This window comes from Nycticebus coucang, unplaced genomic scaffold, assembly GCF_027406575.1.
Source record: "Nycticebus coucang isolate mNycCou1 unplaced genomic scaffold, mNycCou1.pri scaffold_71, whole genome shotgun sequence".
In the NCBI taxonomy this organism is placed as follows: Eukaryota; Metazoa; Chordata; class Mammalia; order Primates; family Lorisidae; genus Nycticebus; species Nycticebus coucang.
This window is the reverse complement of record NW_026515576.1, coordinates 11,818-155,996: the sequence shown is the minus strand read 5'-3', so window position 1 is coordinate 155,996 and position 144,179 is coordinate 11,818. Positions and strand designations below refer to the sequence as shown.

General features: G+C 42.3%; 2 protein-coding genes, 1 non-coding gene and 2 pseudogenes across 4 annotated transcripts; 4 read left to right on the top strand and 1 right to left on the bottom strand.

Annotated features, from left to right (window-relative positions):
* Window positions 1-7,817: 7,817 nt before the first annotated feature.
* LOC128579244 (non-histone chromosomal protein HMG-14-like) lies at window positions 7,818-8,265 on the top strand. Its single transcript, XM_053581429.1, has one exon. It carries the CDS (start codon window positions 7,850-7,852, stop codon window positions 8,153-8,155), a length of 306 nt encoding a protein of 101 aa, XP_053437404.1. The 5' UTR covers window positions 7,818-7,849; the 3' UTR covers window positions 8,156-8,265.
* Window positions 8,266-39,806: 31,541 nt separating this feature from the next.
* LOC128579242 (sorting nexin-31-like) lies at window positions 39,807-120,285 on the top strand (annotated as a pseudogene).
* On the top strand, window positions 51,452-51,643 carry LOC128579249 (U2 spliceosomal RNA). The gene has a single exon (XR_008378106.1). It is a non-coding gene; the product is annotated as a U2 spliceosomal RNA (small nuclear RNA).
* LOC128579241 (E3 ubiquitin-protein ligase makorin-1-like) lies at window positions 55,079-56,767 on the top strand (annotated as a pseudogene). The gene has a single exon (XR_008378103.1). The product of XR_008378103.1 is annotated as an E3 ubiquitin-protein ligase makorin-1-like (transcript).
* Window positions 102,834-105,358, bottom strand: LOC128579243 (tetratricopeptide repeat protein 33-like). Its single transcript, XM_053581428.1, has one exon. It carries the CDS (start codon window positions 105,189-105,191, stop codon window positions 104,412-104,414), a length of 780 nt encoding a protein of 259 aa, XP_053437403.1. The 5' UTR covers window positions 105,192-105,358; the 3' UTR covers window positions 102,834-104,411.
* Window positions 120,286-144,179: the final 23,894 nt, after the last annotated feature.

Here is a 144,179-nt window from a genome sequence, read left to right as displayed (position 1 = left end):
TTCTCTCTCTCTCTCTCTCTTTCACCATTTGACTCAAAGTCACCTTCACCTTATTTATTCTCCTGCATTATTTGTACACAGGTCTTTTTCACTTGATCATAAACTACTTTGAGGGCAGGGGCTATAACTTGTATCTCAAGGTTCCTTGCATTTGCCAAACTGCTTGTGCTTTATAGGCTCAAAATTAAAATACATGAAGTGAAATAAAAATGCCTTCTTGGATCTTTGTAAATGGTAAGCAATTATGACAATATTTTCTGTAGCTTATCCAGTGGGTGAGGTAGCAAGAGAAATAATCCATAATTATAAGGATTACTCAATCTTTGGGAATTGCTGTTTATCTTGATGGTAGAGAAGGCAAAACTCATAGCTGATGATATCAATAGGTTGGTGGAGATCATTGTGAACAGGTAAGTACCTCCTCAGTTTTAAAAATTCACAATCTCCTCAAACCTCCATCCAGCCATAGAAATTCCAATACATTTTTCAAGCTAATGTGTCATAAGATAACTTTTCTTTTGAGTAATACTATTAGTGACACACTCACCTTCCAAAACATAGACTTTAAAACCTGGCCTGGGCTATAGGGTCAGCACTTGAATAACATTTCAAAGCACAGTAAGCATATTCTTTTCTCTACCTTTTTTTTTTTTTTTCTTTTTTGATCAGCATAAGGTAAGTGTGCCATGGAAATTTAACTAAAGGGTCAAGTATGCTGTGAGATAAGGAAGGTTTAAAAAACCACTCTGGATGTTGGAGTCAGGGCTAGAGAGTAGGAGACAAAGAGTAAGTGTGAGATGGTTCATTGTATGAGTCACCTGGACTGGACGAAGGGTGCCCAGACAGTCTGTACACTACTATATATGGATGTGTCAGTAAGGATGTTTTTGGAAGGGATTAGCATTTGAATCAGTAGACTGCCCTCACCACTGTGGGTGGGCACCAGCCCCTCCATTGAGGGTCCAGATAGAACAAGAAGGCAGCGGAAGGGAACCTGGCTGCTGTCTGTTTGAGCTGGATCATCTGTCTTCTGTTTTTGGACATTGGTGGTTGTAGTTCTTAAACCTTTGAAATTGGACCAGGACTTTATCACTGGCTTAGCCTGAGTTACACTACCAGCTCTCTTGGACCTCCAGCTAGAGCACAGCAGATCACTGGACTTCTTAACCTCCATGATCATATGAACCAATTCCTATAATAAATCTCTGTATATACACATAATATACATTAAGAAATTTGTCATATCTGTCTATATCTGTATATATTGATCCTTCTGTTTCTCTGGAGAACCATGGCTCATACAGGGGAGTATTTGATTAAGGGTCCCAATGAGCCAGTGTTCTCCGAGCAGTTACATCCTAGTCTCTGGTGGGTGGGAGCAACGTGGTCTGGAGTGTCGGCAAAGGGAATGTGAAGAACAGGAAGGATGATATTATAATATGCTAGTTCCTTTTATTAATCCTTTACTGTGTTTATCAAACATGTAATATATGTTTACATATTCTCATATCATATCATTTAGAATCAGAGATGACAGGGTTAAGGGTTAACATTCTGGATAGTTAATTCTTACTTATCCTTCAGATCTCAGACCACATGTCAGTCCTGTAGGGAAGCTCTTTTTGTCCCATCTCTCTTTACTCTAGAACTGGCACAGGTGTCAATGGGATCCAGTGCCTTTCCTTCCTGCCGTGTAGTCACGACTTGCACTGATACAGCGGGATGTAAGCTCCCTTGCTGGAATGCAAGTTCCACAAAGTCAGAGGTCTTTACTTTGTATACTGGTGAATACTAATTAGTGCTTGTCATACTATAGGCACTCAAAAATGTTCTTGGAATATACAATAAAAATACTACTTATCTTCCAGTTATCCCTCACTTTTGTGTTTTTTTAATGTCAAACTGGCATGTTTTTATTAATAACTACTCACTTTGGGGTCCTCAGACCAAGAAGAAAGAGAGACAATGTCTCCTTTAGCATGTGGGCCTTATGTTAAGAAGAAGTGACAAGTGACTCTTCATTTTTTTTTTTTTTTGAGACAGAGTCTCACTATGTCACCCTTGGTAGAGTGCTATGGTGTCACAGCTCACAGCAACCTCCAACTCTGGGGCTTAAGCGATTACCTTGCCTCAGCCTCCCATGTAGCTGGACTACACACACCTGCCACGACACCCGGCTATTTTTTGTTTGCAGATGTCATTGTTCTTTAGCAGGCCCAGTACGGGCTCAAACCCACCAGCTTCTGTGTATGTGGCCGGCACCCTAGTTGCTGAGCTACAGGCTCTGAGGCAAATGACTCTTTCTTTTAAGGCAGACTCTCACACCATTACCCTGAGTAGAATGCCATGGCATCATCATAGCTCACAGCAACCTCAAACTCTCTCAAGTGACCCTCTTGCCTCAGTCTCCTGAGTAGTTGGGACTATAGGCACCTGTCATCATGCCCAGCTAGTTTTTTTCCTATTTTAAGTAGAGATAGGGTTTTCATTTTCTTCCTCAGGCTGGTCTCCAACTCCTGAGCTCAAGCAATCTACTGGCTTTGGCTCCTCACAGTGCTAGAATTACAGGCCTGAGCCTCCGCACCTGGCCAGAAGTGGCTCTTGATTGTATAAAAAGCCCTAGTAGTGAAGGGGCTTGGTCCTCTCAAATGAAAGCATTTTTTCTTTACCCCATTCTACACCTATTGGGCACCTAAGGTCCCTAAGCAACATGTAGGGGGAAACTAGATGAAATTATATGTCTGATACCCCAAGTATGGCTGAGGATAAGTGGCAGACTCTATTTGAAGGAAGAGGATGCTAACATCCAGAAGAGGAGTAACCCCTAAGTCGAGGATGAAGACTTGCAAAGGCAGGTGCTGCTAGGGTAATGGTGTGGAGCAGCCATTTCCTTCACCCATTCAAAGTTGACACTCTACGGTTAATAACAGCCAATCTGAACCTGAATTAAAGTTTCAGCTGTATATGCTCTGAATCCCACCTGTGGGAAAGAGATCATTCAGCTCACAGAAAAGCTTGGTGCTCAGTAGTGGATTATGCCAACTTCTGAAGTTAAAGGCAAGCTATAGATGAAGTGGCTTTATGCATAAACTCCAATCTACCTGTGCACTCCTGTCCTAGTGTGCCCAGAGCAGTGTCAGAGCAATGCATCAGGCATCACCAGGTGTTGTGTTGAACAGTCATGACAAAGGTGCTAGATGTCCATGTCAGGGAAATGTGCAAAACAAGGATTTCTTGTATGTATTTGAAGAGCAAAGATATTCCAGAGGTAAGAGAGTCAGAAGGTTTAGGAACTGACCTATCTTGGGCCATTTACTATCTCTGCACACTATGCATCTGAAGAGCTGGCCAGTCTGACATTTGTGGCTATTTCTGAAGTGAAGAAACAAGCATGAGAGTGTTGCATGTGCTGGTTGCCCCCACAGTCCCAGGGGCAGCAACTGGGGTCTGAGCTTGCCTGCAAAGGACCAGGATCCTATGGATGGTCTGTCATCTCTTTGCCCCACACCCATTGTTCCCTCCATCAAGGGCCCAGCCAGGGCTTCAAGCTGTGTTAGAGAGAAAACTCTCTCCCTAGGACTCAGAGCTCTTGGAGAGGAAATAGGATGTATAACTTCCTCTTTGAGTGCTGTATCCCTGGACACACACTTCTGTTTCAAAAGCCTGGACGCTCTCAATTTAACCAACTTTATCTAGATTAGCCAAGAAATGAGATTCGAGTGATTGTTGAGAACTAAGATTTTATCTGTACTTTGGGCTTAGCCTGAGCATGTTCTGAGTGGAGGGCAGACACCATTCTGCCTCTGCTGCTGGAGATGGTGTGGATGCAAAACTCATTCTGTCAACATTATCAGCAGGGTTCTTTTCCTCGTGTAATCCATCCCTGTCCAAAACTAAGAAAGAGAGAAGTAATTGATGTACTAAGAAAAAGGTAATTCAATCTCAAAACTTATTCAGTGAAACTTTTTAAAGAATAAGGGTAAAATAAAGGCATTTTAAAGATAAATGCAATCTAAGATTTTATTATAAAAAGATCCTACTGAAGGGATTGCTAAAGTTGGCTAGTTATTATACTATGTGTATATATATTGATATGCAGATATTATTTTTTGTTTGTTTGTTTCTTTTTCTGAGACAGAGTCTTACTCTGGTGCCCTAGGTAGAGTGACATGGTGTCATAGCTCAGCAACCTCAAACTCTTAGGCTCAAACCATCCTCTTGCCTCAGCCTCCTGAGTAGCTGGGACTATAGTCACCCACCACCATGCTCAGCTAGTTTTTCAATGTGTAATAGAGGTGGAGTCTCATTCTTTCTCAGGCTGGTCTTAAACTCCTGAGCTCAATCAATCCACCTGTCTCGACCTCCCAGAGTGCTAGGACTACAGGCATGAGTCACCATGCCTGGGCTGTAAATATTGATTCTATAAAACATTAACACTTAAATTTAGGGGATAATAGGTAGAATTAAAATTTTAGCTCTTAATAAACATAACAAAGTAAAATATTGGATACTAATAATATAAACTTTTATAAATGAGTAAAGAAGTGTGATCTGAATTAAGGCATTTTAAGGATATATTACAGTTGATGAGAAGAATAAAGATACTAATTTTTTATTTTATTTAAATCATAGCTGTGTACATTAATGTGATCATGGGGCACCATACACTGGTTTTATAGACCATTTGACATACTTTTATCACACTGGTTAATATAGCCTTCCTGTCATTTTCTTACTTATTGTGTTAAGACATTTATATTCTACATTTACCAAGTTTCACATGTACCCTTGCAAGATGCACCAAGGAAGGATAAGAATGGTCACTTTATATTTGTTAAGGGTAATACTCAATATGATGAGATATCAATTAGTAATATTTATGCCCCCAACCAGAATGCACCTCAATTTATAAGAGCAACTCTAGCAGACATGAGCAACTTGATTTCCTCCAGCTCCATAATAGTTGGAGATTTTAACACTCCTTTGGCAGTGTTGGATAGATCCTCCAATAAGAAGCTGAGTAAAGATACTAATTTTGATGACCTCTACATACAATCAAAAATTATTTTTTTATAGTACCCATAGCTCAGTGAGTAGGGCGCTGGCCACATACACCGAGGCTGGTGGGTTCAAACCTGGCCTGGGCCCACTAAAACAATGACAACTGCAACAACAAAAACAACAAAATAATTACTTTTTGAGGCATCATAATGGTGTGATGATGTTTAAATGTTTAAATCCTTAACTTTTAGAGATACACACTGAAATTATTTCAAGTGAAATGATATGTAATCTGAGCTGGGCATCACAATATCAAATGGGAGACCTGGGGGACAAGTGTAGGTGCAGATGAAAACAAGATTTTTCCATAAATTAATAAATATCAACACTGTGTGAAGGGTAAATAGGGAAAGAGTTCATTATAATATCCTTTCTACTTATGCCTGTTTGTAAATTTCCCATAATATAATTGTTTGCATATATATACACACACATATAATTTATACTAGTATATATGCACATACACATGCACACTTTTTATACACACACACACACACATATATAGATATAAAACAAAAGATGTCTGTGGTGGAGACAGTCCTGTATATTCACTTTTCATTTATATACTTTTAAAAATCACTCCTTTATTTGCGAAACTTGGTAAATGTAGAATGTAAATGTTTTGGCACTAACTGAGATAACGCCGGAAAGGCTATGTTAACTATTGTGATAAAAATGTGTCAAATGGTCTATGTAGCGACTGTATGATGCCCCATGATCATATCAATGCATACCGTTATGATTTAATAAAAAAATAAAATAAAAATCACTCCTTTTCAATGAATTTATTCCAGCATTCATTTACTCAGTAAACATTTATTTTGAAACTGTTTATACTTTCCACTGCATGCCAAGTACTGGGTTTGGGATCGAAAATGTGCATAAGACATAGGAAACCTTCCCTTAAAGAAATCAGTGCAATGAGGGAGACAGAAGGTAATTATAATCCTGTGCTGTGTCGACAATGATAGAGACACACAAATTCATACAAGACAAGGGAGGAACAGCTAATCCTGCCTGGATCACAGAAAGCTTCCAGAAGGAGGTCTAGGTCTTGTCTCAAAGAATATGTAAGAATTATTCCAGTGAAGAGGAAATGGCGCTCCCTTGTTCTGGCCCGCCACTTGTTTTTGTAAATAACGTTTTATTGAAATGCAGCCATACCCATTCATTTCCACATTGTCCACGGCTGCTTTTGCACTCAGAGTGGGAGATTCCAGGAGGGAGGAAGAGCACGGCTCGGATAAAGGTAGCAGACTGTGAACACCAGGTGGTGTGGAAACAGTTCAGTGCTGGAGAAATGTGAAGTGGTGAGATGTGAAGTTAGATAGCAGGCAGGGGGTGGATCAGATCTGTAGGATATGTTCACAAGTTTGGGTCTTTTACAGACCATGTGGCTACAGCAAGTTTAATTTCTTTCTTTGGAGGGAAATGACATAGTTACGTGGTTAGTATTTCACTCTCTACAGATAACTCTGGTAACTATGCAGTAAATCAGGGGTTGATCTGGCCCGCCACTTGTTTTTGTAAATAACGTTTTATTGAAATGCAGCCATACCCATTCATTTCCACATTGTCCACGGCTGCTTTTGCACTCAGAGTTGAGTGACGTTAAGGGTAGATTCGAGTAGTTGTGAAAGAGATGAACATAAAGCAGATGAATGTGAAAACACAAGACCAGGAGACCAGTTGTGATGCCACTGAGATACTCCAGTAAGAGCCAATGAGGGCTAGACCAGGGCAGGGGTGCAGGAATGGGAAGTAGACAGTATTTAGAAAGTAAAGTCAGCAAAGTTAAGGGTCGCTTGTATACTTCAAGTGCAGGTGAAAGATGATGTCACCAATTGAAAGCAAGAATGTGAGAGGAGGTAAAAATGGGGGAAAAGATAATAAATTCAGTTTTAAATAATGTGAGTCTATGATCACTCAGCGTCATCCCACCTGTCACCTCATATATGAGGCTCAGGCTCAGGAAGGTCTCAGCTGAAGGACTAGGACAAGTGTGGCTGTTTCAGGATGGTGATAAAAACAAATGAATAGTCAATGGCTTGTTTTTTAGGCTCTGCCAAAATAGTCTTGAATCAAAAATGGCCCTACCTCATCCTCAGATCATCAAATCTTTCTCCACATAGATCCAAGGTGACATCTGAAACCTCCACTCTGTCATAAGCAGACTCGTTTACGTCCTTGGACCAAAATGTCCCCATCCAATAACTCTCCAGAAACAAAGTGGAAATTGTTTTTGGAACCACTTCCTGGTGTCCTCCTGAGAGTGGACTCATTAGTCCTTGTTCCCCTGGTGCCACATGCAGGGATTGAGGCCCAGGCCATTGCCTCTGTGTTAGTAAAAAGAGAAAATGAGAGCAGGCTCTGCCTGCAGGCTCAGTTCACCTCCCTCCTCTCCTTCTTTCTTTTATATCCTGGCCCTCCCACTTACTGGTTTTGAGGTCTTTGCTAAGCTACTTACTCTCTCTGTGCCTCAGTTTTCTTGCCTTTGGAATGAGAACAACAACAGCATCTATTCAGACCACCATAAGGATTAAATAAGATAGATTCAAGTGGAAGGGCGGCCCAGCCAGCTGGGAGGGAGAGCCCCTGTCTGGGGGACGCGGGGGGAGCAGGAGGCGGCTCCCAATCCAGTTCCATCAGGTTCTCCCAGCGCCCCCGCCGCGGTTCTCAGCAGCTCGGGCGGCGGGAGGAGCGGCAGCGGCCGGGCAGCACAGCTTCGTGAAGGCTCTGGGCGCGCTGCGCCCACAGGCACCCGGCACGCGCCCTGCCCGCCCCCAAGATGCCCAAGAGGAAGGTCAGCTCTGCAGAAGGAGCCGAGAAGGAAGAGCCCAAGAGGAGGTCCGCGCGCTTGTCAGCTAAACCTGCTCCTGTGAAAGTGGAAACGAAGCCAAAAAAGGCAGCAGCAAGGGATAAATCTTCAGACAAAAAAGTGCAGCCGAAAGGGAAAAGAGGAGCAAAGGGAAAGCAGGCCAAAGTGGCTAACCAAGAAACTAAAGAAGATTTACCAGCAGAAAATGGAGAAACTAAAACTGAGGAGGATCCAGCCGCTGATGAAGCAGGAGAGAAAGAAGCCAAGTCTGATTAATATCATATACCATGTCTTATCAGTCGTCCCTGTCTCCCTTCTTGTACAATCCAGAGGAATATTTTTATCAACTATTTTGTAAATGCAAGTTTTTTAGTAGCTCTAGAAACATTTTTTAGAAGGAGGGAATCCCACCTCATCCCATTTTTTAAGGGTAAATTGCTTTTTTTTTTAAGAGGTGTAATCATTTGCTGGTTGTTTATTTTTTGGTACAACCAGAAAATAGTGTGGGATGTTGAATTAATGGGAGGCTGTGACTATCTAGGGTGTGAGCTTAACATTCCATAGATGGGGATTAGTTTTTAAGAAGACAGACCCACGATCTACAAACACATGAAAAAAAGCTCATCATCCTTAATCATCAGAGAAATGCAAATCAAAACTCCTTTGAGATATCACCTAACCCCAGTAAGAGTAGCCCGCATAACAAAATCTCCAAACCAGAGATGTTGACGTGGATGTGGAGAAAAGGGCACACTTCTACACTGCTGGTGGGAATGCACACTAATATGTTCCTTCTGGAAAGATGTTTGGAGAATACTTAGGGATCTAAAAATAGACCTGCCATTGGGTCCTATAATTCCTTTACTAGGTTTATACCCAGAAGACCAAAAATCACAATATAACAAAGACATCTGTACCAGAATGTTCATTGCAGCCCAATTCACAATTGCTAAGTCCTGGAAGAAGCCCAAGTGCCCTTGACCCACGAATGGACTACCAAATTGTGAGAAGTGACACTATCATTTTCTTAGACAAACATCCTGGGCAATTTGGCTCCTTTTAGTTTGCTGTTAATACAACCGGTTCAGCTGAGTATCTTGGGGAACCTTGAAAGACCAGTTCTGGTTATTTTAACCTCGTCCCTGGCTTATCACATTGGTTTATAATTCTGACACATTTGCCAATAGCTTCTAGATGTCACTGAAAGAAATACCTAAGATAAACAAAGAGCATATTTTATTCTTAAGATCTATGTCTCCATGACATATCGGGGAAAGATTTAAGGAAAGCCAAAGGGAGCTTAAGTGTGTGTGTGTGTGTCTTCGTGGGTGTTTATGCAAAACTGGGACTGCATGTTCCCCAGCTTTAGTTCCTTCTGTCACTTCCCAGATTGGCTGAAATCGTTGGAACTGATCCCTCTGCCCTTTTAAACTCTGATTCAAGCTGAGGGCAAGGTGCCACCTGATTGGCAACTGAGGGGCCAGAAAAGCGTCTGAGAAGAGTAACAGTGCCCCTACTGGTGTGCTGATGACCTGGACTTGACAGTAGGAACCCTCCCCAGAGGCCCCCTGAAGCAGCAGGATTACATCCCCGGAGTCTGGCCCACTGGCAGATGCGAACTGCTGACTAACAACCAATATAAATGTGGCAGTTGGCAGAGACTGATCTTCCACGCTGTCTCTGCAGTGGGCTGTGTCTTCTGGGGATAGCTGGGGTCTGTTCGGCTTGGTCTCTCGCTCTTCTTTTCCTGCTAACTATATTCCCTTTTCTTCAGGGAATTTCTCTCAACTGTTGGTGAATCTAGTGAGTTAGATTAGTCACAGTGCCTGATGCAGCCGTTGGGGTGAGAAGGGGACAACACTTAGTCCTGCACCCCTCTGGACATTGTTGAGAAACCTATTATAGTAAGCTGGGGCTCATTCTGGACAGCACTCTCTCCCTTCCCTGCCGTAGCCAAGCTTCCAAGTCTGCTGACATTACCTGCTCTATCTCTTTCCTGTCCCCTCTCCTACCACCCTCGTCCCAGCTGTTATCTTCTTTCTCCTAACTGATGTCCCTGCATTCATTCACTCGGGGCCACCTCCATCCAGCCTAATGCAGCTGGAATTCTTCTATGAAAAGACACATAGGATCGTATCAACCCACTTCAATCCTGGCTTCCCAGGGCCCTCAGATAAAGACAAAATTCCTTGATGTGGCTCATCAGCCCTGCACTTCTCCCTCCCTCTTTCTCCTATTACCTTGCACCACTCTTTGCCGGCCCTTTTTATTTTGGCTACTTAGACAGTTTCTATTATAAACACGCTGCTTTCACATGCTGGTCCTTCTGTCCAAAACACCCTTGCCCTAACCCTTCACCTAGGTTACTCATCCTTTTGATCTTAGCATTTCCTTAGGGAAGCTTTCCCTGACCTCCTCCAAGGTCACATCCTCCCTGTATGCTCTTCCACGCCCTCTATCTCTTCCTCAAAGCACTTGCCACAATGCGATTTTATGCGTGTTGGCCAACAGATTCATGTTGTCTCTCCCATGTTGTCTCTCCCACTGTCTCTCCGTAAGCCTAGGCACGGGGTCATTTTTGCTCATAATAGTTGTTGAATGACTGACAGTGAGTGAATTGATCCACGTAGTGTGCTTCCAACATAGACTGGGCAAACTGGAGCCTTTTCCCCAGAATTTCTCTTATCAAAAGTGGAAGAGGCAGGCTCTGGGCTACAGATGCCCATCTTTCCTGCCTCTGTTGCTCACATGTCTGTAAAATAATACCTGGCAGGCCAGGTGTGGTGGCTCATGACTATTACTCTAGCTCTTTGGGAGCCCAAGATGGAGTACTGCATGAGGCCAGGAGTTCATGACCAGCCTGGGCAACATAGGGAGACCTTGTCTCTACAGAAAATAGAAAAATTAGATGGGTGTGGCAGCACATGCCTGAAGTCCCATCTGCTTGGGAAGCTGAGGCAGGAAGAGTTCTTGGAAAGCCCAGGAGTTGGAGGTTGCAGTGAGCTATGATTGGGCCATTGCACTCCAGCCTGGTGGCAGAGGGAGACCCTGTCTCAAAACAGTAAGAGTAATAATAATAACAACACCTGGCAAGTAGAGAGGAAAGAAGGTCCTGCCAGGATGAGGTCCCTCACTCCATCCCCAGACCCCTGAGCTCAGGAGTTCTTTCTTCAGTTCTCCAAGCCTCCCCAAGACATTCCCAGTTGTGAAGCAATAGCTCTTCAGTTTATGTAAGCTTGTTTGAGTTGGACTTTTGCACTTGTAATAGAAAAATCCTTGGCTAAGGCAAGTCAACCTGCTCTCCTGGGTCTAGAGATGCAGGACTGGAGACACATTAGGTTAAGACATTTAAAAAAGAACTTGTCCAAAGGCAAGCTAAACATGGCTTATCTGCCTACTGCAATTAGCCTGGACAGGTGCCCATTACCTGTCATGGGAAAGGTGCTCCTGACTTGCTGGCAAGCATTTTGGGGCATGGCTAAAGCATTTCATTTGAATGCTGAGTTCCTCTTTGCAGCAAATAAGCAGTCACACGTCTAACCAGTCATACAGTCACGTAATGTACATGATTGTGCACCTACTACGAGCAAAGTAGAACCTACTGGAAACAAAGCAAATACAATTCAGCCCCCTTGAGAGGTTCAGAGTATGGTTTGTTAGGGAGTGTGGCATAAACATAAAGAACAAGACAGAAAGTGCCCAGAAATTTCGTCAGGGAGTTCCCCCCACACCCCCTGGAAAGGCTGCATGAGGGGCAAGACCGCACAGGCTTCAGAGCCAGAAAGACCCCAGCAGTGAATGTCAGCGGTGCTGCTCACTGCACTCAGCCTTCTTTCACCTCCTCTGCTATAAAATAGGATAATTCCCTTGCATGTTATCAGGAGGATTAACTGAGATAAAGTACATTAGCAGCAAAGCAGGGAGGCACCCAGCAAATTGGAGCGAATGTGCTCAGGGGTACTTGGAGGGCCACCTGGAAAAAGCCCTTGCCCAGAATAATATACCCTCTCACCCTCACAGGAGCCATGACATTCGGAAGCCCAGCATTAGGAATTTGGTTTGGGGGCTTATGATCCGATTGCTAGAAGACTCTTGTTAAAATGCAAGTGTGTTATTTAATGCAAGTGCTAATACAGTGAATAATTAGAAAATGTGAACACATATCAAAGATCAGTTACCTTGCTGGGTACAAGGGCTCAGGCCTACATGTAATAACAACACTTTGGAAAGCCAAAGAAGAAGGATCATTTGAGGGCAGTAGTTGAAGTAGACCAGGCTGGGTAATATAACAAGACCCCCATCTCTAAAAAAAAAAAAAAAAAATTAGCCAGGGATGGTGGTGGGCACCTGTAGTCCCAGCTACTTGGGAGGCTGAGGCAGGAGGATCTGTTGAGCCCAGGAATTCGAGGTTATCGTGAGCTATGATAATGCCACTGCACTCCAGCCTCAATAATAGAGTGATATCCTGTCCCTTGAAAAAAAGAATCAGTTAAGTTGATTAACAAAGAAATTCCCCAGAATTTCTCTTATCAAAAGTGGAAGAGGCAGGCTCTGGGCTACAGATGCCCATCTTTCCTGCCTCTGGTGCTCACCTGTCTGTAAAATAATACCTGGAAGGCCAGGTGTGGTGGCTAAGAGCAGACTAAGAAGGAGGACCTGGAAACTTGGAGAATAAGGCAAACGACAGTATGACCTCGCTGCGTGCCGATATGACCTCGCTGCGTGCTGTGGGCTATGGCACGTGCTTTTCATGCCCAGTTGACCTTGCACAATTGACCAAGCTCTCGGTGGCTCAGTTTCCTCATCTGAAGAGGCTAAGAACAGCATCTCTCTCATAGGATTGTTTTGATAATTAATTAGGATAATGTGTGAAAAGCACACGCCACAGTGTCTGGGCGAGCCAGCCTTGGAGCTCAGGTCTGTCTGAGTGGGTAGGAAGCACTGAGGTCACGGTACATCCAGTGGGAGGTGGGGGGACACCACAAGAAGAGGGGGTTCTCAGGTCCCTGCTGCTGGGACAGATAGGATGCTGTGGTACCACCGCCATGTCCTGCTTTCCCAGCCGAGATGGCCACTGATGCAGCTAGATCCTTTGATGGTAAAAACTTGAAAGAAAAAGATGTGAGCAGATTTCACTCACCTTGAGGAAATCAGTCCCTGAACTTCCCCAGTTCTATGAATGGCACCTTTTAAGGTGTGTTCTCTCCTCTTATACTTTCCAAGGCCTAAGATGTGCTCTGTATCTAGCATTCTAGGGACAGATGAACTGACCGTGAACTGAGGCAGACAGGAGAGAGACTCTGTTAAATGACCTAACAGCATGTAAACTCCAAGACTTCTTGTTGTAACAGTCCACAGGGGGGCATTGCACGCCAATCCATAACTCGTGGAATTTTCCATGCCATCACCAGCCCGCAGGAGAAACCACGCCCAGACCAGGACAAGGGACAACTCCGTCATTTACCTAAATGGGCATCCTGTCTGGCCTTTATTAATTCATCTCTTCTTCTGCTTGAAGGGCAAGGGAGATTTTTTTTTAATCTCTCTCTTTGAGATTTGGAGAGCATCACAAGTTTGGTGTGGGTTCCCAAGCACTGACCAGCCAGGTGCCTCAGGACATCTGAGGAGCTCTTGACACCTGATCAATCCTCAGGGCCTGTCCCTTGGAGACGCTGATTCAATAGGTCTGGGGTAGGAGGCTGGTAACAGCTTTATTGAAATATAATTCACATATCACACATTCACACAGTTAATGTGTACAATTTAATGCCTTTTTCCTTCTTTCTTTCGTTTTATTTTTAGACAGAGTTTCACTTTGTTGCCCTTGGTAGAGTGCCGTGGTGTCACAGCTTACAGCAACCTCCAGCTCTTGGGCTTAGGCGATTCTCCTGACTCAGCCTCCTGAGTAGCTGGGACTAGAGGTGCCCACCACAACACCCAGCTATTTTTTGGTGCAGTTTGGCCAGGCCTGGGTTCAAACCTACCACCCTCAATATATGGGGCCAGAGATCTGCTGACTGAGCCACAAGCGCCACCCAATTTATTTTTTTTTGCATATGCAAAGAGTCATGCAACCATCACCATGATCAATTTTAGAACATTTTTATCACCCCAAAAAGAAACCTTGAGCCATTCACTGTCACTTCCCAACCCCCCTATTTCCCCAGCCCTGGGCAAGTGCTACCCTACAGATTCACCTATTTGGGACATGGATCATATACCTCATGATCTTCTGTGACTTTCCATAGTCCATCTGTGAGGTGGTGTGTACCAACTGTCCATTTATTTATTTATTTATTTTTGAGACAGAGTATCAAGCTGTCACCCTGGGTAGAATACCATGGCGTCATAGCTCACAGAAACCTTCAGCTTTTGGATTTAAGAGATTCTCTTGCCTCAGCCTCCCAAGTAGCTGGGACTACAGGCACCCGCCACAATGCCCGGCTATTGTTTTTTTTGTTGCAGTTGTCATTGTTGTTTTTAGCCGGCCCAGGCTTGGGTTCAAACCCGCCAGCCTTGGTATATGTGGCCGGCGCCCTCCCCACTGAGCTATGGGTGCCACTCTCTCCATTGTTTTTTTTTTTATGGGCAGATAACATTCCACTTTATGGAGATCCACATTTTATTTGCTGATCCGTCCTTTGGAGGGCTCTACTACCTTTTCACTGTTAAGAATGCTGCTGCTATGTCTATTCACGTGTGTGGACAAAACTAAATCTTATAGTGCTCCTTTAAAAATAAGTTCTCAACTGGGGCTGATTTTACCCCCACCAGGGGACATCTGGCAATATAGGGAGACGTTGTTAGTTGTCACACTGGTAGGGGGGCTGCTTCTGGAACAAGTGGGTAGAGGCCGGAGATGCTGCTAAACATCCTACCACTCACAGGGCGGCCCCACAGCAGTCATCCTGGGGAACCGTCCCTGGCGCCTGGCTGGAGAGTCTGCCCGAGGTGACTCAGGTGCACAGCCAGGAGGTTTGGGAAGAGATAGGGGTCCTTGTTCTCCCTCCTTCCAGTTGAACCATGTCTGGACAATTCCAAACTTATAAAACCCAGACTTATTTTCAAAAACTCCTTCAAAGAGAGAGAACTCGCATTTTTAAAGAACACTTTGTAGAGCATGAAATGTATGGTTTATATGAGGGGGTTCTTAACCCAGAATATAGGGCTGCAGGGAATTTATAAACCACCTGAAACATCCTACAGAGTTGTAGGCACATGTATGTTTTTCTGGAGAGAGAATCTCAATTCTATCCCCAGATTTGAGGAGCAATATTTTATAATTTCCACCCAGATAGCTAGCTTCCTTCCTTCCTTCCTCCCTCCCTCCATTCCTTCCTTCCTTCCTTTCTTCTTTTCTTCCTTCCTTCCTTCCTTACTTTTTTCCTGGTCTCACTCTGTTGCCCAGGCTGTAATACAGAGATATCATCATAGCTCACTGTAACCTCAAACTCCAGGGCTCAAGTGATCCTCCTGCCTCAGCCTCCTGAGTAGCTGAGACTATAGTTGCACACCATGCCCAGCTAATTTAATTTTTTTTTCTCACTATTATGTCCAGGCTGGTTTTGAACTCCTGGCCTTAAGCAATTCTCCTGCCCCAGATTTCCAAAATATTGGGATTACAGGCATGCCTGGCCACCCCGTCATTGTTAATGAGAATATTTTGAACAAAACTCAAATTGGATTAGGAAATGAAAGAAGTGGGGGTGAGAGAAAAAGGGCTGGGAGGGGAGGGGGTTATTTTAGCTGGGATAGTCAGGGAAGGTGGCACCACCTCTGCAGTGAGGTGACACTTATAAAAACCTGAATGAAGAGAAGGATGGACCCAGAAAACATCTAAAGATGAGAGAAAAGCCAAAAATAAGGTCCTGTGGCAGGATTTGGCTTGGCAGGTCTCGAAAGAAGAGGGCAAGAATGCATGGGGTGGAGTGAACAGGAAAGAACACACCATGTCACTCAGCACATCTGTTTGTGGGTCATGACCTCCCAGAGGCGAAGAGTCTCAAGTCTTTGTATCAGGTCTTGTACCAGACCATGGAATATGCTCCATAAATGTTTATCCAATAAGGGAAAATTAATCCCTAACATGTATAGCCCCTCCATCAGCAAACTAGAATGTCAATATTCTAGTCTCAAGTGTTCACTTCCTACTTCCACACACAATCCAACCAAGAGAAGTGATATTTATGAAGCTCTCCTAAGGCTTTGTTTTTCTAAAAAATGATAGTCTGCAGCCACAAGGAGGGGTGTCCAGAGGGGCCACCAGCTGATAACAGCAATGCAAGTCCTTTCCTTGGTTCTTCCAGGTGAATGGGTCCAAGTCCCTGGAGTGCCATGATTATGTAATGACAGCTAATATGCCATCAGTGATTACCAAAATTTACTCTTGTTTCCTGGGGACAGACTCCACATGCAGAGAGGACCCTGCCTGCCACTCCCTGCTCGCTGCTGTGGCCTTCTCCCTCTGTGTTGGGGACATGGTGGAGCTGGAATCCCTGCCAATTTTAGGCAAGAAGCTTTGTTATTGTTGCATCATCAAAGTTGTTTAGAGGGGATCACGGCTTTTTCTTTCTTTTTTTTTTTTTTAACACGGCTTTTTCTTAAGTTTTTCTTGCAATTGAATGCTAACTTTCTGTTTCTCTTTATCCTTAGCAATCTGATTTGCTGTAGCTTTACTTTGTAAACCCTGCAGGCTGTGGTAGGGAATGTTCCACCAACACTTTCCCATTACTGAGGTTGCTAAGTTGGTTTTTAAGTGTATTTGTCATTTTGGTCTGTCCAACTTCCCTTTCACTTTATTGTAGTAACAGCATTCCACTTTCCTCTTGGAGACCCCCTCCCTCCCTCCATGTGGCCCTGGTGGGGCTATGTATCTGGGTGTTTTGCCTCCTCAGCCTCCCAGCTAGCCAGGCTAGCCAAGAGCCCTTTCTTTCCTGGTCACAGAGAAGATCCCTGGGTTCAGGAAAAGGGTATGACCCACACTAGACCATCTGGGTCCTCCTTACAAGTTGGTGTTCATTAGGAAAGATGGGGTTGTCCTCTTCCTCTAAGATAATGGTTCTCAAATCTAACACTTTCTTTAAATAAACAAGTATTGTGTTGTTACACTTTTAATATACTGAAAGGGAATTCATAGTTAATGCACAAGTCATTTAAGAAGTAAATGGGATGCCCTAGTGATAATACAAAAGTGAAATTAAAATAGTTTCTAACAGAATAAAATCATTTATAAAAATAGCACACGATAAAATAATAATACGTAAATGCACGGGTATGGTTACATTAGAACACTTGATGAGGGAGTCAGATGCTGGCCCCGACAACTAGAATCACCATGAGTGTGGCAGCAGCAGGCAGAGCTATGTGCAGATGTGATGTGCGATGCCTCCATTTGCATGAGTGACCATGCCATTGATGCTGTGATTTCCGAAATAGTGAAAAGCCCTTGGTAAAATTTCAAACAAACAAACAAAAAAGCAATCTTCCCTGACTTTACACATGGTAGTTCATGGACAAAGTTGTGTATATTAAAAGTGTACAAGAAATACTTTGCTTATATGTAAAATGGGGTTAAGTGTAGGCTCGGTTAATTACAGGCTTTCCACCCACATAAATGTATAGTGGGACATTAGACCGTTGTGTGAGGTGCAGGATGATACTTTGTGTAGCACTGTCCCATGCTTTGCGATCATCAAGTTCAAGCAGCAGCTTCCCGCCACGGTGACAACAATATCTATCCCCACAGATTTCCAGGATTCCCTCGAGGGGGCGCTACTCCCATCCCCCCCGCCGTCTGGGACTGTGAGGGGCTGTTAACTGCCCAGAAACTGCAGCTACTTGCAGCCATCTTTCCCTACTTCGTGGGAGCAAGGAGAGGAAGGCAGAAATGAGAGGTGGCGAGAGAGAGGTGCTGTCTCGAAGGCGCTGTTTGAGCTCCTGAATCCAGGAATGCCTGACATCAGATAGCATCCGTATTTCCCAGTTTACATGGGTATTACATTTCCTTTCTGCTTGAATTACATTGAATTCAGTTTCTTTTATTTTTTATTCTTTCAGATTAATATGAGGGTGAAAGAATCAGGTGACAGTGTTTGCATTTGTTAGGCAGAGTCCGTTTTATAATTATGTCCCACCCCCAAGAAGTGAGCCATACACCTTAACACTGTGCCCATGAAGTGGGCACAACCACCCCCCTCCTCCCTCTATCCCGCACCCCACTCCCCATCCCCCACCTTGAATTGATTTGAGTTTTTCTCTTATGTGGGCACGTATTAGATCTTCTACTGGCTTCACATTAGTATTGAGTACATTGAATTCTTGCTTCTCCGTTCTTGTGATACTTTACTAAGAAGAATGTTTCAACTTCATCTAGGTTAAAACAAAAGATGTAAAGTCTCGATCTTTTTATGGCTGAATACTATTCCATGGTATATATATGCCACAGCTTGTTAATCCATTCCTAGGTTGGTGGATATTTAGGTTGTTTCCACATTTGGGGGATTGTAAATTAAGCTGCAATAAATGATCTAGTGCAAATGTCCTTGTGATAAAATGATTTTTTTTTCTTCTGGGTAGATACCTAGCAGTGGGATTGGGGGATCAAATGGGAGGTCCAATTTGAGTTTTTTGGGGATTCTCCATACTTCCTTCCAAAAAGGTATTAGTTTGCACTCCCACCAGCAGTGTAAAAGTGTTCCCTTCTCTCCACATCCACACCAGCATCTGCAGCTTTGAGACATTGTGATGTGTGCTCACTGGGGTTAAGTGGTATTTCAGGGTGGTTTTGATTTGCGTTTTTCTGATGATCAGGGGTGATGAGCATTTTTTCAAATGTCTGTTAGCCATTTGTCTGTCTTCCTCAGCAAAGGTTCTGTTCATTTCTCTTGCCCAGTGGTATATGGGATTGTTTGCTCTTTGTTGTTGTCGTTGATTAACTTGAGTTCTCTGTAGATTCTGATTTGAATTTACTTTCTGACATATGCAACGAAAACTAAAAATCAGACTAATTCTAATCCCTATTTCAAAAGGCAGTTGTATATACAATTTAGCCTTTTTTTCTTGTTTAATGATATTTTAGTATTACCATGGGTTTCTTTTTAATTCTGGAAAATAAGACTAGAAAAGGGAAATGAACACCAGAGTGCTGTGTCCCAGTATGTCAGACTCGATAAAACCTATGAGTAAATGGCCCACCTTTTCTTTTTCTCATAGAATGACTCTACACACACACACGTATAGTGTGGCCACTATCTCTGAGTATAGCTGATTTGATTAGCCCAGGGATGGACCAACCAAGTTCTCTTCCCCGAAAACTCTAAACCAGGTTGCCAGTGGACTAAATCACTCTCCAAGGCTGGAACTGTTACAGGTGACCTGAAAACTAGAGTGGAGGAGTGGGAGGCGGTGCAGTGGCTACATCTGCCAGGTGATTTAAGGGAAAGGGGAAACTGGCTAGTAGGTAGGCAGAAAGAAGAAAAGAGAAACAGAATTTAAGAAACTTTTAGTTTCTTAGTTCTAAGACCCCCGTTTCTTAGATCCAATATATCCTGCCCTTCAGTCCTACAAGAACGCCTGTGTTGCTAAGTGATTTTTCCCTTTTTATTTATATTTACAGTGGGCTTCTATGATTTGCCTCTGAAAAACTGTAAGCTAGTACTTTCTTCCTACAGGTATTTTAAACTCATTCCTTGCATCGAATGAGATCAGATTAGATCAGGAAGCCACACAGAATGGTGGGGTTAGCCCTACAGAATCACCTTCAGGGGTCTGGGCTTGGGGATGGGAGGTAATGTGCTGCCCCTGGCTTTTTTTTTTTTTTTTTTTTTGAGACCAAGTCTCATTCTATCTAACCCTGGCCAGAGTGCAGTGATGTCATAACTTACCATAACCTCAAACTCATGAGGCTCAACCACCTTTCTACCTTAGCTTCCCAAGTAGCTGGGACTAACAGTGCCCACCAGCAGGCCCATCAGACTTTTTAATTTTTAGTACACATGGGGGTCTCACTCTTGCTTAGGCTGATCTGGTATGCCAGGCTTCAAGTGATCCTCCCAGCTTTTGATCCTTCCATCTTGGGCTCCTACAGTGTGCTTAGGGTAACTGTCACTGCCCCTGGCCTGCTCTTGGCCTTAATCAGAGGTCAATACAAGAAACCACCATAGTTGTGGTTCAAATCCAGTCTCTGATGATCATCTTTAGTGTATCTTTGCGTAACTTTCCTGACCTTTAAATTTGGGACAATAACACCACACCTCCCTGGTTTCAAAGATGGCTGAGATGAAGACATAGGGTGCTTAGCACACTTAGGTCAGTGTCTAGACCTAAGTCAGGGCTCAGTCTTCCTTGTTACCTTTCTAGAAAGGGGAGGTAAACTTCAGTATGTGCAGATGTCAACCAGATCTTCCAAGAGTATTAGTACAAAGGGCAAGACTTCTCTTGGGCTTGAATTTTAATCAGAAATTCTGACAAAGCACAGAATGACAGAGGAGAGAGGGATCTCAGAGGTTATCTAGTCCAACCCTTAACTTTGATATTTTTAAAAATTTTTATCAAGGTGCGAGTTGCATGTAGGTTAAAGAGTCAAGTAGTCCTACAAGATTTCTGCAGACAACAGTAGTCTCGGGCCTCACCCTAGCATTTCCCTCTCAGAAGGTAACCTTTTCCTGTATCTGGCTGATAACCTCCATGCCACCAAATGCATGTCTGGGATGACACGTCTTACTTTTCCGATTGACACTATCTTACTGATCTCCCACGTGGAAAAGGAAGACCTGCCTGCTCCCGCTGCACACTAGGAAGCTGAAGTGGCTGGAGCTGAGTGATTTGCCCAACACTGGATCAGATAACTGCGGGTGAGGCCAAAGGCCCTGCAGTTTTTAAAGTTCCTCAGTATTCTCTCACACTTGAGAGCCACTGCTAAAGCACAGAGAGAATAAGAGAGAGAAAGAAAATACTTTTTATGAGGCAGAACTTCAGACATTTAAATCTTGGCTTTGACACTTTCTGATGGTATCATCTTGAGCAAAACTTTTCTTCCTTATCTTTTTCTTTCTTTCTTTCTTTTGAGACAGAGTCCCTGGGTAGACCGCATGACATCATAGCTCACAGCAACCTCAATCTCTTGGACTCAGGAGATCTTGTTGCCTCAGCCTCCTAAGTAGCTGGGGCTATAGGCACCTGTCACAATGCCTGGCTAATTTTAGAATTTTTTTTTTAAACTTCTTTCATGCATTTATTTACTAAGCAAGATTTTGGCCGGGGCTGGGTTTGAACCCGCCACCTCTGACATATGGGGCCAGCACCCTAGTCCGTTGAGCCACAGGTACCACCCCCAATTTTAGAATTTTTAGTAGAGATGGAGTCTCATTCTTGCTCAGGCTGATCTTGAACTCCTGAGCTCAAGCAACCCACCCACCCAACCCAACCCCCCAGAGTGCTAGGATTACACGCATGAGTCACTGCGCCCGACTGAGCAAAACTTTTCTAAGCCTCAATTTCTTTGTCTCTGAAATGGGCACATTTTAAAGGATTTATGGGCACAAAGTGGGATGACACGGACAAATGCTATGCTAAGATGAGTGATGATTGGGAGTTCTAGCTACAGAAGCTTGGGCACATCGTTCACTTCTCAGAGCCTTTTCTCCTCGTTAGTACATTAAGCAGATGATACTGACCTCACAGTGTTATTTGGAGGATTATATGAAGTAGGATTTATAAAGTAAAACAAAGCAAAACAAAAACCTTCATGTGGCCCGCAAGACCCCCGTGCTCAGCAGCTCAGCACCCCAGCCCCCTCCCCTCCAGGTCACTGGTCTCTGGTCTGCTTCTCCAAGAGAACTTGAGGCTTCTCTTACTTGCTGTTTTTCTGCCCAGACTCATTCTCACCGTCTACACTGCCTCTTCACCTGGCTAATTCTGACTCACACTTCAGGCCACAGTTAAATGCCCCTGGTCCAGGTCAGCCATCCCTGTCCCCACACTCAGGACTGCTGCCCCGGGCACAGTCCATGCTCTGCCTCTGCGCTTGCCTGTCACGAAATTCCACACTTGGAATCAGTTCCACTTGTGTTCTCCTCGCTGAGCGTCTGGCTTCCCCATCAGACTGTGTGAGCACAGGGGCATCCACAGAAGGGCCCACAGTGCCAGACCCACCAGAAGTGTCCACTGAAGATTTGGTCTCTGCCCTCTTGACTGAATATAGGCCACCTTGCTTGGCCAGCTCAGCCACCAGCTCAACCTTGCCCCTACAACTCCCTGACTAGAGATGCAGAAAAGCTGGCTGTCCCCAAGTTCATGTTTACTTAACTGAAATCAAAGTCGGATAATAGCTGAATAGTAAGACCAGCTTGGCAGGCAGGGTCCCCTGGCATGTCATTATTTACAGTGTACCCTGGCAGGGCTGAAAATGCCCTTTCTTTATCCCCAGCCATGGAGCCGTAGCTCTTGTTCCTGTTGAAGAAACAAAATCTTTACGTGACCCTTTAAAAGATAAGATTTCAATTGGTAGGGAGGGCCTTACTCAGACTGCTTCAGATCTGTGGGGCGTTGTAATTCACATGGTATCCTCATAACTGAGGAAGAGGAAAAGCCAAAAATAGAATCAAAAGCAGAAACAAAACTTCTCTGACAAAGCGTTCTGCAAGGCCCTGTGCATTCAAAAAGGGTTGGTTGGGTCATTTCCAGTGGTACTGTAGAGAAAAAAGCTATTTCTCTCTTTAAACGCTCAAATACAAAGATCCTATTCTGTGACAATCATATATTCCTGATATTCAGTGATTTATTTTCAAAAGTAAATTTTTAAAAAAAGTTAGACCTACTGTGCTATGATACTCTGTTGTTGGAACAGAAATATCTAACGCTGAGCAGATCCCTACCTAGACACGTTCTCCACTGAAGCAACAGCTGAAATGGATGTCACAGAGGGGACTTAACCACGTTGGGACAGTTGAGATGAGAAAGGAGTACAGTTATTAAGAGCCTGGGTATTGCAAGTACGTGGTGCAAGGGCTGTGTCTTCCCACCTCTGTCTGTAACAGGTGTTGCTAAGTGATGGCAGCCGTTTAACACGGCAGTTGATAGGCTTTCCATACTGTCTGGGTTTGAATCCTGGCTCTGCCACTTACCAGCTGCCTGATCTCGGTCAGTTCTCTCAGTCATACAGTTGCCCCATTAGCGCATCAGCAAAGGAGGAGCAGAGGAGCACCATTTCATGTCAGGGCGTTGGGTGAGACATTAGATGGTTTAATATATAAACAGCACCTACAAGAATGTTGGCCAAGTAATTACTTGAGAAATATTACCTATTAAGAAAAAAAAAAAAAAAAAAAAAGCAACTGGACACAGACCATACCCACATTAACAGGTAAACAGATAAACAGTAGAATATATATATAATGATAGTACTGAGCAATGAAAAAGGGAAAAACTGTTACTGTAATATCTACACCACTTCGATGGACCTCAGAATAACTACACTGAGCAAAAAAAAGCTAGACCAAATGAACATATCGCATGATTCCATTTATATAGGAGTCCTCCAAATGCAAATTAATCTATAGCGACAGGACACGTGTCAGGGTTGCTCGGGGATGAGGCAGAGAGGGGCAGGAAGGAGGAATGACGAGGGGGCAGAAGGGAACTTACAGGGATGATGGGTATGTCCCCTATCTTGATTGTGATGATGGTTTCACAAGTATACACATTTGTTGAAACTTACCAGATTGTGTACTTTATTATTTTTTTTTTTTCTGTTTTTGGCCGGAGCTGGGTTTGAACCCACCACCTCCGGTATACGGGACTGGCGCCCTACTCCTTTTGAGCCATAGGAGCCTCCCCAGATCGTGTACTTTTAACATGTACTATTATAAACTGTTGGAGAAAAAGAAACAATAGCTCTCACTCTTTCTCACTAATCCTATCCTTCTTATTCCAGTGCCCCAGGTATTCACTCCCTGGATCACAGTCAACATTCAGTTCTCTGGTTTTAATGAACTTTTGGATTAATCCACTAGCAAGAATTTACTGCCTAGCCCTCTGAACCTCTTTGAGGCTTGGTGTTTTCCATCAGTAATATGGAAATTCTATGTATTTGCCTTTTTTGGATTGTTGTGAAGACTGAGGGTAGAAAAGTTCATCAAAAAGCTCCAAAAACCTGTATGGTGTCAAGCAAACATAAGAGGATGACATATGTTACTTTAGGCTTGGGTGTTTGATGTCTTTGCCAGGACTTGGTCTGCCAGTACAACTTGATACTAAGTATCTCTTAAAGCATCCCTTTTACAAGCATCATTTGGATTTATGATTTTAGTGAATGTTCATTTTATGGCTAATTATTGGAGTCTGTGAAAAGGAGGGATTCAGAACAAGGATGGAATTTAAAGGACCCAGACCAGGCTGCTTAGGGAGGCCAGGGCAGTGTTAGCGGAGATGACTATATTTAGGAACTCTAGGGCATGGAGCTAGTTACCTTCAGAGCCTTCTTCCATAGGGAGAAAGCTTTTTTTTTTTTTTTTTTTTTGAGACAGTCTCAAGCTGTCACCCTGGGTAAAGTGTCATGATGTCACAGCTCACAGCAACCTTCAACTCCTAGGTGATTCTCTTGCTTCAGCCTCTCAAGTAGCTGGGACTACAGGTGCCCACCACAACGCCTGGCTATTTTTTTTTTTTTTTGTTATAGTTGTCATTGTTGTTTGGCAGGCCTGGGCTGGATTCCAACCCACCAGCTCTGGTATATGTGGCTGGCGCCTTAGCCACTTGAGCTACAGGCACCGAGCCATCCCATCCTTCTTATTTTAGTGCCCTGCCCTGCCCTTTGATGAGTTAGATACCAGTGCTAGGTAGCATTATTGGACCTGGCTTGATCTATTATGTAAAAAAATGGTTATTCGGTGTCACTCTCTACTGGGGGTATATAAAACATTTTGGATGCAGGAAACTGCACAAATTAGTAGCTAAAAGCTCAAATTAGGTAAATTTATTTTTTATATACTTATTATTATTTTTTTTTATGAGAGAACCTCATTATGTCACCCTCGGTAGAGTGCTGTGGCGTCACAGCTCACAGCAACCTCCAACTATTGTTCTTAAGCAATTCTCTTTCTTCAGCCTCCCAAGTAGCTGGGACCACAGGTGCCCACCACAATACCTGGCTATTTTTTTGTTGTAGTTGTCATTGTTATTTAGCAGGCCCAGGCCAGTCTCGAACCTGCCAGCCTTGGTGCATGTGGCCGGCGCCCTATTCACTGAGCTATGGGCACTGAGCTCATATATTTTTTTAAATTCAGAAACTGATGTTTCCTTCTTTTTTTTTTTTTCTTTGTAGAGACAGAGTCTCACTTTATGGCCCTCGGTAGAGTGCCATGGCCTCACCCAGCTCACAGCAACCTCCAACTCCTGGGCTTAAGCAATTCTCTTGCCTCAGCCTCCCGAGTAGCTGGGATTACAGGCGCCCGCCACAACGCCCGGGTAGATGTTTCCTTTTTTTGAGACTGAGTCTCACTTTGGCACCCGCAGTAGGGTGCTGTGCTGTCATAGCTCACAGTAACCTCAAACTCTAGGGCTCAAGTGATCCTCTTGCCTCAGCCTCCCAAGTAGCCACAACTCCCGGATATTTTTTTTACAGGCAGGGTCTCGCTCTGGCTGGTCTCCAACTCCTAAACTCGGCAATCTGCCTGCCTCAGCCTCCCAGAGTGCTAGGATTATGGGCATGAGTCACGAAGCCCAGCCAAATGAGGCAAATTTAAAATATATTAAAGAAATTGCTGTTAAGAGCTTAGGTGTAGAGAGCCTGGATTTGATTCCTAGCTCTGCCACTTTTACACAGTGGCAAAAACGGGGAAAACTCACCCCTTTCTTCTTTACTTTTTAATCTGTAAAGAAGTACTATTGTTACTAATAATAATACTATTACCTAATTTCCAGGGTAGATGTGAGAATTTAATGAAGTAATGCATCTAAACACGGTTATCACAAGGTAGTAAATGATAAATAAATGGTAACTAATAATAATAGTAAGTGATATGTAATCTAAGTAACACCATTCCCACTGGTTCATTTTAGCCAAGTAGTGACTTCAATTATATTTTCACCCTTTTTCCTAGTTCCTAACATTTTTCTAATATTGTTAATTTTTCTATTGTTAATGCTTTCATTATACTGAGAAATGATATAGTAGAGTTGTCAATAAATCAAAGAGCTTTCCTCACTTTAATTAGTGAAACAAAATGAAGAGGAAAGGGGAAGAAGAGGATTATAAACTTTAGAACCATTTATTTGAAGGTGGGAAGGAGTTTATAAAGTCAGAGTAAAAAAGACTGGAGAGACACAAACTAAAACTGTACCAAATATGAGCCAAAAAGTACAAACCATAAATAGTAATTACTCTTCATATTGGGTTTTTCTTTCTTCTCTTATCTGTATGTTCTAATTTTCTAAATTTTATGCAATGAGTAGATATCACTATTGCTTTTGCAATGAGAAAACTTATTATTATTATCATTATCATTATTATTATTATTATTGAGACAGAGTCTCAAGCTGTTGCCCTGGGTAGAGTGCTGTGGCAACACAGCTCACAGCAACCTCAAACTCTTGGGCTTAAGCGATTCTCTTTCCTCAGCCTCCTAAGTAGCTGGGACTACAGGCCCCCACCACAACACCCAGCTATTTTTTGTTGTTGCCATTGTTGTTGCAGTTGTCATTGTGGTTTAGCAGACCTGGGCCAGGTTTGAACCCACCAGCCTTGGTGTATGTGGTCAGCGTCCTACCCACTGAGCTACAGGCACCACCCTGTAATAAGAAAACCTTAAAAAAATAAAATATTTTTGATATCTATGGCATTGCTACCTTTGTTCAGAAAAGCAAGAAACATTCTTATTGCTTGTAACAGATAGCCATCAATTGTAAACAAACAAAAAAATTTTTTTTCTTAGAAACAAGGTCTCTCCCGGCTGGAGTGCCGTGGTCCAATCATAGTTCACTGCAGCCTCAAACTCCTGGGCTCAAGCAATCCTCCTGTGTCAGTCTCTGGAGTATCTGGGACCACAGTTATGTGCCATGAAGCTTTGATAATTAAAAATATTTTTTTTTTTGTAAAGATGGGATTCTTACTATGTTTCTCATGCTGGTCTCAAAGTCCTGCCATGGCCTCCAAAAATGCTGGCATTACAGGCATGAGACACTGCACCCAACTAAGAGAAATAAGTAACATGCCTCAAGATCAACATCTGGCCAGCTTAGGCATCTGTCTCTGAGAGTTGTACCATGGGATAGCTTCAGGAATGTCCTGCTATACTATACCCTTGACATGCACATGAAAAGAACAGCAATGTCCCCCTAAGCCTCCCATGTCCCTTAATTCTTCATTCTACTCTGTAATCCATACATAAATTGATCTTTCTTAAATTGACATATTTCCTGGTTATATGACTCATCTTGAAACAATTGTATTGAGCCCTGGACTCTTCCAAGCCAATCAGCCAGTAGGTGGTGCAGAGTAAGTCCCACCAAAAGTGATCAAACAGCAGTCACTGGTTGATCCCCAATGGCCACCTTGAGCCATTGCAAAGAACCTCTTACGGTGATACACAGAAGCATCTCCTGTGTACTCACAGAGTACATTCTGGCCATGCCCCACCAGAGTCCTAGTGTCCCACATCTCACTGCAGAGCCCATGCAGTCAAGTTTCAAATCCCGGATGTAAGACATACACACCAGGGAAAAGTGTTCAGCCATAAAAAAGATGGTGACTTCACATCTTTTGTAATATCCTGGATAGAGTTAAAACACATTCTTCTTAGTAAAGTATCACAAGAACGGAAAAGCAATTATCCAATGTACTCAATACTAACACGAAGCCAGTGGACCATCTGATGCATGCCCACATAGCAGAAAACTCATTTCAATTCAAGTTGGGGGAGGGGTAATGCAGGAGGGGGAGGGGGTTGGGTGTTCGCACTAAATGAGCAGTGGGTGGGGGTGTTTGGCACAACTTTTGTGTGTTAGACATAAACACAAGAGGGACTCTACGTAACAAAATCAAATATTTTGACCTGATAATTTGTACCCTCACATTAACCTGAAATAAATTTACTTAAAAAAAAAGAAAAAAGAGGGTAGTGCCTGTGGTTCTAGAAGTAGGGCACCGGCCCCATATACCAGAGGTGGAGGGTTCAAACCCAGCCCTGGCCAAAAAAAAAAAGAAAAGAAAAAAGACTTGCCAGCTGTGCAACTTTGGGCAAGATACTTAAGCTCTCTATATGTCAGTTTCTTCATCAGTAAAATGTGCATAATAGACTCTGTTTCCTAGGGTCATTGTGAAGATCACATGAATTAATGTTGCAAAGTGTCCTTCTGGAGTAGTGCCTGGCACACAGTTAGTACTCTCTCCGTGTTACCTATTATTTTTATTATCGTTCAGTGCTTCTGCTCAGCTTTTGAGAATCTACTCACTGTCTCTCACCAGGGTCCTAGCATCACCTGAAACAAAACTTTATTCTACAAATAGGTGAAAAAGACTGTGAATAAAATCCCAGGCAATGTTTCACAGACTTCAGTTCGTCCCCGAAAGTTGCTTGTCTGAGGTTCTAATGCAGCTTCTTCCCAGGGAGGCATTTTTCCAAGACTACCCCCCATCTTCTGCAAAGCAAGCTGGAGCCACAATCTCGGCCTTCAACACTGAAGCACTGCCAGAGCGGCTGTGAGAGGGGTGGAGAGGGCCAGCGAGGGCCACACTGGTTTCATCAGGCCCCAGTGGCGGTCACACTCGGGGGAGGTGGGGAGGACAGGCAGCGCCCGTTACGGATGGAGTGACTTACAATGCTCCCTACGTACGGACGGGTTCCCAGAGCTCCCGGTCAGGATCATTTGTAATTCAATAATTAAATTAAGAATTTAGGACCTGGTTCCTTCTACACGTGTAGACAAGTCTCCCTGCACGAGCACGTGGCCGCGCAGCTTCTTCACACCGGTGGCGAGTCGCATTGTTGATAAGGTAGCTGTGCTCAGCGCCACTGCTGTCTCAACTTTTTTTTTTTTCTTTTTTTTGAGGCCCAGGTTCATTCACTTTGTTGCCCTTGGTAGAGTGCCTTGGTGTCACAGCTCACAGCAACCTCAAACTCTTGGAGTCAAGTGATCCTCTTGCCTCAGCCTCCCAAGTAATGGGACTACAGGCGCCCACCACAGTGCCTAGCTATTTTTAGAGACGGGTCTCACTCAGGCTGATCTAGAACCCCTGAGCTCCAGCGATGTACCCACCTTGGCCTCCCTGAGTGCTAAGATCACAGGTGTGAGCAACCGCGCCCATCCTTGTCTTAACTTTTTAATTCAATTTAGTGAGTCTGTATTTCTCCTTATGACCACGCTTCCAAAGCGAAAGTCCATAACAAGTCCAGGCGAGGCTGCGGTGATCACAGTGAAAATCAAAGTAGAAATAATAAAGTGTTACGAGAAAGGCCAGATGCCACCATTCACTGGGAAAGCATAGACATCAGTAGCTCGGCCTTGGGGACAATTAATTACAAAGGGTAAAGTGAGAAGAATGGAGCCTGCGAGAGGCAACGCTCCCGTGAACCCATCCGTAATTACTAAGCAGCACAGTGGATTAATTATTGAAATGGAAAGATTTTACTGACTTGGTTAGAAGATCAAAATAAGCATGTAGGATAATATTTAGAAATAAACATATCCTACATCAAGCATACAAAGTGAACTCAGTGTGAGTTTAAAACGGCTTGCTATTCTTGCAGAGGCTTAAGGGACCTGGGACCCCTGGGACACGCGCAGAGTTAGCTTGCCTGGAGTTAAAATTCTACAAGCCAATTCTCTGAAGTTGTGCACCCCGTTAAGCCTGAGGCCAAAGGGCATGCCTCCCTTCCTCAGACATAGGGGCCAGAGGGTTGACGTATGTTAAAAACATATTGTCAGAGGTCTATAGGTGCTCTGCCCTGAGGAGAGACGCAGTCATTACTTCATGCTGAGTGAACCTTGAAGGTACTCTTGCATTAACTCTGTTCCCCTGTGGCTGCTTTGTGATCTTTATTTAGATACCTGCCCAAGAAATTAGTCATTGTCTAGAAGAGGATGTTTACTGCAGAAGAGATTGTGTTGATGCAGTAACAGGATGTTTTCTTACAAGTTAATTTCAGATAGGTAAAATGAGATAATGTTGAAACTAACAGATGATTAAGTGTGTACATGACTAGAAGTGTATAAAATCAAATCCCTGAACAAAGAACTTTGCTACACGCCATCCCATACTATGTAGTCTGTTTCTTTTTTACCCTTAATAATTGCAGGAGTGAGCTTATACCCACAGCAAAGCTGCTGTTCTTTCACATCTCCGGTCACACAACATAAGCATAACATTCCATTGGCCTAGAAATTACAAGAAACAGCACAATAGTTTCTGTAACTTATTATTACAACACACTAGGGGTATTATTATTGTTACAGTCCTACACTGTGTTATTATTACCACATATGACCCATTATAGAGTTGTTATTATTACCCTATGCACAGTTCATCAGGGATCCAATTTACATACAAATCCAACCACCAGATAGTCTCAGGAACACATCTCGTCTGTAACCCGGGGACCACCTGTATGAATATCCTGATACTCCTAACCAATTAAGTCCAGATCTCTGAGGTCAGACCTGGACATCAGCATTTTGTAAGTTTCTCAGGTGATTCCAGTGTGCAATCGAGGATGAGCAGCACCACTGGGGCTGGAACAAAATGCTGTGCACTTGTGCATATTTCCACAGTAGGAAGAAGTCACATGTGGTGGTTTAATGTTAACCTTGAAAAACATAAACAGATCTTAATTTTTTTACTTTTTATTTTTTGAGACAGAGTCTCACTATGTCACCCTCAGTAAAGTGCAGTGGCATCACAGCTCACAGAAACCTCAAACTCTTGGGTTCAAGCGAGTCTCTTGCCTCAGCCTCCCAAGGGGCTGGGACTACAGGCGCCCACCACAATGCCTGGACCTTTTTTTGTTTGTTTTGTTACAGTTGTCATTGTTGTTTAGTAGGCCCAGGACAGGTTCGAACCCTCCAGCCCCAATGTATGTGGCTGACACCCTAACCACTGAGCACAGGCACCAAGCCTAGATCTTAATTTTATAAACTAACTAGATTAAAGGGCATAAATGGCTCAGGTATCTGGTCTTTAAAATATCAAAGCTAGAGCCTGTGGCTCAAAGGAGTAGGGCGCTGGCCCCATATGCCAGAGGTGGCAGGTTCAAACCCAGCCCCGGCCAAAAACTGAAAAAAGAAAAATAATAATAAAATAAAATAAAATATCAAAGCTAAACCTGAGGCTGGGTGCGGTGGTTCATGCCTGTAATCCTAGCACTCTGGGAGGCTGATGCAGGTGGATTGCTGAGTTCACAGGTTCAACACCAGCCTGAGCAAGAGTGAGACCCCGCTTCTAAAAATAGCTGGGCATTGTGGCTAGCTCCTGTAGTCCCAGCTATTCTGGAGGCTGAAGCAAGAGAATCGCTTAAGCCCAAGAGTTTGAGGTTGCTGTGACCTGTGATGCCAGGCACTCTACCAAGTGAGACTCTGTTGCAAAACAAACAAACAAAATAACTGGACCTGGCCTGGCCCAGGGGCTCATGCCTTAATCCTGCACTCTGGGAGACGAGGAGAGGCGGGTGGATTGCTTGAGTTTAGGAGTTTGGAAACCAGCCTGAGCAAGAGAGAGACTTTGTCCCTACTAAAAATAGAAGAAAACTAGCCAATCATGGTGGCCCGCTTTTGTAGTCCCAGCTACCTGGAAGGCTGAGGCAAGAGGGTTGCTTGAGCCCAGAGTTTGAGGTTGCTGTGAGCTATGATGATGCCCTGGCACTCTACCCAGGGAAATGGAGTGAGATTCTGTCTCAAAAAACAAAAAAGAAAAAGAAAAAAAAGATTTCTAAGCTGCATGGTATTCTCTTGGCGTGGTGAAAGACGCTTGGTTTGGGGGTTCCCAGGCAGCACTGCTTCTGTCCTTGTACTTCACAGGTTTTAGGAGAACAGTGCCTCCATCTGCACACGCCCTCCCTGCTCTCAACAGAACTCCCCAGGCTCAGGAATGACTGCCTGGCAAGTCTGAGCCTGACGTCTTTCCAGGCCTGCTCTCCAGCCTCTTAATGTCTCCTTGTGGAGAGTTGACATACAAAAGGTAAAGAACCAAACTCTAGCAAGTGAGGAAGGAGAGACAGGAAGCCAGGCCAAGCCACCTGGAGAAGGGGGAACCCAGGATATCAGGGAGGGACATCAGAGGGGATGTTGCTGGGGAAGTTCCTCAACCTCACTGTGCCTCTGCTTGTCCATATCCACTTCAAGGTCGCTTTGAGGATTAAATGTGTTAGTACAAGATCTGTACAGTGGATGCTGTTTTCCACTGAGAAAACCCTTAAACCTTTAGCTGGGCTTACTATTCTTATTGAATTATTATTAAGTAGCAATGGTTGTCCAGACTTTTCTACAACTTGGATGAAATTTTCTTCAAAAGCATTTTGATCACATTTGAGAGGCAGAAAACTCCTTCCATTAGTAGATGTGGGGTAACTCTTTGGGTGGTCTTTAAAACACTGATGGTCAGGGCTGCATTTAAGTCATCGGGATTGACATCCATATGACTATAATAATTTTATGACATATGTTCATTTTATCCCATTTCTTGGAGGAAGGTCATCTGTTCGGTATCCTTCTCACTGAAACTATTCATCTTTCCACAGCAGGTGCCTGCTGCCTGCCCCCACCCCCAGGCCTCACACAACCTCATGGCAGGTATCCCCTGCAGTCACTGGTGGCTGGTCAGGGTACTTGGAATAGGTCAGGCTCATAAAGGACGTATGCACCAGGCCTCCAGGAAAACAATGTGCCAGACAGACTCTGATTTACACTGCCCCCTTGCTGGCACCCTCAGAAATCCAAGTCACTAATTGGAAGGCTGTTTGGTGAGCATAGGGTCACAGCTGAGAAAGCTGAGTGGTTTTGAATGCTACTTCATCTTGGCTAGACAAAAGCCTGATGACCTTTCCCAGCCCTCTAACATCAGGAGTTAGAATCCCCCATCTTCAAGATGTATCTCTTCCTCTTGGACAGAGCTTGAAGGAACCCTGGCTTATTAGAAGCTATTTCCTAGACATTCCACCCACAAGGGCCCTGAGGAGTCCACAGCCTTTCCCAGACATTCCCAGGACAGGAAAACTGGCTGGGTTACAGATCTAATCTCACTCCATTCCTGTCACCTTCACCACATCTGCCAGGGTTTTACCAATTCTCTATAGCATGAGCCCAGAGGTCCTCTAACCCCTGTTTCTTTGCCAGATGACTGTATCCTTTCCTATGACTCTGACCTTCATCTGTGCTCCCTTGACTCCCAGTCCCCTCCTCATCCCATCAGCTGACCCCTCCGTCATGTCCAGCTTAGCACGTCCAAGCACAGTCTGGGCTTCCCACCCGTAGCTCCTGCCTCCCTGTAAGCCTCTCCCACCTGAGCCCAGAGGCAGCCTGGGGTCCCCTTCCCTTCCTTTTGTTTACTTCCCATCCCGATCAATCCAAGTCCTATGCCACTTGCCCTCCCCCCCCCTTTTTTTTTTTTTTACAATTTAACAAAATACTGTTTTGTTGTCAGGTACAATATATAGTCGTATGTGATCTTTTTGTCAGTGATCTTCCTGAGTGAGGTGAATTGCTGTTGAATATTTGCTCTTGCACCTGTATCTCTTCAGAATTCAATCCCTGGTTCAGTTTTCACCGCTGGATGGGGATAGAGCAGGGTCACATCTGGCAACACTTGCCAGCAGCAACCATCATCCATGAAGGGAGGCTCTAAGAGAAAGGAAACAAAACCCTCTCTCAGGATCGAGTGTAAGTAGCTGGACTTGGCAATACATCATGGAAGATGGAAGATGACAAAGCAGTCAAGGGCCAAATGACAAGTTATGAATGCCTTAAGTGCTTATCTTTCGGCTTCGTGAGGACAGGAGCCATTTCTAACTAATTTTGGAGTTTGTGTTGTGCTCCTAAATAGCATATTTATTTATTTATGTATTTATTCCCGCCACCTCCAGCATATGGGGCCGGGACCCTACTCCTTTGAGCCACAGGCGCTGCCCTGTTTTTTTATTTTTGAGACAGAGTCTCACTCAATAGAGTGCTGTGGCGTCACAGCTCACAGCAACCTCCAACTCTTGGGCCTAAGTGATTCTCTTGCCTCAGCCTCCCAAGTAGCTGGGACTACAGATGCCCACCACAATGCCTGGCTATTTTTTGTTGCAGTTGTCATTGTTGTTTAGGTGGCCCAGGCTGGGTTCAAACCCACCACCCTCTATGTATATGGCTGGTGCCATAACCACTGTGCTACGGGAGCTAAGCCTCCTAAATGGCTTTGTTTGGTTGGTTTTTTAACGCAGAGCCTCAAGCTGTCCCCCTGGGTAGAGTGCCATGGCATCACAGCTCACAGCAACCTCCAACTCCTGGGCTCAAGTGATTCTCCTGCCTCCATCTCCCAAGTAGCTGTACAGGCACCCACCACAACGCCGGGCTATTTTTGGTTGCAGTTTGGCCGGGGCCGGGTTCAAACTCACCACCCTAGGTATATGGGGCCAGCACGCTACCCACTGAGCCACAGGTGCCGCCCTCCTAAATAGTTTTTAATCCACCCCCTTTGACACTGCTCTAGCCTAGGCTTCTTTCGCACAGTGACAGCTTTTCCTGGGACACTAGCCCCGCAATGTGATAGGCACAAGCTCAACCAGAGTTCCAGGTTTCTTTGCTGCAGACATCTCAGAGCCCCGAATATACAAAAGCACTTTGTGACCCTCTAAGAGGGGGTCATTACAGGTAGTGGCACCCAGACCTCCAGCTCCGGGGCTCCCAGTTTTGGAGAAGTGCATTATAGGAACTTACTCTACAATCTCTTCTCATGAAAAATGTCCCTGCTGGCCTGACTGCTTCTGGTTACAGGACAGCACCTCCCCGCATTCTTTGCACACTCACCAGAGGATCCATCTAGAATGTACACTGTCCACATCCTCTCCCTCTTTAAAACTACAGGACAAATTCCAAGTTTCTTAGCCCAGCAGTTGTAGCCTCCAAAATACCAGTCTGCCTCCCTCTCCAGACTTAGCAACCACTTCTTCAGGCCTCACTTTTATTTCCCTACAACCGCAAACTCCTTAAGATTTTGTGTGTTTTTGTTTTGTTTTGTTTTGTTTGATCATCCCAGGCTTTGGCTGTGTTGTCTTCCTAGAATGCTCTCAACAATTAACTCACCCTGTAGATCCCTCTCAAATATCCTTTCCTGCCACCCCCTCCTCCGTCCTGCTGGGTTAATATCCCCTCTGAGTGCTTCCTGGCACAGTGGACACCACTCTGCCCAGGAGCTCCCCTTGGGGCTGGTGGTTAGCACTCTGTGTATGTATCTGCCTCCCGTGGGCTGTGAGGCTGTCAGGCTTGGTCATCTCTTTCATCTTCACCTCTCCCACCTTCCTCCTTCAATCCCCCCACCTGACCTGGTGCCTGCACGGAAGCCTGTGGGTGGAGCTGAGCTGCTCAGTAGGGAGGGTGGGTGGTGGTCGCTTCTGCAACAGCTTGATTCACAGCAGTGTTATTTTCACAGAGTGATCTCTTCCTGAGGTCATCCCCCAAATCTGGGGACCCTTAATTTTTTAGAGTTTCCTCTCAGTGGTTAAGAACAGAATGAAGAGGTTTTTTTATTTTTATTTTATTTATTTCTTTTTTTTAGAGATAGAGTTTCACTTTATCGCCCTTGGTAGAGTGCCATGGCGTCTCAGCTCAAAACAACCTCCAACTCCTGGGCGTAGGTGATTCTCTTGCCTCAGTCTCCCGAGTAGCTGGGACTAAAGGCACTCACCACAATGCCCAGCTATTTTTTTGTGGCAGTCGGCCGGGGCTGGGTTTGAACCCGCTACCCTTGGTATAAGGAGCCAGCGCCCTACTCACTGAGCCACAGGCACCGCCAAGAATAAAGAGTTTTTTTGATTGGGAAGTGATTAGAGATAAGGACTTTGGAGACTTTCTAGACTGCCTGGATTTGAATGCTGACTCCCCTCTGAAAAGTTGAGTGACTTCAGGTGAGTTATTGAGTTCTCTTTTCCCAGTTTCACCAGCTGGAAAACAGGGATGACCTTCCACTGATCTCATGTGGTTGTTACAAGGAGAAGGTGAGTTTGGATATTTCAGCATGGAGTGCCGTGCCTGGCCCATGAAGAGTGCTGCATAGGGTCAGCCAGTCTTGGTATTAGTTTCAGGACCCTGTCCACCAGATCACAGATCTCCGTTCCTCGGGGATTCACTCCCTGTGTCTCCTCCTCACAGACACGCATGGCAGGGCTCTGCCCTCTATACTCTGTGTGAGGCTGACTGTGGTCACAGGGCCAGGACAGTTTTTTCTCATGACTTTTTATGGCAACAGAGTACCACAGCCTGGGTGGCTTACAACCACAGGAGTGAACTATCTCCCAGTTCTCGAGGCCAGAAGACTGAAAACAAGGGTGGGCAGGGCCGTACTCCTTCTGAAGGCCTCAGGGCTGAATCCTTCCTCACCTTTCCTGAACATTTGGTGGCCCCAGGAGCTCCTTGGCTTGTGGCCGCACAGCTCCTCACTCTACCTCCATCTTCACAGAGCCACGTCTGTGTGTGCCTGGGTGTCCTTTTCTGTGCCTTACAAGGACACTGTCATTGGATTTAGACCCACCCTAATCTTGTAGGATCTCATTTTGAGCTTTAACTTAATTATATCTGCAGAGACCCTCCTTCCAGATAAGGTCCCATTCTAACGTTCCACATAGATGTGAATTTTGGGGGGACAATATTCGACTCACTAGGTTTAGATGTTCTGGACCAGAAAATCACCCAGGAACCATGGAAATTTCAGAACTACCGGTACAATTTTGCAGTTTCTTGTATCCTACCATTTTGTTTATTTCTGCAAATTCCAATGGACCGGAGGGCATTCAGCACAGCCCAATACAGGTGAAGTCATAACAGAGAAAGATACACAGCCCAAGCTTTCTAGCCTCATCTTTCTGACTCTCCCATCTGACCCTCAAGGGAGTGAAGAAGACACTGACCAGGTGGGAAGACTTACCTGGACGCATCTCATCTCATGGCTCCTATCTCTTTCTGTGTTTGCTCTAAAAAGCTGTCCACCAACCAGGAAGCTCTTCCATGTTTGTTCAAGTCCCTTATACACACGGTCCATGGCTTTGACCAGTGGAGTAAGGCTTCCAAAGCCTGAGCTATAAGAAAAGATAGAGCCAAGGGCACCATCATGCACACTGGGTAGGCCCCTGTAGTGCTGGCTAGAGCACCAGTCAGTAGGAGCCACATTGCTGGCTCTCTCATGGTCCCTACTGCACTGCCCATTCCAGAGGCACAAGGGTGTGAAGGACTCAGGAGAGAGACTAAGTTCCACAGCCAGACAGAGTGGTTACCAAAAGAGTGGGCTACCAGATATCAAAGGACCAAAAAGAGACTACACAAAGTAGATGAGATGAGGCACTCAAATAATGGTGAAAAAGCTTAAGTAGCAGTCAGTTGTGAACCTGCTCTGAAATGCTATGTGCCACACTACAGAAATTGCGTCTTTTTTATCTGTAAACTAGGCTTAGGATCTGTAATGTTCACCAACGTCACTGCCCATAACAGGCACCCAGTGGCTCCTGACTGAATGAAGGAAGGCTAAGCTTTTACCGAATGCTGACTGTATGCCAGGCATAGAGTAAATTACCCGTTGGAAACAATATAGAATTGATTTCTAAACTGAATAAAAATTTATTTATTTAAGATTTAGTAAAAATTTATGTATTTAAAACTGCATTAAGAATTAAAAACTGTAAAGGGCATGCCTGTGAAGTAAGGGTGCAGGTTTCCCGAGGCCCCCCGGAAAAGCAGCCTCCCAGAGCACAGACTCGTGATGCCGGCCACTTGTTCATGGTCCCATGTCACCATTGCAGATTCTGCAATTCAGAGCCCATTCCTTAATTGCGCCATGCCTCAGTCTCTCCAGCTATGAAAGGAGGATAATATCAGTATCTACTTTAGGCACTTGGGAGCATTAAATGACTTCACCCATGTAAAGTGTTCAGAGCAGCATCTCCAATAGCGTCAGCTACTGTTGTTACACACGTGCTTAACTCTCTGTCATGTTCAAGTACTCGATTTTACACAGTGCAGAGTGCACAGAGGGAGCTCAGTAATATTCCCTGACCATTCGGTCAGTGAATGAGACCTGAGAGCAGAGGTCAGGATGGAGGAGGACAGGGACTTGTGTAGAGGCCTTTTCTGTTCCGATTCAGCTTCTGGGTTGGAATAAATGAAAGGAAGGCAATGGCCCTGTATGGACATCGCCATGGGGTGTAGCCAGGGCCCCAGCCATCCACAGGAGCAAGAAAGTTCCCTGAAGGCGGAGGCCACCTCTGGGCCATACCAGCCTCCTCCATTTTGCCCTACAGATTGGATCAGACCTCGGCATCTACCCAATCAGCCTCTGCCCCAGAAGGCTCTAGAAGAGGCTGGGCCTCCAGATCAGAGACGACCCACAGGCAGGGGAAGACCCTAAGGCCAATCTACCCTGGGCTGAAAATTCCCTTGAAGTGAGTACAATTATTAATACGATTTCATAGAAGCAGCAACTGCAGCTTAAAGAGCCCACTAACTTGCCCAAGTCCTCTCAGCTAGAAGCCGCTAAGTGGGGATATGAATTCTGTTGCTCTTCTCTTAACCCTCTACCTGACACCACCTCCCCTATGTTGCAATTTCCTTTTCTCTAAGAACAGAACTAGTCCCTAGCTCATAGTTACTGTGAAAATTAAATGTCACAATGTCTTCTGGGCCCACACACAGTAAGCCTGCAGGATAAACAGGAAGTGTCCAGCAAGTGTTGGCTCCCCTTCCCTGATCTCAGACACCCTCTGGAGGCACTCAGCTCTTACCCTGGAGATGATGAGCATTTTTAAGGACTTTCAATGATTCTGACTATGAAAAGATGGCTCTGTGACCTTGGGAAAGTTCCTCCACCCACTAGGCCTGTTTTGTCCTTGATAGGATGTTGCTCTAATGTTTACCAGGAAGAGTAACGTGTGGATTAAAGGAGAGGAGGGAGGAAGGATGAGCCCATGTAAAGTGACCAGTGGACTGCTGGACCTGCTCAGGACCTGGGAGCTGCTCAGGACCTGGGAGCTTGACTCTGCTGCCTTCTCCACCTGTGACCGCGGCAAGGCAGGAAGAATTCTCTTCTGATTTAACTGAAGCAAGAGAATTAGAAGGATTATTTTCCACAGCAACTAAAAATGAGAGACTGTTGAAAGAACTTGGAAAGGGTGGTCCACAGAATAAAGTGTCGGTGTGAATCCAGCTAACTGGGCGCTGGCATCTGTTTGAAACCAGGGCTTCTCGGAGACGGAGACCGATCCAAGCCACTTCTATTTTTTGATGTTTCTTGTATGCTAAGAGAGAAAAGGGTTTAAAAAATACTAAAGTAGGGTTACATATATTGCAGCGTATCTAAAGTGTTACATTTAACGACCACACAAAAAATTGAACCTGGTGTAATTGGGCTAGTCATAGGGTAATTACTAGATTTATGTATTTAAAAAAATCTTAAATTCATAATGTACTGCAGGCGGTGTAAGCAGGTAATGGACACAAACTTTTTTCAAGCCCCATACGGTACGTACTTGGGTAAAATGCCACCAGCGCACGGTGCACTAGGAGCGAATGGGGCGGCCCTGGGCGCGCCCCGCCCCCACCCGTCCTGAACGCCAGCTACTGGGGGGGCGGGGACTAGGGGGAGTCCCACCTGGGCGACAGCTGCCCAGCAGCATTCGCACCGCCCAACTCAGACCGCGGAGAGGCTGGCCATCTCTGGTCCGACTCCCGGCGCCGCTCTGCCGCCACCTCTCCAGCCATGAAGATGCACTTCTGCATCCCGCTGTCCCAGCAGCTCCCCGACACGCTCGGGGGCGCTACGTGGTGCGCCTGGGGCCCGGGGCGGGCTGCGCAGGGCGGGGGCCGGTGGCAATGGTCAGCTGCTCCCCGCGCAAACCCGGGGCGGGGTGCCTGTGTGTTTGCAGCTGTACTCCGTGTACCTGGATGGCTTCCTCTTTTGCAAGGTGCGCTACAGCCAGCTGCATGGTTGGAATGAACAGGTGAGCGAGTTGGAGGCAGGTGGGGAAAAGTGTGCAAGGGCTTGGGTCGTGTGACTCTGGCAAGACTCTGGACCTTTCAGTGCCTCAGGCTTCTCATTTGTGAAATGGGTTGTAGCAAGAGTAAGTGTGAATTGCTTGCCATACAGCCCCACAAATACTTGAAGACTTGTGGCTCCTAATTATTTACAGCTGTGAGATGTGGGCCCCGGCAGGGCACTGGGGTTCTGGTGGACTCCATTTAAGTGCCCTCTGTTCCCCAGGACAATGCCCCTTCCCCTTCAAAATTAAGCAAGCGGAGTCTAGACCAACGTATAGAGTTTTAGGAAGCTTATGCAGGGATATTTAATTTCCTCTCTGGTCTAGGTTGGTGGCTCACACCTGTAATCCCAGCACTTTAGAAGGCCGAGACAGGAGGATCACTTGAGGCCAAGAGTTCTAGACCAGCTTGGGCAACTTGTGAGATCCTCATATCTACAAAGAATAATTGAAAAAAATAGTTAGGCATGATGGTGATGTGACTGTAGTCCTAGCTACTGGGGAGGCCGAAGCAGGATGATTGCTTGAGTCTGGGAGTTGGAAGCTGCAGTGAGCCACATTAACACCAGTGTACTCCAGTCTGGGCGACAGAATGAGACTCTGTCTCAATTCAAAGGAAAAAAAAAAGAAAAGATAATCTCCTTTTCTCTACAGTTTCTTAAGCTTACCCTTTAAAAAGGTGTGTCTCCATTTTTGTTTTTAAATGGCCTTATTCACAAGCTGTAAGTATTGGCAGGCTGGGAACCCAGGAAACAGATGACTTATCAAGTTAGAAGGCCATTTCCTACCTTAATTACTCACCCTGATATCTGGACAGTACTTTCTCTGAGAGGCAGACTGATTTATTAGTCCATTCTAATAGGTTTTATTGTTCTTATACTCTTATAAGTCATAAGTCTTCAAAATGAATCAGAGGAGTGAATGGAAGTTTGAAAATAAACTTTACCCTCCTTCCCCTGCTCTATGAATTTTTCTTTCAGTTTTAGATTCTGAGGAACACATACCTAAAGTTAAAAAGAAAAGTGTACAGAAGACAGAAAAAAAACTTGCCCAGAGGCAACAGCTATTAGCATTCTGCAGGAGAATCTTTTCAGACAGTCTGCGGGCTTCTAGTGAGCGGGCACACCAGTTTACTTAGACCTGTCTTCTTGTTGATGGGCAGCTCAGTTTGATTTTTCTGCTACTAAAATGGTCACTACAGAGAGCCTTCTTGCTTATACACCATGGTACATTGGAAAAGTCCTTTTTTTTTTTTTGAGATGGTCTCACTTTGTCACCCTTGGTAGAGAGCTGTGGCGTCACAGCTCACAGCAATCTCAAAAATTCCTGGGCTTAAGCGATTCTCTTGCCTCAGCCTCCCAAGTAGCTGGGACTGCAGGTGCCCACCACAAAGCCTGGCTATTTTTAGAGACGAAGTCTCACTTTGGCTCAGGCTGGTCTTGAACCTGTGAGCTTAGGCACTCCTCCTGCCTTGGCCTCCCAAGTGCTGGGATTACAGGCGTGAGCCACCACACCTGGTGAAAAGTCCATTTTAAAGGTATGATTAAGTATCTTTGGTATCCACAAGAAAGCAGTTGCAATGTAGTTATTAGTTAATTTGAGTGGTCATCTTTGTATTAGTAGTGCCTGCAACACAGTATAGAATGTAGAGAGGCAGAGGCATGGACTCAGACTTCTGAAAGGTGAGACGCTACTTGCAAGTAAGTAGGAGGAGTGAGTAAGTGGGGATTTATGAGGAATATAGAGACAGGTGGAGGGGAATCTGAAAGGGAGAGAAAAGAGGCTGTTTTAGGCATTTGGAGGCAGAAGTTATGGTACCATCTCCCACGCTCTTCTGTCCTGCAGTGTGATGTGGGAAAAGGGAGGTAACCATCTCCAGGAGCAAATCAGGAGGCAGCAGAGCGCTGGGACAGATCCACTGGCTGAATGCCTCACCTCTCCCTCTGCCCAATTTTCTCAGTAGAAGTAAGAAGCAAGTAGGTCGTTATGGATGTCAATCTCCCAGAATGCTTGTGAAGACCAAGGACCAGTTTCTCTCAGAGCCTGGCGCATTAAACACTCTCAGTAAACATTAGCTGACTCAGAGGCTTCAGGAATCCCTGAATTTGGCCCTCCTTAACCAACAGACTCAGAGAAATGCTTAATTTCAGGAAAACAAACTAATCAAACCCTAACAGGTCCAGAATCAGAGACATGAATTGTGTAAACTTTTATTCTTCATCTTCTATTTGAGAAGTCATGAATAAGAAACTTTTTTAGTCACAACAGGGGCCCTTAAATACTGAATTGCTACAGCTTAGAGCCCCCAGTGGGGCAGGCAATAGATTTTATTTTTTTATTTTTTTTTATTAAATCATAACTGTATACATTGATATGATCATGGGGCATCATACACTCGCTTCATAGACCATTTGACACATTTTTATCACAATGGTTAACATAGCCTTTCCGGCGTTATCTCAGTTACTGTAAAAAAAACATTTACATTCCATCTTAGGATTTAAAAAAAATGGAAGTGTTCATTAAAATCTATTAATGAAATCTAATTAAATCTATAGATTTTAATGAACACTTCCATTTTTTTTAAATCCTAAGATGGAGATTTCTTTTTTTTTTTTTTTTGTTTTTTGTAGAGACAGAGTCTCACCCTATGGCCCTCAGTAGAGTGCCGTGGCCTCACACAGCTCACAGCAACCTCCAACTTCTGGGCTTAAGCGATTCTCTTGCCTCAGCCTCCCGAGTAGCTGGGACTACAGGCGCCCGCCACAACGCCCGGCTATTTTTTTTTTGGTTGCAGTTTGGCCGGGGCCGGGCTTGAACCCGCCACCCTCGGTATATGGGGCCGGCGCCTTACCGACTGAGCCACAGGAGCCGCCCAGATGGAGATTTCTTTATCCAGTTTCCAATTTCGTTACACTTTATGTTTATCATTTCCCCCTTTTCATATGAACTACTACATTTTTAAAGAAACGATTTAGATCTTAGATGGTTATTGATCTTCTTAATTTTAAACATTAACTAGCGAGCAGTTACCATGTGCTGAGATTGGTGCCAAACACTTTACAGGTAATAGCTTCATTTTTATAAGCATCTTGAGCTGGGATTATAATTAGTCCCATTTAACAGATGAAGAAACTGAAACACAATTTTTCTGAAGTCATAGAGTTAGTGTTGTGGTCAGGATTTGATTTCCAAGACTTACATTGTGTGGTTTCTTTCTAAAGTTGACAAAATAAATTGTGTCATTGAAATAATGAGTCAAATGACTGAGTTCTAAACTAACATGTTTGTACTATATTTTGGAATAATGTAATAAAAGTTCCCAATTTTAGGGGTTCAGTATGATTAATTTTAGTAAATGTATGCGATTACCACCATCATGATCAACATTTTAAAAAGTTCTCTCACTCTAAAAGTCTCCCTTATCAGGACCTGGAGCAGCGGCTCATACCTGTAATCCTAGCACTCTGAGAAGCTGCAGCAGGTGGATTGCCTGAGCTCAGGAGTTCAAGACCAGCCTGAGCCAGAGTGAGACCCCCATCTCTAAAAATAGCCCGGCACTTTGGCAGGCACCTGTAGTCCCAGCTACTCAGGAGGTTGAGGCAAAAGAATCAGTTGAGCCCAAGAGTTTGAGGTTACTGTGAGCTATGACGAGCACTCTTCTGAGAGCAAGAGTAAGACTGAGTCTCAAAAAAAAAAAAAAGTATAAAAGTCTCCTTGTCATCTTTGCTCTTGATCCCTCCAGCCACCCTTGGTCCCAGGCAACTAGTATCTACTTTCTGTTATGACAGTTTCAGGCACAGGATTTTGTTCAAGCTGCCCAGCCCATTTTATAGATACAGAATCTGAGCAAAGCTGCAAGTTAAATCTGAATTTCAGATTTTCCACTGGTATAAACTATTTATAATGTGCTAAACAGTTTATAGTATAAGTATGTTCCATGTACTATTGGGGCATCCTGTATTTTGTCTGGCTACCCTAAGTCTGAGACTTAAAGATTGGCTGACCTTTCCTAGCCTCTTCTCAACTAGTTTTTATTCTTCCTATTCAATAGAGGGCATGAAATGGCTAAGAATTCTTTTTTTTTTTCTGTTCAGACACATTTTTTAATAGGGAAAATAGATGTAATGGGCTTAAAAGCAATCAGATGCTGAAACTGAACAGGAGGGTGAGAACTGTGTCACTTGTCACCATGGCTAACAATGCAATGGAAAAAAAAACAGTAACTAAGTACAAAAATAGCCTGGAGCTCCCAGAGAGAGTTGCCTACTTCCAGACAGGTGTGCATGGTGGGTGCCCCCTGCAGATAGTGTGAGGTCAGTTCCAGGTCACTGAGGGAGATGGGAGACCTGAAACAGGGGATGAGGGGATGTGGGTTCCGGAGGAGAGCTGCTGGAGCCAGAGTCCGGAGGCCTCACTCCAGGTTGGCCTCCACCTGCTCAGAGCACTGCAACTTGTTATGCTCTCATTGGCAAATGGCATTGGCATACTCCACCACTAGCTTATCCATCCACGTCAGGGGCTCGGGGAACAGCACAGCACCCTCAAAGAAGCCCACGTGGCCCCCATGTAGAGGCAGCACAAACATGACATTCTCCCATTTCTCTGAAAGAGATTTGGGGATAGTTAGAAGACCTTCATGCACCAAAGGGTTCTCAGCTGCATTAACCAGCATGAGAGGCACATACATCGTGTGCAGGGATCTCATGCAGCTTTCTTCCTCCTAATGTGCCTCCAGGGAGTTGTAGCCATGAAACTTCCTCATCACGTTGTTGTCAATTTGCATCAGGGATGTTGCTGTGTAGAGTTGGCTCAAGTCTGTGTCCTCCAAGCACTGGGGTTTCTTAACTTGGTCTCCAAAAAGAGCTTGCGGCATACTCAAAAGACACTTCCAATCTGTCAAGAATTACATGATGAACCTTTTAGAGTAATCAGTAGCAAGACCAGGCCCTTCAACAAAACAAATATTCCTTGGGAGTTCTTTTGACTCAACAGGTGCAGGAAGGTAAACCGAGGACGTGAGGCTAAGAATTCTTCACCCGATTTAGTACAAAGCACTGTACAAAAATAATAATAACAAGGCTGTGTGTGTTTGGTGAGTATAAGTTTATCTCCTGGGAAGGTCTGCATCCTTATAGAGTGGTTTTCATCCTATAGAATTAGCTGATTTATTCATTTACTTAAATGTTTACTGAGTTTCTGTTATATGCCATGTACTCTGTTAAATTAGGTGCAGACAGTGACTTTGAGGTTTGGCTTTAGGAATCAGATTTATACTTGGTTGGGTAACTCTGAGGTTGAGGAGCAGCCCCTGGTGCAGATAAGGTAGCCCCTGGTCCACATCAGGGTATGTGGAGAGCTAATGCACAAAGACTGGACCTGGGAAAGAGATGGCATGTCTGTGTGAGCTCAACTGTCCCCCATGGAGATTCTCTTTTGATGGGGTCAAACTTGTGGAGTTGATGGTTGACTTTTGGCTGACTTAACTACTCCGTTTACTGTTTGTTTATTTTCCCTCTTAGACCAGTATCAGAGAAGGGCGGGAAGAGATGCCTTGAGAAGTCAGGTCAGGTTGTAAAACCTGCTGGGAAGGTTTGCTCTGTGATAGATGTTAGAACCTTGCTCCTTGTTGCCTCTTCCCCGACTCTTGGCCTCAGCTCTGCATCAAGATGCTCTCCTGCAGATGGAGAAGACAGGCAGCCTGTTGACTCAAGGCTGCTGTGATTAGCACCAATTTGAGAGCATCTGTGACATTTATGAACACATGCCAAAGAAGATAACTGCCTTTTAAAGATCATTTAATCAGTTAATCAAGAGATAATTGCATGCAAGAAGACAACTTTCTGTTTCTATTTAATAGAATTAGTAGAGATGGGGGTGCATAAATCCCAGGTTGTTTGAGCAGCTCTGCCTGGGTTGATACTCCACCTGAGATGTCTTTGGACATCTGTCATAGCAGAAAAATGTCTTTGAATTTAAAAGAAACCAAATTGTTGCTGTAATATTTTATACTAGGAGAGGTTGCAAGTTTAGATGGTTACAGATATTACAAGTAATTTATTACTTCTTTTTTCCAAAATCAATTTTAGGTCATGATTTTCTTTTTCTTATTTTTTAAAATTTGTTTTAGAAATCTTTTTTAGATCATGAAGTTGGGCAAATAACTTAAGTGAGGTGAGGGATAGTGGGGTGTGGTGGAATAGTTTTAACAAATTGTTGCTTGAGGGAGTGTGACCCATTCATTTAAGATGTTTGGATTTTTAAAAATAAGCCAGAACATCAGGGTTTTTTTTTTAATAAACTATTTTTTGGAGAAGTTTTGGTTTACAAAAAAGATAGTACAGAGTTCCCACACAGTCCACATCCTATTCCTTCTATTATTAAGATTTTCCATTAGGGCCCTGTGCTATGGCTCATACCTATAATCCTAGCACTCTGGGAGGCTGAGGCAGATGAATTGCTTGAGCTCATGAGTTCAAGGCCAGCCTAAGAGTCAGACCCCATTGTACTTAAAATGAAAATGAAAAACTGAGGCAAGAGGATCTCTTGAGCCCAAGAGTTTGAAGTTGCTATGAGCTATGATGCCATAGCACTCTACCAAGGGTGACAAAGTGAGACTCTGTCTCAAAAAAAAAAAAAAAAAAAAAGATTTTCTATTAGTATGGTACATTTGTTACAGTCAATGAACCAGAGATACCTGCATTTATTATCAAAAATTTGGGTAGGGAGATGGGAATCTTGCTGTGTTGCCCAGGCTGGTCTCCAAATCCTGGCCTCAAGAAATCTCCTGCCTCAACATACATAGCCACCACACTCAACCTCAGATGTGATACATTATCACGGTGGTGATACATTATTATTATTACTGTTATATTAACTACAGTTCATAGTTTATTCAGACTTCCTTTGTTTTTTGTTTGTTTGTTTGTTTTGTTTTCTTTTGTTTTGTAGAGACAGAGTCTTACTTTACCGCCCTTGGTAGAGTGCCATGATGTCACAGGACTCACAGCAACCTCCAGCTCTTGGGCTCACACTATTCTCCTGCCTCAGCCTCCCAAGCAGCTGGGACTACAAGCGCCCGCCACAACGCCCGGCTATTTTTTTTTGTTGTTTTTTGGCTGGGGCTGGGTTTGAACCCGCCACCCTCGGTGTATGGGGCCAACGCCCTACTCATTGAGCTACAGGTGCCTAATGTCTTATTTCTGTTCCAGGATCCCAGCCAGGGTACAACATGACATTTAGTCATCCCATCCCCTTAAGTTCTTGTTGACAGTTTCTTAGCCTTTTCTTATTTTTAATGACCTTGATAGTTTTGAGAAGTACTCGTCAGATATTTTGTAAGCTATCCTTCTGTTAGAATTTGTCTTATGTTTTTCACATGATTGGACAGGAATGATAGGATTTGGGAATGAAGACCCCAGAGACAAAGTGCCATTCTACTCACCATATCAAGGGTACCTGCTATCAACCTGACTTATCCCTCTAGATCTCCACCCCCATCACCTGGCTGAAGTAGTGTTTGTCACATTTCTTTACTCTAAAGTGATTTTTTTCCTCCCTTCCATAGCGCCCTCTTTGGAAGGAAGTCTCTATGTGCAGCCCAGTCTTAAGGACTGAGGATTTATGGCCCCCTTCTGAGGAAAAAGCATCTGCATAAATTATCTGGTATTCTTCTGCACAGGAGATGTGTCTATTCTTTCCTACTTATCTTTCAGTAATTGTATCTGTAAGGACTCCTGGGTATTTGCCTTATACTTTGGGTTATACATTTTTGGTTTTTGTTTAGTTTTTGAGACAGTCTCACTCTTGCCCTGGGTAGAGTGCCATGGCATCATATCTCACAGCAACCTCAGTCTCTTGGGGCTCAAGCAGTCCTCTTGCCTCAGCCTCCCAAGTGGCTGGGACTACAGGCACCCACCGCAATGCCCAGCTAGTTTTGCTACTTTTAGTAGACGTGGGGGTCTCACTCTTGCTCAGGCTGATCTCGAATTCATGAGTTCAACCAATCCACCGGCCTCAGCCTCCCAGAGTGCTGGGATTACAGGTGTGAGCCACGGTGCCTGGCCTGGGTTACTTTCTGGAGCTACAAGATGCTCCAGGCTCATCTTGGGTATCTCCTGCTTGAGTGCCAGAGTCCACCACTGCCCCACAGATCCCTGGTTGCTTCTCTTGGAGAATGGTATTAAAAACAGGGATCTGAACCCTAAGTATGCTCGTTACTACTGCAGCGACAGAGCAAGGAAATACATGTGTGTGTACTACCCATATATACAGGCGTATTGATAAATATTTCTATATGTAACCATCTGTGTCTACATTAAGGTAAACATGAAGTTGTATTAATGTATCTTACGCTAATGCATTGCTACTGGGTCTTCCCAGTAACTACAACAGTGAGAAACCTGACTTCCACTGTCTGCCATTCATTTACTTAATTGTTCGATTCTGTATGTAGACGCAGGAGAGTCAGAATGGCTAACTCTCATGGGAAACAACTTTATCAACTAGACTGTGGTGGTTATACCTTTAGTTTGACAGGCCCCATTCATTTCCAAAGTTACTTAAGGTCAGTATTTTTTCCTCATGACTGTCAAGGATGTGGTTTCATATATTTTTAGTATAGTTTTATAACATTCTGCATTCTTTCCTGGGATTCCCCTAGTCTCCTAAATGATTTTTTTAAAATACACGTGTTTGCATATAGTAAGCTTCTATTGTAAAGTTCAGTGGATTTTGACTAACGCACAGTGTCGTGGATCCACAATGGTAGTATAATATGGAATAGTTTTATTGCCCTAAGAAATTTTGTGTGATTCCCCTATTCAGTAAAATCTTGGTGGCTATTGATCTTTATATAAGTGTCTATACTTTTTCCTTTTCCAGAATGTCATATAATTCAAATCATACAGTATGTAGCTTTTGCAGACTGGCTCTGTCACTCAGCAATACGCATTTAAGGTTCATTTGTGTCTTTCTATGGTTTGGTAGTTCATTGCCTTTTATTGCTGAATAATACTCCATTGTACGGATACATCACAGTTTGTTTATCCACCCACATATGGAAGGAGATATTTGTTGCTTTCAGTTTTGGGGGATTAGGAATAAAGCTGCTATGAATTTTCTTTCACTTTTTTTTTTTCATTTTTACCATTTCTATCAATCCTGGCCTAACTGCTATGAACTTTCACATGCAGGTTTTTGTGTGAACATATTTTTCAGATCAGTTGGGTAAATACTTATGGCTGTATTCTATAGTAAGATTATGGTTAGCTTTATAAGAAATTGTCAAGCTGACGTCCAAAATGGGTGAACTGTTTTGTACTCCCTATAAGACATAATTAAAAATTTTTTAAATCACAAAAATAAGTGTTGGCATCACATTCAAATTCTCTAAAAATCAAACAAATGATAGCCACATAAAAAGCATCAGGGGGCTGTATTTTGCCCAAAGACAGGCAGTTAATAAACTTTCTGGACATGAGACTAGTACTGTCCAATAGGACTTTCTGTGCTGTGGGAAATGCTCTATCTTGCTTTGTCCAATTTGATACCAACTGCAACATTTCATGCGATTACTGAACATTTGAAACATGGCTTGTAAGACTGAAGCATTAAATTTTAAATTTTTATTTTAATTAATTTTTTTTGGTTGTTGCAGTTTGGCCCGGGCCGGGCTTAAATCTGCCACCCTCAGTATATGGGGCCAGCACCCTACTCACTGAGGCACAGGTGCTGCCCTTTTATTTTAATTAAGTTTAAATTTACTCACTGGTGTCTATTGGCCACCATATCACATGGCACAGTTCTAGGTTATCATAAGGATTTGGGCTTTTACTAGAGCGAGATGGGAAGCCGTGGAGCCTTAAATTATCTGACTTAAGGTTTTTTTGTTTTGTTTTGTTTTCTTCAAGTATTGTCTTAGAGGCTGTGTTAGGATTAGACTGAAGGAGCCATGGTGGAAGCAGAGAGACTTGTTGGAAGGTCGTGGCAATAATCTAGAAAAGAGATGGCAGTGGCTTGGCCTGGGATACTGGTGGTAGGGGTGGAGAGGTGGTAGCTCCTAGATGTCCTTTAAAGTGAGAGCCCATGCAAGGTAAGTATTCGCCAAATATTTACTGTATTTGTGACCAAGACCGTGGAATTTTTTTTTTTTTTTGATAGAGAGTCTCACTCTGTCACCTTCAGTAGAATGCTGTGGTGTCATAGCTCACAGCAACCTCAAACTCTTGGGCTCAAGTGTTCCTCTAGCTTCACCCTCTGGGGTAGCTGGGACTACAGGTGCCCACCACAACACCTGGCTATTTTTAGAGACAGGATCTCACTCTTTCTCAGGCTGGTCTGGAACTCCTGAAGCTCAAGCAGTCCACCCACCTTGGCTTCCCCACCTTCTCATTCCAGGCGTGAGCCACCCCGCCCAGCCTTTAAAGACCATGATTAAAATTCTTGTCTGTTTGCAGCCTCATCTCTCTTAAACCTGCTTCATTTTCTTTAACCCCTGACTATAGTATTATAATAAGAGTTCAGCCTTCTTGCTCAGAAGGTACCATGTTAAAAACCTGACTAGGTTTCTGAGTTTCTTTTTTCTTATTTTAAAGAACATAATGCTACTACCTTCACGCTGCCACTGCAACTGCAAGGAAGACATTGCAAAAAGAAGAGTTTTGGTTCTTACTTTAAAAATTGTTTTTCTTTGCATCTACTGTTAAAGTTTCATAAAAATAATTACCAGTATGATCATGGGTCATGTATGGTTGGGTGGGAGGGAAGGGCTGGACTGGGTTTTAGGGATCGTACGTCAATAGGAATTCCATCACTAGCAGTGTCCAATAGAAATATAATGTGAACCATCTATGTAATTTAAAATTTTCTAGTAGTCACGTTAAAAAGAGTAAAAAGAAACAGATGGAGGCTGGGCATGGTGGCTTGTGCCTATCATTATCACTCATGCTATCACTCTCGGAGGCTGAGGGTAAGGATTGCTTAAAGCCAGAAGTTTGAGACCAGTCTGAGCAAGAGTGAGACCCTGTATCCACAAAAAAAAAAAAGAAAAGAAAAATTAGCTGGGCATAGTGGCAGGCACCTGTTTTCCCACCTACTTGGGAGGCTGAGGCAGGAGGATTGCGTAAGCCCAGGAGTTTGAGGATGCTGTGGGTTCATTACGCCACTGCCCTCTAGCACTCTAGCACAGGCAACAGAGAAAGATTCTGTCTTTAAAAAAAAAATAGAGGAAGGAATGAGGATTAATTTTAGTTTATTTTATTTGATACAATATATCCAAAATATGATATTATTTAAACATGTAAATGATATAAAAATTATCAGTGCGATAAGATGATTCACATTCTAATTTCTTTGAAATTTAAACTGGATCGCTTCTCAGCCTTTTGGCTAAGGTCAAGTGTAATATCTGTTCTTATCAGTTTAATATCTGATACATCCTCTATCTGAGGATAATGTATTAAATGGAGTTTTGGAGCAGGGAGTTGGAATAGAAGCTTCCTCCATCCACTCCACAAATTGACCCGGTATTGCAGGAACAGTCCTCCCCAACTTTTTCATACGGCTGAGTGTAGTGGCTCACACCTGTAATCCTAGCATTCTGGGAGGCCGAGGCAGGTGTATTTCTTGAGCTCAGGAGTTCAAGACCAGCCTGAGCAAGAGTGAGACCTTGTCCCTACTAAAAATAGAAAAAACTAGCCAGGTGTTGTGGTAGGTGCCTGTAGCTACTCAGGGGTCTGAGGCAAGAGGATTACTTGAGCCCAGGAGTTTGAGGTTGCTGTGAGGTATGATGATGCCATGGCACTCTACCCAGGGCCAAAAAAAAAAAAACAAAACAAACCACTAGAGTGCAGTTTATGCTTACAGCTCGTCTCAATTCAGACTAGTCACATTTCATGTGCTTAGAAGCCACAGGTCACTAAAGGCCACCACGTTAAATAGCAGAGCTGTCAACATTTGTCAAGTTCATATTTGGTGGAGGAATTAAGTTCCTAATTTTCACCATTGATATCAGATATTTGTGAAATAAGAAAATAGTGTGTGATATGAGTGCATAATATTATAAAACAGATGAAAAATAAAAATGCATCCCCATTCTACTACCAAACTTAGACTGGAGTTTTCAGTCTGTGATAAGTCTAGAAACATCTCCAGAACTGAGAGATGCTGAGATAAATTTCTTATTAATGAATATATATATATATTTATCTCAGTATATATATATACTGAGATATTCCTTTGATAAGGAATTTATATATATATTTATCTCAGTATATACTTCCTTATCAAATTATAAATTAAATTTATAAATTCCTTATCAAATTATAAATTAAATTTATTTAATAAATTTAAATTTAAATTTAATTTAAATTTATTTATATAAATTTATTATATAAATTATAAATTCCTTATCAAATTATAGGCTGGGCTCATGCCCGTAATCCTAGCACTCTGGGAGGCCGAGGTGGGTGGATTTCCCAAGCTCATGGGTTCAGACTAGCCTGAGCAAGACGCAAGACCCCATCTCTAAAAATAGCTGGATGTTTTGGCAGGTGCCTATAGTCTCAGCTACTCAGGAGGCTGAGGCAAGGGGATCGTTTGAGCCCAAGAATTTGAGGTTTCTGTGAGCTATGATGCCAGGGCATTCTACCAAGGGGGACAAAGTGAGATTCTGTCTCAAAAAAAAAAAAAAAAAGAAAGAAAATCAAATTATCCTCTTTTTCTCCTTTTGGCTACCAAAAAGGATTAAATAAGGTCAGCTAGGATAAGACTTGTCCTAAAAAGAGACTTTAGTAGCTCATCAACCTTGAATTGGAGGCTCACTTGTCTTAACTATGTGCTTTCTGGATCTTTCAGCTGAGGAGGGTCTTTGGAAATTGTTTGCCACTCTTTCCACCAAAATATTATCTGGCAATGACCACATCCATGGCTGATGAGAGGAGGGACCAGCTGGAACAATATTTGCAAAATTGTATGTATTTGGATTTTTTAACATTTATTGTATTATAGGTTACACAAAATTCCCCTGCTTAAAGTGTGCAAATCAATGTTTTTTACTACAATTATCTAATTTTGCAGTCATCACCATAATCTAGTTTTAGATATTGCCATCACCCCATAAAGAAACCTTAAACCCATTAACAGTCACTCCCTATTCCCCTCCCCCACTAGGCCCTGGGAACCACTACTCTAATTTTTATCTCTAGAGATTTGCCTGTTCTGGACATTTGATACATGTGGAATCAAATAGGTGTTCGTCGTATTTGGTTTTAAAAAATGCTTTGTTTAGGGGTGCTGTTTTGGCTTTGACTATGGAAGAGGAAGAAATGCTATCTGAATCAAGAATGAACAAAGGGATAAGTTGAATTGTTTATAGGGAAGCTCCTGTTATAAGAAAGATCTATCAGAGATCTTTATTAGCAGGGCCAGAGACGGGACTGCCATCTCAGTGCTTTCAGGAAGCCAGGCTAGGGCACCAAGGAGACTCAGCAGTCTGCTATAGCCACCGCCAGGCTCACAGTGCAACAGCCTCATGACAGCCCGGGTCTGAAAACACTGTCACAGCAAAACTATGGTTGGCCACATTCAGCTCTCAGAGAAAAGAGGGTATTGAAGGGAAATAGCAAAACTGACAATTAAATACTGAAATTTTTTAAATTAGAAAAGTCTAAACACATATTTTAGAAAATATAAATCATGCAAAAGAATATACAATGAAAAGTAGTTTCCCTTCCACTCTGGCCCCCAGGTGACTTGTGTGTTCCCCAGAAATGATCCATGTGCACACTTGTTTGCATGAGGGTCCCTTTGTGTTCAACACAAATTAAAGTTTACATATTTTTCTATACCTGATTTTTTAAGAACTTTTTATTCTGGAAGTTTGATTTGTAGAAAAGTTTCAAACATTATGAAAAGAATATTTGTTTGTTTGTTTTGTTTGTTTGTTTGTTTTGAGACAGAGCCTCAAGCTGTTGCTCCGGGTCAAGTGCTGTGGCATCACAGCTCACAGCAACCTCCAACTCCTGGGCTCAAGCAATTATTTTGCCTCAGCCTCCCAAGTAGCTGGGACTACAGGCGCCCACCACAACGCCCAGCTATTTTTTGGTTGCAGCCGTCATTGTTGTTCGGCGGGCCCGGGCTGGATTCAAACCTGCCAGCTCAGGTGTACGTGGGTTGCGCCTTAGCTGCTTGAGCCACAGGCGCTGAGCCATGAAAAGAATATTTGTATGCTTGTCACTCATATTTCCCAAATGTTAACATTTTACATCTGCACTACCACTCTCTTTCTTATGTGTATGTATATATTATGACTCTCTCTCTCTCTCTCTCTCTCTATATATATATATATATATATATATAATTTTTTGGAAACACTTGAGAATTACGAGCCTAGGCCATTTTATCCTTAAACATTTCTGTGTGTATTTCCTAAGATTCAGGACACTCTCTTATATAACCATAATGTAGTTATCAAAATCAGGAAATCAATAATGTTATCTAGAGCCCATATTTAAACTTTGTCAACTATCACACTAATGTCTTTCATAGCTAAAGAAAAAAGTTTTTCTGGCTCAGTGCCTGTAGCTCAGTGGTTAGGGTGCTGGCCACATACATCGGAGCTGGCTGGTTTGAACCCTGCCTGGGCCTGCTAAACAACAATGACAACTACAACAACAACAACAAACTAGCCAGGCATTGTGGCGGACACCTGTAGTCCCAGCTCCTTGGGAGGCAGAGGCAGGAGAATCCCTTGAGCCCAGGAGTTGGAGGTTGCTGTGAGCTGTGATACCATAGCACTCTATCCAAGGCGACAGCTTGAGGATCTGTCTCAAAAAAAAAAAATATATATATATATATATATATCTTAGAGCTCATTCTATGTCAGCAACTATAGATTTATCTCATTTTATTATAGCTGCATTTTTTTCAAGCACAGTAGGTGAAAATTCTAGAAGCCATCTATTTCCCATTTGTTTCTAATAATGGAAACCGGTGTGGGATAAACAGTAATGGCGGAGGCTGTGGCTCCGGGAACAACAGCCACAACATCAGGAGCAGGAGCGGCAGCGGCGGTGGTGGCAGCGGCCTCCCCCGCCCCTCTCCCCACAGTCGCCGCCCAGTCCCCAGGGGCGGGAGGAGGAGGAGGCGGCAGCGGCAGCGACGGCAGCGACGGCAGCGGCAGCGGCTGGACTAAACAGGTCACCTGCAGGTATTTTATGCATGGGGTTTGTAAAGAAGGAGATAACTGTCGCTACTCTCATGACCTCTCTGACAGTCCATATGGTGTAGTGTGCAAGTATTACCAGCGAGGGTACTGTATTTATGGAGACCGCTGCAGATATGAACATAGCAAGCCATTGAAACAGGAAGAAGCAACTGCTACAGACCTAACTGCAAAGTCATCTGTTGCTGCTTCCTCAAGTCTCTCATCAGTTGGACCACTTGTTGAAATGAATACCGGTGAAGCTGAGTCAAGAAATTCAAACTTTAAAAGTGTAGGAGCTGGTCCAGAGGACTGGGTGAATGCTATTGAGTTTGTTCCTGGACAACCCTACTGTGGGCGTACTGCGCCTTCCTGCACTGAAGCACCCCTGCAGGGCTCAGTAACCAAGGAAGAATCAGAGAAAGAGCAAACCGCCGTGGAAACAAAGAAGCAGCTTTGCCCTTATGCTGCCGTGGGAGAGTGCCGATATGGGGAAAACTGTGTATATCTCCACGGAACTCATGTGATATGTGTGGGCTGCAGGTCCTACATCCAATGGATGCTGCCCAGAGATCGCAACACAGAAAATCTTGCATTGAGGCCCATGAGAAGGACATGGAGCTCTCGTTTGCTGTGCAGCGCAGCAAGGACATGGTGTGTGGGATCTGCATGGAGGTGGTGTAGGAGAAAGCCAACCCCAGTGAGCTCCGCTTCGGGATCCTCTCTAACTGCAACCACACCTACTGTCTCAAGTGCATTCGCAAGTGGAGGAGTGCTAAGCAATTTGAGAGCAAGATCATAAAGTCCTGCCCAGAATGCCGGATCACATCTAACTTTGTCATTCCGAGTGAGTACTGGGTGGAGGAGAAAGAAGAGAAGCAGAAACTCATTCAGAAATACAAGGAGGCAATGAGCAACAAGGCGTGCAGGTATTTTGATGAAGGACGTGGGAGCTGCCCATTTGGAGGGAACTGTTTTTACAAGCATACATACCCTGATGGCCGTAGAGAGGAGCCACAGAGACAGAAAGTGGGAACATCAAGCAGATACCGGGCCCAACGAAGGAACCACTTCTGGGAGCTCATTGAGGAAAGAGAGAACAGCAGTCCCTTTGACAACGATGAAGAGGTGGTCACCTTTGAGCTGGGCGAGATGTTGCTTATGCTTTTGGCTGCAGGTGGGGACGATGAACTGACAGACTCTGAAGATGAGTGGGACTTATTTCATGATGAGCTGGAAGATTTTTATGACTTGGATCTATAGCAACCTTGCTTGGTGCGTGGACTGGTCTGCTGAGCCCCAGACAGTAGCTGTCCCCTGTGCTGGCGTGGCAGTGCCTGTGTTTCTCTGCTAGGCAGGCCTATCAACTCCAGGTGCTGTCCTAATAATTTTTACCCAGAGCCTGTCTTCTCAATCCCTCACCTTTCCCCCAACGAGTGTGTTGTTTTCTCTGTTTAAAAAAGTTACAAAAATAAATCTTAAAGTTAGAAAAAAAAATAATGGAAACCATACCTCTTTTTTTTTTTTTGTATTTTATTGTTGGGGATTCATTGAGGGTACAATAAATCAGGTTACACTGATTGCATTTGTTAGGTGAAGTCCGTCTTGCAATCGTGTCTTGCCCCCAAAAGGTGTGGCATGCACCAAGGCCCCACCCCCTCCCTCCTTCCCTCTCTCTGCTCTTCCTTTCCCCACCCCTTTCTCTCTTGAAACCATACCTCTTTTTAGACATGTTGAATAAGCTCGTTCAAGTTCAAAATGTAATCCCTTTTAAATTTTCATTGTCTCTTGGTTTGTTTTCTCATGTCTTAGCAAAATAGTCCTTTAAGACCTGTCCTTTTTAACAAATGATCACAGAGCTTAAGGGATTACTTTTCCAGGCCTGGTCTTTATCTGTACCATCAGGATGTCTTGTGTACCCTCCTTGACAAGGTCAGGTAAGGAGACCGTTTTGCTTAGCATCATGACTGAGAGCATGGCCATGTAGCTTCGCATCATGATTGAGAGTCATGACCCTTACACCTTGGGTCAAATCCCACTGTTACTCCTCACTGGCCTGTGTTACTCCTGTTAAGATACTTAACCTGCTTTGAGCTTCAGTTTCTTTCGGTAAAATATTTCCCTCAGGTTTGTCATGGAGATTAAATGAGCTAAAATACACGAAGTGCTTAGCCTAGTACCTGGAACTTAATAGTCACACAGTAAACACTAGTTGGGTGAATACTTTCTGCCACAGTTTTCTCCATCCCCAAGAATCCATGCTAATGGATATATAAAGTTAGTTTTCCCTGTGACATATATGGCAGAAAATAAAGCAAAGGCTTTCCCTCACCCTGAAATCTGAAATTACCCTGTGGAAAGAGGGTATGCCTTTTAGGAAGAGTTTCTCATGTTCAGACACTCTCTGTCTTAGTTTATTTTGAAAACGTGGCATTGTTTGGGAAAGGTACAACCCGTAAGAAGCCAGTCAGTGATAGTTTTGGCCAGTCAGTGATAGTTTTAATGCTAGTGGAGGTTATTTGATGAAATCAGTAAGACAGCAACAAAAAAAAAAAAGAAGAAGAGAGAAACATAACAGTGTAATATATGGTAGGTATGTGAGTTAAGCTGAAGTGGGGGCGTCCAGGGCTCGTGGGAAGAGGGGAAAGAGGGGAAGAAGCAGGCTGGGCGTGATGCAGCTCTCACCTGGTCTGGACACCGCACCTGGCCATAGGCATCCAGGGCTTTAAAGCTCAGGGTGAAAATATTTTTGTAAATATTAAAGAAGGAAAGACCTTAGATCTTTCTGCCTTACCATTGCTGAGTTTTTTGTAACTTCTTTTGTAACTTCCTGTCATTTAATCAATGTTTCTCGGTTGATTTAAATTTTTCAAATTACCATGCATCTTGCTAAGCTTGGAGTCCAGACACAAGTTTTAAGACCTTTTGCTGCTTCTTGTTAGCTCCGTTACCCTGGTAAGGCAGCAAATGGGAGTTGCGCAGTGGGGCATGCAGGAATAAGGTAAGATTCCGGAACACTGTAATGGGTTGTAATGAGTTCAGCGTCGTCACGACTGCCAGGAGGAGGCAAGCACTAGGGATTTTCCTGTATTTGAAAGGTCACAACCCCCATCATCTTCAGGGAGGCAGTTGTCTATGGGCAAGGCCATGGAGTGATCTCAGGAGGACAGGGCAATTAATAGGCTCTGCCCAGCCTCTGCTAACAGCTTGCTGTCCTTGTTTTTCAGTGACCATAGACCCAAACGTATTGAGAAGCGATGTCTTCACCGAGTTTTTAAAACTGGTACAGCTGGTAAGCTTCTTTACTGAGGCCGTGACTCCCCCGCAGGACACCTCTCTTCATTAATCACGTGTGCATGCCCATGCTCAGACGTGTGCTGTGGCATCAGCCCCACAGAGCCTGGACTCGGGAAAACTATATTCACTTCAAGTAGATGGAAGGGTGGTTCCTATATTGTTCTTTTGGAGGTTCTGGCAAAGAACCAGGGTGAAGGTCCACAAGAAAGGAGAGGAGGCCAGTCCAGGGACAAGGAAAGACGTTCACAGAGGGGAAAGGAGAATGGAGACTGATCAGGTGTCAGCTCAGCTCCCACAGTTGCAAAGGGCTTTTATTAGCCTTGTAAGAATAGCTGGAATGGGGCAGTGAGCCAGGAGTACATTCAGGGGCTCTTTAGTGCTGGTCACGATTATGAACTTATTCTTGGGACCAGGATTTTGGGTAGGGTGTTTCCAGGAACTCTGGCCATGAGGTACTGCAGGAGTCTAGGGAGGGGGGATTACTGGTTTCTGACCTGATTTGCTAAAATGGCTGCACTCCTGTCAGGGTTATGAGAATTCCTGTCCTGCAGGAGGTTTACTTATTTATTTATTTTGTTTTTTTAATTTTTTAAATTTCTTTTTAATTCTTTTCTTTGGGAGTTTTAGATTCTAGCTGGAAAAGGAGGTATGTCACTTGACCATTGGCTTATTTTGTTAAGCATAGCTTTTTCTATAGCCTAAGAATCATACGTCTCAAAACTGGCCTTGAAGAAGAAAACCCGAGGACATAGTAAAATAACTGCAGCTCTTCTTGCTGAGTGCCCCCTAACAAGTCTATGATCTTGTTTCTGCAGCTGTAATTTCCAAGCGTAACATGGTGACGACATCAAAACACTGGGCCTTATGCAGCTAATACTCATATATTCTCTGCTCCTAACTTTGTTGTAAATGGGTCATGGAGGCAATTAAGCATGAACAGAATGACATACAGCAACTCCCTTTCATTTGTTGATCTGAGTAACCACTGGCCCCTTGACCCCTAGGCTGACATTTTGCTAAGTGTGTTTGTTTAGCACATCACTTAATCTAGTCACACATGACATATGAAAACATTCTGATGCCTGCATGTATGCACTTGACTGAATGGAAAAGCTCTGAAGGGACTGAAGTTGTACAATAATATACCATTGAACTGGATCCTCACGGAGGAGGAGGAAGGATACCTTGTTTGGATTTGCAAATATCAGAACACATTTCATTTAGACAGGGGCCCATGGCTATTGATATCGTTACTGGTCTATGCAACTTGAGAATGGCCCTTGAGGCTTCTCTTATGCAGTGGTTCGTATTTTCACATACCCTTGGTAGCTTAAATATACACATACTTTCTTTTTTTTTGAAAAGTTTATGGCTGAAGTGGTGATGGTAGTAAAATTTGAACAGCACTAAAGTGTATACAATGAAAAGTAACTTTCCTTCCTCATGGTCCCCCCTGCTCAAGGACAGCTGTTGTTTCAGTTTAATACATTCTCTATCTTTTTTTTTTTTTTTTTTTGCTGTGGTTAATGATTTACTTGTTAAAAAACTTTTTATTTTCTAACTTTGTTGATGAATAAAAATTCAGTTTTATAGTAGTTTAATCAATTGTATTATTATGGTTTTTTTAATTATAGCTATTTTCCGTAGAATTTTTTTTGTACTTTAGACATGCATAATCCTTGTGATTCTTAGGGGTTTTTTATTGTTAAATCATAGCTGTGTACATTAGTGTAATCAAGGGGTACAATGTGCTGGTTTCATATACAATCTGAAATATTCTCATCAAACTGTTCACCATAGCCTTCATGGCATTTTCTTAGTTATCGTATGTAGACATTTGTATTCTGCCTTTAGTAAGTTTTGCCTGTACCCATTCTAAGATGCATGGTAGGTGTGGCCCCACCCATTACCCTCCCTCCACCCTAACTTCCCCTATCCCTTCCCCTTCCTTGGCCCTTTCCTTATAGTCTTGTGCTATAGTTGGGCTATAGCCTTCATGTGAAAGCTATAATTTAGCTTCATAGTAGGTCTGAGTACATTGGATACTTTTTCTTCCATTCCTGAGATACTTTGCTAAGAAGAATATGTTCCAGCTCCATCCATGCAAACATGAAAGAGGTAAAGTCTCCATCTTTCGTTAAGGCTGCATAATATTCCATGGTATACATGTACCACAGTTTGTTAGTCCATTCGTGGGTCAATGGGCATTTGGGCTTCTTCCATGACTTAGCAATTATGAATCGGGCTGCAATAAACATTCTGTTACAGATGTCTTTGTTATTTTGTGATTTTTGGTCTTCTGGTATAAACCTAGTAAAGGAATTATAGGATCAAATGGCAGGTCTATTTTTAGATCTCTAAGTAGTCTCCAAATATCCTTCCAGAAGGAACGTATTAGTGTGCATTCCCACCAGCAGTGTAGAAGTGTGCCCTTTTCTCCACATCCATGCCAACATCTCTGGGTTGGGATTTTGTTATGTGGGCTACTCTTACTGGGGTTAGGTGCTATCTCAAAGTAGTTTTGATTTGCATTTCTCTGATGATTAAGGATGATGAGCTTTTTTTCATGTGTTTGTAGATCACGTGTCTGTCTTCTTTAGAGAAGTTTCTCTTCAAGTTCCTTGCCCACCCTGAGATGGGGTCACATGTTCTTTTCTTGCTAATATGTTTGAGTTCTCTGTGGATTCTGGTTTTTAGACCTTTATCAGAGGTATAACCTGCAAATATTTTCTCCCATTTTGAGGGCTGTCTGCTTGCTTTACTTACTATGTTTGTGGCTGTGCAGCTTTTTAGTTTGATCAGATCCCAGTAGTGTATTTTTGATGCTGCTTCAATTGCCCGGGGAGTTCTCCTCATAAAATATTCACCCAGGCCGATTCCTTCAAGAGTTTTCCCTGCACTCTCTTCAAGTATTTTTATAGTTTCATGTCTTAAGTTTAAATCTTTTATCCAGTGAGAGTCTATCTTAGTTAATGGTGGAAGGTGTGGGTTCAGTTTCAATCTTCTACAGGTTGCCAGCCAGTTCACCCAGCACCATTTGTTAAATAGGGAATCTTTTTCCCACTGAATGTTTTTAATTGGCTTGTCAAAGATCAAATAATGGTAAGTAGCTGGATTCATCTCTTGGCTCTCTATTCTGTTCCAGACATCTATTTGTCTGTTTTTGTGCCAATACCATGCTGTTTTGATCACTATCGATTTATAGTACACTCCCAGGTCTGGTAGTGTGATTCCTCCTGCTGTGTTTTTATTGCTGAGCAATGTCTTGGCTATTCGAAGTTTTTTCTGATTCCATATAAAACGAAGTATTTTTTCAAGATCTTTAAAATATGGAGCGATAATAGGAATTGCATTAAAATTATATATTGCTTTGGGTAGTACAGACATTTTAACAATGTTGATTCTTCCCAGCCATGAGCATGGTATATTTTTCCATTTGTTAACATCTTCAGCTATTTCTTTTCTTAAAAGTTTCATAGTTCTCTTTGTAGAGATCTTTCACGTCCTTTGTTAGGTATACTCCCAAATATTTCATCTTCTTTGGCACTACTGTGAAAGGAATAGAGTCCTTGACTGTTTTTTTGGCTTGGTTATTGTTGGTATATATAAAGGCTACAGATTTATGGGTGTTGATTTTGTAGCCTGAGACATTGCTGTATTCCTTAATCACTTCTAAAAGTTTTGTAGTAGAATTCCTAGCGTTTTCCAGATATACGATCATATCATCTGTGAAGAGTGAAAGTTTTATCTCTTCTGACCCTATGTGGATACCCTCGATCGCCTTTTCTTCCCTAATTGCAATGGCTAAAACTTCTATTACAATGTTAAAGAGCAATGGAGACAATGGGTAACCTTGTCTGGTTCCTGATCTAAGTGGAAATGATTTCAATTTAACTCCATTGAATACGATATTGGCTGTGGGTTTGCTGTAGATGGCCTTTATCAGTTTAAGAAATGTCCATTCTATACCAATTTTCTTAAGTGTTCTGATCATGAAGGGATGCTGGATATTATCAAAAGCTTTTTCTGCATCAATTGAGAGAATCATATGGTCATTGTTTTTTAATTTGTTTATGTGCTGAAGATTTACGTATATTGAACCAGCCCTGAGACCCTGGGATAAAACCGACTTGGTCATGATGTATAATTTGTTTGATGTGTTGCTGGATTCTGTTTGTTAGGATCTTGTTGAATATTTTTGCATCTATATTCATTAGTGATATCGGTCTATAATTTTCTTTTCTTATTGGATCTTTTCCTGGTTTGGGGATCAGGGTGATGTTTGCTTCATAGAACATGTTGGGTAGTCTTCCTTCTTTTACTACATTTTGGAACAGGTTGAGTAATATAGGTACTAATTCCTCTTTAAAGGTTTGGTAGAATTCTGACGTGAAGCCATCTGGTCCCGGGCTTTTCTTTTTAGGGAGGTTTTGTATGGTTGATGCTATTTCAGAACTTGATATGGGCCTGTCAACATTTCCACTTGATTCTGGCTAAGTCTTGGAAGGTGACGTGCTTCCAAGTATTGGTCAATTTCCTTCAGATTTTCATATTTCTGAGAATAAAGTTTCTTGTAATATTCATTAAGGATTTTTTGAATTTCTGAAGAGTCTGTTGAAATTTCGTCTTTGTCATTTCTGATTGATGAGATTAGAGATTTTACTCTTTTTTTCCTGGTTAGGTTAGCCAAAGGTTTACCTATTTTATTGACCTTTTCAAAAAACCAACATTTTGATTTATTGATCTGTTGTATAATTCTTTTGTTTTCAATTTCATTTAATTCTGCTCTGATTTTGGTTATTTCTTTTCTTCTACTGGGTTTGGGGTTGGAATGTTGCTTGAGATATCCCATTAAGTTGTTAACTTCCTCTCTTTCAGTTCTCTTGATGAAGGCTTGCAGTGCTATAAATTTCCCTCTTAGGACTGCCTTTGCAGTATCCCAGAGGTTCTGATAATTTATGTCTTTCTTGTCATTTTGTTCCAAAAATTTGGCAATTTCCTTCTTAATCTCATCTCTGACCCAGCCATCATTCAGCATAAGGTTATTTAACTTCCATGTTTTTGTATGGGTATGCAGATTCCTGTTGTTACTGAGTTCAACTTTTATTCCATGGTGGTCTGAGAAGATGCAAGGAATAATTTTTATTCCTTTAAATTTACTGAAGTTACACTTGTGACCTAAGATGTGATCGATTTTGGAGTAAGTTCTGTGGGCTGATGAGAAGTATGTGTATTCAGTTTTTTTGGGATGAAATGTTCTGTATATGTCTGCTAAATCCAAAAGTTGGATGGTTAGGTTTAATTCTAAAATTTCTTTGCTCAGCTTCTTATTAGAGGATTGATCCAACACTGCCAAAAGAGTATTAAAACTCCAACTATTATGGAGCTGGAAGAAATCAAGTTGCTCATGTCTGTTAGAGTTTCTCTTATAAATTGAGGTGCATTCTGGTGGGGTGCATAGATATTAATAATTGAAATCTCATCATATTGAGTATTACCCTTAACAAATATGAAGTGACCATTCTTATCCTTCCTTACTTTTGTTGGTTTAAAACCTATTATATCTGCAAATAGAATTGCAACACCTGCTTTTTTCTGATTACCATTTGCCTGAAATATGGACGACCATCCTTTCACCGTGAGTTTATATTTGTCTTTTAAGATAAGAAGTGACTCTTGTATGCAGCAAATATCTGGCCTGAGTTTTTGTATCCAGTCAGCTAACCTATGCCTCTTTAGAGAACAGTTTAAGCCGTTCACATTAATGGAGAATATTGATAAGTCTGGTAAAATTTTGGGTATCGAGTTTTTTGAAAGTCCAGTGGACATTTTTAATCTTTTTGCCACTGTGGAAGTTGGAGTTTGATCAAAAGTTTCTGAGTGAGTTTACTTTTGTGGTAGAGGATTGGGCTGGTCATTATGGAGGATAGGTCTGAGAATATCCTGAAGAGCTGGTTTAGTTATGGCAAATTTCTTCAACATATGAATGTCATTAAAGTATTTAATTTCTCCCTCATAAATGAAACTCAGTTTAGCTGGATTCAGGATCCGGGGTTGAAAGTTATTTTGCTTTAGGAGATTAAAAGTCGATGACCACCCTCTTCTGGCTTAAAAGTTTCAGCAGAGAGATCTGCAGTCATTCAAATATTTTTCCCTTTGTAGGTAATGGATTTGTTATGTCTGGCTGCTTTCAGAATTTTCCCCTTCATATTAACTTTAGTGAAGTTAATTATGATATGCCTGGGGGATGTCTTATTGGGATTGAGTCGTGCTGGGGTTCTGAAACTGTCTGCTGTCTGAATTTCAGAATCTCTTGGCATGTCTGGATAATTCTCTTTCATAATTTCATGGAGAAGGGCCTCTGTGCCTTGCAAGGCCACTTCATCACTTTCAGGGATTCCAATGAGGCAGATATTAGCCTTCTTCGAATTATCCCAGAGCTCTCTGAGAAAATGATCCATTTTTGCTCTCCGTTTCTCTTCCTCTTTGAGAGTTTGGGAGCATTCAAAGGCTTTGTCTTCAATGTCAGAAATCCTTTCTTCTGCTTGCTCCACTCTGTTACTGAGGGATTATACTGTATTTTTCAGATCTTTGAGGGCTGTAAATTCTGGCTTCAGTGCGTCAAAATCTATGGTGGTTTTGTCTTTAAATTCGTTAAATTCTTGAGACAACTTTTGAATTTCTCCTCGAATTTCTAATTCTGACTTTTGAATTGCTGCTCAAATTTCTAATTCCAAATTTTCCTCCATTTTATTAATCTTGTTTGCAATCCAAATTCTGAATTCAATTTCTGACATCTCGGCCAGCTGTTTATGAATGGGATCTTCAGTTACATCTGCTATATCTTTCCTTGGGGGGTTTGATCTATTCCGGTTATTCATGTTACCAGAGTTTTTCCGCTGATTCCACCCCATGATTGTTTTACACCTTTTGATTTTTCCCCTGGAGCTTTGTTGAGGACCTGTACAGTGCTATGGCCTAAGAAACTGGGAACCTGTTTGGTGTGATGGTACTAAGTGGTTCTGTCTTGTTTTCAGCTGGTCTCTGTCTGACCCTAGTGAAACAGTTACTCTGGGTTGAAGTCTCAGCTGTGGAGAAATACCAGCGATTAAGTCACCCCACCCCCCACAGGCACCAATTGGAAAAGGAAAATCAAACCTTCCTACAACCACACACCCAGGGCACCACCTGAATAGTCTTTGGGCAATTGGCTCAGTTCAAAAGGTCCAAATAAATTGTCTTAGTCAGCACCTGTCTCAGGTGGGAGAGTTTAAAAGTCTCTGGCAACTAGATCGCAGGGGTCTGGTGACTACTCTGGTATGGCTTGCTCCAGTGTTCCGTGGAGTCAGGAGGACCCACCCAGCAAATAGATCAGTCTGGTAAGCTTGATGCCTCCTTCCCCACCTTGCACCTCTGTCACACCCAGTCACTGATAGTCCCGCAGGGCTTTGACCAGTTCCCCGTAGTGATCAGATACTCCAAGGGTTTGCACCTGCCTGAATCACAAAGAAATCTATTTCTGTTCAGCCAGGCCACTGTGCTCTGCCTCTATCTAGAAGGGGGAGGTGAGGCCTGACAACCTCCAGGGCTTGATGGAGGCTGGGGGGGGTGTTCACTCAGTTACAGCCCCGCCCCTTATTGATGTTACTAACAGAACAGAACAACTTTGCGGGAATTTATTTCTGTCCCTGCTAAATTCCCCTGCAGAAGAGAAGCTGTTTTGAGTTCCCAGAGCCTGCACCTCAGGCCCTGTCTTTGCTCTTGCAGGTTTGTATTTGGTTACCTATCAGTTCTAGCCTCCTGTCTTCCTTTGTCTATAGGCTGACGATCCCCTGAGGGCTGGGTGCATCTTAGGCTCAGTAAAATGGTCCTCTGGGTCAGCCCTGCCCTGGTAACTTTCCGGCAGGCCAGTACTGCCTCAGGCAAACCCTTTACTTACGAGGCCTGCATTTCCATCCCAGATCTGTTCTGTGGTGGTTGACACCTGAGTAGATGCCCGGCCTCCTCTGGTTGCACAGGGAGACAGAGGGTGTGGCTTCAGAATATCCAGGAGTGAGGCCTATTGTTGCTAAAAGACGGCTGCTGCTCTGTGCCTTGGGGCACCGCTGCTTCAGTGTGGTTCGTGTCCTCTCCTCACTTCCGTGCCCCAGAGCCAGCACTGACCAGCTGCAGTTCAGGCCCTGTCCACAGGCCTCGAGAAATCACCCAAGAATCTGGACTCCTGGGGGACAGGCCTCCAGACCTCAGAGTGAGAGTGGAGGGGAGTGCTGGGAGCTCAGAGTTGCAGGTAGAGAATATATATAGTTTTATACATTTTTATGCCTGGCAGGAGAATGCCATGGCAACCTAGTAGGGCAGGTAGGTCCAGTTTTTAGAGGGTCTCTCCCGGGGAGTGGAGTGGGAGGACCTTTGAACTCTGCTCATTTGTCTGTGGGGCACTCCAAGCCATTCTCATTGGGGAGGGTACTCCCGTCTGCTTGGTGATGGATTTTGTACCTTTTGTTTGTATCCTTGGGGTTGCAGCTTACCTCAGCAGTGTTGATGTGCATTCTTCAAACTTCTCTCTTGGTGCAGCTCTAATCCACCAGGTTACTTGCTAAATTTCTGTCCTTTAACACTCCTTCTGGACGGGAGCCTCTGTGGAAAGCTGGCTTCAGTCAGCCATCTTGTCTCCGCCCCCCCTCCCCTGCAATGCTTCATCCGAATGCAATCTTGTAGCTGCCTGGATAGGGCCAACTTGAGATTCCTCTCTCTTCCATCCATGGTGCTCCTTGCTTCAACATTAGATTTGACTTCAGGGACTAATACCCCACTGAAACAAGGTTGCTATAGTTCTCCAGCATCACATCCCTGTATAGGTTTCTTTGAGCAGAGTTCAGCCACTGCCACTCCTCCTGAGTGAAGTCCACAGTCACATCCTTGAGTGACACAAAGCCTTCACATAGCATAATGTTATTAAAGTTCATCCACGTTGCAGCATTTATTAGTAGTCTGTTCCTTTTAATTACTGGATAGTATTACACCATGTGTATATATCACATGTTACTTATTTGTTCACTGTTTGACAAACACTTGCATTGTTTCCAGTTTGGACCACAAAGGCAAAAACTACTGGCCGCTACAGACGCTCAAGCGTGCTGAAACATGACGACCTTTACTCCAACACAAGCATCTGATGCTCTCCTCAGAGCCAGATGCCTCTATATTCTCTTTCTATACATTTTTGTGTATGTCAAACATACACACACACACACACAGTCATGTCTCATTTAACAATGAGTCAGTTGAATCTGTCTTTTGTGTTTCTGGGTCTTGTTTCCTATTCCTTTCTTTCTAGTGAGAAAGAGTACTTTCTCATGAACACTGTGCCCTAGGGCACAAGCAGTGCATTAGTCTTGTGGTAAAGCCATGAACTGCAGCACGTGGAGTCATGATCTCGTCTTCTAGAGTCTTCTGTCTACAAAGATCAGAAGCCCTTGAACTGGCCTAGTGGTTAAGAGTTCAGGTTCCAGAGTGGTAGGACCTGGATTCCCGTTTTGGCTGCCCCACTTTTGATTACTATGACTTACTGCCATTTACTTAGCCTCTTTCTTCCTCAGTTTCCCCGCCTATAAAATGGGGAGAAGTACTCCTGTCTTTTGGGGTTGCTTTGAGGATTAAGTTAAGCAATACCCTTAAAGCATTTAGCATATCTGGTGCAATGTTCATACATGTGAGTTTGCCATTATGGTTCTTAACCCCAGTCCCTTTTTCTCTTCCCAGCCATGCTAAGAAGTTGCTTTTTGCAAAAATGGAGTGTCTACACATCTCTTCAGCATCCCTTGCCACCAGATGGTGTCAGATGGGCCCAGAGTTGTGTTCCCAGAACTGTGGAGCCCTGCAGTTGACCACTTTGAGGCAGCTCATGTGTAGCTTGGGCCCCAAGGCACCTTGAGCCCTCCACCTCCTGCCTCACTGGCCACTGTGCTTGGCAGCCCCTCTGAAATCCCAGAGGTTCAGGTTCAGGACTGTTTCTTCAAAGACGGTTTTCCTTCCAAATGTTTTTTGTTTGCTTCTATTAGGAGAGAAGGACAATGGTAACTTTGCTCCTAAAGATGTTTATAAAGGACATTGATATTATGATTTTGAAAAGGACATTAAGGTTCAGTCAGGAAGATGATCCTGTGTTCATTGTGCCTGGTCCTGCTTGATCCTATCACTTAACTGTCTGTACACTCAAAAACTACATATCAAACAGCTACTGTGAGCCGACACCCAGTCCGCCTGCAGAGTTTGCCGTGTTGCTGGGGCACAGCAATAAACGTCCTGAACGCCATGCTGTGGGGCTGTGTACTGTGATGCAGGACCGAATGCTGAGGTGCAGGACCTCGTTCCAGGAGAGGGTTGGGGTTGTGCAGAGATTTCCATCCCCTCAGCTGTGCTGCGGCATTAGTGGGCCCCGCCTCCTCCAGTGGCATCATGCCCACTTACCCCAGTGTGCGGTGCAAATATTGTCATTTTGGTGTGTGACTCGGTGGAAAGAGGGCTGGGAGGCAGTGTCACAGGATGAGTGTGTGTCTGGGAGATGTGGTGGGGAGGGTGCCCTGGTCTGGTGTTTGAAAGGGTGGGCGGGTAGGCAAGATCATATACTCTAGCTGGTTCCCCCCACCCCCATTTGGGGAAAATTAAACATAATATCTGAAACTCCGGGCCTCACACAGACTTGGGCCAAATCCCAGGAATGGATTAGTTTGGGAGATGCTGGACTGATATTGGTGAAAGGGAAGCAAGAGCTACTTTTTATTGGGGGTGAGTGTCTGCTCCCATTGCCATCAGACTCTTCACCACCCCTCTCCAGGGCCAGAGTGATTTCCTGGCAGTTAGATGACACAGGAGATGCGGCAGAGACGTGGCTGGCTTGACTTGCAGCCTGACTGCTCCAGCAGGGCTGTCGGGAGGCTGGGATGAGCCAGACCATGAAGGGAGCCCCAGGAGCAGAGATTGGGCAGTTTCCCCACCTGGCTGTTTTCACTATGGTGGCTAAGTGCAGGGGCTCACAGTTTCCAAATGGTTCCCCTGCCCCAGGCCTGGCTCTCCAGTGAGTCCTAGAGCATCTTCCTGCTCCTGGGAAAGGGCACACTGTATTAAAGGCATGACTCCATGTGACCTTCCAGGAGGCTCCTAAGGAAAGCCTTTATCGAAGACAGCCAAAGCCAACGTACATCCAATAAGAAGAGGGCTTTGGCCCAAGAAGGGGCTGGTAGTCTGTGTGAGGCCCAGCGTTTCAGGCACAATATCACATTTATTCCTCACAACTTGAGGGATGTGCTATTAGTATCCCTTTTGGGGGTTAAGCAACTTGTCCAAGGACACACAGCTAAGAAGCAGAGGAGCTGGGGTCTAACCCCAGGAGCTTGGACTCAGCTCCCCACTGCATGGATGGTGGGAGAGATTTCCAGAGTGTTGGTAGCCCACCCACCATGGGGTCAAGTCAATCCCTCTTGTTTGTGTATCAAGGACCCCCCCTGACTTACTCTGCTCTAGAGTTTTGCTCTTTGGTCACTTTAGAGATAAAGAGACTTGAAAAGGGAAAATCAAAGTCTAGACTAAAGACTTTTTTATCTTCCTTCTTCTTAACTACAATATTCTAGGGCCCCACATGAAGCGACACGTTTGGGAAAAAGACTAAGAAGCCATTTGGAGTGGCTTTTGTGTACCTGGGAAGTTGGGGGCAATTTATTTACTTAGGAAGTTTTGTCTAGCTATGTCTATGTTTGGGGTTCTGGGAAATGACTTTCCACCCCATTTCCTCTGTCTCTCTCTTGGTTTTGTGTTCTGTAAAATGTAGGTAGTGATAATATTTTATTTTCCTCTACTGTTTTTTTTTTTTGAGACAGATTCTCACTTTGTCACCCTTGGTAAAGTGCTGCAGCATCGCAGCTCACAGCAACATCACAGTCTTGGGCTCAAGAGGTCTCTTGCCTCACCCTCCCAAGTAGCTTGGATTATAGGTGCCCACCACAACACCCAGCAAGTTTTTAGTACAGATGGGGTCTTGCTTTTGCTCAGGCTCGTCTGGAACTCCTGAGATCAAGCAATCCATCTGCCTTGGCCTCGCAGAGTACTGGGATTACAGGTGTGAGCCATGATACCTGGCCCACTTCCCCAATTTCCTCTTAAAAGTACCTCCCTTTTTCTTTATAGAGAAATGATTAGGGCCGATCACTTCATGTGATGGAAGTTTAGGGGTTGTTGAGCACACAAGTGGATTTTCTTGGGCATAAACCTTAGGTTTTATAGCTATAGGTATAAGCATCTTGGCCATCAGGCATCCTCCACCTCAGAGCAGAATATCAACAAAGCACGATTATCTTCCTGAGAAATACCAAGATTTCTCTGGTTGTTAAATTCAATTTGAAAGGAGCACATGTTTTTAAAATATGTTAAAGACGCCCATGTGATTGTAAGATTTTGAGGTCTCTTAAGAATGAAGGCAGTTTTCTCGGTATTCTAGAGTGGATTATGATTTTCTGCCTGGTACCACCATAAAACTAGATGGCAGCTTATTTAACTTTTTTTTTTATATAACCCAACTCCACTAAGTTGAACTTTTTCCCTCTAATTGGTATTTTTGATTTGGGGTTTGGTTTTTGCTTTTTTTTTTTTTTAGAGACAGGGTCTTACTCTGTTGCCTAGGCCGGAGTACAGAAGCATGATCATAGCTCACTGCAGCCTTGAACTCCTAGGCTCAAACCATCCCTCTACCTTGGCTTCCCAAAGTGCTGGGATTACAGGTGTAAGCCACCATGCCCAGCCTAACTGTGTTTTCCTATTAATTTTACATTTTATTAATTATATAAGTAATACATTAAACATTCTAATAAAATTCAAATATCACAAATAGAGCCAAATTCTTCTTTGGTTACCACTCCAAACCAATGTTTCATCTATTTTGCACTTGCTTTTATCTCATCACATAAACATCTTTTGATGCTATCATTTCTCCTCTTTGTGTTATTATTCTACAATTTTTTTTAATCAAAGAAAAATGCAGGATTTTAGAAGTAAAAAGTGCAAAAAGGAATTATAATAGTCCTCAGATCTCTCAAAGCAAGGACTTTGCAATCTTTTAGCTTTTTCTTCAGGCATCTAAAAATGAGGTTAATTACATATGCTTTTCTTTCCTTCTTTTATTTTTTTTCCTGGAGACAGGGTCTTGCTATGCCACCCAGGCTAGACTAAACTCCTGGGTTCAAGCTATCCTCCTGCTTCAGCCTCTGAAGTAGCTGCGTCTGCAGGGCTATGACATAGCATCTGGCCATTACTCCTCAATTTTGAAACACTGCCCACTGACTGTTAAAGGGAATAATGATTTCAACTTTCTTTCTTTCTTTTTTTTTTGTAGAGACAGAGTTTCACTTTATGGCCCTCGGTAGAGTGCCGTGGCGTCACACAGCTCACAGCAACCTCCAACTCCTGGGCTTAGGCGATTCTCCTGCCTCAGCCTCCCGAGTAGCTGGGACTACAGGCACCTGCCACAACGCCCAGCTATTTTTTTTGTTGTTGTTGTTGCAGTTTGGCCGGGGCTGGGTTTGAACCCGCCACCCTCGGTATATGGGGCTGGCGCCCCACTCACTGAGCCACAGGCGCCGCCCGATTTCAACTTTCTTATTTCACCTCTTCTATGTCTCCCTTCTCCCTAACTTTGTGGATGTCACAATTTTTAAAAATTAAATCCTTGGTTACTATATAATTATTATATAATATGGAAATATTTTTTACTGCACAGGTAAATATTGTCTGTGGTTACCTTGAACATCTATTGTTTTCCTCAAGTTAAAACTGTATCACTTAGGAAAAAAAAATTTAGTCTTCCTAAAACATATTACTAACTCTTTCTGTACCTACAGCAGTGCTGAAAACAGAATTTTCTCCATAGTCAGGTCAGATTCTTTTCCTTAGAGATGGTACATCCAGAGTCTCTGTCTTGGTTGTTTAGGATCAGGGAGATTGGAGTATGTTTGCCTGATGGTGGGCAGGAGAGACCTTGGTAATTAATTAATCAATGGTCCAAGTCCTTGAGGAAGGAGGTTTGGACTTGATCTGCAATGCAGCAGAGAAAGGGCACCTCTTAAATTCAATGTAAGACAAAGAGAAAAATTGTACTAGGCTGGAGGCATGGTCCAAGCTTAGATGATGAGCGGAAGGAGAGTAAGCTCCCACTTGATGCTTTCTCTGTGACTTGTAGGAGGTGAGGTTAAAGGGTGGGAATGAGGGAGGTAGTAGTCATGGTGGAGTCTTGGGGAAAGTGGAGAAGGTTGCAATAGAATGTGAGTCAGAATTCCACTGGGCAAGGCAACCTGTAGCACGTACTCTAGAGAGAAGGAGGAAGGAAAGTGAGGACCATTTGTTTCATCCTCAGCAATGGTGATGGGTTAGTGGTCTTTAACCTTTTGCCTCTCTTATGGAGATTTTTCACAGAAAGGAGGTTACCTCAACCAAAACCAGTGTTGCAATGTCAAAACAGATCATTGGAGACCTCTGAAGTATCTGTAAGATAAGTATGCAGTGATGAGCTAGAGAGAGAGACTGTATATCAACGATCCATTTGTTGTTGTTTTTTGAGACAGAGTCTCACTCAGTTACCCTGGGGTTGAGTGTTGTGGCGTCACAGCTCACAGCAACCTCAAACTCTTTGGCTCAAGTGATCCTCTTATCTCAGCCTCTGAAGTAGGTGAGACTATCAGTGCCCACCACAACACCGGGCTATTTTTAAAGACAGAGTCTCATTCCTGCTCAGGCTGGTCTCCAACTCCTAAGCTCAGGCAATCCACCTGCCTCGGCCTCCCAGGGTGCTAGGATTACAGGTGTGAGCCATCACGCCCAGCCTCAATGATCCATTTTTAATGCTCTGTTTTAGATGTCACTATGCTGGTTCTTTTTATCTTCTCACTTGATAATTTTGAGAAATATGGCACCAAGATTATTAAATGTCTATTGGTGCAGAGTACTGTTCAAAATAAAATCACCACATAATGCTAGTCTGAAGATGCTTATCATCTAAACAGCCATCCCACTTGGCTTTAAACAAATGAAGTATAAAAAAGCCATGAGCATTCAACAAATAGACACTTAGAGTGGATAAGGTGAGTTCCACTGCTTCCATTATGAGTCAGGCTTCTCTCTCTCTCTCTCTTTTCTTTTGAGATAGGGTCTCACTATGTTGCCATCAGTAGAGTGCCATGGTGTCACAGCTCACAGCAACCTCGAACTCTTGTGCTTAAGCGATTCTCTTGCCTCAGCCTCCCAAGTAGAACTACAGGTGCCCACCACAATGCCCAGCTATTTTTTGTTGTTGTTGTTGCATTTGTCATTGTTGTTTAGCAGTCCTGGGCCAGGTTCAAACCCGCCAGCCTCGGTGTATGTGGCCAGCACCCTAACCACTGTGCCGAGCAGGTCAGGCCTTTTTCAATTGTAAAGGACAAAAATCACAAGAGGGAGATTTACTCACTTGACTAAAAGGTCTCAGAAGTCTGACTGGCTCCCTCTTCCCACCCCTGCCCCAAGGCCTGCTTCCCTGTCTGATGACTTCATTCTCACAGAGCTGCTCTCCCTGCCATGGTAAAAATGGCTTTTGCCTCAGGACTGGCTGCCTAACAGAGGGCATGTACCCCACCTTCCTTCTCCTGCTCTCTCAGGGAGGGAGAATTCCACTGGGCAAGGCAAGCTGTAGGATGTGCTAGGGAGGAAAGTGAGGGGCAGAGACCCACCAATTTGCCTCGCCCTGACCAATGGCAAAGAGTTGGGTGTCCTGTGAACAGTGTGAGGACATCAGAGAGTTTTAAGCAAGAGAGGGACATTTTTAGGTTTGTGCTTTTAAAAATCCTTCTCAGGCTGCTGTGTGGGGAGTGCTCAACAGGGGCGAGAGTGAAGCGGGGAGACCCATAGGAGGTTGGGTGGGAGTGCAGGGCAGAGGAGATGACCCGTCAGGTCTAAGGCACTGGTGGGAGGTGGAGAGATGCAGCTGAACTCAAGAATGTTTAGGGTGTGAAGTGTGCAGGACTCAGAACTAGACCGGATGTGAGGGTTGAAAACACCCGAATATTTTCTTGACTCCTTTCTTTCCTAGTTTTTGCCACTAAGTGAAATTGTTTTTTTTTCTTCTTTTTTTTTTTTTTTTTTTGCAGTTTTTTGACCAGGGCTGGGTTTGAACCTGCCACCTCTGATATATGGGGCCAGCACCCTACTCCTTGAGCCACAGGCACCACCCTACTACGTGAAATTAAATGTATATAATTTCCTCCTTGTTCCTACTGCTAATGACAACAAAACACTAAAGCTATCGTTTTTGTGAATGTTTGTGACGAGTGCTACTCTAAGTCCCATATACACTATCTCCTTGAATCCTCACCTCAGCCCAAAGGGGTAGGCACTGTCACCATCCTTAGGTTAGAGCTGAAGGACTGAGGTAGAGAGAGGGGAAGCAACCTGTTCACATGAGGCCACTATCAGTGAGTGACAGAGCTAGGCTCAGAGTCCAGGCAGTCTGCCCCGGGGGTTGTGTGTTTCCAGCCCAGTCCCTCAGTACCTAGTATAGGAATGGCCCTGCCAACTTCTCAGGGGTCTCCCCCTCCTTCAGTCTCTCTTCTGGTCTGTTTTCATGACACTGCTGAACAAATCTTCCTGCAACTTTCTCTCTATCCTTCCATTTCCCTGCTCTAGAACCACCATGGCTCCCTGTTGCCTCTTTAATCAAATCCTAGAGTCTCCGATTTCAGGGCCATCTGTAATCTCACCCACTCAGCCAATCTGATCTGCTTCCTCACTTTTCTTTTATAGAAGAATTTAACATTTATATCATTTTAACGGTTATCATAATGTAGATATTTCATGGGCTGCTGTATGGTTTGAGTTGGGAATTGCGTTGGAATGATGCTCTCCTGGCTCAGCACCCATAGCTCAGTGAGTAGAGCGCCAGCCACATACATTGAAGGTGGTGCATTCGAGTCTGGCCGGGCCTGCTAAACAACAATGACAACTGCAACCAAAAAATAGCCGGGCATTGTGGCAGGCACCTGTAGTCCCAGCTACACGGGAGACTGAGGCAAGAGAATTGCTTAAACCCAAGAGTTTGAGGTTGCTGTGAGCTGTGATGCCATGGCACTCTACCTACTGAGGGCGACATAGTGAGTCAAAAGAAAAGAAAGAAATAACACTCTCCTTTAGAATCTTATTAATCGAGCAATGCCATTCTTTCCGAATCATTTTGAGTTTTTCCCCTGAGGTGACACAAAACCTTTAAAGACCCAAGGCCTAGGAAACAATGTATCTGAAGAGGGACTATCTGAACAGTGGCTCTGGGGGTCAGGTTTCTCTCTGACCAGCTGTGTCTCAGCTACATACAGGGTCTTGGGGGCCCTGCTGTGGTTTGCCCTCAGTCCATTACTGTGTTTGCAGGAAAACTAGGGAAATCTTTTAACCACCCTACCCCTTCCTGGGAAGCTCAGAGTTGAAGTGAGAGATGTGAAGAAAGCGTGGCCCAGGGTTGTATGGGGCGCTCAGGCCTGTGCTGTGCAGGGGGAGGCCAGCGGCCCTGCGTTCTGTCAAAGGGCTCTGGGTTATTCTCAAGGGCTGCTAGGAAGGGGGCTGTCCCTGCACTGGGGGCATATAGGGAAAACCTGGCAGGTAGCCCCTGTTTGCTGATAGTCCATACTGACAGTGAGACGTCACTGGACTGCTTGAAAGTTATACACTTGGCCATCTGTAAGCAGCAAACGCACAGGCAGCAGCATAGCCGTGGAGGCTTAGCTGTAGGGCAGCCCTATAATGTACCCCAAATGGTGTATTTTGAGAGTGAGAAGAGTGAGTGACAGGCTCATACCAAAGCCTTTCTGGGCCACCTGGGAAATATGTTCACTCTGTTCAGAACCCAGGCCCTAGAGCAGGCATCCTCAAACTGTGGCACGCGGGCCACATGAAGCGGTGTGGACTGTATTTGTTCCTGTTTTGTTTTTTACTTCAAAAGAAGATATGTGCAGTGTGCATAGGAATTTGTTCATAGTTTTTTTTTTTTTTTCAACTATAGTCTGGCCCTCCAGCCATCTGAGGGACAGTGAACTGGCCCCCTTTTTAAAAAGTTTGAGGACGCCAGCTCTAGAGTCATGTGAAGCCAGCCTTGAATTTTGCCTCTGCCACCAACTAGCGGCATGTCCACAGGCAACTTATTTAACCTTTGCAAATGTTTACTTCTCTGAAAAAATAGGATTAAGTGCACATGCCTCCTCGAGTTGTTAGGAGAGTTCATTTAAGTGAACTGCTATACGTGAAGAGTTAGCACGGGCATGCTGATCGGTGTCATGATCTAGCAGTATATTTGTGTATAGTAAATACATAGGGATTATATTCATAAATGACATGTCAGGTATACACGCTGCCCAGACATGTGCATATAATATGATGCTGTTTTCAATAAACGGTTTGATTTTGGAAAACAACAGATTTCTCTTCTAAAGTAGTTAGATTTAGAATCACAAAAACTTATGTGGGAGGAATTAAAATTTAAAGGCAAAGCTTGCCCTGTGATAACAAGGTTGGGGCGGAGAAAGGCCTGTCAGTAATGTAATCACCCTTCTGAGGTGCTTGGGCAAGGTGACTGAGTTGCTGGAGCCCCTGGGGACACTACAAAGCCCAAGGCCTAATCTGCTGCATATGTGGGTGGCCAGGTCTAAGGGAAGGAGTGGCATTGTCTGATGAGGGGAAAGGCTCTCACCTAATCAGCTTGCCCGAACCCCAACTTTGTGATTCCCAAACAATCAGCTGATTGGTCATTTGGATTTTCCTCCCCACACTTGACACCCAAAAGCAGGCGACTTGGGCCAGATGCAAATATTCTAGTCAGTGAAAAGAGACTTCCTCCCTCCCTCCCCACTGTGTTACTGGTATTCTGGCTTCTACAGCAGTCTCGTAACACAGAGAATGATTTCACTCCTCTCCCTCTTCTCTTGAGGATGTCACCTGACTAGCACCATCCAAAGGCCTAGGAGAGAAGTTAATTCTTGGCATGCAATGGAAGTCTTGGGGCATCAGAGTTTAATCTTCTCCAGGAACTTGGGATGAGAAAGCTGTGACCTCAATCAGAGATAAGCCAGTCTATGAACTGAGAGGATTCTGCTAGGGAGATGCTGAGAACCGTCTATCCCCAGAAGCCACAGACACCCCATGAGGCCCCTTCTGGGCAGCCTTTGGCCTCTCTAGGCCACACCTCCTCTGGGGTGCCTCTCCCTGGAGTAACTGGAGCTCCACCTCAGCCCCAGGCTTCTCTGGATTCTGATGGCCTTACAGTGTCTCTAGCCTGTCAACATTCCAGAGGATTTCATCCTGAGAAGTGTGCAGGTCTCCAGATTTGTCACTGTTTCTAGCACCTGTCCTTCAGGGCTGTGTGGAGCTGGGAAGTTGGGCCCTCAGCTGGGCACTCACTTGTTGGATGGGCACTTGTTTCCCCATGTTGGCCACATAGGTTGTGAGGTTAGACTTTTGCTGTAATAAAATCATACACTACTGCATGTCGTGGTGCAGTGTGATAAAAAAAACACACTTGATCTTTGTCCCCAGTCCCTGGTTTAGGACTCCAAAAACCTGGGAATTTCCTTAGTGATAGGAATATCTTTTCTTAGTGGTATAAGTGCATTTCAACTTTCCAGAGTTTGTACTGAGTTGATTTTTGGCTGGAGGCTCCTAGTCAGCTTCAGGATAGAAACTGGTCCGCTGAACACAATGAGAGGGTTGGAACTTTTAGTCTCATCCTCAGTCTCGACTTGGGAAGGGAGAAGGGCTGGAGATCGAGTTCCATCACAAAGCCAGTGCTGTAATCAGCCATGCCCCCATAATGGAACCTCCACAAAACCCCCTAAGTGGTGCAGTTTGGAGAGCCCCGGCTAGTGAACACGTGGGCACTCCACGCCCCTTTGCCCTGAGCATTTCTTCCATTTGGCTGTTCCTGAGTTGCATTTGCTGTAATAAGCCAGTAAGTAAACCATTTCCCTGAGTTCTGAGTAATTCTAGCAAATTATCAAACCTGAGAAGAGGTCATGGGAATCCCTGCATTTGTGGTCAGTTGGCTGGAAGTGTGGGTAACCCAGACACCCCTTTGTAGCTGGCATCTGAAGGGGGTTGGCTTTGTGGAACGGAGTCCTTCAACTTGTGGAATCGAATGCTAACTTGGGGTAAATCATGTCAGAATTAAATTGAATTGTTGGACACCCATTTGATGCCCAAGAATTGGAGAATTAGGAGCCATGAGGAAAAGTCTTGGATGTTTAGCGTCAGAAAGAATCTAAGGGTGCATCTTATAAGGGTATATGTGAAACTTGGTAAACGGCCTGTGAAGCTAGTGAATGATGCCCCAGGATTATATCAATGTACACAGCTATGATTTAATAATAAAAAAAGAAAGAATCTAAGATGTAAACTTTTAGGGATTCTTAGAAATATTCGAAAATGGGAGAGTTAATTCTGAAATTGTTAAGTATGTGGATGATTTTATCAAAAACTTTTGCTCCATAATGAATATTCTGGAAATAATTCAAGCTTCATGTTACTGATTTGCCTTGGCCCCTCCTCACCCCACTCTGTCTGTACCTAGGTCTCCCCTCTTCCCTGTCTGTGCCTGGGTCTGTGTACTTTGGGTGCCTGGAGAAGGGATGCAGCTGGTTGTCCACTTGTGGGGAGTGAGCAGCTCTGAAGGATGGTTGGAACTTGACTTTGCTTTCCTTTGCTTACAGAACACATTTAACATCACTGTCAAGAAAGCATCTCTGGATGTATTTCTGCCCAATGAAAGGAGTATTAAAGTGGAAATTCTAACATCGGTTACTGCCAAAAGAGTCCTAGAGGTAAGCTTTGTCTAAACTCCAGCTCCAGAACTGAATTGGGGAATAATTTTGTTTGAAAAGCAGGGCTTAGGAAATGGTTACCTTCCAGAAGCTTCCTGCCTGTTTTTTTGCTCTGTGGGTGACTTGTCTGCAGAGGTGCATCCCTTGGAGAACTTCTAACTTCCAGCCAGTCCACCAGAGGCTCTCTGATGTCACCCTCTTTATGGGCACCAATTTCCCAGAGATCTCCTAGGTCCCTCCTAGAGCTCCTGTCACTTCCCTGAAAATGTGCACACTGCTTTATTATGGGATGCCTGCAGGGATGGGAGCAGGAAGTGGGACGAGCCTGGCTGAGTGTGAAACAGGCCATACCCAGGTGGGCTGGTGACAGTTCCTGGCAGAGGGTGACAGGGAATTTCTTTTCTTTTCTTTCTTTATTTATTTTTGAGACAGCGTCTCACTATGTTGCCCTCAGTAGACTTTCAGCTCTTGGGCTTAAGTGATTCTCTTGCCTTAGCCTCCCAAGTAGCTGGGACTACAGGCACCCACCACAATGCCCGGATATTTTTATTGTTGTTGTTGTTGTTTTTGCTGCTGTTGTCATTGTTGTTTAGGAGGCCCAGGCTGGGTTCAAATCCGCCAGCCCCCGTGTATGTGGCTATTGCCCTAATCACTGAGCTACGGGTGCTGAGCCGACAGGAAATTTCTTGAAGTCTTCTTTTCCCCCCTAGGGAAAACTCATGAAATCAATGCCTGGTGGGTCTAATTCTGGGCTCACAGGGCCAGAGCTGAGTTTTAGTCAGCTCTCTGAGGACTGAGGGGCAGGACCCAGAGCTGCCTAGCACGTGCTGCTGTCTCACACCCATATACTGCTCCCAGGGCCAGCTCCAGGCCCTTTTCCTTTGGAGGATTTTACTTCTAATCCTCCAGAGAAATATGCAAGAAAGAATAAGAAGTTATAAACACGAAAAGTTGGAAAGTCTCTAGGACCTTTCAAAGAACAGAAAGTTCTTCTGCTGGGGTTGTGGTATCTGACCCCTCAGAGCTGGGAGACCAAAGTGTTCCCACTTGGGTGCCGAGCTGCCAGGCCTGCCTTCACCTGAGCATCTGTCTCCTCTTTCCGGGCTGCCCATGCCCTCCTGGCCTCAGTGGAGTGGTTTGCATCTCCAACACTCTTTTTTCCCCAGTCATCATAAATACCCTGCCCCACCTTTCCTCAGCTCTGTATTCCCCACGTGGGGGAACAGTATCTGCAGCACCTTGTTGCTGAGACCACTTGCTAAGAAGTTCCAGGCTCCCAGTCCTCCATCCCACAAGTCCTACTGATTCTGTATACTGGCCCTCCCTCATACTTACAGACTCTCCATTTCCTCCTCTCCCTCCCCGGGGCCCAACCTCAGCTCCACCCTCAGCATTTTTTACCTATATTTCTGTAGCTGCCCATCAATAGTCTCTTTGCTTTCAGTCTTGCCAATCTCTTCTGCAGATTTCCAGAATAATTTTTCTAAAAAGCATCCAAAGCCCCTGATGCTTTATGGAGTTTGCACTCAAAATAAAAAGCACAGAAACACAGTTCCCTAGATTGCCAAGGACCTGCAAAGTGGGTGACAGTCACATAAACGAAGCAAGAGGAGGTGAGCTCCACAAATGCAGATGCATCTGGGCCCAGGCAGGTCGCTCAGGGGTGCTGCTGCAGGACGGAAGATAATTTGGAAATGGTTGGGACTCTGCAGAGTCAGGAGCACCTGTCCTGCCTGCAGGCATCTTTGTGGATATGTTTTCACCCTGGGCTCACTGGCCCAACCAGACACCTGCAGGTGAAGGTGGAAGTGTTGGTTTGGGGTCCTATCTTCTGGGTTTAGAATGAACCTTGGATTCAGATAACAACTATGCACCACACAACGATGTTTCAGTCAATTCTGGATGGTGATCCCATGAGATTATAGCGTAATATTTCTCTTGTACCTTTTCTGTATTTAGATACACAAATACCGTTGTGTTATAATGGCCTACATTCGTCAGCACAGTAATGTGCTGTGTAGGTTTGTAGCCTAGGAGCAATAGGCCTGCCATATAGCCTGGGTGTGTAGTAAGCTAGACCAGGCTTGTGTCAGTTTACTCCGTGATGTTCACCCAACCATGAAATGGCCGAGTGACGGATTTCTCAGAACATATCCATGTAGTTAAGTGATGCAGGACTGCGTTGTGCTGCCCCGGTAGAGGCTGTGTGAGTTTGGGTAAGTTACTAAAGACAAGGTCTAAGTAATTATTGAAATGGTTCATGTTCTATAAATGCGGTTATTGGTCATTACTGGTGGCGGTGTTGGTATCAGAGGGAGCACTGAACAATACCGAGTGGGGCAGTCCCTCTGGATTCCACAGTACCCCTGTTCTGTCCATTTCCCTTGAAACTAATAGCTCGCATTTGCTGAGGCACACTTGTGGTCTTAGAGAAAATGAGCTTTCCTTCTGCACTGGCTTGTGAGAAACTCAAGCCTGAGATCAGGTAAGTTTCACTGGAGGTTCTACCCTGGAAGTGGTAAGTTCCCATAAAAGGTAAAGGGAGCACTTGGCCAGCTACGGATGTGAAGTTCCTTCCCGGGGCTGGCAAATTCTCTGGCTTGCATGAAAACATCATTTACATTTTCTAAGTAAAAATCATCTTCGGCATCTTCAGCACACCAGCTGCCATTCCCACGTTGCTCCCTCGGGTTTGCCTCAGCCCATCCGGACTTTTCCTTTCTCATGAGCTCACAGGGCCAGTAGCAGGCTATGTCCTGGGGCTGCTCCGAGTTACTGAGGGTGCTTGTGTTCCCGAGTTTCGATTACCGTGAACACTGTGAAGAGAGAAAATATTATTGTCTCTTTTGCTGATGCTCACTGCTCACAAAAGGAAGTTTTATATTTACATCTGTATAAATTCTAAAAAGCTTCTCTGTTCTTTTTTTCTTTCTCTTTTTTTTTTTTTTTTTTTTGATCCCACTCTTCTTTATCTGCTGCCTTGGTATATTTTTCGCCAAATGGATGAAAAAAGAGAGAGATAGGATTGCAGTGGACAGGGCCAGATTTACAGTAGGAAAGAAGTCTTTCCTACACAATACCTACCACACAGTCACCCCAGGCAAGGAAGAGCGCCTGTGTTTTGCTCCTGGGTGTTTTGCAAGGGTGTGTGTGGGGAGTAGGGGGAAGAATGACAGAAGGAGAATGGGAATCACGTCGTTGAGTAAAAGGTGTGAAACTATTCCTGAGCTGTTCTTTATTTTCAAAGCCACGGCTGAGAACACCCACTCATACCAGCCACCTAGTCTGACTGCCTGCTGGGTAATTTGCAGATCTCTGACAAGAAAAGTGCCCCTTTGAGCCTGGTGTTTGTACAACTGCCACCCAGAGAACTGAGAGCCGTGGTTAGAGCAGTGCTCCTGTGCAGTGCTGGGGAGTCAAGCCCAGGTATGGTACAGAGGTGGCTCAGTAAGCTAAGACTGGGAGAGCAAGGAAAATTTGAGAGCCCAGTCTTCAAGAGGGGCCAGGCTGGGGGAGGAGGGAGGTGAGATAGCCTGTGGACATGTGGAAGATCCTCTTACAGTCTGAAGACCAGATGGTAGAAATGAAACCATTGGTGTCAAAATGAAAGCCGTTTGATGTAAAGGTCAAAGAGGAAAGTGAAATGAAGCAGCTCGTACCTGGCGTCTGAGGTTTTCACGAAGCAAAGGCTATAGTAAATTACCCTTGACCATCACAGGAGGCATCAGGAGAAGCAGGCCTGCAGTGATAAAGGGAGACAGGAACAGGTGCACTTGGTTTGCCACCAGGGCAGCGGGAAGTGGCCCTGTCCTGAATGTCTGGTAATCCAGCCCACAGGGGGATAAGTTAGTGTGCACCCTCCATGGGCAGATATCACAGGACAGATGTTCCTGGGGTGTGGCTGCTGATGGGTACTGCCTTCCATAGAACAATAAAGACCAAAATAACCAGGAGATGTGTCCATATCTGAGTTGGGACAGCCTCTGTCCATTGTGGTGGGAATGATTTTTATTTTCCTTGCTCTAATTTTTTCTATTTCTAGATGTTCTAAAATATGTACTATTTTTAGATTCCAAAAAGCTTTCTTTGAATGTCTGCTTACCCACAAGGGCACTTTTTACTGACGGTGCAGGCAATTTCCAAATCTGCATGTCAGTTAGGAAGCACAGTGGATACTCCTAACCTTCCCCCTTTTTGCTTGTCTTTGGTTCAAGGTGGTGTCACACAAAATTGAACTGTGTCGGGAGCTCTTGGACTACTTCGGCCTCTTTCTCTTTTGGTTTTGCAAGGAAGGCAAGCTCTCTGGTAAGAATACAAGAGGGAATGAGGGCAGCCAGGAGATGTGTGTGTGTGGGTGGGGGTGGGGAGGAGACAGCCCAGGAGGTGGGGGAGTCACAGCAGGGGCCAGTCACCCACCAGGGGATAGTCTCTGCTACTGTTGTTGGCCCCTGTGGCAAAGGCTTGAGGGGTGGAAGGTTGCATCTTTTTTCAGAGAGAGCTGTGGCCAAGCAGCTCCAGCAAGACCTCAGGCCATCTCAGCAAGCGCACTTCCTCTGTGCACTGCCAGTCCCAATCCTGGTGTCCCAGTCCCGGTGTCCCAATCCTGGTGTCCTTCTCAGTCCACGTCACATCCTTCTGGGGATGGAGTACTATACTCCAGGTGTCCGGACCTCCCACTCCAGCATGATTTCTCCCTGTTAAAGAATATTTGATATAACATAGATGATAGAAATAAGTTCTTAGATTCTTATTTAAAATGTTTCATGAAATAATAAAAGACAGTCCAATTCACATCAGTCTGCTTTCCTCTACAGTGTGTTTCTAGATGTTACAAATGTTTTTCTAGTTGTCTAGTGGTATCAGCAATATTAAAGTAGTTTATATATATCCTCCAGAGCCTGTGGGTTGGAGGTTTTGAGTTGCAAGTTCAAGGGTCCAGATGGTGGCACGGCCCCAAGGTGCTGTGGAGTGCTGATGAAGGTGCTGGATGTCTCTGGACCTATTTCCTGTGCTATAGACGCGATAGCACAGTGTGAAATATCCCCTACTCGAGGAGCAGGTATTTTATGAGGATCAAAGGATATTTATTCTTTGAATGAACTTCAGAAAGTTAAAAATGCAAGAGAATATTCTTATTGTGATTTTATTATTTCTAGTAATAATGTTTTATTTCTCATTTGAAAGCTGCTGTGTGTGAACTCTTTGTGCTGTTTCAACCAGTAAGACTGCCTTTCTCCCTTCTCTAGTGGTGAAAAAATTGGCAGACTTTGAACTCCCTTATGTTAGTCTTCGGAGTTCTGAAGTGGAAAACTGTAGAGTTGGACTCCGAAAGTGGTAAGTACTTGAGTACAGAAGGCCTTTGAGGACATCGCACCACATCCTGCTCCGGCCTGACAGCTGGAGACCAGAGACTCTGGGAAAGTCTTGGGAAGAGCAGTGAAGCTGAGAGAAGGCAGCGTGAACCAGATGCTTATCCTACAGAATAGGACGCTGAGGACGGCTTTTACCAGTCTCACCTGGCCACTCGGGGGTATTCAAATGAGGAAGGTGGCCATCTATTCCACACCTCTACTGAGCAGTCAAGAAAACAGGCTTGAAAAACAGGGGCAGGCCAGGGAGGCTTGAAGCAGGTAAGAGAGATAAATGGCTGGCCATTGGTTTGCTTTGGAAAGGATTACTAACCGTATTAACAGAAGGAGTTTGTGATTATCACAAGATCTGAATCCTCTGTTGACGTGTGGTGTTCTCTGAAGTCAATGAGTGGACTCAGCCGATTTGTTGGGAATTTGAACTCTACGTATTGGGCTTATGCTCCTAAAGGACAGCATTGCATACCAGGGCCACCCATATTCCTAGATTGATAGGACGCGAGTGTCCCTCTGCAGAAAATACTATCATTTCCCCCAGGAATATGGATGAGGTCCTGTGGAGAATAAGCAAATAGAAAATAGCAATGGGAAGCAGGATATTGCCCCACCCACTCCTATAAACTTTAGTTCCCACCATTTATTACCATGGCTATATTACATGCGCTTAGGTTCATCCCCACCCACAGACGCTTTCAGGAAAGGCATTTTGAAATCCAGGAATAGTAGTTAGCTTGGCCTCACTAGAGCCCCTGTTTGTGGCTTTGAATTTGGGAAGGAAGATCTCAGCAAAGCTAGAAGTTCATATACTGTTGTTCAGAAGTACTCTGAGAAATGGTCAAAATCTTGTGCCATTGCACCCTGAGAAAGACAGAAGGACTCAGTTCCATTTACGTGTTTAGAGAATAGCTGTTCTGGAAGCTGCTTACACTGAGGTGATGGCTGAGCATGGTTATTCCTGGGACCAGAATATGGGAACCTAAGTCCCAACTCTTTCAGGTTTTAGCTATATAACCTTAGCCTAAAGGCCTCAGTTCCTTTATCTATAAAATGGGAATAGTAGTGCCTACATTGTAGGATTATTGTGAGGGTTAAATAAAGTAATCCCATATGCTCAGTGAGTTTTGGTTATGTCTGTTACTGTTATATGGATGATAATGATTATAGTAAGCAAAAGAAGACAAAATCCCTGGGGCTTAGATTTTGTTGTTGTTGTTTTTGCTCACGACCTCTCCTGAAAACTTGAGATCAAAGGAGCAATGAGGATTCTGCTCCTTTCCTTGCAGCTTGAATTAGGCTTTGCCTGTGTCTTCACTTAATAGGTAAATTCTAGAATAAGTACAAGATAAAACATCTTCTACCCAATCATAGGCCAGCATCTAGGATCCAGCAGATCGCCTTTGCTTGTGGGAACTTGTGTGTTTGAGCTAGGGACCAGAACCGATGAGGGGAGAGCCTGGTGGGGGACCCCAGGTGCCTCACCCTCTTTCCAGAGGGGGCCTTGCTAGGTGAGCACTAGCAAGGGTGCAAGGTCCAAAAGCTGTATATTCATAACAAGTGAGGCCTCGCAGTAAGGTCTAGCTGGAGATCTAAGGATTTTTCTTTGAGACTTCTCTGGGTCCTCTCTGCAGGGTGATGTGGTCACTTCCAAACCAGAGGGTTCCTGCCCTGGCCTACCAGAGCCCCAGTCTGGGAGGGGTCAGGCTGTCCTCTAACTCTCTGTTGCAGTGGTTGCTATTCTCTGCACGCAGGGGCCTCTGGGATGTGCGAGGTTGTACCGAAATGGAGTGTGAAGTGTGCAACCCTGATTTTCCTGGTCTAAGCTCACCCATCGGCCAATTCACCCTATGATTCTGAACTTAGAGTCTCTGCCTTACCTTCTGGTCAGCTCTAGATTAGCCAAAGTGCATTGCTTCCTGATAGTTCCTCTCCTTTCTTAAATGCTGCCCTGCTTGTGCAGTAACTAGTTTCGGTTCATCCTGGTGATTCTGAATCTAACGGACTGACATGGAGCCTTTGCTATCTGCAAATCACCCCGTGAAGGTGCAGAGAAACAACTCTGGATAGGACCCAGCCCCTGGTCTCAAGGTTCTTCACATATGGTGTTAAGAAAACTTGATCAGAGCAGTGGTCAGGATGAAGACAGGGTGCTGGGCAGGTTCAGAGGATGGGTGGCTAACACAGCCTTGGGGAGGAGAGACCAGTGGTGAGGGTACCACTGAGGCTTGCAGAGCAAGGTGGATCAGTCAGGGAAGGAGGCTGGTGTAGGAAGTGGTCTCCCAGGCAGGGTTAGAATGTAGTGCTGGGGTGGAGATGGTAGGAGATGGAACTGGAAATGAGGGCAGGAGAGGGTCCACCGAGGGCCTGGGAAGCAAGTAGGGTAGATCAAACTCCCAGGGCTATGAGAGTCTCAAGGGGTACTCAGGAAGGAGCACTCAGGTTAGGATGTGAAGAGTGAGGTTGAGGGCACACAAATGAAGCAGAAAGCCTATGAAGAAGGTTACTAGAGCAGCTCAGGCCATGAGGGCGGCCTGGTGCAGGGTGATGACTATGGGGGTGGGTCCATATGGGACAGATGACTCTGTCAGGCCCTCAGGGGAAGGGAAAGGCAATCCAGGATTTGGCGTCCAAGAGGGAGGCTGAGTGTGGACAGGGATATGGACTTTTCTCATTAGAACTTTTCTTTTTGTTTACATCTTTACTCTCAGAGCCCACCAGAAAAGCTTATAGAATAAAGAAATTAGGAAAAAAAAGAGATGTGGGGGGGTACACAGAGAAGGTAGACAAGTACATATAGGGGTGTGGCTTTGTTGGTAAAGGGGGCCCTGCTTCTTAGGGTAGAGGGCCTCTACTCTCTAACGCACTCACTCCTGGGCATGCCATTTCCACGGCATGTGAATTATACTAATGCTCCTGAATTATGCAGGTATCTTGATCCAGCCCTTGACTCCATGCTGATGGGCAGCAGAGCAGCCATAGACTTGCTCTATATGCAGGTGAGTGTTGCCAAGAATCCTCAGAAGAACGTGTGTTACAGGCTATTTGGTTTGGAATCATTTTAAAAAATGTGGTAGGTAATAATTCTATATTCATACCTAGAGCAGGCAAATTCATATCAACAGAAAGTACAACAGAGGTTAGCAGGGGCTAAGGTGAGGCGCAAAGTGGTTATTATTTAATTGATACAAGTTTTTGTTGGGTGCTCGTGAAAAATTTTTAGGTATAGATAGTGGTGACAGTTATTCAACATTGTGAATGTATACACGTATAATGCCACTGACCCAGTCGCTTAGGAAGGATTAAAATGATAAATGTTATGTTGTGTATGTTTTATTATGATTTAAAAAAAACAAAAGAAGAGCAGTTTAGAAAGAGGAATAGAAAGAATTCTACCTCTATTTTAAATTGCTCTCTGCATTTGCAATGTATGCACATCTTTAAAAAGGAACAAACTGTATTAAAATTGTAATTCTCAAGTCACATTTAACTTCTGCAATTACAAGAGATTCTGCAAGACAGCAAACATTACTGATATATATTGAGCATTTTAATTTTAATATAGTCTGTTCTTTTCTTAAAATGTATATACTTTTTTGGCACCCTCTGTATTATTTAGGCTAATTTGATGTGAGCCTAGAAAGAATACCTAATAATTTAAAGTCACACATGACCCTGACTTTCACTCTAGCATACCCCTCTTTTCCCTTACCTGCGCCGACGCCTGACTCCATGTCCACAAAATCCATGCAGTTGTATAGGGCCTCTTGCTTGTTTGATGATCTGCTATTGAAATTCTTAATTATTTTTGAACCAAGAACTTGCATTTTCATTCTTCACAGATAGGCCCTGCACATTATGTATTTGGTCCTGCCTATCCCTGCCCCTTAGCCTCCAATAAAATAAATTGAGAGCTTGGCCTCTGTTCCCTTCACCTGCCTGGTGAGGTGGAGGTTCTGCCAAGTTGTGACATGATGCACCCATCATGTTACCCAACCTCAGTTCTCCACCTGCTCTGCCGGCCACTTCCAAGTGTGCACGCTCACCCGCTCACCACGCCAACATCCTCAGGGACCTGACGCTGCCCAGGCCTGGCTGGACCCTTTTGGGAGGGAGACTTGGAAACTTCTTTCAGGAGTCCCTGAGAATATCCTATAGTCTGTTCTTAAGCCACAGGCCGGGTGATGGTCACAGCCCTGCCAGGGCTGCCTCCAAGTCAGGAGGTAGAATTTTGAAAAGAGGAGAGATGTTATGGTTCAGTCATTACTTTTAATGAGCTTTTCAAGGAGACTAGGAAACAACAAAACCTACTGTATAACTTTCGGCACAACAAAAAGGTCAATGAGCCTGTAATCCCAGCAGTCTGGGAGGCCGAGGCGGGTGGATTGCCTGAGCTCAGGAGTTCAAGACCAGCCTGAGCTAGAGCGAGACCCAGTCTCTAAAAATAGCTGGGGTTGTGGTGGGTACCTACAGTCCCAGCTACTCGGGAGTCTGATCCCAGGAGTTGAGATTGCTGTGACCTCTGACACCAAGGCACTCTACCAAGGGCAACAAAGTAAAACTCTGTCTTAAAAAAAAAAAAAAGGTCAGCCGGTGGATTTTTATGCTTTGACTTACTAGAGGGCATAGGAAAGAACCTCAATGTGTACTTCCTTAGGTGACTTTCTAAGAGATCAAGACCACAACGTTTTTCTAAATCCTAAAGAGGCAAATCAAAATATAGTTAAATGTTTAATATTCATTATTATATTTGTATGGCCAGAACATAGCTTGAGTTTATTTCATATTATACTTCCATCCACATATAATCACGTCCAGTATACTTATACCCACGTTATATAACTTGGAGCTGAATTACCATTTTAAATGTTCATTAAGAACATTTAACTTAATTTAAATGTTCAATAAAGATCATTGTATCCTTGCCATTATGATACATGGTGTCTGGTTTTTGCGATGTCAAGTCCTTAGTTGAGAACACATCACCTAATTCTAGTATCGTTCCTGTGGGAACTACAGTCTCGATGGCACGGCTTCCAGTTCCCACTGTGGTGAGAGGTCAGAATTGTCAGCCCCATGCTGTGATTTCTTAATCTGTCTTCATTAAGGAGTTGTAAACCAGGGAGAAATAGATGATGGTATTTCCTCTGCTTGCAGCTGGCAAAAAGGTAGCTTCATGGAAAGCTCACTGAATTGCAGTTTGAGAAGTGAAGTCTGTCCCTTGCTTCGCCCCTAGCCCTCTCTCTGTGCAGTCCTGAGCCAGCCACTTCATCCTTCTGAACCACGACGTCTCCCTGTTAAGTGATGAGGTTGAACTAATAGTGTCTAAGGGCTTTCCCGGCTTTAATAGACTGCTATATTCCAATCTTGGCTTTTTGCGTGGCAAAATCTTCAAAATATTGTAGTTGCTCTCATAATGCTCTTACTATTATCATCATCACCATCGCTATCATCGCCTGAGTCTGAGTGGAGTACTGAGAAGTCCAAAGGCAGCAGCAGGGCTGTCAGGACCCCAGTGGCCGCCTCCTCTGGGAAGCCGCCCTTGACTCTTCTCAAAGAAAAAATGCCTTCCTCCCTCCCTGTTCCCACGGTGTTTTGTTTATATCCTCTGTTCCAGCACTTCTCACCCAGCATTGCTAATACCATTCACTGCATTTCTCCCTAACCAGACTCTGACTGGCCAAGGACAGAGACTGTTTCCTTCCCCTGTGTCCTGGGTGCCTTGGATACCTGGATGACTGAGAAGCAGTCATCCTTTTAAAAAGTTAACTCACAAAGCTCTCACGAGATCTGATACATAGCAAAAAATGGAGTCCTTATAATTAACTATTAAAAGATACTCCGTTATTTGAATAAACACCTTCACTGTAAAAACTTCAAAAAAAAATTCAAAATGTCGTATTTAAAAGCATACTTCTAAGTCAGAGCCACTATTTTAGTGTAAGACTTAAGATAATTTTTACTTCACATTGAATATAGTCAGGCACCCAGGAAGTCTGACGATGGCCCCTGAGTATTGGTGACAGATGTCTGACCCAGCCCATTTAGGGCTTTGCCTTTGGACACGAAAGAGTTGATGATAACTTGTGAAAAATCATCTGATCTAAACTCAATAGAGGTTCTGACTATATTTGAATAAACACCTTCACAGTAAAAACTTAAAAAAGAAAAGGTACTCTTTTGATTTTTTATGAGCTACTCTTGATTTTTTACAAGCAGATGATGTCCAAGGAGTCAAATGGATTCCCGCAATCTATTTCCTTTCTTCTCTCTCTCTCTCTCTTTTTTTCACATTATGTTAAATTTACACAAGCATCTTTAGCTTTTTTAAACAGAATGATGTTAACAAAATGAGAGATTGCATTTAAAAGTATACATTTCTGGGCTTTCTCTAAACATTTGAAAGTTCAGTCAATTCTGGGCCTGCATTTCAGCCCATACAGTAACTTTGTACAAATTAGAAAAAGGTACCCCTTCCTCAAGGAGGGCCTAGCCCCACATTGGGACTCTGGTTTGGTGAGAGGTGGGGGGCTGGCCTGGCCTCCTGACTCTCCCGCCGCCCAGTGCCCCGTGCAGGCACATACGTCCCTGGCCCTCCTCCACCATGCTTCAACCAGCCAGAACCCAATGGCCAGTGCCTTACTTTGATACCCACCTGTTCTCTATGCCTCATACTGTGCCCTCTGTGGAGGGTGCTGGTATGTGATAGGAGCTCTGGAAAACCATGGCTTATGTGATTTCCCTTTTAAAATTAGTTTCTGCTACAGTTCTAGAGGGCAGAAGTCAGAAATTGAGGTATCTGCAGGATTGATACCTTCTGGAGCCTCCAGCAGAGAAATTCTCTCAAAGCTGCTCTCTCAGCTTCTGGTGGTGTGGGCAATCCTTGGTGTTCCTGGGCGTGTGGATGCATTTCTCTCTAACTCAGATATTTTATCACTTTAATTACAATAAAGATCTGTTGTATTTATAGATATGCTATAATTTTAATGAGATGAATGTTAACTGTTTGCATATTTTCACTGGGCCAAAACTATTGACAACAAAACCATCTTGTATACTATAATGACTTTTCATTTTGAAAAGAGAAAACAAAAAGTTGTGTGCATAGATTCTGGGGATTAAGATGGGGACCTCTTTGAAGGGACCATTGTTTTCCTATCATAGCTTCTAAATAGCTGATTGGTCACCATGTGTGGGGAGTTCACTCCACTCAGTCTTGGAAACCTGAAATGTAATCACTAATCACAGGCTTGCTCTGCTTCTTAATGAAATAAAGATGCTTCCCAATATATTTTGGGGAACAAGCATTCTAAAATTATAGAATAAAAAGGGCCACCTCAAAGCCTGAAGCAGTCCCCTCACTGGAGATGTCCAAGGAAGATATTTAGAAGGGATTCTCTGGAAAAAAAGCATGTGTTTATCAGAATGTTGGGCAGCATTTTTAAACTATAAATAAGACGGTGAAATGAATATAATGGGTGTGACCAGTATATTTTTAATGCAATTTAATGGAAGGAAAATTGCATACTACAAAGCATTATTTAAATGCAAGGGCTGTTTTATGAAACTTTTACTTACATATCTATCATAAGTAAAGTTAAAGTTATAAGAAAAAAAATAAAATAAAATAAAATTAGGTTCTGTGTTCAAACCCAGCCCTGGCTGAACTGCAACCAAAAAATAGCCGGGCGTTGTGGCGGGCGCCTGTAGTCCCAGCTGCTCGGGAGGCTGAAGTAGGAGAATCGTGAAAGCCCAAGAGCTGGAGGTTGCTGTGAGTCCTGTGACATCATGGCACTCTACCAAGGGTGGTAAAGTGAGACTCTGTCTCTACAAAAAATAGTTAGGTTCTGTATAAGTCCCTCTCAGCCAGTCTTCAGGGAAGGAACCATGTAACTTTGTAGCAACATTTGTCTAGACTTGACTCACAGTCTGGACCAACTTGGTGAGGTGCTATATATAGTGCATTTGAGTGATAACTTGTGAACCCATAAACAGGGCCAACTCTTTTTTTTTTTTATTAAATCATAGCTGTGTACATTAATGCGATCATGGGGCACCATACACTGGTTTTATAGACCATTTGACACATTTTCATCACACTGATTAACATAGCCTTCCTGGCATTTTCTTAGTTATTGTGTTAAGACATTTATATGCTACATTTAGTAAGTTTCACATGTACCCTTGTAGGGCCAACTCTTTTTAAAGGTAATAAAACAAAAACAGTTGTGTTACCTCTGCTGTAGAGCATTTGAATCTGTGTTTGAGGATGCTAGTCTACTGATGACTGATTACATTTTCAGTTAATACTTACCACCGTGAGTCCTGTTTATCTTCCTTTGTAGCCATGCCTTCTTTTTGAGGTTGTTGCCCTGTGCTAACAGTCCTTTCAGGGTCCTAACATAAAGTAAATTCAGGAAAGAAAAAGGTGCTTAGGGTGGCGCCTGTGGCTCAAAGGAGTAGGGCACCGGCCCATATACTGGAGGTGGAGAGTTCAAACCCGGCCCCGGCCAAAAGCTGCCAAAAAAAAAAAAAAGAAAAATGTGCTTAGTTCTTCATGTCCCTGCTGATTCCTTTCTGGTGTGGTGTGTAGGTTCATTTATTTTCTTCTTTTTTTTTGAGACAGAGTCTCACTATGTCACCCTCAGTAGAGGGCTATGGTATCACAGCTCACAGCAACCTCTAACTCTTGGGCTTGAGTGATTCTCTTGCCTCAGCCTCCCAAGTAGCTGGGACCATAGGTGCCCACCACAGCACCCTGCTACTTTTTTGTTGTAGTTGTCATTGTTGTTTAGCAGGCCTGGACCGGGTTCGAATCCACCAGCCCCAGCGTATATGGCCGGTGCTGTAACCACTGAGCTACCGGCGCCAAGGCTGTAGGTTCATTTCTGAGAACACTTAGCAACAAGGAGAGAGCCTTGGGGCAGGTATGTGCCTACCTGGTAAGAAGTCAGTGGCTTGGGCAAGGGTAAGAGGGCTTGAGGGTAGTGCTCAGACATGGGTTTAATCTAATTCCTGCCACTCACTTCCTGGGTTATCTTGAATGTCATAACCTCTCTGAACCTCAATTTACCCATCTATAAAATGGTGAGACTTGTTCATCTCCTACTGAATATAGCAGTACCCCCATTTGAAGTCTTACTTTCCCTGTGGTCAACCATGGTCCAAAAATATTAAATGGGAAATTCCAGAAATAAACAATACATAACTTGTAATTTGTGCACAGCTCTGAGTAGCATGATGAATTCTCATTCCATCCCATTCCATCCCACTCAGCACTGAAACCCTTCCTTTGCCCACTCTATCCACACTGTGCACGCCACCTGCCTGTTAGTCACTTTATAACATCTCAGCTATCAGATTGACTGTCCAGGTACCACAATGCTTGTGTTCAAGTAACCCTTCTTTTACTTCATAAAGGCCCCAAAGTGCAAGAGTTTTGTGCCTAATTTATAAGTTAAACTTTATCAAAGTTGTGTAACACAGTAAAAACCATGGCACATATAGAGTCTGGTACCATCTGTGGCTTCAGGCCACTACTACAGGTCTTGGAAGGACCCCCCCCAAGGATGAGGGGGCACTACTGGAGCTGGGAAAAAGTCAGTGAGAAACCTATCTAAAACTGGTTCTCAGCAAATATTAGTTATTTCTCTCCTCTCTAAATCCTTTCCCACAATGTCCAAAAGTGTGTTCTCTTCTTTCAGAGATAAAGCATGACCCTGAGGGACGTAACACGTAGACTTATGTTCAGACTAAGGTGTAAAGAAGCACCTGGTAATTGGCAGAGGATTATTGAGTGTTTGCGGTATGTAGGACACTGGGCAAGATTCCCTGAGGCGGAGGGCACAGGGTCATCCCTTGGGAGGTTGACCATCTAACTGAGGAACAATGGACCATGCTGTTCAATCACAGTAAGTCGCAGTAGCACAGGCTGGGGTTATGCAGCTGATGAGACTACAGCTCATACCAAGCTGTCCAGGGCCAGGCTGGCTAAAGGGGAGGGGATCTAGGTGCCAGAGGGAGAGGGATGAGCACAGGAAAGGGCCTGGAGCAGGAAGGCAGGCTGAAAATAGACAATAACCTTCTTACTTCCAGGTTTCCTTCTGCTCCAGAACAACCCTGATGAGCTTCCAGAGAGGGCCATTGTCCTCCAGGCCATGTCTGCCTTCCGGCCCAGTGTTGTTTTGCTTAAACCTGCCAGGGATTAGGAAACAACTGAGAAACCCATTAAGGATTTGAGGTTTGGGAACACTTGGCAATTACCAAAGCTGACCAGACAGGGCCCAACAATACATTCAATTTTTAATTTTTTAAAAAATTGTAAAATTTTCATCCCATAAAAAAGGTGCAAATATGGAAGAGTTCAAAAATGAAAGTGAATGTCACCCTAAATCTTAAATCACCCCCACACATAACTGTTAGCTTTGCCGATATGTTTATTTCATGTATATCTCATTTATATGCACATGCATTGTCTTGACTCATAAGTATGCACACAACATTTTTTTTTGTTTGTTTTATAAAAATTTAAGGTCTACTGCTATACTCCTATTTTGTAACTCATTTATCTATTTTGGGGCATATCATAACAGCATCTATCACAGAGAGTGGCTATAAGGATTGAGTTGAAATACTTCAAACACTGCCAGACCCATAATAAGCACTCTACAGGTTATTAATTAATAAGCTGAAACTTTTTCATTAGTATAAACAGTAACAATTACGGCAACATTAGTATGAACAATAACAATTTTTTCTAACATTGATGTTTATGATTCAAATGTATTTGTCATTTGGGATTTTGTGTGTGTGTTAATTGCCAATACATGGCTTTTATCCATTTTCCTTGTTTGTGAATGTTTGCATTTCTCTTATTGCTTTATATAAATATTAATGTTTTGCCATGTGTGATGCAGTCATTTCCCCTGGTTTTCCATTTGATTTAGTTTTGTTCTGGTGGTCTTCATATTTTCGGTAATTATATATTAGTATTCCTTCATTATGACATTTTGGTCTTTATATCTTAAAAAGATATTTTCTATCAAGATCAGAAAAAGATATCTTTTCAAGTTCTTTTATGTTTTTTTTTACATTTAAATCTTTGATCTGTCTGGGATTTATTTGATCAGGTAGTGCTGGGGGAAAAGCTAACTTTATTTTCTTCGCCAAATTAATTGTTCTTCCTAACTCACTAATTTAAAAAGTAACCTTCCTAACATGCTAAGTCCTTAAACATGTGTCCACTTGGGTCTGTTCTAATAGTGCTTCATACACAAGTATGTTTTTATCAGATTAATTTCTGCTAAGATTGCTCATTTTATAATTTCTGTTGTTTTAAGGCAGTACAGGACATTGGAAAAGGATGGGCCAAACCCACAGAGGTGCAGAGGGAGAAATTAGAAGCCCTCCAGAAAGAAGATAATCAAACAAAGGTGAATCAAATATTTTACCAAGAGAAATCCCTTGGAAGGGGGTTAAAGAAACATGTTGGATTTGAGCTGCTTTGGTAATTTATAAAGCACTGAAAGGCTCTTCAAAAAAAGAAAACCTTTATTGATTTTTCTGATTATAGAATTAATGAAAGCTTGTTGTTAAAAGATTGTAAAGGGCGGCGCCTGTGGCTCAGTCGGTAAGGCGCCGGCCCCATATACCGAGGGTGGCGGCTTCAAACCCGGCCTCGGCCAAACTGCAACCAAAAAATAGCTGGGCGTTGTGGCGGGCGCCTGTGGTCCCAGGTACTCGGGAGGCGGAGGCAAGAGAATCGCTTAAGCCCAGGAGTTGGAGGTTGCTGTGAGCTGTGTGAGGCCACGGCACTCTACTGAGGGCCATAAAGTGAGACTCTGTCTCTCCAAAAAAAAAAAAAAAAAATGTAAAAATACAGACCGTAGATCGTGAGTCCTTTACCATGTTAATTAACATAGATCCTCAGAATTATTTTTAGTGACTACAGAGTATTCTTTTTCATGATTATGTCATCGTCTGCCGAACCACCTTTCTCTTATTGGAAGTCAGGTTGTTTGTAGCTTTTGCTGCTATAAATCACTTTGGCAGTGAGTACCACGAGGCCCAGGACTGTGTCTAATTTATACTTACTCTGTGGATTCACAGCACCTGCCACAGTTCCTGGCTGAAGTCCCTGCACACTGCAGCCAACATCCTGTCTTTGAGTATGTGTTCTATTATTCCCCAGGATATATTTCTAAGCATCTGTTTTTAAAGCTTCCATAAAAGTAGTACCAATTCACACACCTCCTGCCCCCCAGCAGGGAATGAGTCTGACAAACAAGACATTTTAACAGGAGAAATGGCCTCTGCCTCACTGTGTTGTTTTTCTGTTTTTCTTCTTTTGACTTGGCCAATGTTCACAACTGCAGCGTTGATTTTAAATAGAATACAATTAAAATTTAGAGGACTTATGTATACTTAGAGTGACATAAAAAGTAACTCTTCAAAGGTTCAGACACTTTGAGATTTTTATTGATGGGCTACAAAAAAAAAATGATGAAATGGTACATACTGACATTATTTTTTACTACCCGCCCCTGCCAATCCCTGGGGTTCTACCTAAGCTTTGTCCCAAAAACCTTGGAGTTGAGTTTCTCTGTGCATTTGCAAATTTGTACAATTACAGCTTCTATTTTGATGGGTAGAATATTGCTGGTGCTTCAGGCACAATTACAGATTGTGTGTATCACAACCAATTCTAAGCACATGTCTGCCCTATAAACTTCTTAATGCATTAAGAATATTATATTTTACGAGGTTCTCCTTAAATGTATACTTGTATTTTTTCCACAAAGCAAATTTTATCTTCTTTAATAAATGCTTTACTTAGATTTATCATATTATTTATAATAATACATTTTTAAAATTTTGAATACATGAATTAGGTGAAAAAAATGAAATCATTGAAATTAACTGAAATGTACTGCTAAATAACCAGCATTATTTGTGAAGTTCTTCTCCTGCTAAAGGAGCAAAAGTGTTAATAACTATTATTTTATGTATATATACAACAAAACTTGGAATTAAAAATGAATAAAATCACTTTAAAGAATCATCTGATCTAAATTAGAGTTAGGATAACTATGGTCCATGGGCCACTGTTTTTATAAATAAAATTTTGTTGACACATAGTCACACTTTTTCATGTAATGTGTAAGGCTGCTTTTGTGCTACAATGGCAGAGGTGAGTAGTTGCTATAGAGACCATATACCCAGAAAGCTCAAAATACTTACTATATGTAAGTACTTGCCCACCACTGATCTAAGTTAAAATACAAATATACCTTCTGTAATTACCTATATTGTGTTTTTCAGATGCAGTCTTCTTAAAAGAAATAGTTTTTTCAAGTATATAATCCTTGCAGATTTCCATCTCTTGGTTTTCATACAGTGATATCATAATGCCCCTTTATTGAATAGCAAATACCAATACTCATTTTAAATAGGTTATTTATTCATCATCAACTCTCTTGCAAAATAGAGCTTCACTTTTTTTTTTTTTTTTTGAGACAGAGTCTCAAGCTGTCACCCTGGGTACAGTGCCCTGGTGTCACAGCTCACAGCAACTTCAGACTCTTGGGCTTAAGTCTCCCAAGTAGTTGTGCCCACCACAACGCCCAGCTATTTTTAGAGATGAGGTCTCGCTCTGGCTCAGGCTGGTCTCGAGCCCGTGAGCTCAGGCAATCCCCCTGTTTCAGCCTCCCAAGTGCTGGGATCACAGGCGTGAGCCACCATGCTCATCCAGGTCTTGATTCCATGTGTTCTGCGAGGATGGCAGGAGCTTGTGATGTGAGGTTTTTGCTTGCTTCAAATGGTCTTTTGCTTCCCTCTACCCATCACCTGCCCTGATTTTGGAACAGTTTTTGGAGCTGTGCCGGGAGGTACAGCACTACGGGTACATGCAGCTGGACCTGTGCACCTGCGACTGCCCGGAACCAGGGTGCAGGGCTGTCCTCTCCATTGGCAACAGCGAGATCAGCTGCTGCATCACCCTGCCTAGTAACCAGACCCAGGACGTTGTTTTCCAGATGAACAGGGGGGAAGTGCTGGTGGGTCACTTTCCTTGTGAGTATCTTGGCACCTTGCTTTGCCCATGGTTGCAAGTTTCCAACTGTGATTTTAAAATCCTGTTGCTCTGGGGGGAGGGAGAGAGGGAAAGGGGGTTGGGATGCTGCCACTTGATGGGCACAATGTGGGACATGGAGCACCTCCTGGCTGCAGGACACAACTACAAGAGGGACTCTACATAACAAATGCAAACATTGTAACCTAGTTGTACCCTCACAATAACCAGAAACTTAAAAACAAAAAATAAATAAACTAATGGCAAGAAAATAAATAAGATCTTGTTGCTCTTGGAGGACAAAGTTGGCACTGGGGAGACAGGTTTGCTGCCTGCATCCCTGCCTTGAGTAGAGTGGCATCTAAGCCACAGTGCACTTCGTTCAGTGGTAAAACCTATCCGGAGTCTGACATGGGTTCCCCAACCAGAGCAGCAGAGACACCAATCTTCCTGCCTTCCAAAAGCAGACCTCTGCTGCTTGAACAATTACCATTTATTGAGTGCTTACTATATGCTCAGTGCTGATAAGATCACTACCCTTCAAAACTGGCCATGACCAGCAGAGCTCTTCCTAAGGAGCCCTGGCTTGTGCTTGCATCACCAGCTCCTTACAAGAGAAACTCCTATCAGATTTATTGAGTCCCTACATTGTACCAGGTGCTCTGCTAGCCACCACCACCTCTGTATTAAATTCTCACCAGAACTCATTCAGCTAAGTGGGATCATCCTCTTTGCACAGGAAACCGAGGTTGACTAGTAAAGGGAAAAAGCTAATAGGGCAGCCACGATGAGGCCACTTGTTAAATCCATGGGCTCACGGGGAACTTTTTAGCTGTCTAGCACTTGCCCTCTCTGGGGCATTTGACACTGTCAACTATCTCTTGCTTCTCAAAACTTCCTCTCCTTCCCCACTATTCCTATGGGCCATTTCTCCCTCCAAGCATTGCCCAAACGCTGGTGTTTCCCAGGGGGCCATTTTTAGCATCGTTCCCCAATTGAGTCTCTGAAATCAATTGCTCAGCAACCTCTCCAAGGCCCAGGATTTCCTGCTCCCTTTAGATGCCATCGTGGGTATCTCACTGACGTCTCCAAACTTTCCCAAAGGCAGACTCGTGCTTCCCTTCTCCGGCCTGTTGTGGAGTTCTTTCTCCTGGGTCCCTGGCTTGGTAAGTGGTACTTTCTCCACCACCCCCACCTTCCAAACCAGGAATCGTGAAACTAGCTATTTTCTCCTCACTCATATCCTGCATGTGTAAGTGCTGATGGAGGCCAGCGCTGTTATCCCTCAGAGATCTCCTTTTGTTTCCAGCTCACAGCTCAGTCTCAGCGTTGCCTACATGGATGGGTGGAACGGCTCCCTAACCCTTCTCCCTGCCCCCTCTTACCCACCAGGGGTCAGAGAAAACACTTGATGTGATTTCAGTCCTTTTGAACATATGGAAACTTGCTTTATGGCCCCAAATTTGATCTTTCTTGGTAAGTATTTCATATGTGCTTAAAAAGAATGTGCCTTCTGCTATTTTTCTGGAGTATTCTGTAAATGTCAGTAACTTTAGGGATTGACTTTTTCTTTTTTGTGCTCCGCATAATTCTTTGGAAGTTCATCCAGTCATTAGTCTCCTTTTATTGCTGAGCAGTAGGGCGTGATATGCACGTGCCAACATTTGTTTTAACCATTTACCCACCAAAAGACATCTGGTTGTTTCCAGTTTTTAGCTATAGTGAATGGAGCTGCCGTAAATATTCATGTACAGGGTTTTGTCTTTCCACGAGTCTTCATTTCTCTGGCATGAATACCCAGAAGAGAGGCTGCAGGGTCTTATGATATTGCCTGTTTGCTTTTTTTTTTATTTTTTTATTAAATCATAAGAAACTGTTGAACTGTTTCAGAGAACAGCTATTCCATTTTACCTTCTCACCCGCAAGGTATGAGTGACCCAGTCTTTCAGCATCCTCATCAGCTTTTGGTGTTGTCTTTGTTTTTTATTTTAGTCACTCTGTTAGGTATGTGCAGGCATCCCCCAGTTATAAAAGAGATAGGTTGAATTTGTATGTAAGTTGAAACAAGTACATTTACCTACTCCCTGTGAGAGCCTCCATTCGTAAGTGCAAGTCAAACTTCAGTCGAATGTTTGCAACTGTGGGGCTTACTATATTAGTCTCCATTTATAAGCAAAAGTCAGATGTTTGTAACTCGGGAATTGCCTATAATAGCATTTCATTGTGATTTCAATTTGCGTTTCCCTCATGGATCCTGAGGCTGAGCATCCTTCACGTGCTTATTTGCCATCTGTCCATCTTCAGTGAAATGTCTCCTCAGATGTTTAACTCATTGTCTAATTGGATTATCTGGATTCTTACTGTTGAATTTTGAGAATTTTTTATGTATTCTAGACACTAGTCCTTTCTTGACCATCTAGTTTGCAAATATTTTCTTCTACTGTGTAGTTTTTTATCTTCTTAAAAAGGGTCTTTGGCAGATAATTTTGATGAAATCTAACCTATCTTTTTTTCCTGTATGGATTATACTTTTTTTCCTTGTATGGATTATACTTTTGGTATTGAATCTAAGAACTCTTTGCTAAACCTTAGACTCTGAAGTTTTACTATTTTTTTCTTGAAAGTTTTATAGTTATGGGTTTTACATGTAGTCCTGATCCATTGAGTTAATTTTTTATATAGAGTATGAAACTTAAAATAAGGTTTCTTTTTTGGGCCTGCGTAAGTCCAGTTGCTCTGGTACCATTTGTTGAAATGGCTGCCTTTCCTCAATTAAGTTATTTTTACATCTCTGTCAAAAATCAGTTGGGCACATTCATGTGGATCTATTTATGGCTCTCTGTTCTCTCTTGATGATATGTATATATATTCCTCCACCAAAGTGACATAATTATTGTCTTTCTTTGTAAAAGTTTTATTGAGGTTTAACTTGTGTATCACACAATTCACCTGTATAAAAGTGTACAATTCAGTGGTATTTAGTGCATTCACAGAGTTGGGCAACCTTCACCACAGTCAATTTTAGAACACTTCTAATCTCAGAAAAAACCCAAACCACTTACCTGTTACCTCCTTATTCCCCCAACCACTAACCAGGAAAACCCCACTAATCTGCTGTCTGCCCCTATAAATTAGATTTGTCTATTCTAGACAATTCCTATTAATGGAATCATGTAATAGGTGGTCTTCCTGACTAACTTTTTACTTGGCATGTTTCAAAGGTTCATCTTTACTAAGCATGTTATCAGTACTTTATTTTCTTTATGGCCAAATCATATTTCACCAAATAGTCACAACACATTTTATTTATCCATTCATCCACTGATGGACATTTGGATTGCTTTTACCTTTCTGGTTGTTGTCAGTTATGCTGCTGTGAACATTTGTTCAGAAGCTTTTGTGTGAACTTAAGTTTTTGTTTTCCTTGGGTATATACTAAGAGTGGAATTACTGAGTCAAATGATAATTCTAAGTTTAAATTTTTGAGGAACTGTTGCTAGCCTGCTTTCTAAAGTGGCTGTACCATTTTATATCCCCACTAGCAGCATATAGGGGTCTGGTTTTCCCATATCTTTGCCAGTACTTGTGATTATCTGATTGTCTTTTATTTATTACAGCCAACCTAATGGGTATAGTTGTATTTATTAATGGGTTGTTTCATTTACTTCAGTATATTTTTCTCTCTCTGCTTTATTTTTGGGTCTCTATTGCTATGGCTTCAAGATTATTAATATTGTCTTATATAATGTCTAGTATTGCTGTTTATACCATCCAGGGAATTTTTACTTCTAATATTGTATTTTTCATCTCTAGAAGTATCATTTAGGACTTTTTTTACATCTTCTATTTCTCTCTTTCTCATGCTTCTATTTTTTCCCAAATTCCTGAGTGTGTGGAACATACTTTAAATAACTGTTGTAATGTTTTTTTTTTTTTTTTTTTAACACAGGAAAAAACTATTTATTCACAAATTATACAATAAACAACCATCCATTGCTCAAGACAACGTATTAAATGTTGATTATTTATTCTCTAGATACCTATCTACCTTTTAAGAATTCTCCTTATTAAAATAATGTTTTTTTAGATCACTCTGAAACTGACCTCTTTAACCAGAGCTTTCTAAACAATATAACTTGGGGTAAAAATATAATACTTTTCAAGGCAAGTGCTGACTTCTCCAACTCTGAAAAGAAAGATATATCTGCATTCCAGTAAAACAAAATTTTGAAAAATCATCCTCATTACTTACATGCTCCAACAGCTCCTTAACATAAAGTAGCCTACTTGCATCCCTAACAAAGGTAAAATTAATTTTCCACCAATAGTATCTTCCTGAGTGTCAGAAATTACAGTACTCAATAGTTCTTTATAACTGCACTATAATATAGTTATAAAAATAATAATTCACATGCAACCACAGTATTGATTTATGAATGTGATTGTGGCTTTTCAATCTTTAACATAGCCTTCTCATAAACATGAGATAGCACTATAAATCACAATCCAGTTTCTATGTACTTTGTGCTTAAGTTATTCACTCATTGACACTGTAATAACATCCTTATTTTTTATTTTTAGAAAGGTATGATTTAGCTATTCCAATTTGTAATTATTTTTCATTTTACTAAGTATTTCCAAAAATGTTATCTAGAAAAGTAATTCAAATTATTAGAGTTACAAGCAAGAATTTGTCTTCAGGATTATTTAAGTTCTTAAAAATGAAGGAAAATACTGTTTTGAGACTGGGATGACACAGCAGTAAAATCTGTCACAATCTCTGTAAAAGCCATTCATTTTAAAAATGCACATTTTAAAAATGACTCACTTTTGATAAGGACTACTCTACCCACTATACCAATTTAAAAAAAACAAAAACACCATTCTGATATATTTCACACATCTAAAAATATTGAGGGAGAAAACTACTATTGTTATAACTTTAAGTTCAAAATAGAAATGCAAATCAGAATTAAGAGAAATGTTCAGAATGTACACATTTGCATGCATTTCCAGCCAAACTTTCAAAAATTCCACATGTAACCAAATGACAACTTTGAATCAAATAATCAGTGTCAAAAATATTCAAGCTTTGTGACAGGCCTACTCTAATGAAGCAAGAAAAATGAAAGAATGAATAGTAACAGTATTATTTCTAGGAGGGAAAGAAATCACATACTTCCTTTATCATAAAACAAAATTTGAGTCACCATTTTAATAACATTGGCCATCAAGTTGTTCACTATTTAAGAATATACTTTTCAAGTTGTCTTTAAAATGTATTCATTTATGTATTCAGATTACATTAAGTTCATTAATCAAAAGCGATTTAACTCAGAACTCTAACCTTAGGGAGTATCAATCGTAACTTATCAAGGCATAGTCCGAACACTACATAACAACTCTGCCATTTAGTTTCTGTATGCCTCAACTGCCTTCTACATGTATCTCCGAGTAAATACCCCTACATCTAAACTTTAAGTGGCAATCAAAAAGATTCAAATAATTCTTCCATTATGCAAATTGCTTCATCGGGCTTTGATAAAAACAGAGCCATCTGGTGGTGTGGCGCCATCTTCCTTCTCAGTTACAGTCTCCACAGTCCCAGAAGCCGACACAATCACCATTGTTTTATTTGCTGAAACCACCTTCTGTTTTTCAGCAATAGCAGCACAAACAGCGACAATCTCATCACTTTCAAAGTCATAGTCTGGAATCGACTTTGGTGCTTCTTCAGGTGGTGCTTCCCTTTTTTTAATCTTCTGCGCTACTTTCTGCTGTTCCTGGAGTGTTCTTGCCCAAGACAGGTCTTCTTTCCATATTTCAGGGTTCATTGGATAGATGTGAAGAGCTACCTGGAAACTTCGAATAGCCAGGATTATCTCTCCTAATCCAAGTTGAGCCCGTCCCAAAGTTTGCCAAGACTCCCAGGAATGTGGATTTCGCTGAACAGCCATTTCGGCTGCATGTACTGCTGGGAACATTTCATGAAGAGACATTAGGACCTGGGATTTCATCTCATACAAGGTAGCATCATTTGGGGTCAACTGTAGGGCTTCATCCCACTTCTGAATTGCCTCCCGGTATCTTTTATTTTCAGCCAAATTGGCTCCTTCATCCTTCAGCTGTTTACTTTTCTCAGCAGAGCCTTCAAGGAGAATCTCTCTCCTACGTTTAATGGCATGAAGCCAGTTCCCTTCGTCTTTCTCAACCACATCTTTCTCATCAGCAGCTTCAGCTTCAAACTGCTGGGAAGTGACCTTTGAGACCTTTTCACCAATCTTCCTCTTCCACCCAAAAGAAGCCATTCTTGGTGTCCCGGCTGCGTAAGACCCGGTGGAGTTTCAACTCGGATTTCTCAAGCTCCTTTCTTCCCTAACCGCAACACCCACGCGCCTTGTTTTCCTCTTCTGCTGCGCCCCGACCACCCACGGCGCAGCCCCAGCCACCTGATAAGCTTTCCAGGGAGGCCCGTGTTTACAACGCTGTTGTAATGTTTTTATCTACTAATTCCATCATGTCTGTCATTTCTGGATCTGTTTCTATTGGTTGATTTTTCTCCTGCTTGAAGATAATATTTTCCTTCTCTTTTTCATGCTAGCTAATCTTTTGGTGGTACGCCAAACATTGTCACATTTTACATTATTGAATTTTATTAAATTCCTTAAAAGAGTATTAGACTTTGTTCTGACATGCAGTTAAGTTACTTGGGATTAGTTTTACTTTTTTGAGGTTTGCTTTTAAGCTTTTGCAAAGTCCAGAGTAGTCTTTAAGGCTAATTTAGCCTTTTACTCATTAGCTATTCATCTTAGACCTCTACCCAACATCTTGGCCTTGTGGCTCTATCCTGACTGATGGGAACATGAACTCTCTGCAGCCTTATTTGTGAGCTCCTGGAACTGTTCAAGTTACTGTTTTTCGGCTCTTTCCCTCGCCTCACTGAGTTGTACTTTCCATGTACATAGATAATTATTCAGCCAAATATTTGAGAGGAGGCCTCAGAGCTCTGTGTGTAATGCCCTGCTCTTTGTTTGAACTTCAGCTTCTTTAAACGTTTCTTTCTCCTCAACTCAACAAGATCTTTGGGATTTTTTTTTTTTTTTGTCTTTGGGATCTTTTTGGGTTCCCTGTCCTTGTGCTACATCCTGAAAACTCTTTTAGGCAGTAAGCTGGGATAATTGTGGGACTCACTTGTTTATTTTATTTCTTTCTGGGTTAACAATCCTGCATTATCTGTTGTTTGATGTCTGAAAACAGCTATTCCCAAGTTCATTTTTTACACTGATGCTGTCAGACCAATATTTTAAAAATATAAATCTAATTGTATTACTCCCCAGCTTTTAAGTATGTGTATGTGTGTATGTATATATGTGTGTGTGTATATATATATATATATATATATATATTTTTTTTTTTTTTGAGACAAAGTCTTATTATGTTACCCAGGCTGGTCCTGAACTCTTGGGCTCAAAGAATTCTGCCTCAACCTCCTGAGTATCTGAGATTACAGGTGTACGCATCTGTGTCTGGCTAAAATCTCTTAATGTCTGTTGCCCTCTGTAGGGAAAAGATCCTTAGCTTATAAAACCTATAAGAGTTATGGCTTCTTGGTGGCAAGCAACAGAAACCAATGCTAGTAGAAAAGGGAATTACTGGAATGATATGTAGTAATTTACAGATTCAAAGGAAAAGCTGAAGCTTATGAAAGGCAGGGACCAAAGAAGATCAGATTTATAGGAAACACAAACTCTTTATTGGGGCCTGTTCTTTGGGTGTCTCTACTCTGGAATCAAATGGAGGACACACAGAATCACTTATTCAACTGGTCTAACCTTATGTCTTATGCCGCCTTCTGACTCACATTCCCTGATAGATAACCTCCAGTGGAAGAGAGATGGTTTTCCCAAGAGAATTTGAGACCCCATACTAGGGGAAAGAGTGATAGATGCTGTACAGCAAAAGTCACAGATGTTCCCTAGCCAGCTTTCAGGGTCTGGTCCTACCCTGCCTCTCTAACCTTTTTTCACTCCACCCTCTGTGCCTGGAGCCCCAGTTGCAGCCACACTCCATCCCTCATGGTGTCTCCAACATGCCAGGCTCCTTTCTGCCTCAGTGAATTTGCACTTGCCCCTTCTTCTACCAGGGACCACCTCTCACCTTCACTCCCTCCAAAACAAAACACACTTGGATGGTTTCTACTTTGCTCAGATGCCCCCCACCCTCCAGCAAGCCCCCTATCCCCTCCCAGCCTGAGTTAGGTGCCCATTCCTGTTTACTTCCATAGACCTGTGTCTGCTTCCGCTCCAGCACTCACCACACCACACTGTGGTGGTTTACTTTCGTGGCTCCTCAATCCACTGATAGCTTCTTGGCGATAAGAACAGTCTTGTTCATTTTGATATTTTGGCCAACACATTAACAGACACTTAAACTTCTATTGAATATCAAGTATCTTTTCCTCTGCAGGGAACTCTGCTGGATTTGGGTGGGCCCCAGCGAACTCTCAACCAGAACTTGGAGCTCAGATTTCAATACAGTGAAGATAGTCGCTGGCAGTGGTTTGTTATTTATACCAAGCAGGTAAGTTCTCAGGGCAGAGCATAAAAACCTTCTGTGCTAAAATGTTGTCTTGCTTGCTGGGTGGAAAAAGCGCATTACCCAAACCCAACTAGAGCAGGGCACTGGAGTGTGCCACACACTCTCTTTTTGGACTGCAATGACTTTTTATTTTGTTTTATTTTGCTAGTCACCATGGCCTTTATATCAGTTAGAAATGAATTTAGTTACCAAGTAATAGGAGATTCAACCAACAGTGCCTTAGACCAGGTATCTGTAAATTTTTCTCAAAGGACCAGGTGGTAAATACTTTAGGATTTGAGGTCCTTAAGATCCTTATTGCAATTACTGTGTGGGAAACAGCCACAGACAGCACATGATGCCCCCGGACTGCGTTCCAGTAAAGCTTTATTTACAAAAACACATGGTGGACTGGATTTGTTTCCTTACTTCTGGTTTAGCCAATATACATTTTAAATTATCTCAATAACACTAAAGGTAAAGATTGGATTGCTGATATTCTTTTTTTCTTTGGCCTTTTCCAAGCAGATCAAAAGCTACAGGTCCAATACTCCTTATCCAAAATGCTTGGGACCAGAGGTTTGGGATTTGGGATTTTTTTGGATTTTGGACGGTTTTAGATTTTGTATTTCATAACAACAGTTAAGAAAACAATAGATTACATAGGCAGCCATAGTCCTATAAGATTTTAATACCATATTTGTATTGTACTTTTTTGATGTTTAGGTGCCTAAATACTTACCGTTGTGTTACACTGCCCTCGTATTCTGTACACTAACATGCTGCATAGGCTTGTAGCCGAGGGGTGTAGCAGGCTGTACCATCTAGGTGTGTGTGAGTACACTCCAAGATGTTCACACAATGACAACATTGTCCAACAGTACGTTTCTCAGAACATATCCCTGCCATTAAGCAGTGCATGACTGTACATAATAGTTATCTGGAAGGTGGGACTGAGTCTAGACACAAAACTTATTTCATATACACCTTATATACCTAGTCTGAAGATTATTTTATGTAATATTTTAAGTAATTTCATGCAAGAAATAAAGTTGGTATGCATTGAACCATCAGAAAGGGAAGGTGTCACTAGCTCAGCCACCCATGTGGACGCTCTGTGATTATTTGACCACCATTCCCAACTCTGAACTTATATACTACCAATAAGTAATAATTTTCTTACGTTTATTCACATGTAAGTAGTTAATAGTAGAAAGTGTGACGGTCCATAAATACAGTAAAAAAAACTACGTGTTCAGGGTAACTGAGCAAAGTAGTCCCACCAGAATACCCATAGCAGATGCTAAAGACCAGCAATAAAAACTGTGTTGTGTGCCTGAATTTTGACTGTTACCAGTCACACAGGGTCAGGCGTGGAATTCTCCATTTGTACTGTTTTCCACTTGTCCTTGCTCCAGAAGTTCTGGCTTTTGGATTAGGAATGCTTAATCTGTACCTCACGTATCTGGAAAGCAAAAGCTTTACCCTAGAAATCCCCCAGTAGACTTTCTGTTATGTCTCATTGGCCATACTGGGTCTTTTTTTTTTTATTAAATCATAACTGTATACATTGATATGATCATGGGGCATCATACACTCGCTTCATAGACCATTTGACACATTTTTATCACAGTGGTTAACATAGCCTTTCCGGCGTTATCTCAGTTACTGTGCCAAAACCTTTACATTCTACATTTACCAAGTTTCGCAAATACCCCTGTAAGATGCACCACGGTGTGATCCCACCGATCCCCCTCCCTCTACCCACCTCCCCCTTTCCCACTTCCCCCTATTGTTAAGTTGTAACTGGGTTATAGCTTTCATGTGAGAGCCCCAAATTAGTTTCATAGTAGGGCTGAGTCATTGGCCCTACTGGGTCTTATTACCACTCTTTGCAAATCAGGGGAGTTTGCAAATCAGGCAACTAGCAAAGAGAAATAGGATTTATGATTGGCTTAGAGGAAGCATGAATCATCACCTAAGCTAAGCATTTTATCATCCCAAATAAAATCAACATCTCATAAAAGACAAGAAGGGGCAGTGGCTATTGGATAGCCAACTATCCATGTCTACTATAGGCTGATAACTGAAAAACAAAACAAAACAAAACAAAAATTCCTAATTTTCTTAACACCAAATCCAATCGAAAAACTCTGTTTACTGAATTAAGCTATTTCAAATTGGAATCAAAACTACAGATGTTCTAAGATGAAATCAAAATATTAAAGTAAACTTTTATTCCCTGGTGATCATGCTAAATTCCATGGAGCCTTCTGGTTTCTGGTAATCACCACCCTCTTTCAACACTTTACTTCTAGTGCAATTGTGGTCATGATATGAAAGTCCTCTGAAAAACACAAAGCACTAAACCAAAATTCTGGGTTAAAGAAATGAGTCCTTAGATTCACTTTAAATGTGAAACATCCTTACGGAATGGTAGCTTGGTTCACTTGGACAGACACAGAAAGATTTTGGTGGAAACACCCTTCCCCCAACCACCCTCCCCCCAAAATGCTAAGTGCAGTTAAATTTTATTATGGTTTTTTAATCTATTCAGTAGCAAATGAGTTTAAGCCACTATAAAGAAGTACAATAAACATTCCTTCAAAGGATTCCTAATAAAGTCTTATTTCCTTTGGAGAGTGAGTTTTATTGATGTGTACCCAAGGGCTACTTTTGCAAAAGGCAGAGATGTGGCTTGTATGCCTTGTAAGCACAAATAAGGTTTTGGGCTCCAAACCTTTATAGGCCCTTTAAAGAAAAGCTCAGTCCCTTTGTATTTCATAACTTAACCTAGTTTATAACAGAGTTCCGGCCTCCATACTTGTGTGCTTTGTGTGGGAATACAGAATTGGTTTGCATCTTGTTTAGTACCATTAAACATCCTTCCTGGCTGCATTAGCTCAGGGTTTTGTTGTTTAACTATTTCATTCTCTAGTTTCATGTAAGTTACATATATGCACAGACAAATAGGGCCAGTTCTTAGCAAGGCCAGGAAGTCAAAATTTATGTATGAATTTTGTATCTGTTACTCTTTCCCTTATTGGTGGCAACACTTTTTTCTTTCTTCCCTCCTTTACCCTTACATAAAATTAATTTCTAGCATGCTTCATAACCCCGCAAGATGCTGAGATCTGTATGTAGCCCTTTCTCCCTCGAATTCTGCTTTCTATGTCCTTCCCTGCAAGAGCTTTCTACGCGGGCTACTACCTAGCTGGGATTTTTCTCTCTCTTCTTCCTCCTTTCCATCATCCACTCCAGTACCGTGACCATCCCTGAACATAGCTCTGCTGGGATTCTGCAGCCTCAGCTTTAAGTCTTAAACTTTGTAGGACCAAAAGAGAAAACTGTCAAGAATTAAGAGCAGGATGAGACAAAGGATTCGTGGGAAGGGAGCAAGTGGGAAAATCATAGAGAACCTTAAATTTGAAGTTGGAGTGAAGAGCCTGGAGCAAGGATGCCCAGCCTTTGTGAACAACATGTGTAGCTATATGTGTCTTGGTACCACCAACTGTCATGATTAAGCCACAGATGACACTGGAGGCAATGATCAGTCTTGAAAGAGGGATTAAAGATACTGAGAAAGGGAAGAAAAACAGCTGATTTTTTTTTTAGTTCAGTAAAAGCAATAAGCTGCTAAAATATTTTTTTAAACAGGTTACTATTTATGCCTAATAATAGGTTTAAATACATATAGAACTAAATATAAGATTGATCATGATCAGTTTATTTGATTATAATAAATAAGTTTTGTTTCTTGCTCATAAAACGTGATCTGTTTCTAAAATACTAGAAAACATGGGATGTGGTGGGGGGCGTTAAGAGGAAAAAGATTAGTAATGAGATCCTGGGCATTTTAAATTTGACTTTTTGAAATTTACTTTGCCTGTATCTGTGTAATTGAGAAAATTTATGGTTACTTGCTAATTGCATCCTATGCGAACTAAATTCTAGAAAGCATTCTATGGGAGGGCAGAGCTCAAACTCTGCTTTGTTTTATAAGGAGGTAAGGAAGAGAATGACAATTTCTATAGTTGAGAGAGTTCTTTATTTCTGGCTCTATTAGGCTTTTTTGCTGAGTAGCTGCTTGAAAAAGATGGTCTCAGAAAAGATGGTAAAGCTAGCTGCAGAGAATCCAGAAATGGTAAGTGCTCTTGGCTGTGTTTATTTTTCACTTTAAGTTTCCACCATCAGCTGACACTTGGTGACCAAAGTACACTCATGAATTCCCTGGGCCAGCAGATCTGGTCCTGAAGGGAGAAATCCAAACCACACAGAAGGGAGCTCCTCTTCCTTTGGCAGCTCAGAGCTCAGAATGGCAGTGTGTAAGGAAGGCTGGCTTTCGAATTCAAGCCATTTTCCCAGTGAGAAGTTGTCTTTGGATTACAGAGAACTCTTTGCCATCTACTCTGTCTCATTTTCTTTCTGCCTTCACCCACATGGAGGCTTTTGGGTTTATCATAAAAGCTACATCATAAAGTCAGGATCTTGGGTAATCTTTTTCTTTTTTCTTTTCTTTTTTTTTTTTTTTTTTTGAGACAGAGTCGCACTTTGTTACCCTGGGTAGAGTGCTATGGCATCATAGCTCACAGCAACCTCAAAGTCTTGACTTCAAGTGATCCTCTTGCCTCAGCCTCCCAAGTACCTGGGACTACAGGTGCCTGCCATGATGCCTGGCTATTCTTTTTTGAGAGATGGAGTCTCACTCTGGCTCTGGCTCAGGCTGGTCTGAAACCCCTGAGTTTAAGCAATCCACCCACCGTGCCCTCCCAAAGGGCTGGGATAACAGGCATGAGCCACCGCACCCAGCTTGCAGGGATCTTTAACACAGTGGAAATGATTGTAAATAAGGTCTCGAGTTTGTCTCTAGAAAGAGTTCACAGCCTCTTGATTTTTCCATTGTGCCAAATGAAAATGCCTTTTGGAGAAAGCCATTGAGTCAAAGAAACTATCAAAGCTATGATTTTTTCTCAATATAAAATTAAACTTTATTTTTCTAGGCTGCATTTATTTATTAAAGGCCTGGTGGCTCATTGAAAGCATTGGTGAGCAGGCTGTAAAAAAAAAAAAATTGCTGGGCTGTGCCTGTGGCTCAAGGAGTAGGGAGCCAGCCCCATATACAGGAGGCGGCAAGTTCAAACCCAGCCCAAAAGACTGCAAAAAAAAAAAAAAAATTTTTTTTTTTTGCTAAGATTTTAATCTTTTTAATTGCCTGTCATCATGATGATATAAAAATGTCCCAAATAAGGCAGTATACTTTTTTTTTTGTGTGTGTGTGTGCAGTTTTTTGGCCAAGGCCGGACTTGAATCCACCACCTCTGGTATATGGGGCCAGTGCCCAACTCCTTGAGCCACAGGCACCACCCAAGACAGTATAATTTGATCTTTTAAAATGATTACAAATGCTAATGCCTGGATGACATTGTAAACTTAATATTTTTGTAGACTGTTACACTGATCTTTAAATATACAGTGGAAAACATGTGGAAACGTCCCTAATATTTTCACTTAAATTTAGTCTTTTATAAAAGCATGGTGGCATCTTTAGTTAACAAGGGTCTTTACTTGACTTTACAGATTTTTCCTAAGAAAATAATTGCATTTTATACTTATTTCTCTTTTTTCTAGAACTGAAAATATTTTTCCAGGGAAAATAAATTCCCTGCCTCTTAGTAATGGGCATAATTCAAAATGTACTAGAGAGTAGTAAATCAAAGCAATAAAGGAATCAAGGAGACTCTTTTAAAAAGAATAATAAAATCCAACCTCTTAGGCAGGATGGGCCCTCTTAGGTTCTTTTTATCTATATAAAACGAAGAAGAAAGAGAAAAGTAATTAACTGAAGTGGTCTCATTAAAAGGGGGAAGTGCTCTTAAATGTGGATAAATAAAATGTAAGAGGCTTATTACAGGAAATACTTGAGGGATAAATAGCTAAGTAGTTAGAATAGGGAAGGTAGTCATCTATTTAAAGTTTTCAAGAAAAGCCACAGCATTGCATTCTTCAGATTTGTACATGAATTGAGAACCATTTCTCTTTCACGGATAGCAAAATCAGCATGTTAGTCACTACTCTTGTATTGCTTTATCCAAATATTCAACAAGTTTTATTTCCAAAAACTACATATGTATATATTTTTTTTAACTCATTTTGGTTCTCAGAAAGAAAAATTCAGACCCGTCCTCTAATGAGTTTTCAGGATGTTGAAGGGATAGTCTACATTTCAATCTGGAATGTCATCTCTAAAGCTATGAGTAGAACAGAACTCAAGAATGTAAAGGAGTGAGACAGTTTAGCTGTTGGAACTCATACCAAGTGGTAGGCCTCCTCACAAAGTATAGTTGTGTAAAGTCATTTTGTGGCTTAACATCACTATACAAATATACGTTCATGACAGTTCCCTGTTTTCCAGGAAAACACACAAAGCGTAACTAACACACAGCACTTGTAGAAGGCTTGCACGGGCTAGGACACAAAGATCTCTATTTTGCAAGGCAAACCCTGAGTTCAAGAGTTTGATGGTCTTGAAGAATCTGAAGCAGGGGGGATAAATTGAGGAAACTATAACCCAAATGAGCCCCATAAATGAAGCAGATGGTCTGTACAAGCAGATTAAAGCACGCTGGTTTTCTTCTAGGAAGATGGAATGAGGGAAAGAACTTTATTGCTAACATAAGGTAAATTAGCTTCATTAGCTTTAGGCAATGTTTTGAAAGTTAAGACTTAACTTGTTTATGAAGAAATCATTAAATTTTGAGTCAAACAAATGCACTAAAGAATAATGTAAACATACAACCATGACAAAAATATCATGTTAAGGGCGGCGCCTGTGGTTCAAGGAGTAGGGCGTCAGTCCCATATGCTGGAGGTGGCGGGTTCAAACCCAGCCCCTGCCAAAAACCAAAAAAAAAAAAAAAAAAAAAAAAAATCATGTTAAATTCTTAAGTGCAATTATTAGCCATAAGCCAGAAGAAAAATAAGCATAATATTTTTGTTGAAGAAGCCTGAATCAATTGTGTTAATATTTGCTCCTTTTTTTTTTTTTTTTATTGTTGGGGATTCATTGAGGGTACAATAAGCCAGGTTACTCTGATTGCAATTGTTAGGTAAAGTCCCTCTTGCAATACTTTCAACTAGAGTAGAATTATAAAAGTTAATTATAACTTTTAAACAATTCACTATTAATTTATTGATAATTTTATTTATAAAATAAAAGATATTTTATTTTAAAATAAAGTATACTGGCGAGGATTACTTTTAGCTATGTGTGACAGAAAATAAAACAAGAGAAAACAAGAGTCTTAGACAAATTTGTATCTCCCTCAAAGAAGTCCAGCCGTAGGCATTCTAGTGTTGGTATGTGGTTCTATAATATCACCAGAAACCAGTTATAGAGAAGCCACAAAGAGTACAGTGGCTGATTATTATCAGCATTTTTAGCTAGGCCTGTGCCTTTACAGAGTTTTAGGCCCATACCACAATTCTCACCCTGCACTTCTTTATTGATTTACAAAGGAAAGTTTCAGTATTTGATGTCCTAGGAATGGTAGCCTTTTGAAGAGCTGGTCCAGTCCAGAAAATGGTAAAACTATAAACAACAGTCACAAAAATTGTCTGAATATAGCTAGAGGACAAAATTTTAGAGAGCCAGAGGGAAATTGCTGTATAGAAATAAGTGATTATATATGTGCGATTATATGTAAGTGATAATATATATAGAGAGAGAGAGAAAGAGAGAGAGAGACAGAGTCTCTCTTTGTCACCCTCAATAGAGTGCTGTGGGGTCATAACTCACAGCAACTTCAAACTCTTGGGCTCAAGCAATCCTTTTGCCTCAGTCTCCTGAGTAGCTGGGACTACAGGCCAGGCTAGGTGTTTTTCTATTTTTGGTAGAGACAGGGTCTTGCTCTTGCTCAGGCTGGTCTCGAACTCCTGAGCTCAAGTCATCCACCCGCCTTGGCCTCCCAGAGTGCAAGGATTACAGGCGTGAGCCACTGCACACAGCCGTTTATATTATTAACAGTAGCTGATCTGTTGATGAAAGAGAAAATACAGGAATATTGTATTATTGAAAAAGATTCACTTTTTTCCTCAACTCTAGTCCCCCTAGTATATAATGAATTTAAGGCCTTATTGTAGTAAGTCAGAGAAACTGATAATATTAGAAACTGCTTATGATTTTATTTCTTTGGACATAGGGAGGGGGAAGGGAAGAAGAAGAAGAGAGAAAAATGCTAAGTAATCCCCCCAAGTTCTGTATTTCATGGCACAAGATCATTTACAAACTATAATATTGTAAAATAATAATAGTAACAAAATACATTAGATATCAGAGCTTTAATTTCTCATTTCTGGGATCTGACTGATTTTTAAAAAATTATTGAGATAAGCTTCAAATATATGGACATTTCTATTAAGAATACTAACAGAGGCTGGGCACAGTGGCTCACACCTATAATCCTAGCACTCTGGGAGGCCGAGGCGGGTGGATTACCTGAGCTCAGAAGTTGGAAACCAGCCTGAGCCAGAGTGAGACCCCATCTCTAAAAACAACTAGACAGGCATTGTTGCAGGTGCCTGTAGTCCCAAGTACTCGGGAGGCTGAGACAACAGGGTTGCTTGAGCCCAAGAGTTTGAGGTTACTATGAGCTGTGACACTCAACGCAGGGTGACAAAGTGAAACTCTGTCTCAAAAAAAAAAAAAAAAACTAACCGAAAGGAAGTCTCATGCATACCTATTTAAAGCAATTTATTTTACAACAAAGTTCATCACGGCATCCTTACTGATTACTGGCACATTCTGTCAAGTGCAGTTAAAAGGTAGTCCTCGTTTGCAGTTACTTAACCCATTTATTTTGAAATGTCTGATTCTATAGTAAGCAATGACAAATAACTTAATTCACCCCTTTATTCTGTCTCAGAGTTTATTTGTTCCCGGCGAAGGCAATTAGTACAGAGACGATTGTAATTGTCGAGGTCTAAGCACTGTGCCCTGTTTGAGATACGCACAAACTGCACAGTTGGTTAATAGTTCTTTTCTTTCCAATTAAGAAAATTCTGAAACTCTTTCCCTGAAGTCCTGGCTGGGTCATATTTACTAGAGGTGTCCCTCCAGATTCACTCCCCACCTTGCCCTGTGACCTTGCTGTGTAGAAGGTGACTCCTTGGGAAGTCCAGCAGAAGGTTGGGGGAGGAAGGGAGCTTGGATCTGGATTTCTTCGCCTGCAGTCCTGCTGTGGTTGACATATCCCTCCCCTGGAGGCTGCAGCTCCTGTCAGGCAACCTTGCCTCCTTACAGCCACAGCTACTGTCAAGTTCCTGTAACAGCTGTTCCCTTGCCCCTGCAGGCCTAGAGGTGGTATGAAATTGCCCCTCAACCCTCGTCATTGCCAGCCTTGGGGGCCCCAACATCCCTTCATTGATTTGCTTTAATCCTGTCCACACCTCCATTAAATAGTTAAATAATTCCTTTCTAAAATTCTCCCCACTTACCCCGGGAATGCACCATCTGTTTCCTGCTGGGACCATGACTGGTATATTAAGTTCACCTTACATACATAAAGTATATTCAAGTGTCTTGAACTTCACTTTGATTCTTCATTTGATTAATGGTGCCTTTTGATGAACCAAAATCCCATTTGGCTTTGATTCAGCATGTGGACTGACACTCCGTGGACTATTTCAGAATTTAGAAGTACATTTCATCTCCTGTAAAGTTATTTTAAAAGCTTTCTTAAATCACAAAATCCGTAGGCAGCCACTAATGTTAAACGTCAAAGATCGTTTAACTTTTGGGGACACCATTTCCGTAACATTTAGCCTCTGGCGAGTGAAGGAGAAAAGCACAGATGACAGGTGGGAATACCTGCTCACTGGCAGCCTTTGGGACCATTAAGAGGATTATGGTGGAAGGGCCAATGTGCTAGTTAAATAGGGTATTTGTTGCTTGCTTCTCTGGGCGGTGCTGGCTGACATTTTACTAATCTATTTAGCAGACTGAAGTCCCGGAACAAAGCAAAAGTAACAAATACCACATTCAGCAAAGCCAGGTCTGTGAGTAAAATTATGTAATCAATACATCATAATTTTGGTAAATCTGCCCTTTTTTTTTTTTTTTTTTTGGCCGGGGCTGGGTTTGAACCCGCCACCTCCGGCATATGGGACCGGCGCCCTACCCGCTGAGCCACAGGAGCCGCCCAAATCTGCCCTTTTTTTAATCCAGAGTCATTCCACTTCCAGGAATAATCCAGAATTCTGTTTTTCAGAAGTTCTTCTCTGTAGGTTGGGCCAACTGGAGGCTGACATAAAATATAGCTTTTTGTTGTAGCCCCCGGCAGGGATAAGACAATTTTTACATAGAAACTATCCGAGAGGAACACAAAACTCATTGGTGATTTTCTTCTATACCTCATGCATTTTGGAAGAAAATGTCTCTTTCTCGTTTGTATATTTTAGTATACCGTATTTTAGTTTCAGAGGTTTCCTGCAGTGTGCTTTGTACAAAACAACTTTTAAGTTTATAAGATACTTTTTTGAGCATTTAGATCTGCTATACAGTTAATAATAGAAAAAAAATCACAGCAGACAATATTTTTGTGCCCTTATTTTTGCCACACACTGTTCCAAGCACTTTTATGTGAATTAACACATTCCTCCATGATCCTATAAGTTGAGGAAACTAGGGCACAGAGAAGTGAAGTGACTTGCCCAAAGTTGCACAGTAATCATAGTGGAAGGAAGCAAGCAGTCTGACCACAGAACCATTCCCTTAACTAACCTGGCTCACTCTTCCTTTCTACAGCCAAGTCCTAGTGTAGGTGAATGAAAATTGATGTCTGAGTAGCATTCGAATGGGATTTGTTATTGATTCAGCACCTGTCACAATGTCTGCTGTATATATAAAGGTCCTTAGTATTAAGTACAGTCTTTACATATATGTTAAGTATAAAAGGTCCTTTCTTGAGTGAATAAGCTCAGGGGGACAAGTAAAAGTTAAGTGCAAAGGTTTCTCTTTCATTATAACAGCATTTCTGGCTGGTTAGGTCAGAGATAGGAGACAGAAACTCCACCACTTACTGTGTCTTTAGGCAGAAATCTAAGTGTGCGCTAGGGACTACTGAGGTGCTTCTGGAAAGACAGATCCTGGGCCTCATCCCTTAAAATTGACACAGTAGATCTGGGGTGAGGGCTTGGAAAATATCAGCATTCATAACAAGCACCCCAGAAAGACACTCTACCCCATGCTTCAATTTCTTTACACATATGATAATTGCTTCATATTTAAACTCATGCATGTTTAGCAGTAGACAGCAGCAGAGCTGTGATTTTCAGCCATCGCTGCACATGGGAATCACCTGGGGAGTTCTAAACCTGATGGCCGGGTGTACCCTCAGAGATTGATTTAATTGGTCTGAGGGGCCTGGGTAATCGAATTTTTAAAGGCTGCCCAAGTGGTTCTAATATATGCTCAGGACTGGAACCATTATCCTGGAATAGTGGTTCTTAATGTGTGGTCCCTGGACCAACAGCATCAGTACCACTTACTAGAAATTAGGTCTGAAAAGCAACACCACCAAAAGACAATGAAAAAAGAAATTCAAATTCTCAGGCCCCAAAACCTACTGGGTCAGAGGGATCTGGAAATCCCTGTTTAACTGAACCCTCAGGATGAGTCTGATGTATTTTCAAGTTTGAGAGCCACTGTGTCAGAACAACAGACAACACAACACACAGCACAACAGTGAACGAGTCAGTTGTCCTCTCAGGTGACAAGTGACCCTAAAACAGACACACAACCACCTCACGCTCTGAACAGGACCACCATGTCAGAAGGGGACCTGGTGTCCAACTATATTGAATATCCATTTATTTAGCAACCCTTCATAAAATAGAACCCATCCTGAACCAGGCACTGTTATAATTGCTTTCCATCTATAATTCATTTAATACCCATAACAACCTACATATTATTTTTATCCTTTATAGGGTAGAGAACTGAAACACAGAAAGGTTAAGTAACTTTCCCAAAGTCACACAGCCAGTGAGACAGCGGAAGAGGTATTCAAACCCAAGCAGTCTTTATTTGTTGTTTACAAACAACATTTGTTTGTTCCTTGAACCACTCCGTGATGGAGCCTCTCTACCAAGACAAATCTCTTGTAGAGAAAAATGGTCTCTCTGCCCATCGAGGTGCCCACATGTTTTTTTTTTTCTTTTCATGCTCTACTCTCTATGTCCCTGTCTTTGAGATTTCATAAATATTGAAGACAGACCGCTCGCTAAAGGTTTGGGGTAGCCATGACTTCTTAAAATGCTTTAAAATAAGTATAATACTTTTTGAAAGTTTGTATTTGTGTGGGGTGTACACCAAAGACTTCGACAAAGTTAAAAATTGAAAGTCTTTAAGGGAAGAGAAAAGGACAAGACAGAGAGTTAAATGCAACTGGTGTAACATCCCAGAGTCCAGAAAGACTGACATGTCTACCTTTGCAAACCAGCAGGGGGTGCCCTCCTCACCTTAACAGCTGTACCCACACCTACCCCTAAATCAAGTTTCTACAGGAGCAAACCATTTAAAATAACCATTGCTTAAAGAAACATTACCTTCTGTCGCCCTTTTAATAGAGTTTTAACCTCCTTCAATTGTTTTATTGTTAGTGTTGTGGAAATTATTTTCTCTCATTTACATTTCCAACCTCTGTTTACTTTGCAGCAGAAAGACTCTTCTAGTTTTCTGCCAAGAACAAGCAAGATTAAGATGGCTAAAGATGACTGTGTTTTTGGGACCATAAAGGAAGAAGATCTTTGAAAAAAAGTCTCGTATTTTAAAATGTTCCATAGTGCTATCTCAAGACAGTGAAAGAACTTGGGGGTTGAGGTGGGCTTCCTACCATCCTTGAAAGAAGTTTGACCTATTCTTGTGTTTCTGGCATTAGAATAGCCTGTATTCAGCACGTAGGCCTCAGCAGTTCATGTAAATCTCAAGATTAGAAATAGGAACCAATGTGAGAGTTTCTTTTAGTTGCTCCTAAGTGGCAAGTCTGAGTCAATTAATATGAAGCTCGTTCTAGTTTTTCCCCCTAAAACAGATCTTTACGTGGCTTCATGCAGTCTTTTGTGTATTCTGAAATCACATGAATGAAAGGCTCATTATAAAATATTATAGATGCGTCTGGGGTCAAGTTCTAAAGACATGACTCCTCAGCTGAGGAAGATGTGGCTGTAAGAAGTAGAATCACTGAAAAACAAATCTGGATTTCTCTGATCCATCTACACAGGACTAGAACAAGAAGGTGGTGAAATTCCGATCGGTTTCCTTATGCAATTCCGATCCGACCAGTGTGGAAGTCCTCAGGGTAATAGGCTGCCCAGCTCTGTGTTTCAGCACTGTTGTTCTTGCATCCTGCCCTTAGGATCCTGAATTCAGTTCAACAGTCAATATGCTGTTTTAGATGCTTTTATCTGGAAAGCCATAAGGCCCTGCACTTCATAATCAAATACCTTTTAAGTCTCTTAGCTTTAAAAATATGTAAGCTTTCTCACTAGATTTTTTCCAATCCATTTTCAGTTATCTAATAGTAATTAATGTAATTATGTAGAGAATTAAGGCCACAATAAGGAGAGGGATGGAGGAATCTATATAATGTATTCAAAAATGTAATATTTCAATGTTCTTTTCTAAGTGGGTTATATAATAAATATGAAATATGTTTTAGTGAATGTAGAATTTACTGACAAAAATTCTGTGAATGACCTTTTCAATATTTAGAATTTATTAGAAACCTATAATATTTATCATTCAATGCCTAACATCATAACTTCGAGTACCTTAAAGTTTTATAGTTACATTTTATATTTACATTCATATTTTAAAGTTCTAGAATATTTTGGCAGAGTCATCCCAAATCATCCATAGTGAATATATTAGAGGATTAGAATCATCTGCAGATTAAAATGGAAGGTTTATCTACTATTTTACCAATTTAAGGATAGCCAGGTCTTTTTTTTTTTTTTTTAGTAGAAAACACCTATACAATATAAGGAGCTCTGCAGATACTAGGAATACAAAGAGAATTTGGGGGGTAAGATAATGCATGTATTAAATTGAACCATCTGTGACTGCTATTTTTGTAGGTTAAAAATAGTTCAATGTCATCACTTTTATAGGTTTCGACTTGCTATGCCAGAGTGAATAATCCCAGACAACTTGCAACTTTAGAACTTGACCCCAGATGCATCTGTAATATTTTATAATGAGCCTGTAGTGTGGACCTCTGTGTCAAAGGAAGTTTCAGGGCCCCAAGGGAAAAAGAACTTTGAAGACAGTGGAGAGCTACGTGGGGACAAAGGTGGGGGGACCCTGGAGAAAGGGCAGGATAGCACAGATAGGGGAGTGAGTTTGGTGTTTAGGAAACAGTGAACAACCCTACTGTTAGCAAAGTTTTAGCAAAGTTTTAGTTCGGAGATAAGAAAAAATGTGAGAGGATCAGGAATGCAGTTATGTCCCATAACTATACAGAAGTTCATCCTTTATTAAGGTGGCAAAAACAGAAGCATTGTATTTAGTAGTTTTTTCAAAATATTGATATGAGACTATGAGAAGAAAAATACGCATGACATACATTTTGTGGTATATAACATGAAGAATAAAGGAACTAGGATAGCAGGGAACAAAATTCAAAACCTACTTTGTAAAATGACACATCTTTAGTAGTTGCGTGAGAGAAGAGGAGGTTATTATCCCTTTTTGGAACTACTGGAACTATTTTTATCTAAAAGGAGTTTAGGAGTTTACGTCACTTCACGATCTAAGCATTTGATCATTGGATAAAAAGTCTGAACTCCGACTGCCTGAGTGGGCTTCCAGCTGCAGACCCCGGGAGAAGACCTCGGGTGCTCCTGGAGGTGATGATCCGCTGGGCTGCAGCCCTCCCACCAGCATAGACCCCAGCACTGCAGGAGACCAGGTAGGCTGCTGCTGGTATCTGGGCAGCTCCTAAGGGAGATGGTACAGCTTCAGAAATTACTATCTGTGCATACACACGCCTCACATGCCTGCAAAAGAGATCCCCAGTCAGCCACATTTTCTCCTGAGACATCTTCATTCACCAACATCAATTCTCTCCCCTCTAGATGTGCGCATGTGTTTTCACTGCTGTGCATACCCCAAAAATCACTAGCTTAAGCAATTTACCCACAGACAAATTTGAAAATGTCCCTGCCTCAGAGTTTGAAAATTTTGACATGAATAATAATGAGAAAAAGGGGCGGTGCCCGTGGCTCAAAGGAGTAGGGCACTGGCCCCATATGCCGGAGGTGGTGGGTTCAAACCTAGCCCTGGCCAAAAAACGCAAAAAAAAAAAAAAAAAATAGCCAAGTGTTGTGGCAGGCGCCTATAGTCCCAGCTACTCGGGAGGCTGAGGCAAGAGAATCGCGTAAGCCCAAGAGTTAGAGGTTGCTGTGAGCCGTGTGATGCCATGGCACTCTACCTGAGGGCGGTACAGTGAGACTCTGTCTCTACAAAAAAAAAAAAAAAATGAGAAAAAAGGGCAGAGCTGATTAAATTGTGCCCCCTCCCCCTTCCCCCCCACCCTCCACTGTGTGAGCTGCTTTGGGTGTAGGAAAGCATGTGTAGACTTATCTGAAGAGCTGACGTCCTCCCCCGAGCAGGGTCTCCATCTATGTCTGTAAGTGGTGAGCTTACATCTCTCAGATACCCCCATGTATACAATTAAGCAAATTTGTTGTTGTTGTTTTGAGACAGAGTCTCACTCTGTCACCCTCTGTAGAGTGCTTTGGCGTCACAGCTCACAGCAACCTCAAACTGTTGTGCTCAAGTGATCCTTTTACCTCAGCCTCCCAAGTAGCTGGGACTATAGGCATGCACCACCACACCTGGCTAATTTTTCTATTTTTAGTAGAGAATAGGTCTCACTCTTGCTCAGGCTGGTCTCGAACTCCTGAGCTCAGGCATCCACCCACCTCAACCCCACAGTGCTGGGATTATAGGCATGAGCCACCTTGCCTGGCTCAATTAAGCAAATTTTTGGTTAAATATTTCAGTTAGACATTACCTTCAGATCACCCTCAAAGTAAATTTCAGAAGAGCCGAATGATCGTCATTTGCAGATAAACCAAATAGGTTCCAAGCTTTAGTGGAAACATAGTGGCCAAAAAGATCCTAAAATACGCACAAAAAAAGAAAAGCCAGCAACAGAAGCAAGGCTACTTCCCTGCATACTGGTTACTTGTCCCTCCTCCTTCAGTGGGTGTGTGCTAGCCCAGCGGGCAGGCGGCAGGAGTGGCCCAGGACCCCACAAGGCAGTGGAGAGAATGTCCCTGCCTCAGAGGGTGCTGTCCTTCCTGTCATTGTGATCCAAGAAGGTAGGTACATTTTTCTGCCACACAAAAATAGGACATGCCGAGTTAATTTAGAAAAATGATTGCAAGGGGGACTTTACCTAACAATTGCAATCAGTGTAACCTGGCTTATTGTACCCTCAATGAATCCCCAACAATAAAAAATTAAAAAAAGAAAAAAAAGAAAAAGTCTCACTAATTATTCCTTACAAATGGCTTTAAGCCTTACAATTGTACTTTCTCCTTTATTGAGGAATAATCATATTTTGCTCGCAAGTTACTTAGTTGTGTTCTTGTATGTCAGTTGTTTGTATAACACTTTTCCAGCTGAGAAAAATTAGAGCTAAGGAAAAGTACATGATGTGGTTGGTGGGCTTGGGTTTTGGTCTAGCCCTAACCCATGTGCTATTCTGGAAGGCACATCTTTAGCTAACCAGAAGGGTTCTAGTTACATGATATCTTGAAAGAGGCTAGACATTCAGTGGATTTAAAGGCTGCTGACCCTAGTGATTTTGCTTTGCTCCTACTCTAAATGTGGTTTCTTTCCTGGAAACGTGGGAATACAGAGTTGGTCGTCCTTCCTAATGGGTTTTTCATCTGTCCACATGAGCATGTACTATTCGACGGGTTCTGGGTTGCAGCAGTTGTCCTGAGTGGAGGCACTTGGGGCAGCCAAACCTGGTAACTGTGAGTTGGCTTTGCTATGGAAATACATGCTCTATTCTTGTCAAAAGCTGGCAGAATTTCTGGGGAGCTCCCCATTTGTAATGGGGTCTGGTGTGCAGAGGACGAGATGATAGAAATCTATATCTGGGTTCAGATAAAGGGAAGTTCAGAACTTGATTTTCTACAAAACAAAAAGCATGAGCAAAACTCCATTCCCACACCTTGTACAATACCACATTAAAGAAGAAAATAGGAAAATTGTAGATTAAGATTTATTTTTAAGTATTGACTGAATTCAAATCACAGTGTTAAACCTGAGGTTCTTACAGGTAACTGGATGCTTATCATGCAGTGTAAGTACTGGTTACTTACTTTTTTGCAAGCAAGTATCAGTTTGTGTTATAGGTTGTTCTTTATCCTTTTTCTTCTTACCTCATTTATTTTTCTTTTTCATTTTTCAAAACTAAAACAGAGCTGACATGCAGTCTGGGGATTCAAAATGAAGATAGGAGGTGGCACCTGTGGCTCAAGGAGTAGTGTGCCATCCCCATATACCGGAGGTGGCAGGTTCACAGCAACCTCAAACTCCTGGGCTCAAGCGATTCTCTTGCCTCAGTCTCCTAAGTAGCTGGGACTACAGGCATCTGAAATGATGCTTGGTTCATTTCTTATATTTTTTAGTACAGACAGGGTTGGGGTCTGGCTCTTGCTCAGGCTGGTCTCAAGCTCCTGAACTCATGGGATACACCTGCCTCAGCTCCCAGAGTGCTGGGATTATGAGCCAGTGTGCTCAGCTACTGGCTTATTTCACTTAACAGAATGTCGTCAAGGTTCAGTCACGTTGTTACCCTGCAGGATTTCCTTTCCTTACCTTAAGAGTTTTTTTTTTTTTTTTTTTTTTTGGCAAAAGGGCCTCAGAGAGCACCATCTAATCTCTGTGTTATGGCTGAATCTGTAAGCTCTGCCACCCATGAAAGCAGGTAGGTATCATGACACAAACCGTCTTTCCTGTTGACCATTCTGGTCAGCAGAGACCAGGAGAAGCAGAACTCGGCCGCGGAGCCCCTGCCCTGTCCTCGCCTCCCCACATCCACAGTTACACCATTTTAGTTCTCTGAGCTGATGAGGTCAATACTTTTGTTTAAAGTTGGGTTTTCATTGCCAGTTACAAAAAGATTTCTAACTCTCTACTTAAGACACTGTCTATAATTAAACTAGGACACATTCGGATTACACTGTTACTCTAAATATTGCAAAGACTACAAGATCACAAGTGTGGACTATGAAGAAAGGTGTGCCACTATGATGCTGTGAATAACATCAGATGGCAAACTCAATTCAGAAGGATTTCAGAATCTGATGGTAAAAAGGAATCACCCCGACCATATTTTGCAGGCTGGCCTCTCTGGAAGCAGGTGCTGAGATGCAGTTTGGGGTTCCAGAGGTTTACTGGGGCTTAATGCCTGTGGAAGGAGAGGAGAAGTGGGAGCCCTGGACTGGGAGAGAACTGTGAGGTGGCCCAACATAGCCACGATCCTCTGCCAGTCAGTGTCCTGTGTCTGCATAACATTGCGGGTCCTTTATGCTCTCACTCTGCTGCGTCTAGATATGGGTAGTTAGGAAAGGACGTGAGGCAAGGCTCCACGACTGTTTGCAGCTGAGGCAGACTCTGAAGGAACCAACACTAGAAGCTGTGTGCCGACTCCCTCCCCCTTACCTGGGCAGCATGTCCTCCTGGGTGGTTCAGCTCTGTGCCTGCCATACTCAAAAACTGAGTGATAGATGTTTGTATGAGTACAGATATGCTCTTCTCAGTCAGTTAAAACCAATTGTGTGCCTTAATGCGTGGTATTCTTTTCCCTAAAAAGCTGTTATTAAATTTATGATGTGTGTGTGGCCAATGTCAAAATATACAACAGTTGATTGAGATTGAGTTGTTAAATGACAGTTGGCCATTTGCTTATTTGAAAAATTCCTGTCCCATTCCATTTCTTTCTTAGATTATAAAGGAAAATTTGAAAATTTTACTTTCAAAAGAGTTACTTCTTATTCAGAGGAAGTGATAGGACAAAAAAATACAATAGTCATTACAGTATTTTGATAGCAAGGTTGCTGGGGGATTATTGAGAAGAACAAGTTGAATAATACCTTCCAGCAAGGCGGAAAGCATGCAAGAAGAACAAGATAAATAATGGAAAATAAAAAGTTTTTTTTCATTGGGGAGGAAGCTGGGGCAGTCCCATAGATCATGAGGACAAGTGAGCAGTGATAACTATAAAAGATATTTTGGAATGGCTATCCCCACAATTCACATGACTGGCCTGAGTCCAGGTCTTTATTCCTAGGTCTTAAAAATGATACATGTCTCAGCATCACCAAAGGGTTTTTTTTTTTATTGGAAATTGCTATAACTAAGGACAGATATGATTGGAATTTGGAAGGCAGCATTTATCATTGCTAAATTGGATTGCTTATATTTATAGTTCTTTCAAAAGTACCAAACATGGAAGGTTTCCACTTGCAACAATTCTACAGTATTGTATGTTAGCTCAAACAATATGAGAATAGGGTACTTTTTTTTTGTAGAGACAGAGTCTCACTTTATGGCCCTCGGTAGAGTGCCGTGGCATCACACAGCTCACAGCAACCTCCAACTCCTGGGCTTAAGCGATTCTCTTGCCTCAGCCTCCAGAGTAGCTGGGACTACAGGCGCCCGCCACAATGCCCGGCTATTTTTTGGTTGCAGTTCAGCCGGGGCCGGGTTTGAACCCGCCACCCTCGGTATATGGGGCCGGCACCTTACTCACTGAGCCACAGGTGCCGCCCGAGAATAGGGTACTTTTGAGACTTGATTTTATAAATACAGTTTGATGAATATACATTGTACCTTAAAACCTGATACTCAGAAGTATAATCATTTCAAGTCATTTGGTGGCATTTATCTAGGAATGTATACTGAAAATAGGCATTTTGAAGATGAAATAAATAGGTACACTTAAAACAACCCAAACCACAGTTTAGCAAAGTATGACCAATAATAACAATAATATAAAATTTTTACAAATATATGTAAATACAGATGTAAATATACCTTATAAATTCATGTAAATGTACCTTATAAATTCTATACATGTGGATTAATGTGTAGAATTATTTTTCTTTTCCCTACAAAATTGAATTTATAGAACACCACAATGAGATGTGGGCTTAGACAATAAAAAGGTATTTTCTCTGTACAAAATGCGTATTTTAAATTGCACAACTGCCTAAAACCTTGAGAGAGCTACAGAAATGTCCCCAAAATGTATTAATACAAAATAATAAATGATAAACTATCATGAGAGACTATGTATTTATAATAACCAGCTATATTTTTATGAACATAATGATTAGCCTATGAAATGAAATACAAGTGAGCACTTGGAACTATTGTCCAATCTTGCTCCATATTGTATTTTGTCAAAGTCATCTCCAAGATACAAATTCCATCATTGCAGGGGGAAGGTCTTATACCCTTCTTTTGTGAAGAAAAAATAAATATTTTTGAGAGATAAACCTGGGGCTAGAGTTGTCAAACATATAAATGAAGTGTTGATTTTTTTAAGATCATTTTTGAGTGATTTCTGTAATGTCAAGCACCATTAATTAATGTTTGTGCCTTTGTTTTGATGTTTGCCCCCACTGATGTGATTCAGAAGTTTTTGTTTTTTTTTTTTTGTTGAGGATTCATTGAGGGTAGAATAAGCCAGGTTACACTGATTGCATCCTTAGGTAAAGACCCTCTTGGAATCACGTCTTGCCCCTAGAAGGTGTGGCACACACCAACAGTCTATGCTTCTAAGTTGAAAAATACATACAATGAATATTTATTTTGTAGAGTCAGAGTCTCACTTTATGGCCCTCGGTAGAGTGCCGTGGCCTCACACAGCTCACAGCAACCTCCAACTCCTGGGCTTAAGCGATTGTCTTGCCTCAGCCTCCCGAGTAGCTGGGACTAAGGTGCCCGCCACAATGCCCGGCTATTTTTTTTTTTTTTTTTGGTTGCAGTTTGGCCGGGGCCAGGTTTGAACCCGTCACCCTTTGTATATGGGGCCGGCGCCTTACCGACTGAGCCACAGGCGCCTCCCTGAATATTTATTTTGACTTAGCTTAGTAGCACGGTGCTATAAGTAGAATACATTGTGCATTAATAAATTCAGGCCCATATATTGAATCATCAGATACTATACTGTTACCATAAATACTAATATTGATAATAACAATGATGGTAACAGCATTGATAATATCAAGGCCGAAATTTGAAATTCCAAAAGAAATAATGATAATAAACATAATGGTTTAGAACTATAAAAACTGATTTTTAAAATCTTGCCCAATAGACTACATGTTTTATTTTCTAAAAACTCATAATATAAAAGAGTCTAAACTGATAGCTATTCTATTAAATAGAAACATATCAGTAGCAGAGGGGAATAAAATTAGTGTAGCCTGTGGGTTTGACACAGATTTGATGAGAGATGGAAATTGAGAAATATCAAAATAGAGATAGTTATCTTGCTAAGTAGAGGAGTTTCAGAGTGGCTAATGGGAAATGTTACAAACTGGGAGAATCTACCACCCTTTGACATCAGTTAAAAATTTACTACTTTCTGCTACTTGTCATACATAAGGATGTTTCAAAGCCTGTTAGAAAATCTCATAATGTATTTGGCCAGTATAGTTAGATTGACTTCAGAAAATATTTGTCTGAACTGTGAAAGCAAACAAAATTATAAATCCAGGGCAAAAAAATATCAAGGTATTTCTTTAAAATAAACAAATCAAATATCTCTGAGACTACTTTCCATGAGAAATTGACAGCAGAGGTAACTTCCACAAACTGCAGATAATATAGAAGCAACAATTTGGAAAGTTCTCAAATGTCACTGAAACAATATGGCCTTGAGAAGAGAGAAATTGGCCAGGTGGAATCATGCAAATGTCACCTATTGGAAATCAGAACAGGAGGTGACTGATGGAACAAAAGCAGCTTGTAACCAGAAAGCTCAGGGCCTGACTTACTGCAGATTTCTGGTACAAGAAGTTCATGACAACCCTTCGAGATGCTGCAGGATATAACAGGAGGAAATCAGAAGAATGCTTAATAAGTCTTGAAAACAAATGTCAACTTTCATCAACCCTATTTTTCAGTCACTAAAATTTACATCACTAACATTTTACTTTCTTTCTATGGACTTTTGGCATCCATTTGTTATAGATCTGTTGCATTGCAAGGAAAATACTCCACTGATGAGCTTTAAAGATTTTACACATTACTGAAGGAATAAAGAATTAAGCTGTTATAGACTTCTTACTTCCCACCATCCTAACTCACACCTTTACTTTTCCAAGTTCTATGTCTCTGCTAATGTGCTGGGCTTTTTGTGGTGTCCTCATTCCCCCATTTTTACATTTCACATCTTACTCTCACAGGCCACTTCCTTCCTGTAACCATCTCTGTCACCTCGGTCAGACGCCATCTCCTCTTTGTCTGAACTCTGCAGTCGCAGCTCACATAGAGCTCTTTTGATGTTGATGTCATACCTACTTATACTATTTTCTTATTAAAATATAAATTCTTCCATAAAGAAGCTTGGAGACTCTATATCTTTTATATTTACCTGGATGGAGTTGAAGAACATTCTTCTTATTAAAGTGTTACAAGAATGGAAAAGGAAGTATCCAGTGTACTCAATACTAATAAGAAACCAATAGATAAACAATCACATGCCCATATGAAAGAAAAACACAAGTATGGTCAAGTGAGGGGGGGAGAGGAGAAGGGAGGGTGATTGGTGGATCTCACCTAATGAGCACAATGTGGGGGTGTGCTGAACACCCTGGGTGAGGACTCAACTACAACTTGAACTTTACCCTAGAAATGAAAACAGTGTAACCCGAATATTTGTACCCTCATATCAATCTGAACTAAAAAAATATATAAATTCCTCAAGGGAAGCAATTTAATCAGATTCATTTTCTCTGTGCCTAGCTAACACAGTATTTTGTAATACAGTGAGCAATTGTTAAATAAATTATAGGCTAATTTCCAAACAGTTAATAAACTAAGAAATATGTTTGAGTTCACTTGTGATTCTTCTCGTTATTTACAGGATTTACAGAGGTAGAGGCAGGCCCCGCCTTTTGTGGCTTCACTGTAAATTGTGCTGCTCAGTTAGCACATGGTAGCTAATTAAATTAATTAGTGTTGTTAATTAGGTAGTATTAATTAATGCTGCTTAATTATTATAATACTCATGTCTACATTCTGAAGTTTATTTGTTCTTTTATTAGCTCAGCCTATGCAAACATGCATCAGGGAACTAAGCCTAGTTTTTTTGTTTTTTTTTTTAAACATGCTATATTATTAGAGCTTAGTTGAGTTTTTAAAACAGTTTGCAATTAACATTCTTTGGGTCAAATGGGGTACTCAGAAATATTTGTGTGACCTGCATATTTTAAAATATTATATAATTGCCAACATTTTAATATTGGAAGAATTCACATTAAAAACAATCCTAGCTTTCTGACTTCTCTTGAAAAATCAGATCTGGCAACACTGTGTTCCCATTTTTTCAGGGCAAAAATTTGTTGAATTTGAATAGTGCTGGCTCCTTTAGACATGGAATGTTCTCCAATTTTTGGACAGGTCTAGCAGGCCCTTTTCACTCATTTATATTCCTTATGTGGTCATTTTACGCTGTTGAATTTATTCTTAAATTAAAGCTCCCTTTGAAAAAGGGTGTGGCGGAGACCTTAGCTCTTCATTAATATCAGTTTCTCTGTCCTAGACATGGGCTGAACTATTTTTCGTAGATTCTCATACAGTTGAGTCCGGCCAGTAGATTCAGTTCTAGCCAATAGATGAAGCAAAAGTAAGAAGTACCACTTTCCAGCCCCCACCTTGCAACTTCCCACGCAGACTTCTCTGTGGCCTTTGTCCTTTTCATAGGTAGATGCAGATGAGCAGAAGGTCTGTGTACTGGCAGAACCACAAAATTGATTTTGCGTTTCTCTGCCTGATCTGGCAATGACTTTGACGATAGCAGAGCTGAGCTACGTCCGACTGTTACACCCTCTTACTTGTCAGGTAAGCAAGAAATAAATTGCTAGGGGAAACATTTTATTCATTTGGGTCCCTTTGTAGGTGGTTAGCTCAGTCTAGTAGTCTGGAGTGCTGCTGACCTGTCCCTGTCAGCGCAGCAGCGCCCTGTGCGGGGCTCTGACCCTTGACCTGTGCCTGTCAGTGCAGCAGCACCCTGTGCGGGGCTCTGACCCCTGGACTCAGGTCAGGCAGAGGAAGCTGAGAGGAATGATGTATTTTTCCTGGATGTCCTAGTGGTTCTCTTATGAAGAGTGACATGTGAAGCTTTGAATTCAATTCTGCATGTAATTAAGGGGTGCCTCGTACACAGGGCCTTGTAAATAAAATTCAGTAGTAGAAAGGGGTGAAGGAGAGAAATCTTGGGTCACTCACGACTTTTAAAATGCTTTCTACTCAGAGAAGCCCTGTCATTAGTGTCAACAGCAGTCTTCTACTGAGCACCCGGTTTAATGCTTTGTGTTCATCTCACAGGTCAGTCGAATCATTTGAATTCCTCCGTGAACTTCATTGGAATTTGTTGAAAGAAAAAGAAAACTTCAGTTTCAACATACCTGTGCAGCCCCTTCAAGAGCCTGGGTTAGCCAAAACAATCCACATCTGTAATTTAATTTAAATTAAGTATTTAATGTGTATTAGAGTTTACATGTTAGCTTTAGGTCACATTTTCAAGCCATAAAATTATTTATATGTAGCACAATTTAGAATTATATATATTTTTATATGCCAAAATATGTTGGTCCTTGCATAATCACAGTGTAGAGAACATGATACCCATTTATATGATTTGAAACATGGTTTTAGTTGACTGGAGACTAGCTTCTTCAGTCACTCTGTCTTTAAAATGTTCATCAGGACAGCTGTCTGTGGGGAGGAGCATGGAAATTTCTATCTGCTTTCTTGCTACCCGGTAGATAACTTTGGGGATAAGGATAAGAAAGCCAGTTCATTTTCACCTCTTAGGCACTTTATCTGGCTGTAATATACTTGATAGCTACAGCCCCTGTTTATAATTTTATTTTTGTAGTTTGCTTAATAGCAACCCACTTTATGGCATAATTTTCAGGAATATATTGGAATAAAACTAGAGAATGCTCAAACTCTTTTAAATGTGGAGTCTGGATACAAATGCCTTATGTCTCTCAAATTGAGAGTCACCCTGTCCCTGGATGCATTATGTGGAATTTATTCAACACTGATGGCTTTAGGGGTGAAAGCTATTTTGGAATGTTGGAACTCGGAAGAGCCCTTTGAGTCTTGGTTTGCCCAAGTTGCTACCCTTCTTTAGACTTTTCACCACAGACTCTCCTGCAAAGGTAGAACTGGGCTGAGATAACCTTACTCATTTGGCCATAACTGAAGGGACTGTTCACAAGAGGATGGAGAGTTGATTAAAACTGAACCAATCAAATTACCTCACTTTCTTGTTTGAACTGAGAGCTACAGAGACTGTATTGGAGAGCTGTACACTTCAAAGCTGCTGTTAGGGGATTATGGGTCAAGTAATTATACTAAAGAAAGAAATTCAGGACTTTAAGGCCAAAATGGACTGGATTCTTAGTTTTTACTATGTAGTTGAAATTTCTTTCCAGTGGCGGAAAGCATAGCTTGAATTTCGCAGACCTTGTGTGGCTGCCCAGGAGCAAGTCTGGCCGGGATGAGCATTATGTACAGACCCTACAGCCCTGGAGGGGAGCAGACACCCGAGAAGATCCTCAGTTCTACTTCATAAAGACCCTCTTCTCAGTCTTGATAAGCTGCACTCAGCAAAAGAAGGGAGAGAAGGGGGAACTCCCTAAAGAGGGAAAATGTCTAGTTTGAGGGGTCAAAGCAGGAATCTGGGAAGGGGAGACGCTTCTTTCTCCTATATGTCCTTGCAACCTATGTTGAGGAACAACATTGTTATGGGGAAATAGGAATTAAGAGTCTTTAGATGGAGACACGATAAGGGCAGAGGAGGAGAGATACCACACAGGTAACAGAAAATGTGGCAAAAATCTGGCCTGACATTTCTATCTCCTTGAGGCATGCCCCTTCTTCTTAGAATGGGATCTGTGAGAGTCCCCAGCTCCTTATAACAAACTTCTATTACTTAACTTGGCTGAACAGCTTCTCTCTCTCTTTAACCAAACCATCCCTAAGACACTAACTAACCTTTGCTAAGAGTTTGTGACGTGCCCCACACTGTGGTATTCCTTGATAACCTGAAGTCAATTTGGCGAAAGGCTAATTTGATATAATGGATGTAATTAAGGATTTGATATTTAAAAGGCTTAGCATTTTAATAGCCCCCTTTACCCCAATATAGACTCCAAGAAATTGCACAGAATGTGAGCAGGAACACTTACAAAAATCCCCCCTCGAACCCTAGTTCATGTGTGGAGAATTACTAAATGCTTTCTTCAGATAAGACATAATTCCCCGGAATTGCTGTGAATACATTTGTCATAGTTCTAACATTTATTTGACATTATAAAATGGTCAAGTGCAGACAAAAAGAGCATGATATTAGGTTGAAATAGCATATGAAACTTTCATTTTCCTTTGTAGGTCAAAATGGTTGAATATTGGCAATTTCGTATGCGTCAACCTTATTATACACTCTAATAGTGTTAATGGCTTTGTGTGTCTGAGAGAGGAGAGTTTCTTCATTCACAGAACTGCCTAGGCTGTGTTCTAGACTAAAGCACAGGGGAGTGTGGTTCACAAACCCTGGTTCATGGCAAAGTTGAAACTTACATGAGCAAAATGAGAGAGATAATGACAGCATGAAGAATTTTTTTCAGAAAAGTTTAATTTCTTCAATTTTAAGATTTTGGATGATTAAAATATATTTCCTTTTGTAAAATGATGTTATAGTTATTTGAAATCTACTTCCTTGGAAAGAGTAATGGGAAGTGCATACCAGCCTTCAAACTAGTTCTTAATATTTTTCTCTTTCATAAAATCCAAATGTTTAGAAACCACTCAAGGGCACACATTGTCGCAGGATGACACAAATTTAGACAAGTAGGGAAAATCAAAGGCTGTGTGGGCCATCCAGTCATCAGGGATTCTCTACTCATTCATTTATTCATGCGATATCTTATGGAGCAATACAGGTTATTTCTTACTACCCTTAGGGGGAGAGGGTCTTCTGTGCCTGAAATCCCTCCTGCTGTCACCTGCATTTCTCCTTTACTTGATGAACAAGCATAACTCTGTCTTATAATCCACCTAGGGGCAGGCAGCCTTCCTCCAGTCTTTTCCTCCTGAAGCTCAAGGAAGATAATGACCATTCTGTCCCTGGGCCTCCACTCTTCCTTCCTTTCCCAATAAACATCTGATTATTGCAGAGGTCTCTGAAGCTCTTTAATGAAGGGTCTTGAATGTCTCAAAATACCAGCACCATCCAGGAAGAGTAGGGATGAAGCTTTTATCTTACTTCCTTTCCCTCTTGTAGTGTGGAATGGAAGAATTCTCCTTTCATTATACTCTCTTTCTCTCCCTTCCTTTCCCTCTCTCGATCTGTCTCTCTCCCCCTCCCTCCCACTCCCAACTTCTCTTTCCTTGATATTTTGCAGTCAACTTCCCTAAATTACTCATTTTTTCTCCCTCCTCCCTCATGGAATAGAATTTCCATTCCTTGCTTCCCCGTCTCCAATTCTTTCTTGTGTCTTAAGGCTTTTGGCCTTGGCTGTATCTGATCTGGAGCCGGAAGTAATGGTTTTGATCTGGAGGTGGAAGTAACGGGTTTTTGCCCTATTCTGTGGGGAGGAGGGAAAGTGAGATTCTTCAACTCTGGTTGAGTCTTCCCTCCCTCAGGGAATCAGTATGTGATTTCCTCAATAATTTACCTAAGAAGCAAAGTCAGAATGAGCTTTTGCCATAAGCAACACAGTATTATCTCCAATGAGTAAAAGGATATTTCTTCTATTAACGTGATTTAAACTTGTCCATTGCAACATAACATCAACAAATAGAATTATTTTACTAAAAAGATATTAAGTCTTTATTAGATCTGACCTCACAAATTTTTTAAATAAGTACTACTACTGTGGGTTAGTGTGGCTCTTCATCAACACCCTGGAAGGCTGGCACCAGTGAGAGGCCTGTAGACTCTAAACCTCCTGGTTGATAGAGTGGGATAGTCGTTGTATTGTCAGTTTATCTTACAAACTAAGTGATCAAAATTATATTAGATGTGGTAGAAGAGAAAAGAATAAGGCATAGGAATAGCTTTCAAGAAGCTTACAGCCTAGATGGAACTATACTGTTACAAACATTTATATCACTTGTGCAAAGTCATATACTAGCCAGGAAACAGAATTTCATCATTCAATACAAGAAGTTTTTCATACTGAAGCAACTTAAAAAAGTTACATAGGATTCATTCATAATACTTTTCATTTTTATTATCTTATTTGATCCTTGTGATTATATTGTGAGGTAGATATTGTTACTTCATTTGACAGATAAAGCTCAGAAATCTGAAATGTAGACCGATATGACTAATGAGTATAGATGGAAAAATATTCAACAAGATCCTAACAAGAATCCAGCAACACATCAAACAAATTATACATCATGACCAAGTCGGTTTTATCCCAGGGTCTCAAGGCTGGTTCAATATACGTAAATCTATAAATGTAATCCAGCACATAAACAAATTAAAAAACAAACACCATAAAATTCTCTCAATTGACGCAGAAAAAGCTTTGATAATATCCAGCATCCCTTCATGATCAGAACACTTAAGAAAATCGGTATAGAAGGGACATTTCTTAAACTGATAGAGACCATCTACAGCAAACCCACAGCCAATATCATATTGAATGGAGTAAAATTGAAATCATTTCCACTCAGATCAGGAACCAGACAAGGCTGCCCATTGTCTCCATTGCTTTTTAACATTGTAATGGAAGTTTTAGCCACCGCAATTAGGGAAGAAAAGGCGATCAAGGGTATCCATATAGGGTCAGAAGAGATCAAACTTTCGCTCTTCGCAGATGATATGATAGTATATCTGGAAAACACTAGGGACTCTAATACAAAAGTCTTAGAAGTGATCAAGGAATACAGCAGTGTCTTAGGTCGTAAAATCAACATTCATAAATCGGTAGCCTTTATATATACCAACAATAGTCAAGTTGAAAAAACAGTTAAGGACTCTATCCCATTCACAGTAGTGCCAAAGAAGATGAAATATTTGGCAATTTATCTAACAAAGGACGTGAAAGATCTCTATAAAGAGAATTATGAAACTCTAAGGAAAGAAATAGCTGAAAATATTAACAAATGGAAAAACATACCATGCTCATGGCTGGGAAGAATCAACATTGATAAAATGTCCATACTACCCAAAGCAATATATAATTTCAATGCAATCCCTATTAAAGCTCCACTGTCATACTTTAAAGATGTCAAAAAAATAATACTTCGTTTTATATGGAATCAGAAAAAACCTCAAATAGCCAAGACATTACTCGAAATAAAAACAAAGCAGGAGGAATTATGCTACCAGACCTCGGACTATACTACAAATCGATAGTGATCAAAACACCATGGTATTGGCACAAAAACAGAGAAGTAGATGTCTGGAACAGAATAGAGAACCAAGAGATGAATCCAGCTACTTACCATTATTTAATCTTTGACAAGCCAATTAAAAACATTCAGTGGGGAAAAGATTCCCTATTTAACAAATGGTGCTGGGTAAACTGCCTGGCAACCTGCAGAAGACTGAAACTGGACCCACACCTTTCACCATTAACTAAGATAGAGTCTCACTGGATCAAAGATTTAAACTTAAGACATGAAACTATAAAAATACTAGAGGAGAGTGCAGGGAAACCCCTTGCAGAAATCGGTCTGGGAGAGTATTTTATGAGGAGGACCACCCCGGGCAATTGAAGCAGCTTCAAAAATACACTCCTGGGACTTGATCAAACTAAAAAGCTTCTGCACAGCCAAGAACACAGTAAGTAAAGCAAGCAAAGGGCCCTCAGAATGGGAGAAGATATTTGCAGGTTATGTCTCCAACAAAGATTTAATAACCAGAATCCACAGAGAACTCAAACGCATTAGCAAGAATAGAACAAGGGATCCCATAGCAGGCTGGGCAAGGGATTTGAGGAGAAACTTCTCTGAAGAAGACAGGTGCGCAGCCTTCAGACATATGAAAAAATGTTCATCATCTTTAATCATCAGAGAAATGCAAATCAAAACTATTTTGAGATATCATCTAACTCCAGTAAGATTAGCCTATATCACAAAATCCCAAGACCAGTGGTGTGTTGGCATGGATGTGGAGAAAAGGGAACACTTCTACACTGCTCCTGAGAATGGAAATTAATACATTCCTTTTGGAAGGATGTTTGGAGAACACTTAGAGATCTAAAAACAGATCTGCCATTCAATCCTATAATTCCTCTACTAGGAATATACCCAGAAGACCAAAAATCACATCATAATAAAGATAGTTGTATCAGAATGTTTATTGCAGCCCAATTCATAATTTCAAAGTCATGGAAAAAGCCCAAGTGCCCATCGATCCACGAATGGATTAATAAATTGTGGTATATGTACACAATGGAATATTATGCAGCCTTAAAGAATGATGAAGACGTTACCTCTTTCGTGTTTACATGGATGGAGCTGGAATATATTCTTCTTAGTAATGTATCTCAAGATTGGAAGAAAAAGTATCCAATGTACTCAGTCCTACTATAAAACTAATTTATGGCTTTCACATGAAAGCTATAACCCAGTTATAACCCAAGAATAGGGGGAAGGGGGAAAGGGTTAGGAGTGAGGGGGGAGGTGGGCGGAGGGAGGGTAATTGGTGGGATTACACCTGCAGTGCATCTTACAAGGGTATATGTGATACTTAGTAAACGTAGGATGTAAACGTCTTAATACAATAATTAAGAAAATTCCAGGAAGGCTATGTTAACCAGTGTGATGAAAAGGTGTCAAATGGTCTATTAAACCAGTGTATGGTGTGCCATGATCGCATTAATGTACACAGCCTAGATTTAATTTAAAAAAAAAGAAGAAAAAATAATATTTTGAAACAAATCCTTTTTTTTTTCTGAGCAGTAGATCTCAACAGGGGGATTAAAACTATGCTGTAAACGGATGTCATCTAGGCTCTGTTATTCCATTATAGAGCACAGGCAGAGTAGATTTGGCATACTTCTTAAGGGCCCCAGGATTGCCAGAATAGTAAATGAGCATTGACTTTAACTTAAAATCACCAGCTTCATTAGCCACTGACAAGAGATTCAGTCTATCCCTTGAAACTCTGAAGCCAGGCATTGAATTCTCCTCACTAGCGGTGAAACTTCTAGATGGCATCTGCTTCCAAAAGAAGGCGATTCTGTCGACATTGAAAGTGCATAGTGTAGGGAAGGTAGCCACCTTCATCAATGATCTCAGCTAGATCTTCTGGATAACTTGCTGCTTCACCTTGCACTTTCATGTTATGGAGGCGGCTTCTTAAACCTTGTGAACCAACCTCTGCTTCCCTCAAACTTTTCTTCTGCAGTTTTCTCACCCCTCTCAGCTTTCATAGAATGGGAGAGAGTTCAGACCTTCTCTGGTTTAAGTTTTGGCTTAAGGGAATGTTGTGTCTGATTTGATCTTCTATCAAGTCTACTCAAACTTCCCTCATATTAGCAATAAGTTTGTTTTGCTCATACCACTTTGAGCTTTGCTCGTACCACTGGACAAGTGTCCAGTGAATACTTGTGTGTTCACTGGAATTGTACTTTTGATTTCTTTCAAGATCTTTCCTGTGCATTTATAACTTGGTTAATTGGTGAGAGGTCTGGCTTGGGCTTATCTTTCCATATATATGCCCTCCACACTAAGTTGAGTTCTTTCTAACTTTTGGCTTAAAGTGAGAGATATGCAGCTAGTGCTTTTTCTTGAACACTGAGAGGCCATTGTAGTTTTAGCTGGCTTAATTTCAATATTGTTGTGTTTAAGGAGAGACACAATGGAGGCCCAAGGAGAGGGAGACAGCTGTTGGAATGGCTGGTTGGGGGAGCAGGCAAAATACACCACATTTATAGATTAAGTTCACTATCTTACATAGGTGCAGTTCATGGCAGCCTAGAACAATTGAAATAGTAACATTGAAGATCACCAATCACAGATCACCATAGTATACATGAAATAAAAATAATGAAAAACTTTGAAATGTTGTCAGAGTTACCAGAATGTGACCAGAGACACTGAGTGAGCACATGCTGTTGGAAGAATGGCAGATGATGGCAATGTTTACAGAATTCTCCACTAGAAGGACACAGGATCTTTCCTTCAGGCTACAATTAGCATGTCTTCAAAAGGACTTAGCCAAGTTTGGATTATCTGCTGCTGGGGAGAGAGCAGAGGCACCCCATGTGGCTGCTCACACAGAGAGCAGTTTGCACCGTGCTTAAATTTGATCTGGACGTGACAGGCCAAACTTTTGTAAACTTAATCTTTTGGCAGGATCTGTACTTTTGGAGGTCTGATAGCTATGTTGGTTAAAGAAGCCAAAAAAATCAACAGTTGAAAAGAGAAATTGACTTTTAATGTTGTCAGATCAAAGAAATAGACCATGCCAAGGGGTCCTGGGGATGGCCAACAGGTGATAGGAGATAGAATTCCAAGGCTACACATCAGAAGAATCCAATGCATACAGCCAACTAGGATACATAAGAGAGTAGAGGAAGAAAAGTTGTGTAGCCAGAGAAAATAGGGTCTTCCCATAGTAAAAGGCCCACACTGTCATGGTAAAAGTTAGAAGTGGGCAGATGGTAGAGACAGAAGCCTAAAATAAAGACAGATGGGTGTATTTTTTTTCTTTTTTGGCCAGGGCAGGGTTTGAACCCGCCACCTCCGGCATATGGGACCGGCACCCTACTGCTTAAGCCATAGGCGCCACCCAGATGGGTGTATTTTTATTGTAAGAAATCACACAGCAGAACCCTCTGGGAGACCTTCTGCTTAGTTCCTTTGCCCCACATTGAAGAATTTAGCATTAGTTCAATTATGAAAAAATGAAAATCCAAAGTTAGCATTGGTTATTTATGGGTAGTAGGGTTATGGGTGATCTTTACTTTACTCTTCGTAACTTTTTCAAGTTGACTGCTATAGATTTAGATTCTTTTCATAATTAATTGTTTTAATTGGAAAGAGTCTGTTTTGTAACGAAGCACCAAAATGAGGTGAATTTTAGAGAACATGCACTAGAAATGCCTGGTATTTTGTAAAAAAATAAAATTTTATATGTATATAAACATACATACACACACAGAGAGAGAAAACACCTCACTTTGGTGCATCCCCTTTTCTAGAGCCTTCTCTATAGTCCCTTCTACTCAAAGTCACTTCTTCTTCCCAAGGATGTTTTGCCAAGCTCCTTGTTCAGGGCAGGGAGATCTTCATTGAACATCTTTCCTAGGCCTCATGGGTGACTAAACCTCTGGGATCCAGCATCAACCGTCCAGAAATAGTCCTGACCACATGCTCCACAGCACAGTGGCCACTGGAATAGGGACCACTGGAACGTCCTCTCTTGCTGCTCTGGCTTGGGCCTTCCTTTCTTCCTTCAAATGCTGTTGTCTTCACACTACCTGTCCTCTGCTGCTCAGTGCAAGGACCAGAGCAGGTAAGGTGTGAAGGGTTGGCCCAGGGGATGGATCTGAAAAGTGGAGGGCTCAGAGGCTACTCTAACCCCTACACATACGCCACTGCCCACCCGCCCCTCCCTCTGAAAGCTAGGATGAAAGCTAGGGTTTTTGTCTGGATGCTCACTGCGATATGTTTTGCACCCTCCTGGACACAAACTAGGTGCTCATTAAATGCTGATGACTGCAGAATAAATGAACGTGCATAGAGGGAAACGGATTTGAAGGGCCTTTCCTAGGAATTAAAGCATTTCCAGGTCCAAAGGCCTGACTTACAAATGACTTTGGAATAAACTTTTTTTGAACATGGAATACTGCCTGCAATTTGAAAGTTTTATTCAAGTCTAAGAGGTGTCAGATATTTCCCAACACTTGCTTGTTAATCCTTGAAGCCACATGAAAGCAGCCGGCTCCAGGCCTTTTTTTCTAGCAGCTGAGAGGGTGAGCTTTGCCCAGCATCTGATCTTTGATCCTCACGTTTTGTTTGTACTTCTCACTCAGTTTCACACAGCAGCGCTGATGTCCCAGTAACTCTTTCTTTCAGGACATGTGTACTTTTAGTCCGTCTATTACAGAGCCAGCTCTACAGACTAAAAGATGTGCCTGTCAGTTAAAGGAGGAGCCCTGTAGCAGGAACACCAGGCTAGCTGACCTCACTGCACCCTAAGCTCCAGAAAGCATCTTTGTTGTGCTCAAACAGGCCTTCCACACTAGCCAGAATAAACAGAAAAGCAAACGCTTAAGAGGCGGCTCAAAGCACAGACTTTATATATAACCATTTTTCTTAACATTTGATTCATTCTCTTTGGATATTCAGCCTTTCTTTGATTATGAACCTAAACGTAAGAGTATTTTATTGGGGTTCTAAAAAGTCATAATGCTTTCTGGAAACAAAATCTCAGCACAAGGAAATCTCTCTTTTCTTCTTCCATCTGGATTCTGTGTTTTGCAGACAGAATAGCTATTGCTTTGTGTTTGTGTAGAGTATGCCATAAAGACAGGAAACTCAGAGTTCAAAGGACCATCTCTGTCATCTTTAAAATCTCTTTCACTTAAGGTATCCTTAAATACCTGTCCTTGTTCCTCCCTCAAACATTCTCTCCATAGCTGATACTATCCGTGCCAATGATGTCAGTTGCCTGTAATCAAAATGTAGAATTCAGCCCCAACTTCACACCTGAGTTTTGGTCCACCTAAATGTCCCACAGGTACTTCAGGTTCATTGTATCCAAGGCTAAGTCATTATTGTTTCACCAAAATAAAAGATTTTAAAAATAAAAACTAAAAAATTATTAATAAAAAATTAGGTTCTCCTGGAACCAAGCCTAAGTAATGACATGACCTTTTCCTGCTCACCCAAATTTGACATTTTATTTTATTTTTTAAGAAGTTCAAAGTACAGTAAGTGCATTCTTACACTTTTTAAATTTCAAATTCATATGAGGGTTACCATGTTTGCATTTGTTAGGTTGAGTCCCTGTTGTAGTTGTGTCCTGTACTCAGAAGAACAGAACACAACTTCCTTCCTCCTCTCCCCAACTTAAATTGAATTGAGTTTTTCTCTTATATGGCATCTACTGGATTGTCTACTGGATTCATATTAGTATTTGAATACATTGGTTACTTCCTTTTCTATTCTTGTGATACTTTTTACTAAGGAGAATGTGTTTTAACTCCATCCAGATTAATACCAAAAAAATGTAATCCATGATATACTTATAACACAGTTTATGAATCCATTCCTGTATTGATGGGCATTCAGGTTGTTTCCACATCTTTGTGACTGTAAATTGAGCTGCTGTAAACTAATATAAATGTTCTTATAATAAAATGATTTTTTTTTCTTCTGGGTAAATGCCTTAAACTAGGCATTTTAAAGTCAAACTTGATTCCCCACAGCAAGTTCTATCAGTTACTGAGTCACCATTTGACCATACTCCAAGCTTCCAAATCTCTCAGGAACCATTGTGATGTCAGGATTGACTCCTGCGGAGTATCTAATACAAGTAACGCTCTGCACAGATTTTTTTTTAACCCTTCCCTTCTCTATACAACACGATGATTTCAATAATGATCATGAATAATGATGATCATGATCATCATTATATCCTTATGATGCATATAATGCACAATATATAATTGTGTATTATATATATTTATATACAATTGTGCGTAATATAAATATTTGCACAAAAATATAATATTACTCAGAAAAACTAAGTAGTGAAATTTTTCTTCTATGAAATGAATATATTTAATAACATAATATGTATAAAACCATATAAATTTTTAGAGATTATATAAAGAACTGGTGGTGCCTGTAGCTCAGTGAGTAGGGTGCCGGCCACATACACCGAGGCTGGCAGGTTTGAACCCGGCCCGGGCCTGCTAAACTAAAATGACATCAGAAAAAAAAAAATAGCTGGGCATTGTGGCGGGCACCTGTAGTCCCAGCTACTTGGAAGGCTGAGGCAAGAGAATCACTTAAGCCCAAGAGTTGGAGGTTGCTGTGAGCTCTGACACCACTACACTCTACCCAGGATGACAGCTTGAGACTGTGTCTCAAAAAAAAAAATGATTATACAAAAAAGAACAAAAAAGCTTTTTTTTTTTTTTAGTGGTTTTATATATACCTAAACAGCTGAACTTTTGTTATAGTCTGACATGGTAACATTTATGCGAATAATAAACCGATGGCTGGGTTTTGATGAAACTAAAATATCTGCAAAAGATAGAGTTTAGGCAATGTGAAGTTTTTTTCACTTTACTAATGTGAAGTTTATTTTCTTATTTTAAGAAAAATACCATGTCTTAAGACAAGTAATTAACAAGAACAATACATTTTAAGTCTAAAATGTTATTCATATTAAAAATATTACATTATATTAAATAAA

Coding starts and splice junctions, on each gene's coding strand:
- LOC128579244 (XM_053581429.1), top strand. CDS start 7,850: ATGCCCAAGAGGAAGGTCAGCTCTGCAGAAGGAGCCGAGAAGGAAGAG.
- LOC128579243 (XM_053581428.1), bottom strand. CDS start 105,191: ATGGCTTCTTTTGGGTGGAAGAGGAAGATTGGTGAAAAGGTCTCAAAG.